The 144,179-nt window shown below is 30.7% G+C and overlaps 3 protein-coding genes across 7 annotated transcripts; 2 read left to right on the forward strand and 1 right to left on the reverse strand.

The window, feature by feature from the left end:
- Positions 1 to 1,135: 1,135 nt before the first annotated feature.
- Positions 1,136 to 11,668, reverse strand: LOC142325484 (cancer-related nucleoside-triphosphatase homolog). Of its 2 annotated transcripts, none has more exons than XM_075367307.1 (5): positions 11,577 to 11,668; positions 7,487 to 7,649; positions 3,581 to 3,689; positions 1,647 to 1,835; positions 1,136 to 1,571 (listed from the first exon to the last, which is right to left on the reverse strand). In XM_075367307.1, the coding sequence occupies exons 2-5, from the start codon at positions 7,597 to 7,599 to the stop codon at positions 1,485 to 1,487; spliced, it is 498 nt and encodes a 165-aa protein (XP_075223422.1). In that variant the 5' UTR covers positions 7,600 to 7,649; positions 11,577 to 11,668; the 3' UTR covers positions 1,136 to 1,484. The 2 variants fall into 2 exon arrangements, with proteins under 2 accessions (XP_075223422.1, XP_075223421.1); XM_075367306.1 differs by lacking the exon at positions 11,577 to 11,668 and adding an exon at positions 11,268 to 11,403.
- Positions 11,578 to 69,609, forward strand: LOC142325483 (CCA tRNA nucleotidyltransferase 1, mitochondrial). 4 transcript variants are annotated; one of them, XM_075367305.1, is made up of 11 exons: positions 11,645 to 11,789; positions 14,126 to 14,299; positions 22,083 to 22,324; positions 25,184 to 25,346; positions 28,796 to 28,913; positions 35,535 to 35,661; positions 41,135 to 41,328; positions 45,908 to 46,020; positions 50,713 to 50,810; positions 59,672 to 59,844; positions 61,048 to 61,471. In XM_075367305.1, the coding sequence occupies exons 3-11, from the start codon at positions 22,209 to 22,211 to the stop codon at positions 61,194 to 61,196; spliced, it is 1,251 nt and encodes a 416-aa protein (XP_075223420.1). In that variant the 5' UTR covers positions 11,645 to 11,789; positions 14,126 to 14,299; positions 22,083 to 22,208; the 3' UTR covers positions 61,197 to 61,471. The 4 variants fall into 4 exon arrangements, 3 of the variants coding, with proteins under 3 accessions (XP_075223419.1, XP_075223420.1, XP_075223417.1); XR_012756547.1 differs by lacking the exons at positions 11,645 to 11,789; positions 14,126 to 14,299 and adding exons at positions 17,446 to 17,607; positions 69,468 to 69,609 and having other exon boundaries at positions 61,048 to 61,267; XM_075367304.1 differs by lacking the exon at positions 14,126 to 14,299 and having other exon boundaries at positions 11,578 to 11,789.
- A 16,490-nt stretch (positions 69,610 to 86,099) lies between these two features.
- Positions 86,100 to 116,994, forward strand: Sirt2 (Sirtuin 2). The gene is made up of 7 exons (XM_075367308.1): positions 86,100 to 86,279; positions 95,259 to 95,404; positions 101,949 to 102,045; positions 108,120 to 108,476; positions 110,772 to 110,964; positions 112,629 to 112,815; positions 116,671 to 116,994. The coding sequence occupies exons 1-7, from the start codon at positions 86,258 to 86,260 to the stop codon at positions 116,803 to 116,805; spliced, it is 1,137 nt and encodes a 378-aa protein (XP_075223423.1). The 5' UTR covers positions 86,100 to 86,257; the 3' UTR covers positions 116,806 to 116,994.
- The last annotated feature ends 27,185 nt before the right edge of the window (positions 116,995 to 144,179 follow it).

Below are 144,179 nucleotides of genomic sequence, written 5' to 3' on the forward strand. Positions count from 1 at the left end.
AATTACCCATTGACTTACTTGACTTACTGACATGTCTGGCTTGACATGAAATGATATTCAACTGTAATGTATTACATATAGGTACAGCATGCATCAATATAAATCAGATGTGAATAAGCAAACATACAGAAACTTATTTGTATTGTTTGTTCTACGTATGATGGAACAAATAAATTTAAGGAGTTGTAACTTAAAAATATTATGTGATGGGTTGTTTCAGATTCAGCATATAAGATACTATATAGAACACCACTCCCTTTTCAGTTCCAAATTTTATGTTGACTAGTGTAATATTAACTTCAAACTTACAAAGATATAGTGTTACTAGAATTGAATATTTTCATCTGTCTACTACCCCCCCCCCCTACACTTCTCATGATGAATTTTTAGGCGTCGGAAACAAGTTTGAAGATTTTTATCATCAAGAAATAATTTTAAATTCTTTTTTTCTACTTTCTTTTTATTATAATAAATAATTTCTATAATGATATTTATATTAATTCTGGTTGCAATGTAAACTCAAAAAGCTTCATTTACAGATAGTAAATTTTAACTCATGAAACTTACAAGATTAATTTAATCTTGTTTGAAATGTTAACAGTTAACATAAAATATAATTAGGTTTTTTGTTTCATGCACAGCCGATATACATTTTTTTTTTTTTTTCAAAATTGTTACTCATTTCTTATATTTGTCTAAGCATAATAATTTTGGGATTTATATTAATGATCTGTTTTAATAATAATGATCTATATTAATGAAAAATTTTAATCAACTTTTACTGTAATTTTTTTTTTTAATTTCAAACTGGGATTCCCCAGTTGTTATAAGCAAAACTGTTTAATTTTTACATGTTAGACAGGGTAAACTTTAACGAAGCATTTTAAGAAACAAAAATTTGACGGCATAAATCAAACAAAATAATGTTTAAAATGTTTACTTATTTCTTCAAGTAACAGCCTTAGTTCATCTACCTTATGACAGGTGAATTTTACAGCATATGAAATGTCAAGCCTAATGGGGATTTAAACCCAGATGAGACAGATGTCCACCACCACTTTTCTGCAGAGGTTGGCATTAATATAAAAGCAACTTAATGGTAGGAAGTCTTTGGTGATAAATATATGAGACAAAATAATAAAAAAATATGTTTATATATAATATCAATAAGATCTTTCTGCTGGGAACAATATGTATATGATTCTGTTTTTTTCATCTCATTTTATAATCATTATTCAAAATATTATCCAGCCAAATCTGTTTTTTTATTTTCAAAAACAATAATAAATTTTGAGTAACTTCTGTAAAATATATTCATAAATGGAAGCTAATTTTTTTTTTCTCATTAATATTTAACAACTCGCAGTGAAGATTAACGAACACCACTCGCTGCAGATTAATAAATAATGTTCAGATTAAGTATACACCTTAGTTTAAATTATTATCTTAAAATTTAAATAATTATTATTGTTTTGCAATATATATTACAAATTTTTATTGATTTTGTCATATGTATTCTTTATACTGGTTGATATTTTATCGAGTAAAATATCTCTGTTTTGAAAATCCACCTGTAAAAAAAAAATAGATAAATAATATAATAAACGTATAGAAAATAAGTATTTTAGTAAATATATAATTCTTACTTCAATTAAAACAGCAGTAGGCAATTTCTTCAATGTTTCTACTAATGTAATAGGTTTTCCTTTATTAGGTATCGTTGCTAAAATAATTACATCTTGATTTTTAAATACATCTTTTACTCTACTTTCAAATTTTTTGCTAAATAACTCCATTCTCCCTATTTCATCAATTATCATTACTGATTTGTTATCCTGAAAAATAAGAAAAAGATTATTTTATTTAAATACACTTTCTGGGCCTGTACAAAGTAACAAATTAAAAATTCAATATCTGTGCATTTATGGATTTGTAATAGAATTTATGTAGTTTAAAGGATTACAATAAAAGTCAATTGTTGAGTAATTTGAAAGAAATAATATGAGGACTATCTTGAAGATTTAATAAATCAATTATGGATGTTGGCCAAACTATGGTATTCAATAATAAACAGTTCTTTGTAACTATTCACAGTAGTTTCACGCATGACTTTTCTCTGTATTCACTAAACAATTGTACAAGTATTCTAATGAGTGTACAAAAGAATAATCCAATGATTGAAAGAAATGATATGAAATGTTTCAAAATTGTAGGACAAATGTACATGAAAAAGTACATTCCAGATTCTCATTAATCAGCACTTTAAAACTTAATTATAAGCAAATCGATTTGTTTTGATCTGATAAAAGTGATAGTGTCTTAGCCATTCTGATTTTAAATCCCAGTCAAGATTGTTATCTTCCACACACTACAAAAACTTTACATATTATATTCTCATACACATTGTTTGAGCTTATGTAATTAATCAAAAATTATATTTTTGCATAATTACTTATTTTAATTTTTTTCTCATATAAGTGTGTAAAATGTTTTTATTTTTAAAGAACTGATAATATCGGCACATCAAAGAATTAATTTTAAAATTAAGAATGAATAATGAGGTGATATTTTACTACTTATGTGTATTTATTGATATAAATAATAATACATAAAGAAAACTTCTCTAATGGAAATTTCTTTTGAAGTTATACAATGCAGTAAAAGTATAAATGTCAGATGAAAATAGTTCATAATAAATTTTACAGTTGTTGCTTATTTATAAGAGTTGATGTATTGATAATGGTGCAAGAATATAAAGATGTTTTTTGTATTTTCTATATATTTAAATATTTGTAACTTTACCTCCAATGTCAGTAATATAATGTTTATGGCAGATTGATATACTGTGTTCAATAAAGGTGTATTACACTTTTTTAAGTGAAAAGCAGTTTATAAATTTATCTGAATTAAGTAATAATAATTATAGTTGTACTATTCATTTTTAAGGCAGAAGTTTTCTATCCATATCAGTTTCATTCACAAAATTTCAAAATAGATTTCCTTAGAAATATAAAACTGAAACTTCTCACTCTATATCTACTGATGATCATAAGTTTAAGCCAATAACTTTTAGTTAATTAAACATACTTCCTTAAAACCATGCTACCCTATAATTTTATTTTACAAATTACAATATTTCTTCAACCAAAAGTTAGAAGACAAAAGCAACCACCAACCATAAAATTAATCTTTTAAAAACTGAGCATCCTTACAACATGATGATTCCACTTCTCAGACAGAAGTATGCAAAATTAGAAGGCTAATGAAGTTGGGTTACACTTTTCTATGGCTCAAGTTTTTTAAATCAGCGCATATTGATGGTTAAAATTTAACAATACTTAATACAGTTGAAATAAAAAAAAAACTACTCTGTTTCATTAAGTCACTGTTTTGATGCGAGGGCATTTATAACTTTAAGACTAAATAAAAAAATTAATTGTTTTCATAAACTGTTTATTATACCAAAAGATGTTTCTTAAAAAAAAAAAACAAATTTCTATTAAAATTATATAGAATTTAAAGCAATGAACAATGGATATTAATAATTTCTACAGCTTAGCACAGTAATTATAATTCGTACCTGAATTGACAAAGAAGGCAAAGCGATGTTTTCAAAAGACGGCAAATCTACAACATAGTTCCCAACTTTGTGAATAAACTGATTATGTGAATAATTTTGATCTGGAAGACTGCAAAAAGGAATATCTAATTATTACAATTTTCTATATAATTTTTTTCTAAATTATTAAAGTAAACTGCTGGCAATTACTGGAAAAAGTTAATACTTGTAAAATGTTTCTTATATTAACCTTACCACTAGCATAGTATTTTAAATTAAGTAAAAACTTAAAAAATAAAATAATAACTTGACAATTAAAATTACAATATGTGAGCTGAAAGTTTGCCAGTTGTGTTTATTGTACTAATCATGTAAAAGAAATGCATCACCTGCCCATATTCATTTCTTTTTATTTCTGTAGTTTTACACATTATTATACACAATATAAATTTATTAATTCCACGTATTAAATTATATGAATTTAACTTGTATGCTCTTGTTTTTTAATTCACTTATTACTTTAACTAAAAGTAAATGCTAATAACATAAAAATATTTATTTTGACTACAAAAATATTACATGCAGGATAATGCACTCAACATATGAAAAACCAAAACACAGATAAGTATAAACAAATTAACTTTATAGGGCTGCACTATTTCATAATTAAACTGTTTAAATATTATTAATATGTTTGCATTTTATGTAAAAATTGTCATGTTATTAATAATCGGATGATATCATCTGGTTAGATAGTACAACAAACCCCGCTCACCCATCCTGCCTAAGCCAGCCACAGTTCACTTGACAAAGACAGGGGGCAAACTTTCAGCCTGCTAAGTATAACTCAATCCTGAAATAGGAGCAAACAAAATATTGGCATTATGTATTTTTTTCTAACATGATGTAATTTAATTTATTCTTTAACAGTAAATGCATTATAACAAAATTAATAAAAAAGATTATTTTTCAGCAAAAAATTTACACCAAAGATCTAGTCTAGACTGCTTAAATATAATAATATAGTACTTCAACACTTTCAGTACTGTTATTCAATTTTGGCATTATTTAATAGTATTCAAACTGCAAGTAGCAGTTACTTCAAAATAGATCTTAAGAAGAATTATAGGTGCACAATTTTCAACATGTATAAATGAAATTTTTCAGTAACTGATTTTTTAAATGTTATAGATTTTATACACTATAGTGTTTCGAATTTCATACATAAAATATCTTGTTCTATTACCAGCACACTTGAAAATGGGTTTAATAACAAATCACAAAATAGTAACTATAATACCAAAAATAAGAGCAATTATCATGTCAAGTCAAATAATCAAAAGGGATATTCTAATCAAGTATTTTATAAAGGAGTAACGTACAAGCTGGCTCATTATTAAAAGAAAACTGATAAATTAAAATTGTTTTAAAATAGAACTGAACCCCGTACGGAAATACACCCGACTTGATGATCCTAGTTGCCACACCTCCCCCTCCATTCCTAGCCCTAATGGGCTTTACTGGAGGTTGTCTTTTAGACTCTCTAAAATTGTTTACACAACCGCAGTCATCAGTTAGGCCTCCATCAGGATGTGCCACCAATGCAAATGCCTCGGCAGACAGCCTTTCATTATAGACAAAATTAGCTTTGTTAATAAAAACCAGATGACAAACAACTGAATTATTGTAGAAATTAAATTACAAATTATTATTAATTTAAATAATCACTGTATAGTAATGAGATGTTAAGAGACAATAAAATTTATTTAATTATTATTTAACAAAATATAAAATAAATTAAATTACATTTAGCAACTATTTGAACTGAATTACAGTTATATTAAATACAGGATGGTGATAGTGCTGTAACAGTATCAGTTTTTTTTTATTCTGCTAATTTGTTTTATTGTTTCATTGTTATTGTATTTTTTCTATTTTTATAACCAATTAAAAATTAAACCGTTTAATACCAATTTTTCTTTATTTGTGTTTTTCCTTTTGAAAATGGAAGCTTATTTTCTAATTGAAATAATGGCAAACATGCATCTTAAGTAAGAGCTAGCAAACTGCAATTGAGCTGAAGTATGCCACCAATATGCAGAACATTTTCTTAAATCACTACTTCCAAATGAAAACTTTTTGTAATTCTGTATGAAAGGTTAAGAAAAACTGGACACTTTCCTCCTAGAGTTCATGAGCATAAAAGACTGCAAACCACAAAAATGCAGATCAAGAGAAAGTACAAGAAGAAATGCATTTTATGAACAAGTTTATCATATGTCTGTATCCAAATAATACACAAAAAGTGCAAGTGATTAATGAAAATGGTCATTGCTAAAAACAGCATTCTGAGACAATTTTACAAAAACTGATAACTAATCCACAATAATGTTCTCTGATGACCAAAATGGAAGTATCATTTTTCACAAAAACCATCACTGAGCACAAGATAATTCTGATCCCAATACATAATAAAGATTTTAACAATCATTTTCAAAAAATGTCTGGGTTTTTATCACCAGCAATTCACTGATTGGCCAAGTTTCCTTAGCATGATTGAGTGGCAATAATAGTTAAAATTTCTTGCAAAACTTACTAAATTATTTATTTAGATTAAATATTATTATTAAATTATTTAGATGAGTTACTCTGAATCTAGGAATACCATGTAATTTGTGTACAATGGTGCCACCATACTTCAGTATCAATGTCTGCTAGTACTTAAAGGATTAGTTAACTGAAATGTGAATTGGTCACGAAGGACCAATAGCTTGACCCACAAGACCATCAACCTAAACCCAATAGATTTCACCTTTGGTTCACAGTACACCAGAGTTCAGTGTTGAAGATCTTCAGCAGAAAACTGAAGAAGGTTTTCGACATATCAGAACTACACCAGGGATTTTTAAAGTAGAGACAATTGTGAAATGTTGGCTACAACAGTGGTGTCACTTCAAAATCTGCTCCAGAAAAATGTAAAATAAAACTTATATACAATTATTTACATATTTAATGTTGTTTAGATTTACATAAATCTTTTGTTAATTGTAATTTTGTATAATTTATTAAATCCTCTGAATTTCTTATAATGATAAATAATCTTCTGTCAGTCAATGTTACGAATGGAGCAGGTAAGTGCCAGAAAACTATATATTTTTAATAATGAATATTTTAATTTGTTTAATCATTTTTAGATAAATAAAAAGGTGCTATTTTACAATGTGAATACATTTCACAAGTTAATTTTATCAACAATCATTTGACATCAAAAGTATGAAAAAATTCAGGTTTATTAAAATTAATTGTTTGCAAATAAATTTTCAAAATAAGTTATTTTATTTATAACAAAAGGCTTAAAATTTTAGCTAATTTCTTAATAATTACAAAGACATAGAAAATTTAAAAATTGATTTTGAAATCTGTGAAAGTGTTTATACTATATTTTTTTAATTATTAGAGAAAGTTGCCATAAACACTTTACCAAATTTTATAATGATTGAATCTGATCTTGTAATAGATTTTTCTTTAAAAAAAAAAAGTGGTGGACAGAAAAAAAAGACAGGGAAATCACAATTTTTATGTCTACAAAAAAAAAAGAACAATGGAAGAAATATTCTATAAAGTGTAATTCAGCTAGAAACTTAGGACTCTGATCAAACTGTTCTGTACATGTTCTTAAATCAAGTTGATGAAGAGGGAAAAATTAAATAAACTTTTCAAACACTTATAAAACGAAAAAAAATAAAAAATTATAAAACGAAAGCAAGTAAAAGGTTTGTGGCTGTTTTTACTGTTGGCAATGGGACTAATGGACAAATGGTGAGTAGTGTTGTACTAATATCTGTATCATCACATGAACATGACTTAACCTTCTGAAACTAATTTTTAAATAAAAATGTAAAAAATAATATTTATTCAATAAATTACATTCTTGCAAGTGGAGCATGTTTATTATTATTTAATGAAAAAACATCAAATCCAGTTCTTGAATTTCCAGAACGCAATTCTTTAGTATAAAAACCAGTAACTGGTACTTTCATACTTGCTAAAAACTCGCATACTTTTATCACAAGAGTTGTTTTACCACATCCTGTAAAAAATCAAAAATTGTAAAAGTAAAAATCAGATTCAATTTTATAATATGTAAAGTTTATTATGTTTTTGTATCACATCAGTGTTATTATACTTCAATCAAATCAGTTCTGGTCATGATCACAACTATATTTGATACTGTTAATCTTAAGTAGAGACTACACACATAATAGTTACATTTATTTAAAAAGTGAATCTTATTGAATTTATTATTTTATTTTATTTTAAACCTCATTTTGTCATGCTAGTCTGCAAAACTGTAAACCATAGATTCAAAATACCATTATAACTAATAGATGTTATATTCTTATATAAAATAAACAATTACATTTTTTATAGATAATATTTTCAAAAAAGGTGTTCAATGTACATCTGGAGAGTCACTGAGCAGTGTGCTTTAGAATTATGTGATGCGTTCTGTTCTTCGGCATTACATTGATTGCCTTATGGATTTGTTTGAGCACTGCTCAGTAATAAACTAAGATGTCAGTTGTTGAGTTGTGATTGAACATGCTTCATTTCACTTATCGTAATCAACAGTTGCAAGAAAAATAATGGTTCTTTCAGTAGAGGAACGCATTTTTCTTGTTGAACACATCTTTCATGAAGGTGACAAGTGAACTGATTTAGTGAAGCATAAGTTTTCTGAAAAGTTTCAAAATACTCTTGTTCCTTACTTCAATGCAATTCAAACTCTTACTGAAAAATTTCAGGAAACAAGTTCTGTTGAAGACACTGATCGAAGTGAAGATCACCTAAATGAACAGAAGTTGCTAGATATCAAAGTTTCATTTTTGAAAGTGCAGTTAATATTGATTGCTATTGTGCTGTTTTAACAAACTTCATTACTCAGTTAACAGAAGAGGAGATCAATCATAGTTGGTTCCAATAAAGTGGCGCCACAGTGCACAGGTTGATGACTTTTTCAAAATGTCTTTCTTTGGTGAATGAAATATTTTGGGTTTGTGCCTTGCACAATCATTTGATCTGACTTCCCAAATTACTTTCTAAGTAAGAAGTGTATAGAACAGACCACATGTGACTGCCAAACTAAAACTGCAATAACGGCATATGTACAAGACATGCCAGTACATCACCTGATTTGAAGTGTGAAACATGTGCAGGGTGTATTGATATTGGAGGAGATCATTTTCAACACCTTTTATAAACTATTCCAGTTACTGTAATATCCATTTCTACAAAATAATGAAATAAAAATACAAAGTAATAATTAAGAAAGTTTCATCATTATACTTCCATAATTCCAGTGCACAGCAACTTTCTGAACGCATGTACATTACTGACTTTAATAACTTCCTTTTCTACATCCCTGGCAATTAAACCAATATTTACAACTTGGATTGCTGAATAAATATGATTAGTTCTTAAATCACAATTTTAAGGAAAAGTTCCAAGTAAGCCACATATATTTTTTGTTACAAAACATAATTTACTTAAATTGTTCATTGATATTATTATTGCACAGTACTACAATGAAAATTTTACACTAAACACCATTTCAAAATTATTAAAATGTAATCACTTCTTTCAAATTAATGGTACTTGTTCTTTACTTAAGATTTGTGAAGGCATTGCTGAAATGGAAACTGGAAGTACAAGTTTCATTAATCTGGAAGCAAGTCAGATTAATTAATTATTACTACTAATACCATTAATTGATTATTATTAATTATTAATAGTTTCAGATTGCTAACTCAATGATATTCAAAACAAAGATGACAGGGCAATAAAAATTTAGTACACATATCACATAGTAGATTCTTTATTCATAACTTTATAAAGCAAGTACCCAGTCCAGTCCAAATTAGTCGCTGTATAGAAATTAAATAAAACAATACTCACATAGTAAAATATAAAAAAAACTACAGAGTGTTATGTAATAATTACTAAATATACTTTTCACTGCATAACAGCATTGCAAAATATTATAGTAGCCTTCTTATTGTAGGAAGAAATAGCATCATTTTATATATATTCCTATTTTTTTTAAATTTATTTATTTACATTTTATTATTATTATATATATATATAAAACAAGTGGATTTCTTTGAAATGCACGTTAAGGACCCCATAGATATACAAAAAAATCTAATTCGGCAAAAGGTTTCTATTTATTGCAGGGTTGGTTTTTATATTTTTCTTTTAAACTCTCAATATACAGTTAAAATTATGTATTTTTACATAATTACAATAAATAAATAAATTTTCAAAAACTGAATCTCCTTTTACACCCCAAAAGAGCAGAGTGAAGCGATAAATGCGGATCTATAAATAGAGATGTAGTTAAAAAATCACTACAATTAAGTTCATCATGGCGAAATGCTAATATTTATTTTCTTAAAATATTTCAGTAAAATACTTAGTATTCTAACACATTAGGATACGAACATGTCGAGGGTCCAGGAGGCAAAGCCCCCTGGCTTGGGCAAGTGAAGAGAGTCCTGACCAGATAGTAACAGTACAAAATGTTCAAGTACACCTATCAATAATAGTAGAAGTTAATGTTACGCACAAAATACATTAGTGTCAAATTTATGTTTGTAAAACAATGAAAATAAAATGCAATTATTCAAAAACATCTGTTAAAAAAACCCGATAAAGCTACTAATGGTCAAACCTAGTTTCACCATTAAGTTACTGATTAATTTTTTTTCTGTCTTCAGTCATTTGACTGGTTGACGCAGCTCTCCAAGATTCCTTATCTAATGCTAGTCGTTTCATTTCGGTATACCCCCTACATCCTACATCCCTAACATTGTTTTACATATTCCAAACGTTCCCTGCCTGCACAACTTTTTCCTTCTATCTGACCCTCCAATATTAAAGCGACTATTCCAGGATACCTTAATATGTGGCCTATAAGTTTAACTATATTTTTTAAATGCTTCTTTCTTCATCTATTTGCCGCAATACCTCTTCATTTGTCACTTTATCCACCCACCTTATTTTTAACATTCTCCTATAGCACCACATTTCAAAAGCTTTTAATCTTTTCTTCTCAGGTACTCCGATAGTCCAAGTTTCACTTCCACATAAAGCAATGCTTCAAACATACACTTTCAAAAATCTTTTCCTGACATTTAAATTAATTTTTGTTGTAAACAAATTATACTTCTAACTGAAAGCTCGTTTTGCCTGTGCTATTCAGCATTTTTTTATCATTCCTGCTTCGACCCTTTAGTAATTCTACTGCTAAATACCTTTAGTATTTACTTTTTGTAAATAACAAAATTCTTCTACTTCCATAATCTTTTATCTTCCTATTCTTACATTCAGTGGTCTATCTTCGTTATTTCTACGACATTTCATTACTTTCGTTTTGTTCATGTTTATTTTCATGCGATATTTCTTGCGTAGAACTAAATCCATGCCGTTCACTGTTTCTTCTAAATCCTTTTTACTCTCAGCTATAATTACTATATCATCAGCAAATCGTAGCATCTTTATATCTTTTCATCTTGTACTGTTACTCCGGATCTAACTTGTTCTTTAACATCATTAACTGACTGAATAATTACAAAGCAAAAATGAATAAATAAATATTACAAAAAAGAGAAACAGTCTTTAAAAAAAAGTAATTTATGGAACTTCCTACCTGGCCTACCAGTAAGCAAAATATGTCTAACATTTTCCAGTTCAAGTTTTCCGGACATTAGAGTACGATTTATTTATAATATGTTTGCACTTTCAAATGAAAATAATTCTAGGTTAAGTAAAGTCGATAGACCGATACTAATAGGTAACAATCAAAATAGATCGTAATTGTCGAAATCGAAGTTTAAATGTGATAAAAAGTAGTTAAATGCTAATTGAAAAGCAATTAAAATATATTTTCAATGATTATGAATTTATAAATGAGAGAATTATACTAATAAACTTATCTATCATTTTCTGTTTCATTTACATGATATATGAACGCGTTAGTTGGCTGAACTTTCACACAGCTGTCACTATATTACAACAGATACTTTAATAACTATATGCAATTGTTTCAGGTTATGTTTTATATTTTTTTTAATGTTTGATACGTATTTTAAAAAAGTGATGACTTATGTTTTCTATAAGATGCTCAGTCGGCTTTATTTTTAAAAGAAGTATTAATAATGTTTTATATGAAGTTAGTATTACAAAATCTACTTATGGTCATTTAATTTAGTTTAAACTGTTCAGTTTATTCCATTTTGCGGTTTATTAGCCAAATTCTTATGTATGATGTATTTTTTTTTGCATGAGTTTGATTATTGATTTGTTGTAATGCATAAAATTTCTGAACAAACTTATGTATACTGGTATCCCTTAAAATAAATCTGAGAATCATGTTCAGTAACATCTATTAATGTACAGTTTATTGATTTGTATAGGAAATTAACTTTTAATTGAACGAATAATAACTTCCTGATGAAATCCTAATGTAGCCACAGATATTACCATTTCTCAGTTTTATTAATTTTTGTTCAAATGTTCAATGCAGTTGCTAGACAAATTGGTGAAGTTGCAGGTGTTGTAGTATATCATATGTTAACATGGTGATTACTGACCTAATTGTTTTGAAATCTTTGAAAAATCTGTTTTGGCTTTAAATTAAACCATGGTAAACTTCAGTATTATGTAGTGTTAAGTATTAAATTAAAAATAATATTACAGAAAAAATATTTTACATTCTGATGAAAGTATATTTTAATAAATATTTATTTTTTGCATGTTGAACTGGTAGTTTCAGTTGCCTTCCCTACCATAGTTGGTAATCTGAAGCCAGAGTGGACTAGAAAAGCTAAATAAAAAATTCTATTAACTATTACTTCAGACATGAATTGCAATGGATGTTGTAATAAGATAACATAATGAAGTAAAATAGTAAATAAAAAATGCATAAACTGGAGTCAGTTTGGGACCCTTGTGAATCAACCTATTTCTCTGTTTATGAGCACAATATGAGGATAAGAATATTTTGTTAAAGAAATATGAGTAAAAGTGTGGAGTAATACTGGCCATATTTTCTGGGACATGTAGAGATTTTTCTTAATAATATATTTCATTAATTCTTTATATACTTTATTATCAGTAAATAGATAATAGTATAATTATTTGTTTCAAGTAATATTGAGTGTAATGATAGAAAATAGTTTAGATTATGGAATTTTTACTTATATATAATTAATTTGTCAGACTCAGAAGCTTGTGTAAGTAACTTCAGAGTATTAACTGCAGAGAAAGAAATTTGAAGGTATAAATCTATACATTTAGAGATCCTCTGTTAATTGCACAAATTCTATAGTAGCAAAGATAAAATGAAAAATAATAGTGACAAAAATGCATTTTACCCCCTCCATATAGTTAAAAAGTCATGCAACAAGCTGAAAAGCAAAACTCATTGTAAAATATTAACTATTTCTGGCTTAGTCTGCAGTCTGAAATGTGCACAATAACAAAAAATGATATTGTCAAACAATATTCCATTGTCATTAAGTAGCTTCCAGAGGAAGCATATATTTGGTGGTATAAGAGAAAGTTCTGGACAACATAAGCATTGTAAAGAATTGTATGACATATGTTAATTCAGATGTTATTGCTACCATTAGACAGAATCACATTAAAGAAGTAAGATTGTATAAAGTATAAAAGCAATCTTAATCTCTAATTACACTTGCTGAGCATTGCATGTTTACTTATTTTGTAATATTAAACAGTAAAAAAAAAGTTGATGTATTATGCAATTAAAAATTCAAAACTCATTATGGTTTGAAAAATTATTTAAAATATAAAAAACTCACCATTTATTGAACTTCACAATCCAGTAAACCAGGATATACTGGTTTACTGGAAAGAAAAAACTACTATTTCATCAGAAATTACACAGATAGCTCTACTTACAGCCAGATATTACTGTTACAACATGACAGAATTGAATATCCTGTTTATTCAAATGCATATTTATGCAAGCAGATTTCTCATCTGGAGAGTAATAATAATTGGAAGTTAATGAATTACATTCCCCAAGTAGTCATATATATATGTGTGTGTGTGTAATAACATTTTAAAACTGCAAATTTAGAAAAAATAAAATATTTGAAATCAAATACGTCTGGAAGGAGAGGGGAAAACTACACTACCTCAGGAACGGTTGTTTTACTTGAGGGGGGGTAATCATAGTGTTATTCCTTTCCTTTCATTAGAAAAAAATATTCTAAACATCAGTGTTTTTACAAAATTTGAGCAGCTTTTATAAAGTGATTTTTAATCGACTAGAACTCATTAGTGTTTGAGTAATTTAATATGTGCAGTTTTTAAATATTTTTTGAGCATCAAAAATAAATAAAACTATATAAAAGGTTGTAATAGATTTACAATACAAGTTCAAGTCATAAAAATTAACATTTTGAAATTTTTAACGCCCTACAAGAAATCTAAGAAAATAACATTTTATAAATTTTGATTTATCTTTCTTTGATGTAGATTTTGATGGTGGATATATGAAAAAAATTTGAAAGCCACCACCATTGTTGAAATTATATGGAATAACTTAGGAATTGAAGGGAAAATTTTGAATAGAAAACTCAAATAGAAAGTAAATAAAAATGAAGGAAAAGTAATGAAATATGTCAGGAAAGGGGATACTTAAATATTAAGGTATGGAAACATAATAAACCAGAAGTTGCAGTATTGTGTTATTTAGATAATAAAATTAATAAAGTTGACTGTCTGAAGAAAAAAAGTACCTTCATCTAGAAAAGATGTCCACTGATATTAAATATAGGTATAAGAATTAAAAAGATGTTCTCAAAAATATTTGTGTGGAATGTAGTGGTTTATGGTAGCAAAATATTAAGAATATGATTGGCAAAAAGGAAAATAATAGAGGCCCTTGTACTGCAATGTTACAAGAGAATGTTGATGATTAAGAGTAATAAAATACAAAATGAAGAAGTCTTAAGATCAATAGGAGAGGAAATAGATTGGTAGTAATTCATTAATATATAGGATGTGTAGAGAGTAAGAATATTGGAATATATAAGATAGATAACTGAGATATAGGAAGTAGTAAATTTATTGAGGTTTAAAAATTAGCACAGAACAAAAAGGAATGGAGAATAGCATTAAACCAGTTACATTAGTGATGAGAATAAAAACTTAATGAATCTGTTTAGACTTTTGGCTAAATGTATAGGAGAATTCATTCAGTTTATTATTTATTTATTTGAATTTTCTTCATTGAGTTAAAAAGCATACAAGGGTTTTAGTTTAGTATAGTATCTCTTGGATGAGGTTAATAATATTGATTTAAGGCTAGAATCAAAAAATAAAAAGGACAATTTTAGTTGCATACATGGCTGTAGATTGATTCCCTAGCTTTCCACTTAACGATGATTGCAGCAAAGATAACAACTTCAAAACAGAAAGCCTTCTGTGTGTTGTAGTTTGCTAAATGTTATGATTCAACATTTCATCTTCTTAGTGAAAAGTTGAGACAAAATGTCCATATCTGGGGATCAGAAAATCCCAGTGAACTCTTATAATGTGAAAGGATCTCCCCAAAATTAAATGCTTAGTGTGCAATTTCCTGACAGCAAGTTTACGAAGTTTCTTTTTTGCTAAAGCAGCCGTAACAGTAGTTGCTAATTTAGATATGCTGCATATATGGTTCTTTTCTCAACTGCAAAGTGGGCCAGAGAATGTTTTTGGTAACGAGATGCCTTCTTACTGGCATACAGGATTGGTTGAATATTTTTTCCCAACCACTGGATTGGTCAGCATGGACCTAATGTCAGAGCTTGTTTGCAGTGGTGTGGCCTCCTAGGTCATCCAGTCTGACCCATGTGATTTTTTCCTTGTGTATGTACCCTCATTACCGACTGATTTGCGGCACAGGATTGAAATAGCTGTCCCTTCCATTACCCCAGACATAGTGGTTAAAGTATGAAATGAACTCTTCTATTAGTTTGATTTATGCCACATGACAAAAGTTGTTGACGTTGAACACTTGTAGGAAAAAGTATCTGAATAATTTACTCTTTCATTTTATTTGTGATTCATTACTGTAAGTCAAATATGAACAATATTAAATAGCTTTAAAACCCTGATATTATATTTTGTATACTCTGTATATGTAAACACTTCAAAGATTCATTGGATACTACAGCTTTTTTCGTTTTGTCAATCTTATCTTAAACTCTCAGTTTCAAAGAATTTGAGGGAGAAGGAAGAATATTTGACAGACTTGAACATATGTATGTTATGTAGGTGCTGTAACTCCAGAAAAGATGCACCAATTTTCAGGAAATATATATTTTTTTAAAAATCATCTTGTTTCATGGAACACTAATATGTAATTTAATAACAATTATACAATAGTTAAAGGATACTGTAAAATTTAGTTAATGATATTAACTAAGTAAGTAATGAGTTAATGTAACAAAAATAATAGACTCACATTTCCCAGTCTGTGTAACCGAAATTATTAGAAACATCAAGTAGGATATCAAATTAATGGTCTAAGAGAGAATTTTAGAAATGTAGTAAGAGTTCTGTAATTAAGTTAATCATGGAAATTGTCAACTTTTTTAACAGAAAAAAAATTATTTAATGAGAATAAATACTAAAATATTAAAAGAAATAATTTTAATAAAATTTAAGATCATTTGAAAAATATAAGAGAATGTATAAATGGAATTTTTATTTGGAAATTCTTAAAAAAAAATCAAGATTGTTACAGAAACATTTAATAGATTAAGTTTATAATGATTTATTAGCTAAATTTTTTGGAGAGTGTATTGATTAGTTTATTAAAAAGCCGGTAGTAAATTTCATAACAATTATTTTTTTTTTCATTTTTAATATTATATATTAGCATCACTATTTTGAAAAATATGTTTTTGACTTCATGAAAATTTAGAGGCTCATGCATTGAGAGGCCTTTTTTAAATGATTGATTTTAAGGCCACTAAAATTGATTTTAAATAAATTAAAATCTAAATCTAAATCTAATACATTCTTTCCCCCCAAAGGCATGTCTTGCTAGTTTGAAGAAAAAACTGGTCAACAGGGGTCCAGAGTTATATAAGACCATATACAGACCAACATAATACATACATACCCACAAACACCCATCTGATAATAAATAAATGTTTTGGCTTGGGAGTATTGGAACAATTTATTTTTAAAAATTATTTACAATTTACTTAAGTCCATTTTTTCTTGTTAAAATTTTGTTTAACCTCCTAAGGCACAAATCTTAAAAAAGGACAATTTTTTTTAGTTATTTTTTGACTGATCATATACTTTTCCATTATTGCTGTTGCATCATATATCACTATAGCTGGAAAAGTAAAGATAAAAAAAAACCATTTAAGTTTTATTTAATGTTTGTAGTCTATTTAAGCATTTACATTTGAGATATTCCTACAATTAGAAGTATTATAGTTCTCTTATTTGCAATATTTTTCATAATAAATGAAAATTAGCCTTACATTTTCTACAAATTTTTACAAATTTGGATCTTTATTCATATCAGTTGTTTTATTCATTTTATTATCTTATTTAGAAATTCATTAATTTTAAGTTTTATTACTTTTTATTTTAGTACAGCTTTTTTTATTTTGTCAATCTTATCTTAATCTATCAGTTTCAATAAGTGATTTAAAAGATAACTTAATAATTTTTTAGTTACATAATTCCACTTTGTTTTATCTTTCACATTTTATAGTGATTATTTATTTATTAATTTTATGTGTTTGTTTTTCTATATTAAATGAAAAATATATATTTTTAGTATTATCATACTCTTTCAAATTTATTATTTTTTTCTTTTTTCAGTTATTTAATTATTGGTAGTCTGTAACTTAATGGTTTATTCTGTGACATATGTTAAAGTTGAACTTATTGAACTGTGTTTCTTGTTATATAATGATTACTCTTTCTTCATTTATTGTTTTCTAAAGGTATATAATTAATTTTTAGTCATCATTCGCTTGACTCTCTTCATGCACTTCTTTTGTGAAGCACAATCTTTTTTTCTCTTATAAAGTTTTTAATCTCAGTATCATTACATTCCATTTTTTCATTTATCTCCTTTAAAGTTTGTAATCTTCAGATTCCCTTAACAGGTTTTATTCTACAGATCTTCCTTTTATCAAATCAACTTCTTTCTTTTACTGTTTAGCCTCCAGGAATTACCATTCAGATATTACTTCACAGTGGATGAATGAGGATAATATGTATGAGTGTAAATGAAATGTAGCGATGTGTGGTTAATTGAAACCCAACCACCAAAGAACACCAGTATCCATGATCTAGTATTCAAATCCGTATAAAAGTAACTGCCTTTACTAGGACTTGAACACTGGAACTCTCGACTTCCAAATCAGCTGATTTGGGAAGACACATTCACCACTAGACCAACCCGATTGGTTTTATCAAATCAACTAACCTGAAATAGCCTTCATATATGATCTTTTATTGTAGTTTATTATTTTAACATTTTTCTGTAAGTTTCTTTTTATTTCCAGTTTGTCTCTAAACGTCTTAATTTCAAACATTATACTACTTAACATTTCCTGTTGTATGAAAAATTTTTTAATGTGAATATAGCTCATTATAATTGTAGGTGAAAAGTGAAAAAAATTTACATGAGTTTGAGTTAGTTTTCACTTTAAATCAAATTTTATTTCAGAGATTCAAAGTAGCTTGATTTAGAGTGAAAGCTAGTCCACCCAACTTGAATAAAATTTCATAATTTTCACCTTAGATTTTAGGGTAGCATAGTCTGTTTTTTAAACATAGTATTTCATAAATATCAAATGACAAAATTTTTCCTGTTAATCTGAACTTTTGTGCTATGGCTACATATCACTATTACGAATAGTCTATCCCACTTACTAAACAATAATCTATAATTTCTTCAGGAAACTTATTGTAAAAATTTGTCTATCTTATATTTCGCCAATAGCTATCTACTTAATGCCCGCAGTATGCAGTCTTCCTCCATAGAGAAAATGGGCTTATTGTTTAATGTATGGAAACTGATTTAATTTAGTAAGCTTTGTTTCCAGTATTAATATTTTACCATAGTTAAAATCATTTTTAACTAATTTAAAATAAGGAAGAGGCTCTTAACTCCAACCATATGTGTTTTTTATATTATTCAAAGCTAATTTACTAGTTTCAGTGATTCTTGGTAAAAATAAACTTAAGGGCAACCAAAAATTTATTTATTTTAAATTAAGAACTATTTATTAGTAATGTATTAAATTATAATTTTGAAAATAAAGAAATGATTCATTTGAAATTACTTAGAATCTTAATTCAATAGTTTACATTCTAATTGTTTTCTCCAAATTATTCATATTTCAACGAAAGACCATTTCTTGTGAAATGTTTTACAGATATCAACATTATATATACGATGTGCTACCCAAAAGTTCGGGGAATTTGAATTTTGCGCGTGAACCATTGCTGGTACGACCTGCTGCTGCTAGATGTGGCTAACAGTACTCTTTGTGAATCAGTGTTCCAACAGCTGTGACGGTGAGAGACTATTGTTGACTTTCATGCGGTTGTGTAACATTGTGTTTTACTGCTTCGGCAAAGTTCTAAATGGCAGATTTTAAAGAACAAAGAACCTGCATCAAATTTTGCTTCATGCTTAAAAAAACTAGTGTAGAAACCTATCGCATGCTTGTGGAAGCATTTGGTGACAATGTTATGAGTAAAAGTAAAACATTTTTGTGGTACAAACGATTCAAAGATGGACGAACGACAGTCGATGACGATGAGCGTTCAGGAAGACCATCAACAAGCGCAACACCGGAAAACATCGTGAAAATGCGAGAGGCTATTGTTGCAGATCGTAGACAAACAATCCATGATGTTTGTGCAATCGTACAAATGTCATATGGGTCCATGCAACGCATCTTGTCGGACAATTTGAACATGAAACGTATTGCTGCAAAATCCGTACCGAGACTGTTGAACAGCGACTAGAAACAAAATCGCGTAGTTGTCTGTAGTGAATTGAAAAATTCAGCCAGAGATGACCCTAACTTCATCTCCAACATCATAACCGGTGATGAGACATGGGTGTACGGGTATGACCCTGAAACTAAGCAGCAGTCGTCGCAGTGGAAGTCGCCAAGTTCACCGCGGCCAAAAAAAGCACGCCAAGTTTGCAGCAACTTGAAGTCCATGATGATTGTTTTTTTCGACATCAAAGGCATTATCCATAAGGAATTTATTTGTTCCTCTTGGTCAAACTGTCAATGGGATGTTCTATTGTGAAGTTTTGAATCGGTTACATGAATGCATTAGGCGCAAACGTTCAGATCTGTGGGGTAACAACAGCTGGGTTCTGCACCATGACAACACGCCCGCACACATGTCGCTAGCCGTTTGGAATTTCTTGGCTTCCAAAAAGACGGTAGTGATTCCCCACCCATCCTATTCGCCTGAGCTTGCTCCATGCGACTTTTTTTCTTTCCAAAAATAAAATTTTAATTGAAAGGCCGTCGTTTTAACACAATTAAGGAAATTCAGGAAGAAACACAGTACGTGCTTCGAACACTTACACCTGCAGTCTTCCAGGGATGCATGGAACCATGGGAAAAATGCTGGGATCACTGTATCAATGCCCAAGGGGATACTTTGAAGAAGACAGTGGAAATTATAAGTTATGGTAAGCTATTTTATTTTTATGGTAAAATCCCCGAACTTTTGGGTAGCACCTCGTATATTATATTTATATATATATATATATACCTTCCCACGCAGATAGATTTTTTCAAAGATTAATCACATCAATGTCATATACAAGGTTTGATAAAAAAATAAAGAGAATTTTTTTTTAATTCTGTGGATTCTTTTCAACTGAGTTTGTGTTTTTCCTATGCGATGGCAACACTGTCTATTATGTACATCAATATTTTTATTAAATTGAATATTATTATTATATAAATAATAATAATATGTGTTTCAGAATGAATATCAGGGTTTTAAAGGTATGTAATATTTATTAAGTTTTACTTAACATTGTTAAATTATACATGAAATGAAAGATCAACTCAAACAATTTTTCCTGTAACTGTTCAATGTGAGCACCCTTCATCACACGGCACACATCCTGCCGATAGGAGAGTTCATCCCATACTTTAATCAGAAAGTCTGAAGTAATTGATGCGACAGCTGCTTCAGTCCTATGTCTCAAATCAGGAAGTCAGCTAGTAACGGTGGCACATATACTTGATCCTTTATAAACCCTCAAAGAAAAATATCGCATGGGATCAGATAGGGCAAACATGGAGACCATGACAAACAAGCCTTGTCATCTGGTCCCCAGCTACCAATCCAGCAGTCGGGGAGAATTTCATTCAATTAATCACGTACAGTGCTATGCCAGTGGGGGAGGCGCACCATCTCGCCAATTAAAATTCTGTGGTTAGTATTGCAGTTGAGAAAAGAGTCATAGTTGTAGCATATCAAGGTAGTTCATTCCAGACACACTTGATTCTGCAAAAAGAATAGCCCATAAAGTTGCCATTGGGATACAGCACAAAAAACATTCAGTTTTGGTGAGTCTCGTTCACACTGCAATATTTCATGAGGATTTTCTTATCTCAGATACTCATATTATGAGTGTTTTTTTCTTTTCCATTAACATGAATGTTGATTCTTCACTGAATACAACACAGTAAAGAAACTCTTCATCATCATGGTGCATCATTTCATTTGCGAAGCTAGCACCCAAACCATAATCTGTACGCTTTAGAGCTTGTGCATAGCTAAAACTGTTTTGTGTTGCTCTTTCATTTCATGTATAATTAATCAGTGTATGTGAAACTTGAGAAATATTACATACTTTAAAATCCCAAAATTCATTTTGAAACACAGTATAATAATAATATTATTATTATATATATTTCAATATTTTCGGTAAATTCATTGAATTTTTAATTAAAAACTGAATGAAGTGGTGAAAATGTTAGAGAAGGCTTTTATGAGGATTATGTCAACACAAGGGAATTTGGTACACCAAAGCAGCAGTAGTACTGCTGTTAAAATATATTTAGGAGAAACTGATGGAACTTCTGTAACATTTATGGAAATTGTTGTTGCAATGAATATTGTACATACTGTAAAACTTTCCATTTGTATATACATGATATGGATTTGGAATCGCTGTAGATATTGATAAGTACTGTTCACAGCACTGTTATGTAACCAGATTGGTATCACATTCTTTCCACTGTTGTAATATGTACCAGATAATTATAGTCAAAAAGTTGTAATGTAATCAGTCATAGTTTATGCAACTGCAAATCAGTAATAAGTATTCTGAGAATCAGATGATGAGGTTTGTCACTAACATATAGTTTTTTCCTACCACAAACAAATGTTTTCATTTCTTTCTTTCATTTTTTTTCAGAGTCGCTTTGCACATTTACCCACAGTAAATATATCAACATGCCTAAATAAAAGTTTACAACAGAAGAGCTGTATAGTAAATAGCAATAACAGTTGTAAAAATATAAATAGTAACAAAGATCCATTCATGATGAAATTAGATACACCAGAATTTACATCTCTTTTTACTCAGGCTCTTTGTCAGCTTGCATCTTTGTTCAAGGAAAATTCTTATGAAATAAGGATTGCTGGAGGTGCTGTCAGGTAAAAACATTCTCCATACTTACTGTTTGTTTTATAATTTCCCTTTATTTATAGGTTTGTACTCTTATGACTCTACTTGATTCATAAATGCTAAACATGAAAAAATAGACATTATCAAAACAATTGTATTATAACATCAGTTTACTTTGTCGATTAAAATTAAGAAAAGAATTAATTTCATTCGTAGGCCAAGAGAAATCATTCTTGCAATTGTAACCATTAAATAATATCTGGTAGTAATAAAATCTGTTTTTAATGTATTACACAGTAAGTTTTAAATCTTGACTTAATTTTTATGTACAACGTTCAAGATTGTAAAGATAATTTAGCATCGGGGTAGTTCATAGTATTATTCATCGTGCCATCCCTTTATTTAGTAGAGAGAAGTGTCTTTTTTTCTTATATTCTTAGATAAAAGCATATTAAATCCTTTCTTTTTTCTTTTAATTGGAGATTTATTAGTGTATTTGTGTCCATCATTTACACACACAATTTTTATATATTATAATCTGTTTTTAGTTTCATTACATCCACTTAAAACTAAAAATGACCTATGGTCATTTTGGTGTAATTTTATTACACCAAATAGTTATTTTTAAGTTAAACCTCTCAATTTGAAGTATACTATATTTAGTCAAGTCAAAATATTTTCATCTGCTTACATTTTTCATCCATCACAATCCTTGTTGTTTTTGTTGTCATTCCACAGTACAACAATACAGCTTTAAACAGATAGCATTGAGAATTACCGTTTAATAGTTGAAAATATTTTGACATGGTTAAGCAACATTAATTACATTTAAATTTTGTCCAGTTCATCTAAAAAAAAAAATATTTTTTTGCATAGCCAAGGCAATTTGTATTTACAGTTCATCGTTTCATAACAAATGTGTTCATGACTGTGATTCATGTAAAATACATGCGGTATAATAAGCATTAATCAGAGATGCTTTGGTTGAAAATAATGATGTAAATTAATACACCCAGTTACCGTGATGAAGAAAGTAAAATTGAAGTTGTAAGACAGCTGGGAATGAACTTATCTAACAGTAGTTTTAGTTCTTAGTAAAAAAGGTTAAGAGAAACTAATCTTTCCATCAACAATAACCCTGGCTGACATGGGATGTGTCAGGAAATACTTCTGCTGATTGCAGAAGTATTTTTATTTCATATCAAGTGTCTTACATGGCACATAACAATTGTAATAAAACAAAAAGATATATTACATTATACACAATCATTATGTTGTCAAATTCTCGCATTGTAGGGTTTTTACAAATAAAAAATGGTTAAGTTTTAGTTTTTAATAGATTTGTATCAGCTATGAGGAAACCATTGTGCATTGATAATGCTGACTTTGTAAGCGGTATTCCAACTCTAGTGTTGGGTTTTACATTACGTATTGACATAGTAAAATTATGGACCTATAATTATATATTTATTAAAATTAAAAATAAATATTCATTTGACTAATGTGAAGTAAGACTATTAATATTAAATTGGTGTTTTGTAAATTGTCTTTAATTCGCATTATTTTTTTACTTCCTCGTATGAAGCCCTCATTGAGAGCTTTTCAACAATATATCATAATTGGTACTTATTCTCATTGGTTTCAGAGTTATAGCCAAATAAAATTTTAATTAATGAAATATTTGGTTCTTACAAGAGGAAGAAGGCACATCGGTTCAAATCAGACTTCATCTCCTCTTTTTTTTTTTTAATTTAAATATATTTATTTATTAATAATAAATTTAAATATTTATTCAATTTTACAATAAATAATAATTCAATTGCAACAGTAGAAAAAGTATATATATATATATATGAAAAAAAAATCAGCAGTTATTAGTGAAATAAAATTTTATGTACTTTTCATTTTAAAAAAATGTGTATATGTAATTTAACAGGCATAAAAGAAAGTCATGTGGTTTACACATCAGATTTTTTTTAAAATTTTTGTTTTTATCTCAGTAGCTCACTTAATTGTGCAAGATGGTTTATTATGTGCATATACTGTAATCACTTGGTCTTTTATTAGATTAATCTGGGCTTTTGAAATTAACTAATTTATTTGCACAACACCAATATTTATGTTAGGAAATATGATAAATGATTGAAGGAAAAATACAAAGGATGGTCTAGGAAAGTATGCATAGAGCAGCAAAGTTTTTTATCACTTTACATAACTGTAATTAACAAATAATTTACTAATATATTCTGAAAAAGTGTGAGTGAGAAAGTTATTTTGTTTCTGATAATATTTTAGATTGTGTGACTTACTATTTTAAATGGATTACCATTAATATTTTGTAAAAAAATCGTATCAGTTTTACAGCATAATAATTTTCTTTTAGAGGTTATATTTTAATTAGTTTGGTTTTGTTACCATTATACATTAATCTTTAGATTAATAACTTTGTTTTCCTATTGATCATCATTAACCATTATCAGTAAAAATGAAAAATTAACTCACTAAAAATAAAAAAGTTCTGTCAAGTATTCCATTATATATATATACATTATATATATATATAATCTTTAAATTTATATATATTTAAATTGATATAAACTGCCATTTTTAGTTCAATGCTATAACATGTGCCGTTAAACTGAATATTTTTAATCCCAAAGGTTTGTTTTCAGTGTATAATCTTAAAAACTAATTACTATAAAAATAACAAAAAGAGTAATAAAATAACTATAAAGAATAACCTTAAAAAGTCCCCCCCCCCCCAAAAAAAAGAAACCAATTACATTTATAGACAGACACCTAAAATTAATTTTATATATAGTGTACTTTATATATATTTATTTGTGCTCAATTGAGGCAAATTTCTTAATTTTTATATATGATTTCAGGGATTTGTTATTAGGAACTAAACCTAAAGACATTGATTTTGCAACAACTGCTACTCCTGATCAAATGAAGGCAATGTTTGTACAGAATAGAATAAAAATGATTAATAACAAAGGAGAAAAGCATGGTACAATTACTGCAAGAATAAACGATGAAAATTTTGAAGTCAGTTATGATTATAACTTATATATAATTTAAATTTTAAAATAAATTTTAATTATTTTCCTTAAATAGTGCTTATTATTACATCTGTTAAATTTTTCACAAGTGCTTTCATGGCTTCTTCAGGTATTTGTTAAATAAAATCCTAAGTTAATATTAACAATTTTTAGAGAGTTGTTATTCTCCATGTTATTGAGCTAAAACTGGATTGTTATTACAAGATATTATATACTCAACCTGGTAGTGTGTTATAAAACTAATCTCATAGATTATCTAAAATTCTCCAAATCCATTCATTCGTCTTTATCAGAAACTAATTGTTCATTTATAATATTTTTATTTTCACTATTTTTAATTATATGTAATTTCTCCATTGCTGTTGTTTTTACATGTAGAATAACTTAATTCTAATATTTTTATATTACTGAAATCATTAAATATGTTTTCTTATTTTTCAAATGTTCTGCATAAGTTGACTTGAATAATTTGAATAATTATAAGATTGTAAAATATCTTTGCAAGATATTTTTTGAAAGATATTTGACAATCAAAATTATAACAAATTTAATTAGTAGTCTGTTGTCTATAGAATTGCATTAGCAGAAATTTAAACCATCTTTTGAAGATGTATGTATATAATTAAGAAATTTTTAACTGACATACCTTAATACCTGTGATAATTGAAAAAGTTTAAAAAGTTTTTTATTAAAAGATATTTTTGCTCCATTGAAAAAATCTTGACCTCCATAATCTTAAGAAAATTAGGTAGTTGGAGGGAGGTTAAGTTCAGCTGTACTCTATACTGACCCACCAGAAAACTATTTTTTTTTTAAATTGTTTTACCTGTAATTATTGATATTCATAATAAAATTTTAAAGAAAGCCCCAATTTTATATTTATATTTAATTCATACAGATTACCAGAACTGCTTTCTCTGAGGGAAATGGTGTTTGCTATGTAGTCAGTTCCTGTGGTGAACTGAGTGAAGTTGTTGATTGGCTTTGACTAAAAGATGACACAAAGAATCTCTTCTCTTTTCATAATCCACAATAAGCTTGGCATGGTCTTATTCTTTTGAAAATAGATGTAAAGCACCATTAATTTTTACTTTCCTATCTATATAGCAGCTACAGCTAAATAGAAGGGAAAGTATGGTGATCGGTCAAAATTGGGCATATCCAGTTTTCACTGAATCTTGACGAATTGACCTCTAAGGATCCCAGAAAACCGAAAAACGGCATTGAAATTTCCATGACACAATGTACATACATGTTTATATTTATATGGTGGCATGTAAATCACCTTATACGAGGTGCGACAATAAAGTAATGAGACTGATGTGAAAAAAAATATTGCTTACCGTTTTAGTCATGTTTAGTATTGCCTCCTTCAAAGTAGTTCCCTTCTGATTGCCCTTCTTATTTCAGCGCTTCTGCCATTGATGGTAACATTTCTGGAACTCATCTTCTGTAATATCCTCCAAGACCCTAGTCACAGCTTTTTGGACACCTTGTGTTGTTTAAAAATGGTGTCCCTTGACTGCCATTTTGACTCTTGGAAATAGAAAAAAGTCGCACGGAGCGATATCTGGTGAATAAGGTGGCTGTGGTAGTAAATTTCTTTGAGGTTAAAAATTGCTGTACTGACAGAGCAGTATGGGATGGTGCATTATCGTGATGCAGAATCCAATTATCAGCAATGTTGCCACGTTTACGAAGAACTCGTTTACGAAGTCTTTCTAAAATTTCTTTGTAGAAATATAGGTTAACTGTTTCACCAGAAGGCACCCACTTTTTATGAACAATTCCCTTGGAATCGAAGAAGCACACAAGCATGCATTTCACTTTTGACTTTGACATGCAAGCTTTTTTTGGTCTGGGTGATCACTTTGAGCACCATTGCGAACATTGGCATTTTTTCTCTGGATCGTATTGAAAAAACCAACCTTCATCATCAGTGTTAACACGGCTCAACAAATCTGGATTGATTTCCGTTTGCTCTAACAGATCAGCTGCCACATTTTTCCGTGTTTCTCGCTGTTGTGTGAGAGTTTTGGGGAGCATTTTTGCACAAATCTTTCTCATACCAAAATCTTCAGTTAATATTAGACGAACTGTTTCTCGATCGATGTTGAGTTCTTCTGCAATCCTTTTCACAGATAATCTTCGATCAGATCGTACGATTTTACGCACCCTGGTCAAGTTGACATCTGTCCGTGAGGTTGATGGTCGTCCACTGCAGTCTTCATCTTCAACATTCATTCTGCCTTCACTAAAAATTTTATGCCACCGAAAAACTTGAGCTCTTGACATAACCTCCTCTCCAAAAGCCTTCTGAAGCTTACCATAAGTTGTCGTCACGTTTTCACCCGATTTAATGCAAAAAGAAATGGCATATCGTTGTGCAATATTTTGCGGTTTCATTTCTGTGACGAGAGACACAAACACATGTTCACTTATTACAGCACAACTCACGACTGAGCAGTTGCATCAATGTGCCGCTTGGACTAGAAGTAGCTTATAGACCAAGGTCGAAGATGGCCTACGCAAGCTGCAGGGTTGCCATGTCTTGCAAAGAAAAATCAGTCTCATTACTTTATTGTCGCACTTCGCATCTCCAGAACTATGTGACCAATTTTCACCAAACTTGGCTGTAATATTTCTATATATGGGGAATTGATACCATTAAATTTTCAATTGAGAAGGTCAGGGAGGGAGATACATGGGAGAAAAACGAAATTTGTAAACAACTTTTGTAAAAAGAATGTTTTTGCTAAATTTCACCCCTACGCCTAAAAATGGTTTTAATTTTGAAGAGTTATTGAAGACAGTACAAGGGCTGATTTTCATTGCAGTTTTTTTGTTTAATATTTTTTTGAACAATTATAAAAAAACATCTTTTGTGTAAAAAGTTTTTTTGCTGAATTGCACTCCCCCTCCAGAAAATAGTAATAATTTTAAAACGTAGAAGGCAGTATAGTGGGTCTTCTGTTGCATTTTTTCTGTTAGCATCTTGTTGGATCCATAAATTTGTTCCCCATCAAAGTGGGGTCTTAACCCAGCCACCCCCCTTACACACCCCACATCCCACTTAGCGGCTGGACTGCTGCTGTAGTTGTCTGCTGTGTTGTGATGTCATACGTCAGCGATAGAATTAAATAAATTAATAATATCTTAAGTGTAAAAATCTATTTAAGGTGGTCGCTAGTATCGCCACACCTGCGTGAATGAAATACGATATGCACATACACTTTAGTTAGAATCACTGAATTAAATAAATAAAAAAATATTGTATTTAAATAAAATGATAAATATTTTAAATTAGGTTGTGTGTGTAAGGCCATGTATCAGAAAAAAGCTACGTGACAGGAATGTCCTACAACTGTGTTATCAGCTTTTTTAAGTATAATTAACCACAGTAGATTTGTAATTAATATTGTTGATTGATTTTAGGTTACCACTCTTAGGATTGATGTTGAAACTGATGGAAGACATGCAGAAGTAGAATTTACTACTGACTGGAGATTAGATGCTAATCGTCGTGACTTGACAGTTAATTCTATGTTTCTTGGTAAATGAACTTAATTTTATTATTATTTTACTTTATTTTTAATAACTTATATTACACTTTTAATCCTTTCTTTATGTATGTTATCTGCTTAAAACTAATCCCCATCAGATAAAGCACAACAAACATTTCCAATCGTCAAAATAGTTTTGTAAAACACTTTTTAGGTATTGCTTTATTTATCTCATTGATTTTTTCCTAATGTCCTCTGTACAAAATATTGCCCTTTCATGGTTTCACTCGATCTTGAGAAAAGAAAAGAGTCACTCAAGTCTGTCAAGTAGTATTATTTTGTAAAAAAAATTCCAAACAGGTAGAAATGTGTTGGCTGGTTCTTTGTCATGGTAACATTTCAATTAATTGTCCTTAATCTGGCTTTATGAACACCTTCACATAAATTATATCAAATGTCCAAATAGTGCACTCTGTTGACTATAATTTGGCCAAATAATTTGGCAATAATTTGGCCAAACATGGTATCTTGGCAGTTGAAGAAAGTAAAACCTTTTAAGATTTGGTACACTTATTGTTCTTTTTTCTTTCTTAACTTAGTTGAAGATATTCCATAAAATGATAGTGAATTTTTATGTTTTAGCCACATACTCACAATCCATCAAAATTATAATTTATAGTGAAAGAAAGCTTAGAATGACCCTGTCCAGGAGGAGCTCCATCATATTGAAAAATCTCATTGGCAAATTATTTTTTAAGAAATTTAAGTACACTTTTCCTGTAAGGCAATCTTCAAAAATGGTCCAGTAATACTACACCAAATGTTGACATAAGACCAGTATTAGCAACAACTTTCTATTTGTTGTGTGGATTTCTGAAACTGCAATGATGATTATCTAATGGAACTCTGTTAAAAAAATTTCCTCAACAGTAAATAAATACAGCTTACTTTGTAGTAGTTGCCGTGAAGCCAATGATAGAAATTTAGATGCAGCAGAAAATCTTCAGATAATAAATTTTGAACTTCCTGCAGTTGGTATGTCTAGAAGTTTTTTTATGTTCTGTGTAATAATTTATTATATACAGGTGATTCAAAACTATATGGCAATCTCTTGGGAGCTGATTCTATAGCTAAATATATGAAAAACATTCATATATCCATAGACCTAAAAACACTTTATTAGCAAGTCATGGCTAGCGAAAGATTTCGTCGGGATTTCGGTTTCCCCAGGGAAATGAAGACTTCCTGAAATTTTGGAAGGTAAATTACAGGGCGAATTTAGTTGTTTCTTATCGTTTATGACCTGAAATTATAAAAAAAAATGAGTCCCAGAACTGTACCTCCATTAGTTTTAAATATATCTGAAGTAAACTTTTTTTCACAATTCAGTCTGTTTTGTTTTTTAATAAAGTTGAATTTCAATATCTATTTTTATTACATTTTTTCTTAAATAATTTACACAAATCTTTTCAGAATTAGATTTTCTACATTTCTAATTGAAAAAAAAATATTAATCTTTTAATAAAATTTTTTGTATGTTAAACCCAAAAAGTGTTATTTTTTACCCCCAATTTTTGTGTTTTTCATCAGATATATGTAAAAGATCAAAAACCAAAAGGAAGCAATAAATTTATCCCTCAATTTTTACCCCAAGAATTTAGTACAGTTTAATTTCACAGTGGGAGCTAAATGTTTCACGAGCCAAAACTTGCTAACAAACTGTTGTCTGACCTATGTTTATATGAACTTTATTTCTTATTTTTGGCTACAGAATCATCTCCCGAGAGATACTGTACAATTTGGAATCACCTGTATATATATATATATATATATATATATTATTATTATGCTTTTACGGCCAACATGGGACCACTTAAGTCAATTTTAGTTGGATCTTTTCTGAGAAAAGCGTGTTATTTTACTCTTCCGAGGTGCCCAGTATTTCTTTATCCGTTCAGATCTTGCTTTCTTTTCTTCATCCGTAAACACCCTCTTCGTTGTATTTTGTCGTTTGTCTGTTTTTTGTTTAAATCTAATGCTTTTGTCTTTTAGCTTTGTAATTTTTCCAGTTTAATTCTGTAGGTCAGTCAGGGAAATTCCAAATTCTTTCATATCTTTTCTAATTTCTTTGATCCATCCTACTTCTAGCTTTTGGAACCAGAGCTTTTCAATGATATTTCTTGACGGTCTTGTTTCCGGTGTCCTTATGAGATGACCAAAGAAAGAGATTCTTTTTTTTCTGCATAGTATCTGTAACAGGCTCTATTTATCGATACACCACCTCATTTGGCACAATCCACCATTGGCCTTCTTTTTGGTGTTATTTATTGATACATGTTCTGACAATTCTCCTCTCTATTTTCAGAATTTTATTAATTCGGTTTTTCTGAGTGATTTGAAAAGGGTCTCGCTTCCGTAGGTGACTTCTGGCTGAACTACAGCTTTATAATGTTTAAGTTTTGTTTTAGCAGAAAGGCATTTTTTGTTATATGTTGACCAAGTTAATTTTTGGGATTTAATAATTTTATTTGTCCTGTTTTGCCATGTCACTTTTTCATTTATATTCTAAGTTATTATTTCCCCTAGATATTTAAATTGTTTTACTATTTTAATTTTCTGATTGTTTACCGTAATGTGCTCTATTACCAAAGGATCTATGGCCATTAGTTCAGTTTTTTCGAAAGAGATATGAAGCCCTATCTTTTGTGCTAGGTTTTGAAGGTTCATGATTTGTGTTTTGGCTTCTTGAATATTATTTGCTAAAAGAGCGAGGTCATCTGCAAATCCTAGGCAATTTAGTGTGATGGAGTTTTTCTTAGTACCCATTTTTATATTTTTGGGATTTATTTCATACCATTTTCTCATGACAAATTCGAGGGCGCAGTTAAAAAGGAGTGGTGAGAGGCCGTCTCCTTGCCTCAATCCAGTTTTTATATAGAAGGGTTGAGAGAGTTCACCTCTGAATTTCACTCTGGAATGGGTATTGGTTAAAGTTAATTTTATCATGTTTACGAGTTTAGGGTGAAGGCCCAGGTTTCTCAGAATATTCAGCATGGATGGTCGGTGTATACAATCATAGGCCCTTTTAAAGTCGACGAAGGTGATTATTAGTTGTTTTTTCGTCTTTTATATAAGTTCATCATAAGTTTTAGGGATATTATTTGCTCCGGGCAACCTCTCCATGGCCTAAATCCCCCTTGGTATTCCCCAAGTTCCAGTTCAAGTTGGTCTTTGCATCAGTTGTATATGATTCTCGACAGGATTTTGTTTGTGCAATCCAGGAGAGATATGTCTCTGTAGTATTCCGGACTAATTTTATCCCCTTTTTTATGTAATGGATGAATGAGGGCTGTGGTCCAGTGTTCTGGAAGTTTTTCTTCATTCCATATTTTCACGAGGCATAGATGTAGGGAAGTTTTGACTGAATAAACTGATGAGTGTTTCCAGAGTTCTGCGAAAAGCTGGTCTTCTCCACTTGCTTTGTAGTTTTTTATTTCATTTAAGGCTGCGAGAACTTCTTGAATTGTTGGAGGGTGGATATTTACTGGTGAAGTTTTAACTGGAGTTTCAGTGTCAATCTCAAAAAGCTCTGGGGGGGTCGTCACAATTGAGGAGTCTATTGAAGGTTTCTGCCAAAATTTCAGCATTTTCTTTATTGGTGTGGGCATATTTCCTTTTTTTCCTCTCAGCATAAGGGTAAGTGGTTCATATCTTTGAAGAGACTGATCAAAAATTTTATAATAGTCTCGGAAGTTAGTTTTCTTAGAACTTTCTTCTATTTGCTGAATCAAGTTTTTTTGGGCTTGTCGTTTGGTTCCTCTTATAATTTTCTGAGTTAGTTTCCTTTGTTTGGTGAAGTCATGGTTAGATTCTTCAGTTTTCTGGGTTTGGTGGTTGATCCAAGCCCGGTGTCGGTCTTTGAATGCTTTGTCACATTCTTCATTCCACCATTGGTGTTTTTTCTTGGGTTTATAGGGGCTAGTTCTTCAGCTATTTCTTTCAGTTGGGATGTCAGTTCTTTTAAATTATTAGTTAATTTGATTTTTTGTTGTTTCTTCAAAGATGGCATTGTTTATTAATTTATGTGGATCATAAGCTCTTTTATTTTTAGGTTGGGATTTTTTCTTTTTATGCGGGGTGAATTTTATTTTAACTTTAATTAAGTAATGGTCCGATCCAGTATCTGTTCCTCTCAAGACTTTTACATTATAAATCTCCTTGTGATAATTCCGGTCCATACAAACATGATCGAGTTGCCATTCCCCTTTTTACCAATGTGGGTGTTTCCAAGTCTTCAATTTGTTTGGTTTTCTCATAAAATAGGTGGATTTTGAGATCATATTATGGTTTCTGCAAAATTCGACAGTCTTTGGCCCTTCTTGTTAGTTTTCTTCTGGGCAGACCATTTTCCGATAATATCACGATATCTTTGTTCTTTACCAAGTTTGGCATTAAAGTCCCCTATTAAGATCTTGGTGTGGGTCTTATTTATGTTGTTTGCAGTTTGGTCAAGAAGTTCCCAGAATTTGTCCATCTCTTCTCTATCTTTTTTAAGATTGTTTTTGTCATTGGTGGGAGCATAGACATTTATTATGGTGTAGAATTTATTGGCTGATTTTAGGGTTAAGGTTGAAATCCTGGGGGAGTAAGACTTAAATTCTACAACTGAGTCAATTATTTTAAGATTGATTGCAAATCCTGTTCCGAACTATGGGCATTTCTTCATCACACGTTTCCCAGGGATTCCTTTTCCTTTGTAAATTCTTTAATCCTGAGATTCTGGACAAACAAAAAATCCTAATCGCAGGACTTCAAGAAATGAGAAACACCGATCAAGAGCCATTTGAATCTTGATCGGTGTTTCTCATTTCTTGAAGTCCTGCGATTAGGATTTTTTGTTTGTCCATTATGTCTGTTAGAGTTTTTAGTTTGCCGGGTTGAGTTAGAGAATTAATGTTGTGAGTGGCAATGTAGTTTATTTGCTTGTGTTTTATCCTCAACTTTGAAGTTATATTGTTTTTGGGTGTTTCCAAACGCTCCGATTCGTTGTTATCTTTTAAGCAGCTGCCCACCGGATCTGAGTGCAGCCTTCTCTGGTATTTACCAGATGGTGAATTTTTTCTTAAAAGACCTTCCATATTTGACTTTCAAAGGCAAGTCAGCCTTGGGTGGGAATAAATTCCCGAGTTACAACTCTGGATGTGATCCAGAGAGATGATTCCGATTTAGTTCACCAGTAGAAATCTCCACGTTTCTAACTGCTTATCCACACGAACCAATGTGGAGGCGCGAACCGATTTTCTTAATTGAGATTTTAAGTCTGGAGAAAAGTTTAAATCGGTTCTGGAATCATTTCGTTCATATATATATATATATATATATTTAGAGAGGTTATCTCTAAAGTAAAACCAATGAACAAGACTGCTCCTTTTCATATGTCAGATTACAGTTATTATATAACGTCCTCGCCGGTTACTACGGTAACAATTTAATTTGAATAGAAAAGCCGATAACAATTAGACCAATGAACAAGACTTGCCTTTTTCATATCTCAGATTAAAGTTATCATAGAATGCACTCGTTGGTTTCTATGGTAACAATTTAATCTGAATAGGCAAGCCGTTAAAAAATAGAGCAATGAACAAGACATGTCTTCGTCCGTGGGTCAGATTATAGTTATGTAACGCCCTCGCCGGTTACTACGGTAACAATTTAATTTGAATAGAAAAGCCGATAACAATTAGACCAATGAACAAGACTTGTCTTTTCATATCTCAGATTAAAATTATCCTATAATGCCCTCGGCGGTTACTACCATAACAATTTAATATGAATAGAATAGCCGATATAAATTTGACCAATGAAAAAGTATTGTCTTTTTCATATCTCAGGAGAGAGTTATGATATAACGCCATCGCCAGTTGCTACGGTAGCAATTTAATCTGAATAGCAAAGCCGATAAAAATTAGGCAAATGAACAAGACTTCTCTTTTTCATATCTCAGATTACATTTATCAATAAACGCGCTTGCTGGTTGCTACGGTAACAATTTAATCTGTGTAGAAAAGCCGATAGAAATTAAACCTTTTTTAAAAGATATGTTAGTTTTACCAGTATAAATATTATCACATTCATTATATTTGATGTTTATATATTCCCCCTAAATCGTCTTCATAATTTTTTTTTATTGTTATTCTTTAGATGTTTTATAATTTGGTTAATTGGTGTGTCGTAAACTTTTTTACATTTATTTTTATCATAAAAGTTTGTAATTTTTTTAGTTATTTCTTTTTTGTAAATGTAATTGCTAATAATCTCTGTGTTATTTTCTTGTTACAACTTTGTAAAACTATGATGGTATTTTATTCTCCCTTCTTTTATATACCTATTATAAATTTCAACATCAAAACTATTAAATATTGCTATTTGTTTTGTTACACCTATGTCCTTCTTGAGTCTGTTTTCACTGTTCCTTGAATAATGTGAACCTCTTAAAATCATTGTCAGAAATTTTATTCAATATTTTTAAAGCATTATAGTTGAAATTCTCAGAAAGGTTTTATTCGTTATCTGATATTTAATGAATAGTTAGCTACTGATTGTGTTGCTTAAATACTTAGCTGATATCTGAATTATGAATATTTTGTTTATAATGCTATTAATTTTTTCAGGACTAGATGGAACATTATATGATTACTTTAATGGATATGAAGATTTATTACAGAAAAAGATAGTTTTTGTTGGAGATCCTGCAAAAAGGATTAGGGAAGATTATCTTCGAATACTCAGATATTTTAGGTACATAATATTGTTCCTACCAGTATTAAAATACTTTACCTTTTTTCATTTTGTTGTTATTTTTCCTCTTTTAATGCAACTATGTAAAGTTACAGTTACTTTTTTTTAATGTCTAATGTTTATTATTATTTGTTAATTGTAGAAATTAAATGTTATTCATCAGTATTTTTCTAAAGCAAATTGTTATTAATTTATTTATAAAATAATGTCGCTCACATCATTATTTTTTAAAACATAGTCATATGTTTTACTTTTGTTTGTATTCTAAAACATTTACAAAATTATTCAAAATACTAAATTTAATTTTTTGTGACATCCATTCTATTGATAATAATAATAATTATTATTATTATTATCTGTATTTATTGAATTATATTTTTAAACATTATATACCTTTGTATCAAACAATTATTAACAAATAAATATTTAAATCCACCAGATACTGTTCAATAAAAAGTAATAACATTCGCTTATCTGTCTGTAGCGCTTTCAGAGCTTTAACTTCATAATGTAAATGAAAACAGATAGAAGAAAACTTATCAATAACAATTCATTGAATGCATTTCAGTTCATCAGAAAAAGTTCATATGAACATATGCTCTAAAATGTTTTATTTGTGAATTTCAGCTAATGAAAGATTTTCCTCAGATTTCAGCTACCCTGGTGAAATGAGGTCTTATTAAGATTTTTAGGATGATAATTAGGAGGCAGAATCAATGATTTCTTATGGTTTTTGACCTGAAAAAACTGAATAAAGTAGGTCACAAAACCTTATCATCAGTAGTTTTCCAGATATCTGAGGTGAAAACCAATAATTTGGGATAAAAACCCCTGTTTTTTATGTTTAATGTACAATAACTTTTTTAAATGGGAAATAAACACATAAAACTTTTAAACAAAACTTGTAGAGAATTTATAAACAAAATGGTGAAGTTGCATAAAACAAAGAAAAACTAGAAAAATTTGAATTTTTTTTAGAAACTGTAAACTGCATTATTTGTAAGGGTTCATAATAAATGTTCAAAAAAAGGCCCACCATTCCATTTTCAACACATTTCTTGGCATATTTCTGTTTTGCATTTGTTGCTGTTTTTAGTTTTTAGGCCTGTTCTTATGTTGCTCAGCCACATCCATAATACGGACAATTAATTCCTCATGGGAATGTATTTTTGTTTTGTATACGATATACAAAAATCTAAAGGTGTTATCAGGTGGTCTTGGTAGTCAGAAATGTGAGCTTCCAAGACTGATCCATGTCTCAGGGAAATGATGATTTCAATGAGTGGAAATGGCACTAGAGAAGTGAGGAAGCACACCGTCATGCTGGAATTATACTTTCCATCTCAGCACTAGAGGAACATCTTCAAGTAATCCAAACAGCTAATTGTGAAGAAGACTGCATTGACACTATCGATGTTGAAAATTACCTTTCATGAGGGTTTACTTGTAGAGTTTTCAGTATTTCAGTTTTCATAAATTTTATCGATAAACAATTTGTTTTACCACAAAACAAATACTTGTAGAGTCGTCAATTTGTATTCCACTAGTTCCAAACTCTAAGCAAAGTGGATTGTCTCCTGGGTGTAGATGTTGAATTGGCTGTATATGATAAGGATAAAACTTGTTTTGTTCAATTGTCCTCCTAATCATTGAATGCGAAACTCTGATACGCTTAAAAAGAGGTCATGTACTGACAGCTGAATTCTGATGAACTGTATCAATAATAATTTCATCAATAACAGTGTCATGTTGGACAGATTGTAGCTAGTACAAATACTCAGTATTGAACCTGTTAACGGAAGATTGCGAAAAGTTACACCAATTTTTTGGGGATCTGGAATCCTGTGATTTGAAAAACGTATTTCATATTCTACTACAGCAACTGTAGCATTACCATTACACATACCCAATTTGAATACCATATCAACATATTCTTATGTTGTAATTAAGTATCTTATTACTTCAATAGCAAACTGATCACATTCAGACTAAAATTTACAGAAAACCTTCACTAACAGCACAGTTCACAGCACCTGATATGCTTAATGTACCTTACAGAATGATTTAAACACTAACAGTATTGCACATTGTTGATCACTGTTATTATTTTATTGCCAACTTTGAAATAATAATTTTTCAAATAATTTACTGTATTTCTGTCATTAATAAAAAAAATATTATCTGAGTAATTTTTATTAATTTATTTGTATTTTACAATTGTGTAATCTCCAGTTTTTTTTTGTTTTTTTATTTTTTAACAGGAAATTTTGTTTTTACATTAATGAGTACTTTTTTGACATATGTAGTAATGTACTGTTTCTAAATAAAATTCTAATTTTTGTTAGTTTTACTCAATTTATCTTATAACATTTTGTTGAACCTTCACATTTGATCGAACCATTTAACTAGCTTTTTTCAGTCTTGGCTCTTCAGGAAACTTCCATTCGGACAATTGAGTCTTAGTTTCAGTGTCATACCTATACCTATCGGTGATGTTTCATCACCAGTTTTGAGCCATTTGAGCAGTTCTAGATCATCGTTCACGTCATTCAGCATCTACTGAGCAATGTTCATTTGGCACTGCTTTTGATCAAAATTTAACAAATTTGGTACATATTTGCTGCTTCACATTTCATGGCCAAAACATCTGAAAAAATTGCTTGGTATGAGCAAGATTATATGCCAATATTATAAACAATCTCTCTGATAGCGATTCGGAAATTGTCCATAATCTTTTTCAATGTTGTCATCAGTTGTTGATGTGCTGGGATGTTCAGGGCATTCGTCATCTTCATTGTCTTCATGGCCCTCTTGGAGACATTTATACCACTTGTAAACATTTGTTTTATTCATAGAAAAATCACCAAAATCAACATTCAACATTTACAACACGGTGCTGATCCATTGTGGTCCATTCTTAAAGCAAAATTTAATGCAAATTCTTTGTTCCATTTTTTCCACAAATTAAATACTGCCAACCTTACAAAAACACATCTAGCTTTTTCAAAAACCAACAATAAACTTATGCTATCCAATATGGTTATCAAAGTAAATTTATGTTAGGGACAAGTGTACCAACACAGCAAAATAAATGTGATAACTGGATTTGTACAGCATGAAAAATTGAAAAATTCTATAATTTTCTATATTGAACAAGTCCAATTGTCAGAATGTTTGTTGTTGTGGTGGAACACTTGTCCCTAACATATATTTACACTGGTAGCCAGATTTGTTCTTAGTTTATTTTTTTGATAAAATCTCGTATAGCAAATTTAAAAAAATGTTTGCTTTTTTTAAAAACAAGGTTCATCACAGATAACAAAATTCAAACTTTTGCTGTTTTTTTTATATTATATTATTAGCATGTTAGTTCCCTTCATATCTAATGCTGAAAAAAAGTCAAGAATATTTTGAAAGACCTACTCATGTGATGATTCCAAAATTCACGGGATTACTGAAGAATAACTAGAACCATAAACTTTTTAAACAAAAAACCAACAAATTTAAACTTACAACTTATATCCTTTTCTGTGTTTTTGCTTCCTATTTCAGCAATTGGTTTTCCTGTTTACTGTTTTAACCCTGACATTAGTTGGCTAGCAGTTGTTTTTTAATAAATATGCTTCTCGTGTGCGTGTGTGTGTGTATGAGGTGTGATCAAATAGTATCTAACCTTGACTCACTAAAACAAAAATACTTACCTGTTTAATTAAGTGGAATCTTAAGATCAGGAATAAGCCAAAAATCACAGGTAACCTGCTGAAGTAAAATCTCAGGGACTAAGGAGTCTGCTGAAGTCATTCATTCCTGTGTTTTGCCAAGAATCTAGACAAATTGTAATGTATGGCATGGAGCCTTGTATGAATTTTGCTATCACCATTTTTCCCAAAGCTGGTCTTTTGCGTCTAACAGCATCTCTTAGCTGATGAAGAAACAGTTATTTAGTATTCTTTATTAATAGTTTGTTCTTGAGGAACCTACTCACTATGAACCATGCCTTGATAATCAAAAAAGACTATCCGCATGACCTTCACATAGCTCTGTGACTGCCTGATTTTCTTCTGCCACAGAGAACTTGGAGTTTCCAATAGGACGACTGTCCTTTTTGTCTCAGGGTCATAGCCTCAGACCCATGTTTCATCTTCAGTTATTATTTTTTTTCTTAAAATCGGATTGCTAATAGTGTATTCCTGCATATCTTTAACAACTTGCAGCCAGATTCCCTTTTGTTCATGAATGAGACGTTTTGGGACAAATTTTGCTGCTACGCACTGCATCCCAAGATCTTCTATTAAAATCAATTGCACTGAGCCAAATGAAATTCCTACTTCATCTGCAAGTCTTCTAATTGTTATTCAATGATTGTTCATCACCATTTGTTGAACTTGATTGATTTTTCAGAATTTTTGCTGGGGGAAAATCTCCTAGAGCATATGTCACTTTCAGTAGATGTCAGCCATCTTGGAATTGGTGATAACACTCTTTAATTTCTGTAACACTTATAGCTTGATCACCAAGCTAAATGTGTTTAAATCTTCCTTATTGCTTGCGTTTCACTAAGATTCTGTAACAAAATATAATGCAGATTCTCTACTTAAACCATTCACTCATTTTGAAAAGCAACAAACAGTATTTGCACACTTTATTTTCATAGCTTTTAAACAGTAACTGGCTGCAATTGCAGCAAAAAACAGTGATCATAAATAACCAATATGAGTCAAGGTCACATTCTATGATGGTCTCCTGTCTGGTTACTCCAATAAAAAATTAGGTTAGAATAGAACTCTTTGATCACAACTCATATATCTATATGGTATATAATATTTGTGTGAATCGATTGTACTACTGTGTATATTTTTGCTATATACAACAATATTATAGTTAAAATATATTGTGTATATCTTTTGTAATATTCATGTGTTCTAAATAAGGATGTGGTCTTTTTTTTATCAAGGTTTTTGCCAAATTTTATGTGTTTGTAGATTTCAGATCTCATTTTTATGGTTGGCAGATATTGACTGTATGTTACTTTGGAGGGCTTTCTTATATTCATTATTTATATGTCCATACTTGTCTAACTGCAGGGGTCTAAATAATATTTATATATATATGACAAATTCAAAAACCACAAATGATTTCTTAAAATTTTTTAATTGGCAAATACATTACATTCCTAATTTAATTAAGTATTAAAAAATACATGGATAATTGTACACTGGCTAAAATAAACTGTAAGAGAACATTAAAGAAAAAAATTGTTGCCCAAGTAGTTAATTATGTAAGAATTGAGGTCAATATTTATTAGTTGTAATTAGATAATATTATATGATAACAATAACAATATGAAAAGAAGATCTTTGAAAGAAGGTAAATGTATTCAAAAATTATTCTTGACTTCTGTTTGTTGATTCACTTTTATAGTTCTTTAAAGTTAAGCTTACTTCACTTTCACTTACTTTTTTAATGATTTCAGATTCTATGGTAGAATTTCAGAAAAACCTAGCAATTATGATCCTGAATGTTTGAGAGTAATTCAAGAAAATAATGCTGGTTTAGGAAAAATATCTGGTGAACGGATATGGCTTGAATTACAAAAAATAGCAGTGGGGAATTATGTTAGTGATATTCTTAAAACAATGCATAAAGTCGGATTATTTCCTTTTATTGGTAACTATATAATCTATTAATTTTCAACAAGGTTGTTCATATAAAAAGCTTTTTTTATTTTTCTGAACTATGTTGTATTATCATTTAAGTGTACTATAAACAATTGTTTTTTTTCTTATTTCACCAGCTCTGGATTTGACTTACAAGAAGGATCTGATCCTGTAACCCAGCTCAATCTTTTTGTGGCAAGCTATGCCATTTAGAAGATTTACTAGCCCTTCCCCCCCTAGTGAACTAGTGAACCAGCTCCCCCTTTCTTTCTCCTTTAAATTTTATTTAATTACAAGATTTCAGTGAATTAGATTAGATGATAAGCAAAATGTCATAAAACATATGACTCAACTTTATTTTCACTAGATATTTTCACATTAGAGAACCTGATGTGCCACAACTAAGAAATTAAAACCTCTACATATAAGAGAAAAACAATTTCTTAAATAAAATGTAATGATCAACTTTACCAAACACTTGGGCAAAGTCAAGCTTGACACTAAAACAGGCTGAGAAAGAAACAGTGTTGATGTACTGAAATTTTATTTTTTATTTGAAAGAATATGCCTTTACTAGTTCTGTTCAAAATTTTTCATAGATGTGGAAAGAATGGCAATTGGATAATTCTTATCATCAAGAGATCATCCTTCTTAGATAACAATAATTTTTGCAATTTTCTACTCAACAGAAAATGTATTAGAATAAGTAATAAATTATTCAAAAACATTATATGGTTTACAAAGAAGATGGGCACATACCTTAAACAATTAGGGCAGAATCAGACAGGACCAGCAGATCTCTGTGATACCAACGACTTAATAGCCCTTTTCACTCCATGTTCTTTGATAAATGGAATTATCAGTAAACAAGAATCAGGATAATAGCAGACCAAGACAGTTCAGCATATAATGAAACAAACATATAAGGGGTTGTAAAATAATGTACACTGGAACATAACAGGAGAACAAAATGTTGCATAAAGTTACAGATCTTGTCATCTAGTAGTTTCATTCCCGTACTACTAACATTCTACAACTCGTTGACCAGTGTCTTTTTATTTTCTATCAGTCACCATTGTTATACAGTTGATTACACTTGCTATTAAAACAATGTGCAATGAATTGAATTTTTAATAACAGAAGACTAGTGATAATTATTGTTGTCTAAAAGTTGTTTATGGTGATGAAACTGTTGAACATGTACTGTGAGTGGGTGGACAATAAAATTTCATACATCAGTAGCTGGTAAAATGAATATTGAGGTTTACTCTCAGTGGTTGACCGATTTCTATGACTGATGAGAATCATGTAAAGGAAGTAGATGAATTGATTGAGAATGACCATTACATCACATAACAACTCATCACCACCGATATAGGTGTATTGAAAGAATGAGTAGATCACAGTATTCTATAACTGGGTTATTGTGAAATTTGTTGTTGGTGGGTGCGATGCTAAATCAATTAAACGAGCAGACAACAATGAAAGGAATGCTGTGAACAGCTTCTGAAATGATATTGTGACAAGGAAGACAAAACTTGTGTGCATTATTATGATCCAGAAGAAAAATGGCAGAGCATGAAATATCAGCACAATGGTTTACCAGAAAAATTTAAAACACAACCGTCTACAAAACAAAATTCTCTTGTCAGTGATCTGGGATTCCAAACACATGCTTATAGTTGGTTGACTTCCTGGAAGCTAGGTTGACTGTAAATTCTGTGCGATATGTAGAGACATTAAAATGGTTGGCTATATAAATTGCATGCGTGCATAGGCTCTTGTGCAGTTGAAATTTAAACTTATGACACACACAAACATGCTTATCAGATTTGCGCCTTGCAAATTTCCTTCTTCCACAATTAAAGAAGGATATTGAAGATATTCATTTCAATACAGATGTGAATTGAAGGATGCAGTTAGGACACAGATCAAAGAAAGACATTCTTCATTGAAAGTATGAGAAAACTGGTTCACTGTAAGTTTTTAATAAATAACATTTTTATTTCCATAAATAAATGTGGCATAGAAGTATCTTTACTTTTATGCCATATTTGTTTCATTTGACTTTCTCTTTGTATGTTAGCATTCAGTTACCCCTCATACTGCTGGTAATTCTTGCTAAGATAATTAGCAAAAACAAAAACAATGTCAATACATCAGTTAACAATACACAAATCACCTTACTGCAAAGAACAAACACTTTCGTGTCTAAAAAATAAAAATTTCTGACAAATATGGGAATTAGGTTCTCAATTTGATTTACATATAACAGATATACTTCCTGTAAAATTTATTATGTGCTTCTTTAAAGCAATTTAAGTAAAATGCATCACATAAAATTTTAAGTCGCATTAAAAATTTAGATGAATTTTCTATTTTAGTTAGTAAACCAAATTAAATATATTTTTTTTTTAAATCAGAACTTTCTTGAGTATAAACCGATCGATTATTGAATAAAAAATGACACACAACTGAACCTATATCATTGATTTCAGACAAATGACTCAATCTTGATTTAGTAAAAACGTATGAACTTTTTTTTAATTTATTTAGCAAAATTATAATTATTATGACATAGGTAAGTGACATTGGAGAAGTAGAATAGCATTTTACGAGGTGTGATCAAAAAATACGGTGAATAATTTTTTATTAAAAAAAGTAATAAGGTTACATAGAATTCGATTTAATCTCCTTCAAAGTACTGTCCTTGGCTAGCAATGCTTTTATCCCAACATTGACTCCATGACTGGAGGCATTTCTGGAAGGCGTCTTTCGGACGGGCTTTCAGCTGCTCGGTCGTAGCCCTCTCAATGTCAGCAATGGTGTCAAAACGTTTTCCTTTAAGCACAGTTTTAATTTTTGGGAAGAGCCAAAAGTCACATGGTGCTAAATCCGGTGAGTATGGCAGATGTGGACAGACAGGAACACTTTTTCGGCCAAAGACTCGCGAATGAGAAGTGAGGTGTGACACGGTGCGTTGTCGTGGTGAAGAAGGAAGCCATTTGGTCCATTTTTCTGGTCGCTTTCTTCGTACATCGTTAAAAGTTAAAATGCTTTGAATGGATTCATACGAGATGTTAAGGTCTTCCGATAGCTCATGAATAGTCATTCGCCTGTTTAAACGAACCATTGTTTCCACTTTTTGCACATTTTCAACTGTTTTTGAGGTTACTGGACGTCCCGCACGCTGTTCGTCTTCAACAGACTCATTTCCGTTTTTAAATCGGTCATACCACTTGTACACAGTCTTCAAAGTTACCACATTATCGTTGTACACCGATTCTAACATTTCGTGAGCTTCTTTGGCACTCTTTTGCAACTTAATGTTAATGCGTTGTTCAAAATCCATATTGTGCGACAGGTACGATAAACAACCTCACTCTAGCGGCTCTGGCAGCTGACTGGCAAGCTCGAACGCGTTACAACTTGTCCTGTCCCTGCCTGTCTCAGTTGATCACGCTATTGGACAAATTACAGCATATGGATGTAGCGTCTGCATTTGCCGCTATAAAAATTCATTCACCGTATTTTTTTATCACACCTCGTATATTTTGATTTTGTCTCCTTAAATAGTGGATAACCTGAAATCAAGCCCAACAGTAGTTTTAATAGAATGGAGTGATTAGACAATTAACACATAATTAGACAATTAAAAAATGCAAACTATTTTTTTCTAGACAATATTATCTCCAGCTGTGGAAATAATTCTTAGCCCAAAAGATTCCCTGATATTCCAGCGTGTAATTATTTATAAAGCACGATATTCAGTAAATCATCTCTATAAAATTTGAAGAACTTAAATAAAAATTTTACTACAGTTTCTGTAGAAATTGTTTCCAAGAAAAGATCTTTTGTGTAGTTTGATGGAAAATACTGAAACTCAACCTGAAGAGTGCATGAATCAAAGTTGGCTCTCTTCAGAATGTAGTGTTCAAAAGTTAACAATTCAAAATTAAAACTGAAAACTTCTTGTAAGCGTTCTTTTTTAAATGTTTAAATTAAAGAAATTAATAATAATTTAAAAAATATGTATGAACACACCAAAATAGTAAGATACTAAGTTATGTATGGTTGTAATTTCTTTGAAATCTCTTGGTTCATAATCAGATATAAAATACTACAATATCGTGATACTACACTGCCATCATTACATAGCTGTCATGACCAACTAGTTGAATAGTGGTCACAGTTGGTACTCTACTAGACACTGGTATTGGTTACAGGTGTCATAATGTGAACAAACTGTACTGATTACTTTTACATTAGGTTTTTGTAGTTAAATATTGATAATAGTCTGTTGATCAGCATGTCAAAATTTGATCAAAACTTAAATAAAAGTGAACTTACTTTAAGTGCATGGTAATATGCTTCCAGAAGATTTTTTTTTTCTTCTGCATCAGTAGTGTCACAGATGGAGATGTCATTAATGTCACTTGTCAGCAAACTTAACTTCAACTTCTAGAATTATAAAGGCATGCAAAGTAACTTTTAAAGGCTGTTTGTAAATTTTCTAGAATTATATTAACATTTATTTAGAAAGGTAGTCATTTAAAATTTGTTTGTAGAGAAATTTGTATTAATTTCAGGTTTACCAAAATCACCAGATATAAATGAATTTGATACAGTATTAGAGAAAACTAAGAATTTAAAAGTTCATCCGATAACAATTATTGTACCATTGTTAAAAGATATTGAAGAGGTAAGAAACATAATTTTGCAGTAATAATTGAAATCTTATGATAGATTTAAAAATAAATATATGATGCTTCATTGAAATTCATTAGTTTATTTACATTTTTTCTTCTTTTTATTGTACTTAACACATCTTAAAACATTTAACACCTTTAAAAGTAAGGTGGAATATTTTGGGGAATATTTCAGAAATTAAGTTTTCCAAGTATTACATTTTTTAATCATTTATTTTTATTGAAATATTTACATGTTATAAATAAAAAAGGACTTTCAATGTATTTTTTCTTTTAGTTGATTGGCTGGGTGTAAAATTTATGAATTAAAATCTGCGTCGGTCGATTTATGAACTTGTTTATGCACTTCATTCTTTAGATCATCATTAACATCTGAGTGGAATGATTGGCCATGAAGATGAGTTTATGTTGTAGGAAAACTCATCTGAAGGGTCTACATTAGGACTATTGGCCAAATGCTAAAGAGTTTCCGGTACCATCTTTTCTAAAGATTCACTGTCATGAGCTCTGTACAATCAGGTATTATCATGTTACAGCAATATCCTTTTAGCCGATACCTGAAGGTTTTTCTGTAAACAGATTTATTCAGTTTCTTAAGAGTGGCTTGGTAGGCTGTAGCATTAATTTTTGTTTATATGAAGCAAATTTTAATATTTTTTTTGTCTTCTGTCATTTGACTGGTTTGATGCAGCTCTCCAAGATTCCCTATCTAGTGCTAGTCGTTTCATTTCGGTATACCCCCTACATCCTACATCCCTAACAATTTGTTTTACATATTCCAAACTTTGCCTCCTACACAATTTTTTCCTTCTACCTGTCCCTCCAATATTAAAGCGACTATTCCAGGATGCCTTAATATGTGGTCTATAAGTCTGTCTCTTTTTTTAAATATATTTTTTCAAATGCTTCTTTCTTCATCGATTTGCCGCAACACCTCTTCATTTGTCACTTTATCCACCCATCTGATTTTTAACATAATCCTATAGCACCACATTTCAAAAGTTTCTAATCTTTTCTTCTCAGGTACTCCGATAGTCCAAGTTTCACTTCCATATAAAGCGACGCTTCAAACATATACTTTCAAAAATCTTTTCCTGACATTTAAATTAATTTTTCATGTAAACAATTATATTTCTGACTGAAAGCTCATTTTGCCTGTGCTATTCAGCATTTTTTTATCACTCCTGCTTCGTCCCTTTAGTAATTCTACTTCCCAAATAACAAAATTCTTCTACCTCCATAATCTTTTCTCTTTATATTTTTACATTCAGTGGTCAATCTTCATTATTTCTTCTACATTTCATTACTTTTGTTTTGTTCTTGTTATTTTCATGCGGTATTTCTTGCGTAGGACTTAATCCATGCCGTTCACTGTTTCTTCTAAATCCTTTTTACTCTCAGCTATAATTACTATATCATCAGCAAATCGTATCATCATTATATCTTTTCACCTTGTACTGTTACTCTGGATCTAAATTGTTCTTTAACATAATTAACTGCTAGTTCTACGTAAAGATTAAAAAGTAACGGGGATAGGGAACATCCTTGTCGGACTCCCTTTCTTATTACAGCTTCTTTCTTATGTTCTTCAATTATTACTGTAGCTGTTCGGTTCCTGTAAATGTTAGCAACTGTTCTTCTATCTCTGTATTTGAACCCTAATTTTTTTTAAAATGCTGAACATTTTATTCCAGTCTACGTTATCGAATGCCTTTTCTAGGTCTATAAATGTCAAGTATGTTGGTTAGTTTTTCTTTAATATTCCTTCTACTATTAATCTGAAGGCTAAAACTGCTTCTCTTGTCCCTATACTTTTCCTGAAACCAAATTTGTCTTCTCCTAACACTTCTTCCATTCTCCTTTCAATTCTTCTGTACAGAATTCTAGTTAAAATTTTTTATTCATGACTAGTTAAGCTAATTGTTCTGTATTCTTCACATTTATCTGCTCCTGCTTTCTTTGGTATCATGACTATAACACTCTTTTTGAAGTCTGATGGAACTTCCCCTTCTTCATAAATATTATACACCAGTTTGTATAATCTACCAATTGGCATTGCACAGTAGTTCTACAGGTATTCTATCTATTCCAGGAGCCTTTCTGCCATTCAAATCTTTTAATGTTCTCTTAAATTCAGATCTCAGTATTGTTTCTCTTCTTTCATCCTCTTTGACTTCTTCTTCTTCCTCTGTAACACCATTTTCAAATTCATTTCCTCCTTTTAACTCTTCAATATATTCCACCCACCTAATGACTTTGCCTTTCGTATTATAAATTGGTGTACCATCTCTGTTTAACACATTATTGGATTTTAATTTACGTAACCCAAAATTTTCCTTAACTTTCCCTATGCTCCATCTATTTTACCAATGTTCATTTCTCTTTCCTCTTCTGAACACTTTTCTTTAATCCACTCTTCTTTTGCTAGTTTGCACTTCCTGTTTATAGTATTTCTTAATTGGCGTTAGTTCCTTTTACTTTCTACATCACTAGCATTCTTATATTTTCTACATTCATTCATCAGCTGCAATATATATCGTCTGAAATCCAAGGTTTTCTTTTTGTTAGGCCCAAGTTCGCTTCTGCTGATTTAAGAATTTCCTTTTTAACATTCTCCCATTCTTCTATATTATCTACCTCATCTTTTTTACTCAGACCTCTTGCAATGTCCTCCTCAAAAGTTTCTTTACCTCCTCTTCCTCAGCTTCTCTAAATTCCATCGATTCATCTGACACCTTTTCTTCAGGTTTTAAACCCCAATCTGCATTTTATTATCACTAAATTATGGTCGCTATCAATGTGTGCTCCAGGGTAAGTTTTGCAGTCGACGAGTTGATTTCTAAATCTTTGCTTAACCTTGATATAATCTATCTGATACCTTTTTAGTATCGCCTAGCTTTCTCCATGTGTATATTCTTCTATTATGATTTTTAAACTGGGTGTTGTCAATTACTAAATTATACTTTGTGCAAAACTCTTTAAGTAAGTCCCCTCTTTCATTCCTTCTGCCCAGCCCGTATTCACCCACTATATTTCCTTTCTTGCCTTTTCCTTTTCCAATACTTGCATTCCAATCTCCAACTATTATTAAATTTTCATCTCGTTTTATGTGTTTAATTGCTTCATCAATTTCTTCGTATACACACTCTACCTCATCATCATCATGGGCGCTTGTAGGCATATAGACGTTAACATTTGTTGTCGGCTTAGGTTTTGATTTTATCCTTAGTACAATGATTCTATCGCTATGCATTTTGAAATGCTCTACTCTCTTCCCTATCTTCTTGTTCGTTACGAAACCTACTCCTACCTGCCCATTATTTGAAGCTGAGTTAATTATTCTAAAATCACCTGACTAAAAGTCAATTTCCTCTTTCCATCGAACCTCACTAATTCCTACTACATCTACATTTATCCTATCCATTTCCCTCTTTAAATTTTCTAACCTACCAACCTTTTTTAAACTTCTAACATTCCACGCTCCAACTCGTAGAATGTTATTTTTTAATTTTCTGGTGATCCCTTCCTTAGTAGTCCCCCCACCCAGAGATCCAAACGGGGGACTAGTTTACCTCTGGAATATTTTACCAATGAAGGCGCCTCCATCATTGCTATATGAAAATGCAGAGAGCTACATTTTCTTGGAAAAAAGTAGCTGTAGTTTTCCATTGCTTTCAGCTGCACAGTACTCAGAAGACAGTGATGTTGGTATGGCCGTTTAAGTCGTTCTGACCTACGCCCCTAACAACTACTGAAAGAGCTGCTGCCCTCTTTCAGGCATCATTCCTTAGTCTGGCTCTCAACAGATACCTCTTTGATATGGTTGCACCTTCAGTCCAGCTACTCTATAACTGAGCACTCAAGCCCCCTCACCAACAGCAAGGTCTCATGATTCATAGAGGGAGCAAATTTCAATAGAAGCCATAAATTTCCAAACATTCATCATGAATTTCCATAGATTCATGGAAAATGTTTGTTCTTTCCCTTATTTTCAAAGTAGTTATTGCTTATTTGAAGGCTGATTTATAAGATAGAATGTAAGAATTTAGCTATTTTTATAATGTTCATATATCTAATTAAAATATTAAAAGTTGGAAAAAAGTAGAAAGAAGTTGAAAAAGTCTCTTTTTCTCAAATGATTTTCTGGTTATCATTACTTTCGTGATAGAGAAATCTATTGTTATATTTAATAATTAATTTACTAAATGATTGTTGATTTACTTTGATTAATTAAATTTGATTTTACATTTTCTCCGAGCCAGCTTTTGTTTCCAAAGTTTAATTGTTTATTTATTTACTATTATTATTTTTTTTATTATATACAACTTTTTGACTCTGTGATAACTAGAATATTATTATTAGCATTGAAATGTCTTTGTTTTTGAGAAAGTGTGTTTACTTGTTTTAATGGATCTGCAAGTTTAATAATTTTTTTGTCAAATTTTTGTTTGTTTGTTTGTTTTAAAGCAGTATCATTTTGTTTTTATAATAATCTAGAAATAAGGTAGCTAATTTGTTAACATAAATAATTTTGGATGTGTATTCTTCTGAGTTTGGTAGAATTGTATTTGTGAGTTAAAGGAATCTACATTACTGCTAACTGATTTCATTTTTTATTAAATTATAACTTATCTATAGATATTTTGTTAAAAATATAATTAATAAATTTGTAAAATTATTTTTAGATGTTGGCATTTCACACTAGATGTAAGCTGTCCAGTTATGAAAGAGATCTTGGAATTTTTATAATCGGAAATAGAAAAGGAAAAACTGGATCTTTGCTGTAAGTAAAATACTTTCTGTAAATATAATGCATCCACTGAATCATAAATATTTAAGCATAAATTCTTTAAGTTCCTGAATTATTATAGAACAATTCCATTCTTATACAAAGAAAATACTCTTGTACAAAGATATGCATACCTGGTTCTATAGCTACATACCTGGTCCTATAGTTATTAACACCATATTTGTGGCATTTGTATCTAGCTTATGCAAAGAAACCTTTGTGACTCATATATACTTTTACATTAGTCTATGTTGTTTCTAGAAGTTTCCAAAGAAAGGTCACGTATTAAAACATTGTACAACAACATATAAAATGTAATTTTACATGTTGTTTTAATATGTTTCATTACTTTATGAATTACAACCAATTTAAGGATGATTATATAATCATCCTTAATTATATTAATCATCATGCTTATTATATAATAAGCATTTAAAAGTTCACTTTTAATGTAAATTTTTTTATTTTTATATTATAAATTAAGATAAATTAATTTAATTTTAATAAATTAGGATAAATTAATTTAGTTTTAATTAATTTTTCATATTTTTAAATCTTGTTTTAATTTTTAATTTAACTGAATAAAGTTTAAATTCATAAAATAAAAATATTAAAACTTTTAAATTTTAAACAAATAAATAATTCATGATAAGTTTTATTTTATTAAGTTTGTAACGTAATTTGAGATGAATGTATGAATATGTAATGCAGCTGATGATAAAAGTAAATTGTGAAAGCGCTTCTGCATATATAGTGAAATAAGGTAAGTCATCTTACTTTATTTGTTATGTACTTTGGTTGATCTAATAAAAAAAATAAAATAAATATATTTGTATATAGTACAGAGGAGTATGATTCTTAAAAGAATTGATTTTAAATTTCTAAAATCGATCCTTTCAAGAATCATATTCCTCTACATTATATAAATTATGTTAATCTGATCAACCTAAGTACAGAATAATAAAATAAAATAGGATGACACCTGCCTTATTCCATAATTCAAGCAAGAGCACTTTTGTGAGTTCCTCGCACCATCAGTTCCTCTGTATAATTATTCAAATCATTCTTACTAAATTACATACAAAAATTTAAATTAAAATTCCTATATTATACATAAGATTTAAAATTTAAAATTGTTAAAAGATCTTTTATCAAATTAAAATCAAAACTGAAATTAAAACTAAAAATTTTTAAATTAAAATTAAAATTTAAAATTGCATAAATATAAAAAATATATGAAGTCATTTAATAAAATTAAATTAAAAAGTTAAAATTAAAATCAGTAATAAAAATAAAATAGAAATCCATGTGGACTAGCTAGCCAAAGTTATGTGACTGTACAGAACGTCACATAGTAGTGTATCTGAAGTTGTGCATGTGAGAATTTGTTTAGGTTGATTACATTGTTCTTCAGTTATGGTCAATTTAAGGTCAAGAACAAACAACATAACCTCAATTTTAGGCTATTTTGAATTTGTATTATATTTTTCATACACACTTATGCAGTGAGTCACAAAGGTGAGTGAGTTTAAACTTTATGCTTGTGTGTAGAGTCTACTCGTCAATCAAATTTATTTAATGCATTATACTCTGAAAATCAATGTGTTTCTTACTGCAAAAATAGTAAGGGTGTCAGGAATAAAAAGTCTGTATTTTTGCACAGGATTGTCCAAGAGGTTTTTTTTTATATTTTAGTTATATTACTTTCTGTTGGTTCATTGAATTCTGTATCACAAATTTTATTTTCTTAAAGCGGTAAAAAAAATGTAAAAAGGTTTAAAATTACATCATTCCAATCTCATGGTAGTTTTGTAATTTTGTATTTATGCAGAACCAAATAAATAAAAGCTATAATGAAATTTCTCATCAAGTTGAATGCACAAGTCTTTGAAGTTGAAACAAAGATCATCTCCCATTTGAAAGTACCCTTTCCATATTTTTATGTATTAGGTTTTTCTTTTTTTTAATTAAATACATTTTTCATTGTAAATTTTTTTTGCTTAGATTATTATTAAGATTTATAGATTTTTTTTAAATCATTAGTTTTGTAGCTATAATGTTTATTACTAAATTTGAATTAAAACAAATGTTTTGCACGACTTAACACTACTTGCACACTTGTATACAGACAATTCGAAATTGAACAACAATCTCTCAGGTGATAATTCTATAGCCAAAAATAAGAAATAAAGTTCATATAAACATAAGAAATGGTTTATTAGTGAGTTTAGGTTCACGAAACATTTAGCCCTCCTTTCTGCTCCCTCTATGAAATTAAACTGTACTAAAATTCTTGGAACACAAATTGAGGGATAAATTTAGTACTTTCTTATGCTTTTGATCTAAGAAATTTAATAAAAATGGTTCCACACCTCTATCTCATTTAGGTTTTAAGAAAAAAAGGGTAAACACAAAATAATTTGTTGGAAAATACATTTTTGTGGGTTTGGAATAAATAATTTGGTTAATCTACCAATAAACAAACAAAAATTTGTAGTTAACCTTGCAGATAATTTAATTCTGAGAAAATTGATATAAATAACATATATTTAAATTACACACAAATTTGAGAAGTTCAACTTAAATTAAAAACAAAACACACAAACTGGATCAGAAAAATGATACAATTTTAAGCAGAAAAATTTGCATACAAATACTAAAAACTATAAAATTAAATTTGAAAGATATCCTTCTACAACATATTAAAAATGTTTTATTTGTTCATAGGTTGGCAATAACAGCTGATCAACAATTAAGTTTAGTGTCCAGCATTTGAATATTCCTTTGATCGGTGTTTGTTGTTCGGTCAGTCATTCACAATGGAGAACCACAAATTTGTTTTCATTTGGATGGTTGATGGACATATTATTAATTTATGGTAAAGTGAATAAAAATGGCTGCTGTGTGTGAATACCAGGAGAATTATTCAGATTGAAGAGTACTTTATTGAAACTAATAAAGAGTACTAATTATTGAAACACACACACACTTGGGCAGAGAAAATCCCTTTGAGAATGCAACAAGTCATTTCCAATCCATTTTTTCGTTTAACTTATGGTCTTCTTGGTGATAATCTCATAGGCCCTTTTTTCTTACTGCCAACACTCAATGGGGTGCCAACACCCCAGTGTTGGCAGCAAATAAACCAGAGCTTTATTTGCACCAGAGATTGCATTTTTTGGAAAACAAATTTGATGGAACTCTTGGAAGATATTTCACTTGCAAATAAGAGTGCAGATGTGGTTTTTCAATGATGACACACCTGCTCACTCATGAAGTGATAAATCATTTAAATAACATATTAAGTAAGCAATGGATTGGTCGAAACTGACCAGTAAAATGGCCAAATTGATCTACCAATCTCATGCCGTACAACTTTTTCGTTTGGGATTGGATGAAGTCGTTAAGTTTATTCTGCTTGTATTGGCACACAAGAAGAATCGAGACAACATATAGTAGAACCTACAGATACTGTTAGGAATAATAATGATGCTATTAGATGTGCTCAGCTAGCATGGATTTGCCAAGCTGAACTATGCATTGAACAGTATGACAGCCACATTGAACAACTGCTTTGAAGAAATGTTTCCAGCTTTATCAAGTAACCATTGTGATATTCAATAATTTTTAAGAAAAAACCAAAAATTATGTGATTTTTATTTTTTTTAATTTATTTTTTATTAATTTTTTTTGTTACTGATAAGTTTCCTATTTGTTTTCATTTACATTATGCTGTTCAAACATTGATGCGAACTGTTCTGTTTAAAATTGTTTCACTTACTAATCCAGTTTATGTGCTTTGTTTTTAATTGAAGTTGAATTTCTCAAATTTGCATTTCATTTTAATAGACATTATATTAATTTTCTCGTAACTAAATTCTCTGCAGAGATAACTAGAAATTTTTATTGGTAAATTAACAAAGTTGCTTTATTCCAAGCCTAAAATAGTATAGTATAGTATATAGTATATAGTATAGTATAGTATAGTATTTTCCAACAAATTTTTTTTTGTTTTTACCCTGTTTTTCTTAAAATCTAAGTGAAATAGACGTCAGGACCTCTTTTATTAAATTTCTTAGATCATGAAGGATAATCTTTATCTTGATTTAACTTCTGCCTTCTTTTGCGATCTGCATCCTGTTTTACCATCTTAAGATACAATTTACCCCTCGATTTGTAATCCAAGAATTTTAATACAGTTTAAGTATACAGAGGGAGTAGAAAGCAGGACTAAATGTTTTGTTACCTGAAACTCGTCAGCGTACCATTTTCTGACCTATGTTTAATATGAACTGAAAGAGATTGATTACAATCTTTATTTTAATTTGAAATTTATTGCAGCCACAAAATCAGAATTCTTAAACCATAATTTGATGGAAAATAAGGGGTCTTAATAAATAAAATAAGGTATTCATTAGAAAAGAGAAACCTTTTCTTTGAAGAAATATCTTGCAAACCACTTAACAGGTTTAGGAACGTATAACCTGTTGTTATCTTCATGTTGTTTTATTGTAAGATGTAATTTATTTGAAGAAAATCTGTAGGAATTACAGAAAATCGTTTTTAAAAAATATCCTGTTTTTCATTTTTTTTTCCCCCAATAATGTGAAAAAATAATCTAAAAATGTATTTAAGAACTAATCTTTATTGAATATTTATGTAAATTTAGCTGATAGTCAGTTTTAATTTGGAGCTATCTTAAAAAGTATTTATTTTGGCTGTCACTAGAAATAGGTTTTTTTTGCATGAAATCTGTTCATGAAAATTACTATTCCCACGCATAATTTCAGTTAATAGCTAGATGGTTGTGAAGAAAAGAATTGGGAGGAATCACAGGCATCCATTACAAAAAAATACAGTTGCTTCATATAAGTGTTGTGTGTATTTGTACTGTATGTAGAACACTGACCTAGTACGTTTCTATAAAATTGTTTTACTGTAAAGCACTGCAGAGTTTTTTACTCTTTTCCAACATGTGGTTCAAATGACTACCTCTTTTAATGTATATTAAATGCCTGCAAAATTTGGGTTGTGTAATATTTTTTTTAATTTTTGATAATTGATTCCTATGTATTTTTAGCACTGAATCTGAAAATAACCTTCTTTTTTTTTCCATCAGGTCAGGATTTTTCACAAGTCACAATTTTAAAATTTGTAAAAAGTTGAAAAATTATGAAAATATGACACTATAAAATAAACATAGAACATTTTTTTATAATACATTCATTTTTTTGATGTGTACTATGTGTTCTTATAGCTAAACAGTTGATCGGTCTGAATAGGATGGTGAGGGCGGGTTTTGGGTTGAAGATGATAAGACAGTGGGAGAGCTTGGCCGACAGTTATGACACGTCTTAACAAGATGTAAAATGTTTATTGGCGACTATCCATGTCACTCCTGCACTTTTCAACTACTATCAGTGCTGCTTCAACCATCAGTGTGTGTAAATCGAGTTTTCATCGTGAGGATGGGTTTTGAATTGAAGATGACAAGACAATGGGAGAGCTTGGCCGACAGGTTGTGACAAGTCTTAACAAGATGTAAAATTTTTATTGGCGACTATCCACGCCACTCATGGACTTTTCAGCTACTATCAGTGCTGTTTCAATCATTAGTGTGTGTAAATCGAGCTTTCATCAAACGCATTTTTGTCAGTGGAAAATATATTTTCAGGCCATAAAGCAAACTTTCCATTTTCAAAATGACTTCAAGAAGCTGCAAAAATTCTGCAGATTCTTTTCATTACATTTGTGGTAAGTTAATGGTGGAAAGGCAAAAACGAAATATAACAAATATCATTCGACTAGTGTACCTCACGTATTTCGTTATGAAAATAGGAGACCAAGCCAAAACTTGGGCACCCCACTATGTTTGCTATACATGTGTTGAAGGACTTACACGGTGGTCAAAAGGTGAACAAGAAATGTTCAGATCTGGAGTTGCGGCGAGAGTCACAAAATCACACCAATGATTGTTACTTTTGTTTGACTGGTGTTCATGGTTTCAATTTGAAAAATAAAAAAAGAATTTTCTATCCAAATATGCCATCTGCTTTATGCCCGGTTCCTCATGGTTCAGATGTGTCAGTGCCAATTCCACCAGAAATTTACCTGAAATAAACAGTCCCACTAGTGATTTAAATGAAGATAACATCAAGGAGTACGAACCCAGAGATAGCTGTGCACCAGAGCTTTATTCACTGTCTGAACTAAACAATTTGGATCGAGACTTACATCTGACCAAAGAAAATTCAGAATTGCTTGGTTTGAGGCTTAAAGAGATGAACGTGCTAGAAGTTGGCATCTCATTTTCCTGGTTGAGGTACAGAAAAGGATTTTCTTCCATATTTTTCGAAGAAGGAGAATTAGTCTTCTGGACTGATGTATGTTGACTTTTGACTCAATTTAACATTCTATACAAAAGTACTGATTGGAAATTGTTCATAGATTTATCTAAAAGAAGCCTCAAAGTTGTTTTTCTTCACAATGGGAATATGTATCTGTCAATACCTGTCGTACATTTTGTCCATTTAAAAGAAGGTTACAATAATTTGGAATTCGTTCTCAATAAAATTAAATACAACAATCATAAGTGGATTACATGAAGCGATCTCAAAATAATATCAATGCTCCTAGAACATCAAGGAGGATACACATTGTTTCCTTGTTTTTTGTGTGAATGGGATAGCAGAGACAGAGAAAATTATTGGATTGGCCAAAAAGAGATTCATTAGAACCTGGAACCAAAAATTTGTTTTGAAAAGCTCTCACAATCCAAATAAAGTTAGGCTTCACAATCAGGTTAGAATTGATGAAGCAATTTGTCAAAGCCTGAACGAAGGTAAATGTTTTAAATATATCTGTAGCAAATTTCCAGTCTTATGAACAGCCAAACTAAAAGAGGGTGTCTTTTCTAGTCCTGACATTAGATAACTTTTCAAAGGTGGTAATTTTGAGAAACAAATGGAAGTTGAAGAAAAAGAAGCCTGGGGACTCTTTAAAGATGTAGTAACCAAGTTTCTGGGCAAAAGGACCAGAACTTCAAATCAATCGTTGAAAACATTCTGTGGAAGTACAAAAATTTAGGCTGTTCCATGAGCTTGAATATTCACTTCCTAAATCACATGTGGACTATTTTTCTGAAAATCTGGATGCCTTTAATGAAGAGATGGTTGAGAGATTTCATCAGAACATGAAAGAAATGGAAAGGAGGTATAAAGGAAAATGGACTACTATGATGATGGCATACCATTGCTGGAAGTTACACCGAGATGAACCTTATAGAGAACATAGAAGGAAAAGCGCAAAGTAGAGTATAAGCCATCCAAAGAAACTGGGATGAAATTCAACACATCGACACATGGCATAAAAGGGTGTGCGAAGAGAGGGGTGGTGGTTTCCAAAAATTAATTAAATAATAAAAATAAATTAATATAAATAATGTACTGTAACAGAAATTAGGCTTATTTTGTGGCTTATTTTCATTAGAAATTAAGGAGTCAATGATCCCCCGCCCCCCTCTTCAGACCATTCAACTGTTTAGCTATAAGAATGCATAATATAAGCCAAAAAAGTGAATATATTATATTAGTTAATTGTAAAAAAGAAAAAGTTTTTATTATATCACATTTTTACAATTTTTCAACTTTTTACAAATTTTGAAATTTGCAAAAAATCCTGACATGATGGGAAAAATGAAGGCTATTTTTGGATTCAGCACTAAACAATGCATAAGAATCAATTTTCAAAAACTAAAAAACACAACCATTGCAGGCTTGTGATATTCTTCTTTCCTTCACTTCTTTCTTTGCATCTGTAATTAAAATTATGTAACTAATATACCACACAAGGTTGGTAAAACGCACAACTCAGAACAAAAAAGATTCATAGCGTTATTGAGGATGAAAATAGCAATTACTTTCAGGACAACCACTGTTGAATTAGCAGTCAGAAAATTGTTTAAAAATACTTTAATTAAAAAAACAATGTTAAAAAATTTATTAACACCAATTTCTTATATGTTTTATTAAATTAGTTATGGAAACATTGAAATTGCACCAGTAAAATATTCAAACAAGAGACAGTAATATTTATGGATAATTTTCTATTACTCCAACTTCATTTAATATGGTTTAAACTTAGTTTTTCCATTGAATGGTTTGTAATTTAAATGCAAGCTTTCTGTTTTTGGCAAAATTGAATTGCTGTAAATGTTGAATTTGCATTTAAATAAATAGAAAAAAGGAAATGTTCTGATTGTAAAATCCTGTGCAAGATTTCAGTCCCCTTAATCTTTAAAACATGAATTCAAGTTAAATAGTATTGCTATTAGTTAACTACTGAACAGTGTTATTTTAAATTGAAACTTGTTAAAGGAACTTATATTAACATTCTCAAATTTGGTACCCATTTTGAAATTAATGCCAAATTTAGAGTTAATACATTATGTAGTCAAATAAGGAATAATGAAAAAAGTTTGCTTTTATTAATTACAACTAAGTTCTCATGATAAGCTGTATTATGAAAATGATGTGTAGTAGGTACATGCTTAAATGACATTGAGGGTTATAAAAATTTTCAGTATAGACTGATATTTAAAATATGAAGGCTTGACAAGTAGTGCTTAACTTTTAGTTAAATCTTATTATATTAACTGATGTAATTTGACAGTTAACTAATATTTACGTTAACTACATTTTAATTTTGTTACTCTCACAGTTTATGAGTTTTGCTGTTATTACAAGCTCTGTCTGAAAATATGAATTACTAAATTTAATCTGTTTTTTTGATTAAATTTGTAAATCCTTCATTTAAAATTTGGATTCTGCACTGCATCTAAAATTTTTTTTTTGCAGAGAATATCAAAAGATGATACTTTACACAAAAGCTAAAACACAAGATGCTAGAGAATGGGTTATACAGCTTCTAAAATATAAAAGTGAAGTTAATTTTATACATGAAATTCAGTCGTGGATTGTTCCTAAGTTTCCTGTATCAGGCAATCTGCTTTTTGAAAAAGGAGTTCCTGGTAAGACATTTTTAAAAGTTGTTTTAATTTCACTTGTATATTCATTATATTAGATTGTAGTGCTGATATATTTTATTATTCAAACAGGACCTTTGATATAAGATGTATGGAAATTCATAGTTTTCTCAATGTATTTTTTTTTCAAGATATTTTAGCCAGTGATAAGTAATCCTGCATATTTTTTTATTAAAGTTGAAAGTTGATTAATAGAAAGGTCAGTGATGAAACATATATTGATGGGGGGGGGGGGGTTAGAAGTGATAGGTGTTCTAAAAAATTGGAAAACTAAAATTTTAAAAATATTCATATTTTCTGAATAATCTTATAATATTTATGAAAGTTTCATGTTAAGTAATTTATAACATAGTGACTAGCAGAAACATTCAACTTCAGTTCAGTCATTTTTGGCAATCAAAATAAAAGATGTGGATTGCTGTTCATTAAGGTTATGATTTTATATGATCGGTTCAATCTTACACAACAACCCAGATTATTCATCTAGCCAAGAATTCTTTTACTACCTTCTGTACACCAACGAAAAGCACAAACAGATGTAGATAATTCTCTCACTTGTTGGTAGATCTAAAGAAAAGATTTGCACCTTTTTGTTTGAAAATAAGTATGATGTTAGACATTAGTAATTAATTGTTCAAGACACTGGTTACTTTTGGGTTGCCGACTCTTTTCAGTCTGAATTAAGGAATTTGGTGACAAGATATCTAAAGTGAATCAATAACTGGAAAAATAGCACATTGTGTGGTTCTCTTTTGGCTACTTTAAAAAAGCACAAATCTTGTCATATTTTTAGAAAACTCTGTCATTTTTTTAAACATAAATTTAGGCGGCCAATAGCAGAAAACTCTGTTGTTACAGCAGTAGTTTTTGTGTCATATTTTTAAGTTTAAATTAAATTAAAGATAAAGTTACTTTTAAAAGAAATTGATATTTAAATTGCCAGTTTACTATATCTTTTGGGTTCATTTAACAGCAATGCTTCAGTAACAGCTCGTAGGAAACCAACTGTTGGACTGTATTGCCCTTGACCTTGTTTTAAGACAGTATAAAATTTGTAATAATTATTTTATTATATTTTGAAATATTAGTGGTTAAAGATTTATTGGCATCTTTTTTTTAATTTTAACAGAATTTATCCATATTCAAAAAATTGTTTCTTTTCAATTAAATTTTGTTTTTATTTTGCAGGTGGTAGAAGGATGGGCTTGGTCATTGATCATTTAAAATTACTTTGGATTGATAGTGAATTTAAACTTAGTACAGAAGAATTAATTAGTCATTTACCTGAAATACTTGAGGAATTAAGAATTAAACAGGAGGAGAAGAAAAAGAATTAAACATAATTTTCTCCTAAAAAAAATCGATATATTCAAGAAAAAAAATTAATTTTTATTACTTTTTATTTTAGGTATTGTTCATTACATTTATTTCATAGCTATATAATTTTCTTTTAGAACTACTCTGAAAGTCTTAAAAATATTTACACTGAACCTACATTTGATAATGTAAGTTTGTCCAACTTGCATAACTGATTTTTTTCTAAGATCCGATTTACATTGCATAACGTGTAAGTATAATAAATATTTAAATAAAGTTAATTTTTTGGTGTTTTCTTTTTTTTCTTTTTATTGCAATCACTATCATAGTTCAATACTTCTTGGTCAGTTATGAGAGATCATTACTAAACGTTTTACATATGACCATGGTCGAATGCAATTTTGAAATTTTTTTTAATGAATTTATATATTTTAAAAGAAAAGTAATAATGTTATAAATAGTAAAAGCAGTTTTCTTATGTCAGCATCATCACTTAATTTCCTATGTTGGTAGAAATTAGATAATATATAGGGGGTTTTCAAAAACAAATTGTAATATTGATGATTTAGTTATCTTTTATTCAATAAATTAGTAAACTTTTTTTTGTACAACTTTCACATAAATAAATAATATGTATTTAGATACTGTTTATCTTAATCCTACAAAAATTCTGTAGTACAGGACCCAGACATGGCCAGAAAATAGGCCCCTCTACCAATTCACAATTAATAAAAGTACATTCAAGCTCCAGTCTAAATTGTTATAGTGCTCGCTCTATCCTAATTGTACATTACCTGACCATATATAATTAAATAACTTGAAAAGAAAAAAATTTATTTTCTCTGAATCCCAGCGCAGCAGTTATACAAATTCATGCACTCATTAATATAAAAAGTTACCTACCTTTGAAAATAACATATGTTAAGAAATTATCAAAGCAGTTACATTTCCAGTTACATTGTTGTCATTTTTTATATATTGTTGTTTACCTGTTCCTGTAAAGCAGCTTGTCCTGAATGATTTGACTGATTCTTCTATGCTCAGTAAAAACTACTGAAGTTAAATTGATGAAAATTTGTATGCATGTTCTTTTTACAGTGTAAGTACACACTATTAAAGAACTTTTTGAAATTACAAGTTTACAGGGTTAAAATGAAGTAAGAATGAAGTTTACGAGTGTTTTAATTTCTTGGTAACATATGAAGTTATCAATGTGATTTTTGGTGTGTGCAATCTTCATTATATCTTCAAAATGAAATTATGTGTGATATCTTCAAGTGAAAATATCAACTTGATTTCTGGTGTGTGTAATTTTCATGTAAATATCTAAAAACCAACTTCTAGATTTTTTGAAATTCAACCTTGAAAGAGGTGAAGAAAAATTAAAAAAAATTTGAACAATGATTCCAAATTTTCCCCATTTTCAATCATACTAAACGAGATATTCATTAGATTGGGGCTTTCAAATGCTCTTCAGATAAATATCTAAAAACTATTTTTGGTTTTTTGAATTTCAGTCTTTTAAGGGGTGCGACTGTACAGTGTGGCAGCTTAAGCAACACAGTCACTGTCACTGATACTGTGTGTGTGTGTGTGTGTGTGTGTGGGGGGGGGGGTGTGTTGTGTGATGCAACTGGCTGCACCTGCCTCCAGTTACTTGCCTAAAAAACATAAATTAAAAAAAAAATTGATAGCGATAATTTTAGGACAAATAATAGGTAACATAAAGTGATGAACAGATGCAATGATTTTAAGATGTAAGTGTAGGTAGTGTATCTTTGACAAAAGCCATTTGAGTCTGCAATAAGGAGGTTAAGAAGATATAATAAATATAAATTCTCTAATAGTACAAGATAAGTGTCATGAAAATTTACCAAAGAAACATAATTTTAAATTATTAACTTTACTTATAAACTCATTAAGTATTAAGGAATCTGTACAATGCATAGAATAGCTGGTTATTATAATTGTAACTCTGATGACAAATCTCAAATTTATTGAAAAAACAGTTTCTGTAATGCACAAGAGGCAGCCAATTGTTGGTACATGAACAAGGAAAAACAACTCACTTTCTATATGCATGAAAATATTTCAATTATTGCAGTGTATCTTCTAAATTTCTGAAGTGGTGAGTTTATCAGTGTGTGTTTATTATATGATCTTATAAATTTTAAAACAAAACGGTAACCTCCAGAGACAGAGTGATGACCAATCCTCTTTGGATCATCTTTCTTTATCCTTCTTTTCTTGTTGCTTGAGAAAGTACCACAGGAGGTGAGTCAGCTCTCCCACTTCTATCAGTGATGCCATGTTGGAAACTTCTGGTAGCCAGGAAAGCAGACGTATTTTGTTGGTGTTTGGTGATATGGATACCTTGTTTACTGCTGGAATGCTGGAGTTTTGTATATTTGTGATACATATCTTTTGTTTCTAACAAAAATAGCAGTTTTTTTTTTTCAGTATTTTATGTAACATGTTGCTTTTAAGAGTGAGTGGATGTGCCTGCAGGATCATTATAGAATAGCTAAAGCTGACTGACCATTAAATGCCCAAATTATGATGCTTATTAGCTAGCCAGATTGGTATAAGCTTAGCAGACAAGCTAAACTGATTTTATTTATAAAGAGAAAAAACCTGTCTAAGAGTAAAAGATCTGTCTTGAAACAACTTATCAGTTGACAACAAGGATATTTATGATAGCACCTACTACTACTACTACTACTATCAAATATATCTTAATTTGATTGTATCTATTTAATAATTACTTCTGAAGTCTATTCATTGTATTGACTTAAGTCCCTGCTACTATATTTTTTAAATTAACTAGGGTATATAAAGTTAACAATTAGTCAAATGAATAAATTGATCTGGATCAACAAGTTTTGCTCTATCTCGCATAGTATAAAGATGTGCATAGTATAAACATATGTGATGTAATTTACGTAAAAGCTTTGGTTTTTATAATACATTAATCTTCAGTTTATTCTAAAAGTTGCAAGGTAACCACTGCACACTAGATGATTTTAACATTTATGAAATGTATGATTTTTGGCAATATGACTCTCACTGTAGTAACTACTACATCATGAGGAAGTATTTCATACTTTTTTGGATGAACAGAAGATTGTTTCATGCAAACTGTTATCAAAGGTGAATGTTAAATATCTAAAGATACCTAATATACATCTTACAAAGAATTTATAAATAAACTGGACATGTAGATAAAAATTTTTTTGCATATCAGCATAATTTTTTTTTTGAGATTGATCTTTTTGGAAAAGCAACCTGCAAAATTATAATTCAAACAACAAAATACCCCAATCCAGGTAACCAAAAATAACTGCATAATCAAAAGGTGCAAAATTCCTTTCTTATTCTGTATTCTTAGAAAATGGTTTAAAAAAGAAAAATAAGAGCAAAATAAATTTAATAAGTAACCCAAATGTAACAATAATAAAAAAAAAACAAATTTGTAATTATCATCCAGAAATAGATTAATATAAACATTTTTAACAGGATTTTGAGAAGAATATAGTATATGATATAACCCTTACATATAACATCTTTTCACTGAAAAAAAAACATAACAGTTTAACAATATTTAACCCTAACATAAAAAATTAATACTTACAAATTCATTCAAATTAAATTCACACAATAATAAATTTTTACTCTAGAGTCTGATAAATATCAGTAAATAGTTTTGGTGAAATACAAACAAAAAATCATATCACTTCATTAAAACAAATTTTTGCAAACCAAAATGAATATACTGATATTTTATATAGAGACATATTAATATTGGTGGACATGAAAAAGATAAGTAAATTGAATAATGGTGTCTGAGGTGAGCAGACGTTCTATATTGATACTGAAAGTATTTTTGGTGCGCGAGTTGACAACAGTGACTGTTGGAACTAAACATAAAGTGTATTAAAATATCAGTTTTGGCATCCAATTCAGTATACAATTGTACAGTATATAAAACACTGAGTTACTGTTTTATAAAATAAGTTATATTTATTTCCCCAGCCCAAGCACCCTCAATATATTCTTCATTTAAGATTTATTTAAAAAATTAAATACCTAGTGTATCTTCTCTAAATCTTAGCTGCTACATAAGTATGTATTATTTATATAGGAGATTACAGTATGTTACTTTCAAACAGATTTGTGTTTGTGAACCACTTAAGAGATGGCAGCACACAGTACATACTATTAAGGGAATATTAGTTCAAGCACCAGAGGATATAAAATCATCATTATTGAGAAGACACATCTAAATTTTGTTTATTCTGGTCAGAAAGGACAAATATTTGAGCTATGAGATATACAATGATATCACTGGGCAGCATTAAGAGACATCTTGAATACTGGCTGACATGAAAAAGATGTTTAGTAAGTTAAATATTGGTTTCCAAGGCGAACAGATATCCTAGATTGGTGCTGATCACATTCTTGATTTGTGGATTGTGGGTCAATTCAGGTCTAAACCTAGAGTATATTAAAATATCGGTTTTGGTTTTACAGTCATTAAAAGTCAAAACTTCATTTTTAATTCTTTTTCCAGGAATTTCTCCACAAACACCATTCTAGCCTAGCCAAATGGACATGCTATTTATTTAACTGCTGCTGGGCTGCAATGACGACAGACTTATGATTGGTTGGATTAGCATACAGTATTGGTTGGAATAATGATCATTCTAATTGGCTGCAATGTGCACATCACACACCATTGATTAAAGTAATGAGTCTCCAAGTAATGCTGTAGCCGGATTGGAACCGCAATAAAATAATACAGACAACATTGATTACACTGCCCAACAATGAAAATGCTTCAGCTCAAAAATAGCTTATTCTTATGTATTTCTATCTGCTGGATTCAAAAATTACCATAAAAATGACCAATTAGCTCTTGGTTTGAAGATGCAATGAATCATTTTTTATCTGCATTTTTAGTTTGGGGATAATTTTTTTTTTTGGAGTTGTCACACCTGTTAAATGACGAAACACAACGTTCTCCAATTGTTTGTAGGTTTTAAACATTGTCGCTGTAATAGTGAGTTTCATACTGTTTGTGTTGTAATTAGTACAGAATTTCTGGTTTTTGAGTGCTTTTGAAGTGAAAAATTTATTAAATGAAAAAGTGTAAATTCATTGAATAATTTTTGTTACATTTGTGGTGAAATAACATTTTCATCACAGAAATCCAATCTGACACCTCTTGTGAAGACTGCATTATTCTGGTATGAAGGTAGGGGACTAGAATAAGTCATGGGCTCCACATATATGTTCCAACTCTTGTTCAGTTATACTAAGAGAGTGGCTAAAAAATTAATAAAAAAACAATGTATGGCTTTTGCTGTGCCTATGGTTTGGTGGGAGCCTACAAACCATACAGATAACTGCTATTTCTGCTTGACTCCAACTATAAAGGCAGGATTGTCAATGAAGAAAAGAAGAACAGTTCAATATCCTAATCTACCACCTCTTACACATTCAGATAGTTTATCAGTTCCCATTCCACCCCAAAATTATGAGCTTGAAGTAGAAAGACGTGTGGAAGAAGAAGAATCCAACAAGCCTTCCACATCCCGTGACTCTGATTTTGACGAAAAAGATGATAAATCGCACAGACTGAATCAAGCGGAATTGAATGATCTCATTACAGACCTTGATTTCAAGAAGACAGATCTCTAGAGTCAAGACTACAGCAATGGAATCTTCTCCAACATGATGCGAGGGTCTCACAATACAGACATCGACATAGGGATCTGCTTTCTTTTTTTGAAAAGAAAAACAATCTTGTTTGCTGTGATGTTAATGGCTTGATCAAATGTTTGAATTTGAATCATGACCCAACTGATTGGAGGCTATTCAAAGACTCTTCCAAGCTTAGTTTGAAAGCTGTATTACTTCACAATGGCAATCGTCTTATATTCCTTCTATTCATGTTGGTCATGCAGTTCATATGAAGGAGAATATGCAAACATGTCAATCCTCTGAGACTCAATAAAATATGTTGATCACAAGTGGAAAATCTGTGGCACTCTAAAAGTCATCGCTGTATTCTTAGGAATGAGACTGGGGTACACTAAATACTGCTGCTTTTTATGTATGTGGGACAATAGGGTTAGGAAATCACATTTTATTGAAGCAGACTGGCCTGCAAGAAATCTTAACTCTAGCGAGAAAAATGTCATTGCTGAGCCCTTCATGGACTCAAAAGATGTTCTTCTTCCACCCCTTCTTTTAAAGCTGGGTTTGATGAAACATTTTGTAAAAAGTACGAACCAAGAAGGATAGGTCTTTAAGTACTTAAGAGACAGACTTCCTACATTAAGTGATGAAAAAATTAAGGAAGGTATTTTTGTTGGGCCACAAATTCGACAACTTTTAAAGAATCTTGCATCTGACTGAAATTTGGAGGGGAAAGAAGAGGAAGTCTTAAAGGGAGTCATTCATGGATTTTTAGAAACAAAACAGATGAAAACTACAGTCAGTTGGTGACAGTACTTCTACAAAAATACCATCAACTCAGATGCAACATGTCCCTTAAAATTCATTTTCTCCACTCACCCTGGACTTTTTCCCTCCTAGTTGTGGAGTTGTTAATGATGAGCATGGAGAAAGATTCCATCAGGATATTTCTGTAATGGAACAAAGATATCAGGGCCATTAGAATGAAGTAATGCTTGCGGATTACTACTGGTCTGTGTGTAGGAATGCTACAGAACTCATTTACAAGAGAAAGCCAAAAGAATGATCTCATGAAGCCACCACATGATTCTCTTCAGACCCAACCGTCAGGAAGTGAAGAAAACAAAAAAAAAAATATTCTTGTTGGGCAGTGTTATTATTACACTTCCTCCATCGAGTGAATCATATGAAATGAGCACGTTATACCAATAAAGTTTATCAAAGTATTTCATTTGAGTTATATTTAGTTTAAATCATTTTATAACATTTACATACTACATATTTATGAGGACTAATTTTATTTCCTGTTTTTTTGGATTGGGTGGGCAGATAGTGTGTTGCAGGTGGGTGTATAGTAGAGCATATGTCTGCAGTTAGTAGGAGTATTTTTGGTGGAGAGTATGTGGAAGACCTGAACAAATTTAAGATATTCATTGTACATGTTATTGATAATGAGAATAAAACAAGTGATCAAACACGTGAAATAGTTTATAATATACACAATTTTATGAAGAAAGAACTTATAAAGTTAGCAAAATTAGAAGATGACAAACATTTAACACGTGTTCTATATAAACTGAACAGTTAATGAGTTTCATGCAGATAATGAATTGCCTGTATTAAATAAATTATGCGATGAACTTCAAAAGCGTTCAATTTAAAATTGGTTCTAGAACTACACTAGCAGCTATCCTGAAAGAGTTACGCTTTTTGGCGTAAAACTGATAATAGAAAACAACAAAGCAAGAGGTTTTGTGGTGTAAAACTGATAATAATAGAAAACTTTGGACCGAGAAAGAGAACATACGGTGAAAGAGGATGGAATAATTAAGAAAAATGACAGATTGCTGAAAAGGAAATTCTTCGATTGTTTATTTGGACAAATCGGATATTTTAACATCCTATTTGACATCCAGAATGAATAGGGTTCATTCTGATCGCCCTGTTAAATAATAAAATGAGTTCAAATGTGATTCACATAGTACATTATACTTATTATCTTGCCCATTAGCAAATTTATCTATAAGCATATTAGTGATATAACTGATATAAATGAAAGTTTGTCATCAACTATAACTAGAAGAATGCTTTTTTCTTTACTACAGGTATCTCTCCAAATAATACTTACTCAAGTTCACAATCTTTCGCCTTTTATCGAAGTAAGAATTAAATGTTATTAAATATACATAATGTTATTGTAGGAAATAATACAAAGTAAACAATTTAAAAAATATAAATTAAAATTTTTAACATAAAATTACATTATTTACTTAATTTAATACCATAAAAATTATGATTAGATTCAAATCGTACATATGACCAATGAATTAATTACTTAAATTAATTCATATTTAAATCACAAAAATGGATTAATTAAAGTAAAAAAATAAAACAGTAGTATCCAATAAATATATATGTATATTTCACTAATTGACATAGGTTATATTGCACAAATTAATTTATATTAAAATTAGGTAAATTTATTTCTAATTTCTTAATCACCATTATTTTATTTAAAAATATGAGTATTATCTATTCATAAAATATATCTTAATATAAATTAATTAATAATTAAAATTCTTTTTTTTCAGTATGAAGATTATGTTAATAAATAAAGAACAACTAACTTATGGCAGTGGTTCCCAAACTTTTCCGAGTTGCAGCATCCTTTTTCAATTAAAGTTTTTCAATGGTGCCCTACCCTAAGTAAAAGACATTACTTACTCCTCATAAGTAAGAGATAAAAATAAATAAAACTTGTGTATTTCCATTAATTTTTTACTTTATTAACATTAAATTAATAATTATAAATTTCTTAGTTTAATTAATTATGAAGCTTTTACAATATTCACGGCACTCAATGAGGAGCCCATAGCTCAATTTTTTTTCGCCACGCCAAGGCGTATAGTTTGGGAATCGCTGACTTATGACACAAGAAATACATTTGATTTATTCACAGTATCCATATCTAGTAGAACTGAGTTTGTAAGTTGCAATATATTGGTTTTATTTTAATATACTGCTAAAAGGAAAGACTGTATTTTATGTACTAGCAGCAATATTAAAAAAAATCTATATCAAGTCATTTATACATTTGGAAAGTTTGATCAGTTGGAATGCAAGCTGTGCAAGACAGGTAAAACAAAATCTATGGATATGTATGAGGATTTTTACACTTTCCTTTGGGTAAGTGAAAAGATATGGGTAAAGGTAAAAGGTAAAAGGATAGTTGATGGCAAGAAGGATCGTGGTGGACTAATTAAATAGTTTGTGGGAGAGTATTATCATATGAATTTGTATCAACTATTCAAAATGGGAAATAAACTATAAGATAGTTTTGAAATATGGTTGTGGAGAAGAATAAAAAAAAACAGAAAAAATGATAAATTAATGACAAGAATAGGAGACAGAAGTTTGATGAAGAAGAAAAGGAAGAGCAGCACATCTTTGTTGGGACTTAAGCTAGGTAGAAACTTTCATCATAGAGGGAAAACTGAAAGGAAAAGAGGAGAAAGAAGCACAAGGATGCTAATACAGTACAGTAGGAAGAAAATAAGCTATTAGGTAATAAAAGAAAATATTCAGGACTAAAAAACAGGGACATTCTATTGAAATACATCAAGGATGTATGAAATTCTCAAAATTATTTTGTCAACTAATTCTTTTCAGTGAATAAGAAGAAAAGTATATATAATCAATGAATGTAAGTGAATAAGAAGTGAAATTAATAGAATATAACATGTACAATTAACATATTTCATTCATTCACTGTATTCTGCCAATGGGGTAGGTCTTCCCATGGCTGCTCTCCACTTGTTCCTGTCCTGTGAAAGTTTTTTGTTTCCGTATATTTTTCTCTTTCCACAACCCCATCAATCAATGGAAATCTTCTTCTTCCCCTTCCTTTCTTTCCATTTACCAATCCTTCAACTGCATCTATTAGTAAGCACTTTATTCTCACACAGTGTCCTAGCCAGTTCCTTTTCCTGCTTAAAATGGTATTCCTTTAATATATTCCTTTCCTCTTCTGCTCTTCTCAACACCTCTTCATTTGTTACTCTATCCTGCCAACAGATGTTTACAATTTTACACCACACCCACATCTGAAATGCCTCAATTCGCCATTTGTCTTCCTTTCTTAAGTCTATGTTTCTGCACCATAAAACATAACACTCCAAATAAATCAACTTACCAATTTCTTTTTCAAATCTAAATTTAATTTCCCACATAGCAAACTCCGTTTTCTATTAAGTGTCTCCTTACCCACTGCTACCCTCCTTCTGATTTCTGTGATACTGTTATGAGGCTGCCCAAGTACTTAAATTTCACTACGTCTTTAAATTTCTTCTTCAGTATATTAAAGTATCTTGAATTATTACAAGATCTTTATCTCTACTTCTACCCTCATCATCATCGGGCGATCATCAACATATTCCACCTTAATTACTTTTACTACTAGTTTATTTTTTAATACACCAACTCCATTCCTACCAATTCTTTCACCACCTGAGTAGTACAAGTGAAAGTCCCCACTTGACATTTCTCCATTTCTTCCCAATCTCACTTTACTCATTAAGTACATCTGATTTATTTCAAACGTTTCCTGTTTTGCGTTTTCAAGCTACCCTTTTGCATTAGTGTCGGTACATTCCACATTCCTATTCTTATCATATTTCCTGTTTTCTTTTTCATTTTTCCAGCCCTCCCTGCACAATTACCCTTTCCGTATCCAAACCTTATTCTTACTTCTTCATAAGCATGAAACCTTGTTGTATTCCCCTCCCGGAGATCACAGTAAGGGGAAGCCATACCTCCGAAATCTTTTACAAAAAGGTCTATCCCATTTAATAATCAACTAAGGATACCCTTAAGGATCTTTGATGCAATGGTTTCCCATTGCCTTTTGCATTTCAATGCCACTGATCTGGTGATTCATCCACCTGAATTAACATAAAAATTTATCAAAAAACTAATCTAATACTTTTTATCATACACCAGGAGCCACTTCACCACTTTATTTTTACAAATAAAAGTATCATACTAATATGTCTATAAGACAATTATTCCATGTATTATATTTCATAAAAGAAGAGGTTTGAATATAAATCTGATAAAGAAGAATATTGTACATACAAAAGAATATTATTGGTGGTCTAACAAACTATCTGTGAAAAATTATTGTATTATTGCAGTGTACAGTTGGCCGAATTATAAATTTATTAGATTATAACACAGAAATAAGTAACTTTTTTGCTCTAGCTGAATATGAAAGCATTAAACTTGAGATAGAGGTTCTGAAATTGATAATACAGAGCGTTCAGAAAGTTGCTGTGTACTTTTTTTTTTTTTTTTTTTTTTTTTTTTTTAAGGGCGAAAAACGGTTGAACGTTATCATCGCCCGGAAAATAAATAAATAGATAAATAAATAAAAATAATTTAAGGTTTTTAGATAAAATTAAAACTTAAAACTACTATCACAGAAACAAAATCCGGAATGGGTGTAAAAGGCCCATTCTCGGATAACAAAAACACTAATATGTAACTTAAAACTCTGTTAAAAACTACCACATTAAAAATAAATAAAACTTAAAACTATGTTAAAAACTATCACATTAAAAATAAAATAAAACTAAAAAGGGAGATAAAACTTAAAACTAATATCACAAAAATCTTATAACTAATATCACAGATGAATTTAAAAAACAAACAAAAAAAATCCGATAGGGAGTGTAAAAGGCTCCCTACTCGGATAACAAAAACAATACATAGGACAATACATACAATTACGAAAGAATACATACTTATTAAATTTTTTGCATTAACCCTATACTACGTAAAAATATAAACATGCGGTTTAAAACCTCCTTATCGTCACGCAAGATACCACGGATGTTACTAGGAATTTTAAATTTACGACGCAATGCCGCATAACATATGCAGTCCACGAGTATGTGGCGCACAGTCACGCGGCAGTTGCATCTTGCGCATAGAGGTGGTTGTCCTCTTGTAAAGAGGTACTCGTGTGTGACTCTCGTGTGTCCTATCCGCAATCGACAGAGAACTACTTCCTCACGCCGGGGTTTTCTGTATGAGGAGTTCCATGGTAACACAGAATCTTTAATGTGACGGAGTTTATTATCAACGGTAGCTGTCCAATCACCTTGCCACCTTGTTCTTAATAATTGTTTTACATAGTTAATGAAATCAGAAGTAGCAACTCGGGTGGTGAAAGGAGGCTGGTTACATGCTTCTTTGGCAGCGGAATCTGCATGTTCATTACCTGGAATCCCTACGTGGCTAGGGACCCAGCAAAAACTTAATTCTGTGTTGCGATTATTCAACTCAGCGATTGCGTTGTAAATTTCAATGACGATAGGATGTTTGGAATAAAAGTTTTTTAAGGCTTGGAGAGCACTACACGAGTCACTGCAAATAAGAATTTTTCTATATTTAGGGTTAATGATGTTTAGAGCCTTATTTATAGCGTATAGTTCAGCGGTAAACACACTCGTAATACCGGGTAGACCAAACATATAAGTTCTCTCATTAACAACAAATGCACATCCAACTGTATCATTTTGTTTCGATCCATCAGTGTATACAACCGCGTCTGGTTTCATCTTGGAGAGAACACACTGAAACATTTGCTGAAAGACAATAGATGGTGTTGATTGTTTATTGTATGTGGTCAGGTCAAAATTAAAATTTATAAGGCTTATTCTCCACGGAGGATATGAGCAAGGATATATAGGAAAGAATGACGGTTTGTTAACATTTATATGCTGCAGCAGACGCCAGGTACGGATACCTACCGGTGCAGTACGACGTGGATGGTCCTCATACTTTCTTAGATTAGGATTTCCAAAGACCGACTCAAGAGCCGGGTGATTCGGTTGTCCTCTGAGACGAGCAAAATACGATAATAAAAGGTGGTCTCGTCTATCCCAAAGTGATGGTTCACCACAGTCTACCAGTAAGCTTGCGACAGGACTAGATCTAAACGCGCCTGTGGCAAGCCGAAGTAAAGCATGATGTACACTATCCAGCATTTTAAGCACGGTTTGACGAGCTGATGAGTAGGCCACACAACCGTAATCTAAACGGGAGCGAACAAAGGAATAGTAAAAACGTATCATACATGATCTATCGGCTCCCCAGTTGGTGTTAGTAAGGACTCGCATCATATCTAGAATTTTGGAACATTTTGTTTTCAATTCTTTTAAATGTTTGACCCAAGTAAGACGGCTATCAAAAATTAAACCTAAAAACTTAACGTAATTAGAGATAGTGATAGTCTCACCGTTCAGAAAAATTTGCGGAATAGAAGGGTTTCGTAGCCGAGAAAAAACTACACATTTTGTTTTTTCGGATGAAAATGTGAAACCAGTAATCCTGGACCAAGCTTCAAGGTGATATATAGTGTTCTGCAGTAGTCTCTCTGCTGTAGGTGCCGAACGGCTTGCAATGTAGATAGCAAAGTCGTCAGCAAATAGAGAGCATGAGACAGGAGCCTGAACACATTTGGTAATATCATTTATGGCTACAGAAAATAAGGTGGCACTTAATACACTACCTTGGGGCACTCCATTCTCTAAGATGACACTATCTGAGAGCGAATCATCCACACGAACACGAGCCGTTCGGTGATTTAAGAATCCCCGGATAAAAGCAAGCATATTGCCCTCGATTCCCCGTTTTTGGAGAGTGTTAAGAATACCACGTCGCCAGGCTGTGTCATACGCCTTTTTTATATCAAAGAAGATAGCGACGAGGTGTTGCCGATTGAGGAAAGCGTTTTGTATGGCTGTTTCTAGTGACACTAAATGGTCAATGGAAGATCGTCCTTGTCGAAAACCACACTGTTCTGGAGATAGAAAGCCATGTTTCTCCAAGTACCATGTAAGTCTGCGGTTTACCATTCTCTCCATTATTTTACACAACATGCTTGTTAATGAAATAGGGCGATAGCTTGAGGGGTTCGTCTGGTCTTTACCAGGTTTTAGTACTGGTATAATAAATGCTTCTGACCAGCTGGGTGGGAAGACTTGTTCGGAGAATAAACCGTTGAAAATATTCAAAAGTTGTTGTAGTGCCGAATTAGGAAGGTGTGAAAGCATGGAAAGGCGAATGTTGTCCGGTCCAGGGGAAGTGTCCCGTGAATTTTTAAGCGCATGTAACAATTCTTTAAATACGAATGGAGTGTTTAATTCACCAACCGAATCACCAATGTTTAACGACAACACCTCCATTTGTATCTTGTACCGTTGAAAATCGTTATTATATGATGAGGTGAGAGACACCGAGCGGAAAGATTTTGCTAGACTATTTGCCACTTCCGAGGATGATGAAAGGAGTTCTCCTTCATCAATAAGACCAAGAATAGATTGTTTCGGTGATCCGAAGATTGCACGAATTTTCTTCCATACAGTAGACGTGGAAGTAGTGCGTGAGATAGTGCTCACGTATTTCGTCCATGAATTCCTCTTAGCGTCCAAGAATACTCGACGGCACACCGCTCTAGCCCTGCGGTATAAATTTAGATGTTCTGTTGTGGGCCTACGATTAAATTTACGTAGTGCCTGCCGTCGATTCCTAATAGCATTTTTGCATTCATCGTTCCACCATGGAACGAAAGGACGTCTAGGATTACCCGATGTTTGTGGGATATATCTGTTGGCATTCTTAAGTATCATGGACGTAAAAGAAGAATATTGGTCGAGGATGATCGCTCCATCGTCATACTGAGATTGGAATGCTTTACAGTATCCGTTCCAATCTGCCTTTTCAACAATCCATCTCCGTGGCATTCTTTTAATCTCGCAGTCTACACCGAAACTAATAATAATTGGTCTATGATCACTGCCGTGATAGTCATCACAAATCGACCAATTAAAATGAGGGGGTTCATTCGGTGAGCATATGGAAAGATCAAGGTTAGATACAGCACCAGTTGATAAGGACATAAATGTGTGTGATCCATTATTCAGTAGGCAAAGGTCAAAATCTTGTCTCAATCTGTTTATCATATTTCCTCGAGTGGAGCAGAAGGTTGAGCCCCAGGAAATATGATGGGCATTGAAGTCTCCTACTATTAACGATGGAGATGGTATTTGTGTAAGGAGATTTGAGACATCTAAAGCACTGAACACAGTGTTCGGTGAGAGATACAGATTGCAGATATGCAATTTGAAGGGAATAGTGACCTTTACTGCAATAGCAGGAATGACAGTGGTTAGTTGAATTCTTGTAGCTGACACCCCATTCTTCATGAAAATCGCTACTCCACCACTCTCCCTACTGTCTACTAGGCAGTCGTATCTCTCGCAGAAGTATCCTCTAAGTGTAATTCGGTCATGTTGTAGAAGGTGAGTTTCCTGGAAACACATGATTAGTGGATCATGTGTGTGTGCCAGTACTCTAATATCTTCAATGCGGGACCGAATACCTCTAACATTCCACTGAATAATGTTCATAAGTGTAAAAAACAAATAAAAAAATAAATTTCGGAAACTATATAAAAATTAGTTGTACGTGATTCGGTTTTTCTTTTTTGAATTTTTTATTTTAAAGAACTCCGATGCCCTAGGGTCGGGTGGTTCTTCAACCATATCCTCCAGTATATGAGGTGATGGTGGAGGAGATTTATTTGAATGGGATGCTGTAGTTGACATCCCAGAAGAGATAGTTACGTGGGTTCCCTTTATGGGGAGCTTATTAGGTGGCTTACTGCCAGCTGTGAGAGTCGCAATTCGTGGCGGTACGATTTTGGGAATAGGAACTTTCGTATGTATCATACTGTTTGATTCACTAGCTGCGACGGAGGACTTTTTATTCATTTTTGTCAGCTCTGAGATAGTGGCTGTAAGTGAAGCTACTTGATCAGATAGCATCTGAACAAGTTTTTTAAGCTCATTGCAGGATCCGCACTGCTGATTATTAGCATTTGTAGGAATTTGTTTAGTTGTAGCGGTGGCAAAAGATACGTCTGGTTTAACCAGGTTCCGTGAGTTGTTTATCTTTTTATATTCTCTACGTGCAGCCGGAAAAGATAGTTTTTGCTCCGTACAGATTTTGAGAATTGCCTTTTCTTCTTTAAAAGTTGGGCAATCTCGGGAGCGGGCTGTATGTGGACCACTGCAGTTTGCACATTTTTCACTTTCTTCGCAGTTAGTGTCGTTGTGACCTTCTTTACCACATCGAGCACAGATCTCAGTTTTCGTGCAAGATGTTGTAGTATGACCAAAACCTTGGCATCTGAAACATCGCCGTGGGTTGGGTATGAATGGTCGTACCCGAACCGAGAGGTAACCCACTTTAATCTTTTCTGGTGGAACAGGGAGACTGAATGTTAATATAAGAGACGGTGTCGGTTCTTCTGTTCCATTCTGCCGTTTCATTATACGTTTCACTTCAACAACATCTTGGTGGCAAAGCTCGTCAACTATTTCAGAGATATCTATATCTAGAAGGTCTCTACAAAAAATGACACCCCGGCTCGTATTTAGCGTTTTGTGGCATTCTGCGCTTATATTTATGCCACCCATATTACGGAGACGTAAGATAGATCGACTCTGTTCATCGTTGAATGTTTCAACCAGAATCGATCCGTCACGTAATTTCCTGATATTCTTAGGGGAGCCACTTGCAGCTGTTAGAGTTTTATTTATAAGGAAGGGTGAAACCTTTTGGAGGGAGCCACCTTCCTGACTATTTCGGAGAACAATGAATCGAATATTTTTAGTGTTCATGTTTAAAGATTTGTAGTTCTCTTCCATAGGACTTTTATCCTCGTCAGATACAGCTGACCGAGGTCTCTTCGCAAGACATAATTTGGTGGTTGTTTCAGATGGACCACCAACCATCATTGTGTTTATTGTTGGAACTGAAATTTTGGTCCCACGAGTACCGGCGAAAAATGGACCACTCCAGCAGAGCGCACGCGTACTGGAGCTAGAGCTAAGTACAACTGGGTTCGCCCTGGTGCCCAGAGGACATCGTTCAAGACTCACTACGTAGAGCCATTCACCCGTCGGCACGATTTGTTCCCACCTTGGGTTACGGTTGCGTTTCTTAAGATGTCGCAACACCACCGAGTGTTAATGTAAGAAATATCAGTGTAGGATGTTGTTATGTAATTGTGTAAGTGTGTATGTTGTAATTTATGTAGTGTTCTTGGTGTAGTATATGTGTATAATGTAAAGTGTTCTGCAGCTCACTGTATAGTAGGAAGAATAGCTGCAGAGGCTAGGCCCGTGGGGACGCCAACCCCCAAAGTCTTAAAGAATAAGACTCCCCGTCGGGGTGCTGTGTACTGGAATTATGGAAGTGTAAAGATGAAACTTTCTTAATTATTACTTTGTATTTTTGTTTCATTATTTTATAGAAATGGATATTACAGTAACTGGAATGTCTCATACATATGCTAATGTTGCGGTTTTTTGTTCGTCAATGGTGCATGATTTGTTGCGATACACTGCAGGCCACAAACCCCTCAAAATGATTCATTCACTACAGAAATATCGTAAAAGTCATTGACCTGTTAGCTGTGTGCGCTGTGGTGCCATGTTAATGGATAAATCATACTTAATTTCCACTTCTGTTAACTAACTAATGAAGTTTTTTTAAATCACCACAATAACGACCACTATTAACTGTATTTTCAAAAAAGATTGGACCCACAATGCACGTTCTACTCACACCAAGCCAGACTTTTTTCCCTTCATGTAATTCATGGGGGTTAGTTGCTGACCACAGTCGTGTCCTTTGTGAATTAATAAACCTTCCCAGATGAAATCACATTTCTTGTGTAAAAAATGTAATGTTGAGGATAGCTATGGAATTTTGGTCAGTAAAACGTTTAAACCATTGACAATAATTTAGTCTATTGGCATGATCTGTAGGTTTCAGTAGTTGTACAAACATTTCTTTGTAGGGTAAAAGTTTTAGTTCTTTTCTTACAGCTTTATGTGCAATAACAAGTCTGATATATTGCTGCTACACTAACGTACGCATTGACTTGTACAGACTTTCAGCCATAACATTCAAAATATCAAGCAGCTTCTGTTTGTTTAGTTTAGGTGGTCACATTGATCAGCATCTTCAACAGAGCCTGTTCCCTGAAATGTTTTGATAAAAGTTCAAACTACATTGCAATGACAAATCGGAGTATTTCAACACTTTTCAGAAAACTTATGCTTCAATAATTCTGTATACTTTTCATGTTCACAAAAGACATGTTCAACGAAAAAAATGCATTCCTCTATCAAAAGAACCATTACGTTTCTCGCAACTATTGATTCTGAAAAACAAAGCGCATTCAATCACAATTCAACAACTGACGTCGTACTTCATTACTGAGCAACGCCCAACGAACCCACAGGGCAAACAATCTAATGCTGAAAACACAGAATGCACCACACAATTCTAAAGCATACTGCATAGCGACTTTCCAAACGCATTTTATATTACAACAAAATACAACAATTTTACATAACTAATGTGAAATCTTGATTTAATAAAAAATTTAAGCAAAATATTAATGAGATAATTCTGCTGTGCTGCAGTGATTAAACAAAATGCAACACTAAGTTATGATTGTCAAAAATGATTTCAAATTTCTCAGCCCAATCCATTAGAGCAGTTACAAAAGTAGTTATATATTTCAATCACGTGAGGTGCATACGAAGAAAATAAAAGGTTACTTGCACGAGGCAGACAGTCGCTGTGCAAAGCATTATTACTATTTTCTCGTATCATTAGGCTCATTTAATTCTCCAATAGTGTGTTTAACTATTTTCATAAGAAGCAAAAAGTCTTTCCACATTTCAAATTTATTATCATTTTAGCATACTTATAAATATTTCTTATTGTATACAGTACAAAAACAAATAGTTTTAATTCATGCTATCTCATGTTTTGGTGAGGTATATTTTGCTGTAGTAAATGACTATTAAATTATCACTGATAAGCACAAGATCAATTTTTTATGACAAAATAGTAAGTATTCCTCCCTCTATGAATCATGAGACTTTGCTGTTGGTGAGGGAGCTTGAGTGCTCAGTGATACAGAATAGCTGGACCGAAGGAGCAACCATATTGGAGAGGTATCTGCTGACAGCCAGACTAAGGAATGATTCCTGAAAGAGGGCAGCAGCTCTTTCAGTAATTGTTAAGGGTGTACGTCAGGACGACTTAAACCGCCATATCAACATCACTCAGTCGTCTGAGTACTGCGCAGCTGAAAGCAACGGAAAACTACAGCTGCTTTTTTTCCCAGAAAATGTAGCTCTTTGCATTTTCATAAAGCAATGATGGAGGTGCCTTCCTTGGAAAAATATTCTGGAAGTAAACTAGTCCCCCGTTTGGTTTACCAGGTGGGGACTACTAAGGAAGGGGTCATCAGAAAATTAAAAAATAACATTCTACGAGTTGGAGCGTGGAATGTTAGAAGTTTAAAAAAGGTTGGTAGGTTAGAAAATTTAAAGAGGGAAATGGATAGGATAAATGTAGATGTAGTAGGAATTAGTGAGGTTCGATGGAAAGAGGAAAATGACTTTTAGTCAGGTGATTTTAGAATAATTAACTCAGCTTCAAATAATGGGCAGGTAGGAGTAGGTTTCGTAACGAACAAGAAGATAGGGAAGAGAGTAGAGCATTTCAAAATGCATAGCAATAGAATCATTGTACTAAGGATAAAATCAAAACCTAAGCCGACAACAAATGTTAACGTCTATATGCCTACAAGTGCCCATGATGATGATGAGGTAGAGTGTGTATACGAAGAAATTGATGAAGCAATTAAACACATAAAACGAGATGAAAATTTAATAATAGTTGGAGATTGGAATGCAAGTATTGGAAAAGGAAAAGGCAAGAAAGGAAATATAGTGGGTGAATACGGGCTGGGCAGAAGGAATGAAAGAGGGGACTTACTTAAAGAGTTTTGCACAAAGTATAATTTAGTAATTGACAACACCCAGTTTAAAAATCATAATAGAAGAATATACACATGGAGAAAGCCAGGCGATACTGAAAGGTATCAGATAGATTATATCATGGTTAAGCAAAGATTTATAAATCAACTCGTCGACTGCAAAACTTACCCTGGAGCACACATTGATAGCGACCATAATTTAGTGATAATAAAATGCAGATTGGGGTTTAAAAACCTGAAGAAAAGGTGTCAGATGAATCGATGGAATTTAGAGAAGCTGAGGAAGAGGAGGTAAAGAAAATTTTTGAGGAGGACATTGCAAGAGGTCTGAGTAAAAAAGATGAGGTAGATAATGTAGAAGAATGGGAGAATGTTAAAAAGGAAATTCTTAAATCAGCAGAAGCGAGCTTGGGCCTAACAAAAAGAAAACCTTGGATTTCAGACGATATATATTGCAGCTGATGAATGAATGTAGAAAATATAAGAATGCTAGTGATGTAGAAAGTAAAAGGAACTAACGCCAATTAAGAAATACTATAAACAGGAAGTGCAAACTAGCAAAAGAAGAGTGGATTAAAGAAAAGTGTTCAGAAGAGGAAAGAGAAATGAACATTGGTAAAATAGATGGAGCATAGGGAAAGTTAAGGAAAATTTTGGGTTACGTAAATTAAAATCCAATAATGTGTTAAACAGAGATGGTACACCAATTTATAATACGAAAGGCAAAGTCATTAGGTGGGTGGAATATATTGAAGAGTTAAAAGGAGGAAATGAATTTGAAAATGGTGTTACAGAGGAAGAAGAAGAAATCAAAGAGGATGAAAGAAGAGAAACAATACTGAGATCTGAATTTAAGAGAACATTAAAAGATTTGAATGGCAGAAAGGCTCCTGGAATAGATGGAATACCTGTAGAACTACTGTGCAGTGCCAATTGGTAGATTATACAAACTGGCGTGTAATATTTATGAAAAAGGGGAAGTTCCATCAGACTTCAAAAAGAGTGTTATAGTCATGATACCAAAGAAAGCAGGAGCAGATAAATGTGAAGAATACAGAACAATTAGCTTAACTAGTCATGCATAAAAAATTTTAACTAGAATTCTGTACAGAAGAATTGAAAGGAGAATGGAAGAAGTGTTAGGAGAAGACAAATTTGGTTTCAGGAAAAGTATAGGGACAAGGGAAGCAATTTTAGCCTTCAGATTAATAGTAGAAGGAATATTAAAGAAAAACTAACCAACATACTTGACATTTATAGACCTAGAAAAGGATAACGTAGACTGGAATAAAATGTTCAGCATTTTAAAAAAAATTAGGGTTCAAATGCAGAGATAGAAGAACAGTTGCTAACATTTACAGGAACCGAACAGCAACAGTAATAATTGAAGAACATAAGAAAGAAGCTGTAATAAGAAAGGGAGTCCGACAAGGATGTTCCCTATCCCCATTACTTTTTAATCTTTACGTAGAAATAGCAGTTAATTATGTTAAAGAACAATTTAGATCCGGAGTAGCAGTACAAGGTGAAAAGATATAATGATGATACGATTTGCTGATGATATAGTAATTATAGCCGAGAGTAAAAAGGATTTAGAAGAAACAGTGAACGGCATGGATTTAGTCCTACGCAAGAAATACCGCATGAAAATAACAAGAACAAAACAAAAGTAATGAAATGTAGAAGAAATAATGAAGATTGACCACTGAATGTAAAAATATAAAGAGAAAAGATTATGGAGGTAGAAGAATTTTGTTATTTGGGAAGTAGAATTACTAAAGGGACGAAGCAGGAGTGATAAAAAAATGCTGAATAACACAGGCAAAATGAGCTTTCAGTCAGAAATATAATTGTTTACATGAAAAATTAATTTAAATGTCAGGAAAAGATTTTTGAAAGTATATGTATGAAGCGTCGCTTTATATGGAAGTGAAACTTGGACTATCGGAGTACCTGAGAAGAAAAGATTAGAAACTTTTGAAATGTGGTGCTATAGGATTATGTTAAAAATCAGATGGGTGGATAAAGTGACAAATGAAGAGGTGTTGCGGCAAATCGATGAAGAAAGAAGCATTTGAAAAAATATAGTTAAAAGAAGAGACAGACTTTTATAGGCCACATATTAAGGTATTCTGAAATAGTTGCTTTAATATTAGAGGGACGGGTAAAAGGAAAAAATTGTGCAGGCAGGCAGTGTTTGGAATATGTAAAACAAATTGTTAGGGATGTAGGATGTACGGGGTACACCGAAATGAAACGACTAGCACTAGATGGGGAATCTTGGAGAGCTGCATCAAACCAGTCAAATGACTGCAGACAAAAAAAAGTAAGTATTCACATCTTAAGAGGCCTTGGAGGTGATAATTGTTATCACAACAATGAAGGCTTTATGCCTTCAGTGATTATATTTGACTTGTAACAAGTGAAATAGATCCCTTAGAGGAGGTTTTAAAATGCAATTTTTTTAACTCAGAAATTGATGATTTTGATGTAGGAATAATGAATTTCCTTCACCAGTAGATAATTTGACTTATTTTTTCTTGATGTAGCAGATAATACCTCTTTAATCACATGTTGTTTGTTCAGTAAGGAATCGAACAGCAGCCCTTATCTTCTCACAGGAAGTGCAATCTTGCCAGGCGACTTACTAGTGGCTGCTGTGCAAAAAAACAAGTTCAGCTGAACAATACTCATAAAGTTTTGATCTTTCTGCATTCTGATGCGCAGCCTGGTAAGAAAGTTTCAGTTCTGATTGTATTTTTAATACCGTCTTCTTTCTTCATGTTGTGGATAGTCTCTGGAATCAGCAGTACTTCTTTTACTTTTCATTTTTGTAACTTTCAACTGCATGTATCTACTAACCAAAATATCATATGCTCTACTAAAACCGTTTTATGAACACAGGACAAAAAAGAAGTTTTATAAATCAGTCACAAAATGTTTAAGAAAGTTGTTTTTATTATACTACTCTTTTTTTCAGTACTGTTTTGTTTCTATAGTATCTTCATTGCAAAGTACATTGTAATTAAAATTATCTACTTTCAAAAGAATAGATGCCTGCTACAGTTTACGCATAGAGTGGTGAGGTGGAAGAGTGTCAAATAATGAGGAAATAGTTCATAAAGATATGATACAAATATCATACTGATATCATACAAATATTATATTGTAAAAAGTCTATACAAATCTCTTAATTCATACCAAACATACTATACATCATCTGTGACAAAGACAGATGACAGTTTTCACAAACTATTTGTAATTACTTCTCCTTTCAGAATGTTTAATGAATTGCCCTGTAATCTTCTACAAAATGCTGTATTCTGAAGAACACCTCCATCTGATACTCTACCATTTGTCTTGAAGTCAAACAAAATATATGTGTAATTTGCATCTGCAATGGCGGGTAAGACCATATTCAAATCTTCAAACAGCTCTAGCTCAAAAATTAAAACCTAGAGAGCTGAATATTATTCCATTTTATTTAGTTTTTTAAGACCTTTCTTTCTGAAAATACCAGTCCAATTCAAGTAGCAAATTTTTATCAAGTTCTGTTATAAAGTTATGTGAACGAATGTTGTGGAGCAGCACAGGTCCTCTAACAAAATTCTATTATTTTCAGGAAGAAAACAGTAAACAATCAATCAAAGATGTAAAGGAATCTGTTTGAGAATAAGAGCCAACTCAGTCAACAGTACATAATATAGTCACTTCATCTGAAGAAATGCTTACTTGGTCAACTCTAAAAAAAACCTCCTACCAAACCCTCTAAATGAAATAACAATAAATGTGATTCTTTGCTAGAAACAATTGAAAATGATTTTAAAACAAACAAATGAAAACTCAAGTAAAAAGAAGATGGATGCAATGTTTTTGTTAAAAATGTGGCTCTAAAGAAGAGAGACAAATCAAATAATACTCAGTACAGCTTCTACAGTTTTTCCTACATCTCAGCATTTTACTAATAATTATCCCCAATTTCCTCAGACACCACCTCCCCCAACCACTCTTCATTCATATAATCAATCTCTTTCTTCAGCAACTGTCAATAGTGATAATTCCATTCTGCCTTTGTATGTTTCACAATTAAGTGATCCTGTGTAATTTTTAAACAAAATGTGTAAATAAATAATAATTTAAAGCTTCATTTACCTTCATATAATTTTTTCAGCATCTCATAAATAGCATGGCAGGTTTCAGGAACTATGTGACTTAGTGCATGTGGTGAAATTATGGTTGAGTATTTGAGATCTTCATAACTCCTTCAGGCTGGGAGAAATCTCAATGTTAGTGTTAATTTTTCGTGGAGTGATAGCTTTTGTCGCGTTCGTACCCTCCTTTTTTATCAGATTTGTTACGAGAGACAAAAGGTTGAATTAAGTTTCTGCATCTATTCTGAGACAGCTATGCAAATCATGCGGATATATTTTTAATTTAGTCGGTAAGGTAATGTGGAAGTAAGTTTTTTTTTTAATTAACCAGTTTTTACATCATACGTAACGTTTCTTCTGTTACGTTTTTCTCTTGTACGCAAGGACAAAAGCGAGCGCATCGTCCTCTGAGCTCGATATATTATCAGTGCAAACTGACGCAAGCAAGCTTGCTTGCGACCAAGCATACGTACACCGTATGGTACCGTGTATACCATTTGCACCCGTCTATACCATTTGTATATCGTATGGTAACGAATGGGAAACTGTGCATGCTTGTACAAAAAAATTGACCACGCGTACTTGTTAAGCTTGGTGTATGTACAGCAACCTTTATTTAACGTCGCAGTGAGAATTAAACGTTCAAGTTATAAGCACTATCCACCGAGGCAACGTCTTTTTAGGCGATTACCGGTCATCCTCGTAATGTTTAAAAAAGGATTAAAAAAGAAAAAATTATAAACAATATGCAATGAAAATCGAATTCACAACGTTGCCATTTAATGTTGAGTGAACTATGTTAATTTTCCATTATGTTCGCAAAAAAAATTAAAATAATTTTCGAGTTTTGCCTAAACCCTGAATATCTAAAATTTATTGTAATTAATAATCGTTTGAATAAATATTACTAATTGAATTGATTTAATTTGTTTTTTTTTTATTATTTATATTGTTAAATAAATAAATGAGAATACTAAAATTCATACTCTTATACGAGCATTCGTTTTTTTATGCAAAATTATTTCGTAATTATATAATATTAATTACATTGTAATTATTTGTATTATTTCAGTAATTATTTTGTTTTTAAATTTTAATCGTTTTAGTCCTACTATTTGATTTTTTTTAAGTTCAGCCGTTTCAACATCTGTTGAACTAACTTGCTGCAGTACTCTTGAATTTCGTGGTTATAGGCTTTTGTTTGGTTGTATAAATGTGATATTGTTGTATTGAATATTTTTATAGCTTGTTAGTTTAAATTATAACTTGCACTGATAAAAAAAAAGATCAGTTAAGCATGGCATCTTCAAGCGATGAAGGTAATTAATTATATTTTATCATAAGCAAAGAATTGATCAATATTCTGGTTACTGTTGATTATTTGCTAACTCATTTGATAAGCATTTTTATATTGAACACTGTTGTAGGCATTGTTTATTTTTAAACATTTCTATTTCTATACCTCTTATGTAAATAAATTGGTTTGTTGCTTTTTTTTATTTAATTACCGATCCAACTTTTCGAACTCTTGATATTGACAGTTTCTATGATAATTCTCTTGAAAGGATTAATTAATTTTAATACTGAATTTTTTATCTGAGTGCATGAATATCTTGCTATAAATTATTAAATTGGTTTTCATATATTGTTTTGTGATTCTAAGCTGTCTATTCGTTAAACTTTCCAATTTTAAATATTTCAATCATTTAAATTTATTTCATCTTTAGTGTTTTTTTCACGATAATCAATTTCCTACATACAACTTAAATGTATATTTATTTTGGAAACTTGCAGTCTACAGCATTTGAATTTCATTTTGATGTGTTGTGAATAAAATGTTAGAGTAAACTTTTACAAAACTTAGACAAGGTAAACAAGTCTGAACCTGTTCTTACAGAACAAAATTGAATGTGACATAAAGATGCATATATTACAGTTAATTCCCATGTAACACATAAAATAAATACTTAAACATCACATTTTATTAAAAAAAAGTTGTAAGCCAAAATGTTCACTTTTTTAAGGGATTGAGTTTTCTTGAATGAGAAAATGATTTAGCAGTTGTTAAATAACAATAGTTTTTATTGGGGAAATAATCATTTCATACTGTCTCATTCATACAAAGACCAGAAAAGAGATATCCTTTCAGTATTTCTATAATCAGTGCATTTTTCAGAAATGTTTGCTAAAAACATAAATTCAGCCAGGTAGGATTTGAGCGGTACTTGATGTTTTTTGTCCCTCCACTTAACTGATCCCTACATTCTTTTCATATGCTGAGTATGTGATCCCATCTCTGGGTTGGGTTGATGAAATTATAACAATGGTTAAGTTGTAGGTGTATATAACCAGCAGCCTCCAGTTCATCATGCTGATAACCACGCCAACAGTATCCCACTTCAACTTTTTCTTTGATAATTCCCAGTAGTGTTTTTGTAGAACGATTAGGAACTTCAACAATGAACATTTGGTTTAGCTCTTGGAAAACTCCCCAAAAATTCACTTTTGTGGAAGAACCCTGTTTGCATTGTTTTTGCATCATCTAAACAGATTTTCATCAATCTCCATGACTGCACCATTACCACCTATTTAGCTTGTTGGAAACTGATGTACAATGAAAGCACATTTTTCTCTTGTGTACACATTCCAGTTTACCTCAGTGCATTGACTATGTTCAGTTATTAAACACAGAAGTCTGCTGAAGTCATTTCCTTGCACAGACAATAAATGAATCGTGTAACAATAACTATCAGAAGCCTACTGAATGAAACTGAATTCATTTAGAATATTCAGAAGGAAACTGAATGATGAAAACATGACAGCTAAATAAACCATAAATGAACAAAATTATTGCGATAACAAGAAATAAAGAGTTTTGATAACAGCACGCACAACAAAAATAATGCTTAATAAAAATATATAATTGCTATATATGTAAAATAATAGCTTTATACCTGTATATAATAACTATATATCTAAAAAAAAAAATGTGTGCTGGTTAATGTACAAAAATAGATTAAAAAAGATTTGAAAATATTGTTGTATTACTTTTTCATTTGATAAAATTGAAGTGCTAGTGTTGGTAATATGTATTGAAAGGGAATTTTTTTTCTTATATACATATTTATTTGTGTACTTTGCTTGAATTAATTGTGTTTAGGTGACGTAAAATATAAATCAACATGGATAAGTAGCTTAATAGAGCAATAACAGACTTCATCAGTTAAATACCCTGTAACATCAAGTTCTACTTCAGAATCAGAATTTGCAATGATTCAAGATCCTTTTTCCTACTAAAATATGAAAAGTTTTTCCTACTAAAATAGCAAAAAGTTTGAAAAAGCTCATACAATCTCTGAAGTGTTATCTGCTCAGAATGATATGGAGACTTGAATGATGAATCGTCAGCTAAACAGTATCTAATGCCACTGTCAATCATTTGAAAATGAAATTTACTAAATTAGAGATGTGAATTTAGGTTAAATGTTAAAAATGAATATCCATCACTACCCAGAAAAGTTTTTAATTCCATTTTCTACACGTATCTTTGTGAAACCGGGTTTTTTGTTCTGGTGATAGTAAAATATAAATTTCATAATAAACTGAACCTTGATGCAAATTTGCATTTAAAATTAAGTTTGACTGAACCAGATATTCATCTAATTTCAAGTATGCAGCACCATCCTTCTCATTGAATTTTTAGCCTTCAAGAATATTGTAATCGGTAATGTAAATAAATGTATAAGAGTAATATAACATTTTTTTAAAGTAAATAAATTTTTTTGTAAAAAATTATTAAAGAATTAATAAGTAAAAAAATTGTAAACATGATTTTTTTTTTTTTTATAAAGTATATACTTTCAAAAAAATTATAATTGTTTTATTACTTTACCATTCTGATATTATAACTATACTAGTACAACGGCATTGTCTAAAAGTACAAAATAAAATATGTAAATAATGAATATATATTATTAAATAAGCTTATGCAAAACATAAGTGGCTAATAAAATTAAGACAGAAACCCACTATATCAGAAGGTCCTAATGCCAGTAACAGTAACGAGCTTTTGCCCATCTGTTTTATAATTTTATACATTAAAATTCCCCTACTTCATAAAAATCAAGTTTAATTTTAGAAATATTCTGTGCTAGTTTGTTTTTTTTTTTACCATTCTTGTATTAACTTGCTCTTGGACTATGTATGTGAGATTCATGGTACATGTAACCTTTCAGTCAAATTTTTAAGCACTTCTCGCTTATCCATTCACTCAGAAATTTTGCATACAGGTTTGCTCCTGATAACACATTTTAGCAACATTTTCAAATCACTAATATGGCCTTAAGTTGCTAAGAGAAAAAAATGCCCTTTGAACTTATGCAACCATGTTTACATGCATATTTTCATAGTGAAAACCAACCTAGCCTGTTTTGGTAAGTTCTAAAGTTCGTACACGATTGATATACATAATTTTTACAAAAACATCCGTCTCTACCTACTATAACAACCGACTGGAGCTAAATGATAACACGCTATTAGTTTATAAAACAAGTGAGATATATATATATATATATATATTAGGGTAAACAGTTGCTATTAGAAATTCTGTACAGTAGCGACCGAAGTTTTGGGAAAATTTAGTACTTTTTAACCGGATCCGAATTTACGGACGAAAATCGTAAATATCTCAAAAAAAAAAGGTCGATCCTAGCGCTCTGAAAAATTTTTTCGACCCCTCGCAAATTATTATCGGATGATGATTATTATTATTATCGGATGATAATATTTTCACCGGGGCACCGTTCGGAAATTGGAGAGGGGGGTTTGCGATGTGGTGCCACCGTAATAACTCAGCAACCGCTCGTCCGATTTTCACGATTCAAACGGCTTATGTATCAGCAGGTCGAGCGCTAACTATTTAACGCATCGGGTACACTCTTGATCGACCGTATCTTGGTTATCCGGAAAATAAATCGTTTAGCCCTGTGTTTTGATTGCACTCGCCCACCGTAAAATGTACCGATCAGATATGCCGCTAAATCCGCTCAAACCTGTGTGCTGGCGCAGCTGTAAAGCTATAAACTTGCGAAGACTAAAAAGTAGAAAATAAAAAATAGTTTTTAAAAACCACACTTATATTAAATGCACTAAAAATAATATTTTAGGACAGAATTTCAGAATGGATTTGACCACAAGCTTTGATGGTGTTTAGATTATGTGAAAGTCATACCTTCAAATGAAAAATTTGATGTTTTTGCCAATTTTTTCTTATGCGTGAATGAATGGTCTGACAAGTGTGGCACTCATGTCAAATTACAAATCATTGCACCCCACTCTTTAGGCCATTCATCACATATAGAAAAATTGACAAAAACATCAAATTTAATAGTAGTGTTTTAAACATATTTTTTACACTTTTTTTAATTTAATATATTATTCATTAATTTTACTCAGGTCTTTTTGTAAGATAACACATTTCTCATAGCAAATTATTGGCCTTTAAAGTTTCACATCATCAGTAAATAAAAGCACTTTGGAACTTGAAATACATAAGATTCATGCCCTATGGCACACCAGAGGTATTGGTAAAGTCATCTCTAATTATTGAAGACTAGATATGATTTCCTATCAGTTAAATAAGAATTAAGAAGGTATTAAATTATTTGTAAAACCATTTATAAGTCAAAAACATTTTTAAATTATAAATATATAACATCAACACACCTCTGTTCACTTAGATGGAACAACCTAGTTTACAGACAACAAATTAGAAATGATAAACATCTAGGCATAACACCATGTTGAAAGAAACATATTATTTGTTTAATATATAACACTCGTTTATATAATGAGAATTCAAAAACCTTTACAACACAGTTGAGAATTTAAAAACTGTATATATCAATAGAAATTGGTCTAAAACATGATGACTGATATCAGAATTAAAATATTGACCTAATCCTTGGAATTTCACATTTTTTTAGAAAGATTTTAGTTTCAGGGGCTAGATGAAGAATAATCTGCAAGGGACTATAAAGAATATAAGACCACTAGATAAGTTTGATAATCACTAAAATCACCTCATCCATTGAAAAGTGAATGTCATTTAATCATCATATCATTATTGTTATTAATCTGATAAGAAGAAGAAAAATAGTGCACAAAGCCTGCAGCATGTTTGCACTGATGAAATTTCATCCATTCAATTCAAAAAAATTTATTTCTGATTTTCCTACATAGTTCCAGATAATAATATTTTAATTAAATTCATTTTGTAACTCATGTGTAATCCTGAATGTTTCTAATTTTTTATTACATTTTGTAGTTTTCATTTATTTATCTTTTTGAATGTATTATTGCCAGATTTTATGCAGTTATTTATCCTTAATTCATGACTTATGTCTTACTTCACTTTTTGATTTCTGTTTATTAAATTTTATGTACTATTCTTAAACTCTTGCTTTTTGTAACCTAGTATCATACCAATTTACATTGTAATCCTTTATGGTACTAAATATTTTTTAACCCCTTTTTTTTGGAGAATGTACATTGATGAATTAGTTGCATAGATAGGCTATTCTTTAAATATGTATTTCTCAAATGAAGTACTTAAGTTAAATAATGAGAAATTTGTTTTGGTACTTAGAGAATTAATTAAAAGCATTGTGCAATATTTTTCATACAGAATCTGTGAGGACAAAGTTTTATGTTTGGAAAACATTGAATAATGTTCGTGTGGTGTGTTTTTATTTAAATTTGATTTAAGATTCTGAAAATTTTTGAGCCTTCTAAGTGGATGTATTCACCAAAATATAGTACTAGATTACCCTGAAATCAGCCACCAATGAATTCCATAACTTGACTGGCAAAGCTGCTGGGATAGATGGTTTTGTGGGGTAATTTTTCTAAAATTTTGAAACATAACCTCACTTTATATTAAGCTTAGTGCATGCATTATTATCTTACCATCTTAAAAAAATGCCCCAAAATTTCCCCTTCCCAAAGATTAAAAAAATCTTTTTATTTATTGCATCTTTTTTAACCAAATTTTTTTATGCCTCTCTAAACATAGTAGTAGTGCAAGTGACCCAAAAAAATATTTTTTGGGGTTTGTATTAGGGGTAGAGGAGCCGATCAAAGTTTAAAAATTTTTCATTAATAAATTACCACCTTCCACCCCAAAAAAGAAGTCGGGTAACTTTTTTTGTTATTTTTTCACTGTATAAGAGTAAATAATCAATGCCAGGAAAGTATTACAATTTAGTAGTCAACTGTTATGAATCATAGTTAATTTAATAAATACAAAAAAAAATTTGTTATTTCTATACCTGTGGAGACAAATATAGACAAAGAATATACAAGTATACGCTCAATGAAAGTTGAGCACTGGGACTATTGTTTTGCTTTCTTGTTCTTTTTGATAAATAATAACTAATAGTACAGCAATTGAATGACTTTTGTTATATTAATCAATTTATTGATCAGCAATAAATTTACTGATACCTACTTGCTGTAATTCATCTAAGGATTTTCCCAGTTTTGTCGTGCTTTAACATTATTTATATTCCTTTTGTCCATGTGCAATTCAAGTTTACCATACTCTGAGCTTTCACTTTTATATTTATTTTAGGTAGATTTATTTCAGAAGAAAATCATAAACAGTCGTACTACTGCTCTGAAATTTTAATTATAATGATTGAATACTAAATAATAATTCAATAAAATTACCTAAATTTCTAATAATTGTAACTAAAAAAAATGTTTTTATCACATACCAATGTTGTGGAATGGGAAAAAAATTATAGTGGTTGAAAGACTATTGATGTTATAGATGCAAAAAAATCCCATTAACTCCTTTTCTTGAGCAAGATACAGCCAAAAAAAGAAAAAAATATGTAGTAATTTTTTGGGGAGGGGTGAACATTAAATAAATTTTTTTGTAATGTGATCTTGTTAAAATAAAACTTCTACTTTTCCTTTTGTTTGAGTAGCCCAATAAAGATTTGAAATTCTATTTCGGCCAGAACATTCCATCCCTATTTCCTATTTTTATGAAAATTTAATAAATTCTTTCCCTCTAAAGTTAGTACTTCTCTACCAAGTTTGAAGAAAGTCGGTCAATGGGGTCCAGTTATAAAATCAAAACAGGTTAATATACATACGCATGAACATCTGCCTGACAAAGATAGATTTTTTGGACTTATGGGCATCAAAATAAAAAAAAAAATTTTCGCAGGTTATTTAAAATTTATTTAAATCTATTTTTTTTTTAATATCTATGTAAGGCACAAAACTTTTAAAAAAATTATAGTTTTTTTTTTGACCAAAATATATTTTTTCATTATTGCTAGAAAAGTAAAAATAATATTATTTTAAGATAACAATTTAGAAAGATTATAATTATTGAAGTTATTAACATATTACAGCAAAAATGTTAAAAAATAGTTTTGTTAAGCTAATAAGTACAAAACCACAGTTGTATCATTTTTTGATTATATTTTTTATTTCCATATTTAAATTTGATTCAATTTTTTAAGTTTATTAGAAATTCTAGACACGTGAGAAAATAAACATAAATAAACATGGTAAATGTTTAAATAAATGTCTTGCATTGGCAAATACATTAATGCCATGACTGGTAATTTCAATACCACAACTTCTTCATACATAGTGCTTATAGACTATTAGCACTATAATCATATGACTATAAGCATATAATCATATGACATTATATATGATTTTTTTCACTGTACAAATTCCACACTTTGTGATATAATTATCAACAGATACATATCTTGGAAAATTTGCAAAAATCATATCTTCAACTTCATCAGCAGGTTTCACTCCCAATTCATTTGTGACTTACTGAAACCTGTTTCAAGAAACTGTTCTTATTTACCTCAGAATTGACTGTAGGTATATATCTCTTTGATGGAGATAACCCATATAGAGAACATTTTCAGAAGTTGATATATCATATCATCTTGCTCCATAGCACATAGGGACTTGTGAACTAGTCTCTTGCAATAATACTGTTTCACTGCTTTTGTTATTTGTTCACAGGTTGTGTAACCTACTTAAGAGATAGAAAAACAACTTTTAGATGACAAGTATTCTGATGTGCTTGGTAGTTAACCATTAGGATTTTTTGATTCTTGTTTTGATACATTTTATCAACTGTTATGCTAAACATTAGCATGAAGAAGCTGTTATCTGTGTTTAAAGAATTCTAAGTTAATACATGACTGGTCATCTGTTGATGCTCCATACATTCTTTGGATAACTGCTGTTTAGCTGTACGTTCCTTTCTCAGATGGAATTGGTTTTGTTTTAGGCCATGATGAGGCTGAAATTAAAAACTTTTTGAAATTCAAGTCAATTAGATTTATGTGAGTTAGTCTCAGTTAGTTTTTTCTTTTAATTTTTTAGAGAGCCATTATTAACATTCCCTCTTTTGTTAGTTATGATTCATATACACGTCATTTTATATTTATTTTTTTCAACATTATCTTATATAATTATTTTTCTGAAATGAATTTTAGATCCACTTCATTTTCATGACTTTATCATCAGTTGGGACTACCTGTACACCATTTAGTTGAAATATAATGCATGCATTACATTCAGATAAAGAATTGGAATGTGTTTGCTAACTATTTCTTGTACCTTTTGTATTATTTTTGCATTGTACAGTTTGAAAATTATTATTTATCTTTTTTATAGTCTTTCCTCAAAATTTCATTAGTTTTTCATAGTTAATAGCAACCTTATTAGTTGCTCATGTTTTCCAGTCGATAGGCAACTTGCAGATTGTTTCCTCTTAAAAAGGGGCTTGGTAGCAAGAAGTCTTTTCAGTGTCTTCATTTGGAATCAGAATTTTTCTATTCTGATATTTATTGTTCGTCATTTATTGTTCGTCATTTATTTTATAATTAAATTGTATTTTTCATTGTTGATTTTAATGTTATCAATTTTTTATCTCAAATTACAAAGCTGAAGGAATGATTATTTTTTATAAACCTTTTTACATTCAGTGTATGAATTGTTTTTTATATAAAAAAAATAATAAAAAAATAGTACGTTGTATTTGATGTTTGTGAATCTTTTTTTAGTAACTCTTTTTTTGGTACTCTTTTTTTGGTAACAGATTGGCTATGTTTTTATGTATAGTTTATTTTTAAGGAAAGATTTTTAGATAATTTTTTTAATTTGTAAAGTACTGCCATCTTAGATCTATATTAGGAAGTAGAATATATTTTCTCTGATATAATAAATGATTAGTGATGTAATTTTTGTAGGTAGTCAAGGTGCTGCTGCAGCTCCACTCAAGCTAGAAGAAAATAAAAAGGATGATGATGGTGCTATTGAGTTGATCATAAGGTATATAGATGAAAAACTTGGTTTCTATTCTAAAGGAAAAGCTGAGAAAACTGAAAAACCTAAGGTAAATTACTTTTTTGCTATTTTTCATTATTTACTTTTTAGGTATATCCTTACCCAAAAAGCTAACACTTTATCCTGTAAAGTTTCTGATGAATGCCAGAACCTTCCCCATCAAGACAGATATTATACCAACACTTCTCAAAAAGGTAAACCCTAGATTTGGAAATTTTTCCTTTCAAGGTTCTCACATCCAAGAATGTGTAATCTGCAGTTTCTAGAGATTTATCTGACTTTGTACAGTATATTTCCCCAAGAGTAAATTCATTTTTTATGTCTGGTATGGTTTGTAGCCAGTAATGAAAACTAGGACTTTAGTGATTTCCAAGTTAGAGTTCTAAGGTTCAAGTCGAGTAAAGACAGTTACTTTTATACAGATCTGAATACTAGATCATGGATACTGGTGTTCTTTGGTAGTTGGGTTTCTCAGTAATTGTCGACCTGAGAATGTACAAGACTACACTTCATTTACTTTCATACATATATATCATCCTCATCTATCCTCTGAAGTAATACCTTATGGTGGTTCTGGAGGCTGAACAAAAAAAGTAAGGACTTGAAGTGAGATGAAAAAGAAAAGCGTAATATAGAAATAGATACTTTGGCTTAGTGATGACTCGGATAGTAAGAAAATAATAAGAAAAAATGAAGTAAAATAGAAAAGTGTCAGTTTAGTTAAACGTGTTAATTGTTAGAGAGATTGAGATTAGTTAGTATTCCAGGGATAAGGATGTTACTGGCTAGGCACATTTGTTGGTATAATTTACTCACCCTAATTTATTTACAATATTCTCGCTAATCTAAGTTAATGTGAAGCCCATACCCCCTTGGATTATTGAATATGTGAAAAATAAATTTATTAAGTTACCAGTACTCAAAAAAAGAATTTAATGATGTAGTACTAAATAATTTTTTTAATATGTTTAGCAGTATTAGGCTACATTAAACAACATAAATAGAATTGTAAAATTAAAAAACACAAGTTTATTTTAAAAGAATAACCACAATATTTGTTTTTTGGAAGAGTACAGTTTCTTCTTTGTTGCATGATAATGTTCCATATCTTAAGAAATAAAACGTTACATTGAAGTCATGTATGGACAGATATTAAGATAAATTATACTTAACAGAATATGAATATTTGCTCATATTCTTCAATAAAATTCGGTTGTAATGCATATTGAAGCTCAGATGTAGGAACTATGATGGAGACACAAGCATAGTTTGTTAATAGATGGCGGAAGAGATTGTATCAGTCTATGGACAATAGAGCGATCCCAAACTTCCATATGTGGCTGGACTGCAAGTAGGGGGAACAGGGAATATGTGTGACCTAGTTCCTGATCGGTCATGGTAGGAAACAAATGTAGAATTATAATTTATTTTTTCAAATTTCTTCATAATTAAAAAATGTTAAATATGTAAGTTTCTGTAGTAACAATTACAGTTATTTTATACTGTGGAGTGTATTTTTATTTAATTATTGATGTTTTTTTATTTCATTGTTAAAATTATTGTCTGAGTATTTAATTAGTACTTAATTAGTCTAAATATAATAATATATAAAATTATGGCTGAAAGAAGATCAAAGGTATATTAATTCATTTAGATGGCTACAATTTCGTTTCAGGTTTACTACAATTTTTACAGGTTTTTACAGTTTGGGAAATTATTGTTTTCACTATTTCTTCAATAAATATTCTAGTGATTTTATAAATGTGTATATGTTTTGGTCCCTTATAGCTTAAGTACAATTAATTATTGCATACCAACTTTGGAATGTTGAAAGGCTTAAAGGCTGATTGATTGTCAGTTAAAAGGTTATTTTTTATTCATCACAAGAAAATAAACCTTCACTTTTAATATTTGTATAAAGTATACAAACTATTAGAAAACTTTAATTATTGATTTTTTTTTAATTTCTTTCCCCTTTATACACTAAAACCTCTTTAAAAGTATAAATAACGTTAACTCAAATTTTTTGTTAGCCATGATCTAATGTTTAATTCCATGTAAAATAAATAAATAAATTTCTTATTCTGATTGATGCATAATAATACATTATAGATTACATCATTATTAGATAAATTATAAGATAAAAATAGATATGATTAAAATCCATATTAGTTATTTAAAATATTTAAAAAAACTGCAAAATAATTAACAATTCAGAAGGCATTACTGAAAAATATTTGATTTACTTTTATATTTTTATGCAGGATGCATAAAATTCGGATTTTTTTTTTTTTAATTATGTAATTATTTAAAAGTTTATCTACAGAATAATATAGTTTCTTTAAAAGAAAATCTTTCAATTGTATTTTAAATAAAATTGTGTGAAGACCTTTTAGATGGTAAAATAATTTATTAAAAATTGCAACAGGAGGATAGTAAGGCTCTTTATCGTAAGTCTAAGTAGGCATATTTTTTGAGTTACAGGAAACACTTCTGTGATCTGGTTTGTTAGAGGTAGACATTTTTATTTTGTTAAGAATAATTGACCTCGTTTTAACAAAGATTGCATATTCATAAGTATAAACACAAGGATGAGTTAAAATTATTTAATTTTTTAAATATTCCTCTTCATGATTCATATTTATGGCACCACCAAACAATGATCTGACAGTCTGTTTTTGTATCTTGAAACTTCATTTTGCCTTTTTGATGGAGACCCAAGAGATGAAATTATACTTTAGATGGAAATATACTTATATTACTTTTAATAATGATAAGTTTAGAATTTTATTAAGGTATTTCAAAGCAAAACAATACCACTTGATATTGATGCGGATGAAATCAATCCGATCATCCCAAGAGAACTTATCACCAATAAAATCATCCTTAATAAAGCTTGTTAATATTATACACTTTTCAATAAATATTAACAGCCTATCTTTTATAGCGTTTTCAAATAAATACAGACAATATTGAAATTGGCCTATAATTTTATAAATTAGTGCCAAACCTCTCTTAAGGAGGAAAATAGCAATGAAAGTCAAAGCAGCTGGGAATTACAAAAACCGAGTTTTAGAGATTCATTAATTAAACAGTTAGGGAAGAATAGCATCTATAACTTTTAAAATACAGGATAGAATTTCATCAATGCCCATTTATTGTTTACTTTTAACACAAATGTTAACTTGGGGTATCAACAGAAAATAAAAATACAGATTGTAAAATAAAATTATTCAAGGTCAAGAATGACTTTGAAATACTGGAAATCAAATTATTAAATTTCTCTGCTACCTAAATAGGGAATTAGATATCAGATGAGATAAATACCAATAGATTGGAAAAATTAGGTAAGAAATCCTTGTTTTATTAACTGCTGTGATTTGTGCCTGGAAAGAGGGCCACTTCTTCAAAGAAGCTAACAAAGAAGAAACTGCATGTGTTTAGTTTGACTCATTTCCTGTTCAAAATTTACCAATTTGTATTTCTAAAATACTTTTGATGATGAAATCCATCGCCATTACATTTTGATTTTTATGATGTACATTTAATTCAATAAAATCATTACACACTATTCAGCTCAATAAGTTCTTTTTCTAATTTTGTTTGTTCAAATTTGTTTCTCTTCATAGCCTTCAATATTTATTGTGGTTTAGTACTAACTTATACCATTAGTTGTTTTTCTTCCTAGTTACTGTTTTTCATGTATCCTTTTTTGTACTTTGATACATAAGCACTCTTCTGTTTAACACTAGGCATAGTAATAATAATGTAATGTTTTATTGCCCAAAACATTGTGTACATATTGTACTACATAATTTAATCTAGTTACAGATTACCCCTCCAGATCAGTACTGTACACAAATACAAACTTACTGTATCTAAATTTCAATAACTTGTTAAGGTTTGGCTGTAATTATATTTTCTGTTAAAAATATTAAGTTAAAATGTAGAAATTGTAAGTAAATTTACAGAAAAATGTATATTAAAAAATAGAACTGGGAAGGGTACTGGATAAAACAATAAACTGTATCTTTAGAACATGATGATTATTTAAAACATAAGGGCTCAATAACCTGGAAATTATGAAATAAGGATAAATGCCTGACTGAACCCATGTTAAATAAATTAATTCCTGTTGATCACCAAATTTAAATGCTAGCAGTTTTGGTTGCTGTTTATTAATAATAGCTTATACCTACAACAGTCATAGCCACTTAAAAAGATAAAGGCATAATTAACTCTATACCAGTTTTTTCCAGTAGATTGATATTTGTTTTGAGCTAATCAGTTTATATAGTAAACACTATCTTGTAAGATAAGACTGATTAAAACCTAATCCTGATTAACTTACCCATTATATTTTTTCTTTCTGAAAGAATTGCAAAATTGATTTATTTTATTTACTAACTGTATATTCATTTTTAATTAAATCATGAAAATACTACATCTAGGATTATTAAATACTGCTTAAGGATTGATTAGCTCAATATTCAATCAGATTATTATATTCACATCTGTAATCAGGTTATTAAATAAATTATATTGTTCTACAGGTGTAGGATTTAATCCTTCTGTTAATAAAAAAAAAACAATATAGTGTGAATTGATATTGGTTTCTCAGTTCTTAAGAAAAATTTGACTAAATTCTTTTTTTAATAAAATATAAATTAAATTTTTTATCAAATTTTTAAATTATTTTTGTAATTGGCACAGCAAAGTTTTATGTACCTTGCAATATCCAGATTTGGAATTTCAAATAAAAATTTTATGTACAGAAATATAAATGTAACTAATTTGTGAGTTTTATTTACCAGATTAGATTAAAATCTTGTTTGGTTTGTAACATGTTATCCAATAGGTTGATTTTCTGAAAATCGATTCACTTCCTCATTCATTACCTTTTCCTACATCAAAGGTGCATCAAAGATTATGGAATAATAATTAAAAATAATTTCAAATTTTTTGTTTGTTTATTCTTAACAAGTAAAAATAACCTCATTGATTGGGTTGTCATTCAAATATAAAAAAAAGAATGAGTGGATTATCTGGTTTCTTTTGTAATAAAAAATTTAGTAACGTTTTATTTTTTGTTTATTGTACATAATAAACTTTGTAGTTCATTTTGTTGAAATTATTAATGATATTAATCTCTTAAATGATATTAATCATTTAAGAGAGCAAAACTCCGTTACCTTGTTTTATTAAAGAGATCCGCTGTAATTATTTTTCTGTAAATGTCTAGTGAAATACAATGCACTTGAGAAAAATCCCCATACTCCTTCTCTACAATTATTGCTACTGTTTTTAAAGTTGCTCAGTACTTTGTTCTTAAGAGAGAACTAATCTAAACTTTACCTTGGTTGGTGTCCCTGCTCTGAAAGTCACACAGGACACTCACTTACTTTTTTGTTTCAATTGTTAAGCCGTGACTGATGTGACCATATGCTGTTACAGTGTTAAGAAGGGGTTATTGATGTGTTTGGATCCACTAATGATGACAAACAATTCCTCAAACATTGAATGCATTTCATGAATACTTTAACAAGGACCCGTTTCATAAAAGCAACAACACTTGATTTAAAACAGCACTTTAAGAAACTTGAATTTGCTTTACCAGTGTAAAGACAGACCTCGTGGTGGACAAAGGAAGATGCATTTGCATTTGCAAATGTCATCACAGATTTGAATGAGCAATCTTCAGTTAAATTTATTCATAAACAAACTGCTAAACTTAAAGTACTTGTCAACAGTGCATACATATTAAAAAATAATAATTTTATATTGAAAATGAAACCATTTCAACCAACTTTTGTGAATTATCAGGTGGAGACATGGAATAGCACGTTGCAGTCTGCCTTGATTTACTAGCATGATTTCCAAACGCAGTGACTTATACAAGAATGTTGTTTTCTGATGATTGTGCAATCTGTTGCAGTTCACAGCCAGGAATGTGGTTTGCTGGGCTAAGAGGAATCCTCGTTTTGTGTACGAGTTGGAAAGGAATCCACCACAAATCATGATGTAAGCCAAGACTGCTTGGTTGAACTACACTATTTTTAAAGTATAAATGAATGGTGACTTATTTGCAAATATTGGAAGATGGTTAATATTTCAACTTTACCTCGTGGAACATGTTAGGATGCAGCAAGACAGAGCTCCAGTTAATTTTGCTCTTCAAGTGTACAACTTTCTAAATGAACCATTTTCTGGATAATGTATTAGCATGATTCACAAGCATCACCTCCCCGTTGCTGATTATTGATGCAGATGAATGATGATATACTGATGCAGGAAACCAACTCATCTTTTTAATGTAGTTAAGGTAGAGGTAAACTATAGGTTCCACATTTGATTTCTCTGTAGGTGTTTGAATTTTTGGAAGACAATAAAAATCTGTACATTCAACACAGTGGTGCACAAACAGATCCATTGAATTAATAAATGGACTAATTAATAAATACATAAATACAGTTATGTTTAATGCTCAAAATATGTACTATGTCCTTAACATCTATTTGTGTCAAGAGTATGGTGATTATCTAATAATAAAAGTTTTAAATATTATTAATCATAAATTTTGTTCCCTTTTTCAGATTCTTGATGAAATATCTTTGGATGGTATTGTTAAATATATTGCTGATGGTAAAAGTAAAAGAATAATAACTATGGCTGGAGCTGGAATATCCACGTGTAAGTTCATCCAGTTTTACTAGTATAATGTCTTAAATTTTTTTTTGGGTTGCTTGAATTATAAAAAGAAATGGAGAACTTGAAAAATTTAGTGAAGAATTTATGTATGTTGAATTGAAGAAAACACTTTTAAATGAATTCTGCTAGAGAAAAAAGGGATTGGTGCTAAATCATGTTGGACGCCACCCAGTATTAATTTTAAATAGAAAGAGGAGTATAAGGTAACTATTGTAAGGGTGACTCTGTACATAAAACAAATAAAGTTATACAAAGCTAGTTAAGATCAAGATGTTACTAGCATTTATTCTGTTTGTTTTGTTGGGTAATACTTAATGCATGAATTCTAGAATAGCCAAGAGTGGTGTAGGTTATTTGTCTTCAAGCTGTAATTTTCATAATAATGATGGGAACATGCATTCATAAGAATTTTGTCAAACCATTTGTTTTTTTCTTTGTGCTATCCTGAATATGCATTAAACCTGTACTAACTAAGCAGAAATTATAACCAACTCTTCTGTGGTTTCCCGACACTTCTCCTTCCTCTTGGTTTATAATTAATCACTTGCTTAACCCATCTATCATTATCCAATTTAGATATACAAAGTGTTTCAAGATGTATATCTGGTTTTTAAAACTATGTAATATTTATCAATTTTCACAACTCAAACAGTTTCAGCTGTGTGCAAGCTCATAAACTGTTTCCTGTAGCACTTGAAAACGTTACTAGCAAAGATGGCAACCTTTCAACAGAAATCATTCTGTGTTTTGCAGTTTGCAAAGTGTAAATCTGTAATTACCATTCAACATGCAGTCTGTTTGCAGTCCGAAGTTCCATTGTGATCTCCTGAGTTAACATGTAAGAATCTTTTGTGCGTAATCCTGGGAAATGTGTTAAGGAAGGCTAACCACAAATTAGCAATTCCAGTGACGCCTGTGTGGAGGATTTTAAGGAAACACTTACAACTGCATCCATATTGTTACAGTTGTTACAAGCTCTAAAGCCTACAGATGATGGTTCGTATGCTAGCTTCACAAATGAAATCGTGCACCGTGACGATTTTTTTATCGTGTTGTATTCAGTGATTTTTCGTGTTTTATTGTGTTGTATTACATTTCATGTTAATGGAAAAAAGAAAACACTCATAATGTGCGTATCTGGAGATCAGAAAATCCTCAAGAAATATTGCAGTGAATGTTTATTATGCCATATCCCAACAGCACAAAAAACGATCCAAATATCCTCCCCGATGCAATCCAAAAGATCATTGATAAACTATGAAATCCAAGCAGATGACAATAAACATCCCTGTTTTTAGCTGCTAAATGTACTAAACCCTTCATTTAAACCCTCAGAACATCACACAAATGCACATGTATTTTTATATAATTCTTCAGTAACCCTGCAAAACTTGTAAGACAAACCCATTTCATATAACATATAGAAGTGCTGATGTATCAAAATGTATAGAAGTGCTATCAAAAGTGGCCCTAAAATCGACAGACAGACACACAGTACACCTTACCACCTTAGAAGAATAGCCTTATAGTAGAATAGCCTTTTCTACAATCAGCTTGAGACTCATTTAAAATATTACTGTCTCCTAGCCACTTTAGCCTGTTTAATAAAATACCCAAAAATAGTTTTGCTATTGTGTTAATAAATGAAATACCTCTGTAATTCTTAACATTCAACAGATCTCCTTTTTTATGGATCGGGAATATAATTTGTTCTGAAAAATTACTGGGCAGTTAACGGTCTCAAAAATATTATTAAAAAATTTAACCAATATTTTATTGAAATCCTTCAGTGCAGCTTTGTAAAATTCAAAGGGAACCCCATCTGTACCCGGGATTTTTTTTTCGTTTGCTTTCTGTAAGACAGTATTTAATTTTACCTCATAGATTGGAGAGTCCAAAGTTTTGTCCATCCTAAACGGTAATGCATTGTGACGAACAGCCCCCATTCCCACAGATAATAAACAACGAACATGCTGCACCCATTCACTAGCTGTAATTTCCTCCATATAAATTGTTTATATAAATTTAAACAAGCAAAACACTTTTCCTTAGCCTTAAAACATTCCCAGTCAAACTATTTCTGCCTACCAGGTTCTTTAATGTTTCCTCTATTTGTCAGATTTCCTCCAGCTGCCTAATAAATCATATCCACAATTTTTTCCCCATCCTGATCACTTTCCCCAGACAAAGCCGCGTCCCATGTTAAATTTTCTAATGCATGCTTATATCTCTGTCTCCACCGCAGACCACTCAGCTTTGGTAGCAGACAAAAGAATAATTATTTTTAAGTGGTCGCTGCCATTATACTTTCACATCAATGGACATGTGATCCAAGAAATGTGCGGAAATAACTTGAAAATCGTTAACTGTACTTAACAATTTTGTTGACATGCAGCATAAATCTACAACCAAACTTCTCATCCTCCCTATAAAAGTCCATTCATTCTTCTCATCACTCCCTGTTCTCCCATTCATTACACACAGATCAAACCTCTCGCATAATTCAGTTACTTTCCACCCCCAAGTATTAACCACCTCATCCTTAGAATACCTAATTGCATTTACATTCCATTCATGCCACTATTTCACCTGGCAGTACCTCTGCTGATCTCCTATTTTACTATTAAAATCCCCTAATAGTACAAAGTAACAATTTTCACCAATGCTTTCAATAAAGCTCCATAATCTTCTAAAATCATCCTCCCATGTCCCACTACTGTTTAAGTAAACTGGAATTACGTACACACAGCAATCATCCCATTTTACTGTCATCACTGTCCCCCTCCACAGCCTGGAAAAAATTACAATTTAAACCCTGCAAATTATATTTATAGGCTAGCATAATTCCATCTTTAGACCTTCCATACCCCAAACTTCTAACTGCTGGAACCCATACAACTTTATACTCCTGAAACAAATTTTCAAATTGTTCAGCTTTCTCATCATCCACCCAAGTCTCATTCAAACAGACAATATCATACTTCTTTATAAACAAAAAAAAAATCATGCAACAATAACTTACCGCTGAGTCTGCTACATTTTATCCTAGAATCTTAAGTATTTTATCTCTCTCCCCTTGACGAAACAACCTCACACTATTGAACCTCTCCGGTTTGTCCATTGATCTTTTTAACAATTTCCCCAAAGTCATAATTTAACATCTTCAATTTTGCCATGCCATCATGCAATCCGCATATTAATCGTCCCATCACCAACCAAGTAAATTTTTGACCCTCCACAATCAGCTGGTCCACTTTAATCATGTTCCTACTGCCTACCTCTTTAATAACTATTCTTCAAAATGCCACAAGCTTTCCCCTTTTTTTTCCTTGTTTCCCAACAAAAGTTCTTGCGTACTGTCATGCTAGTTCCTTTTAACTAATTTGTTTTTTTTAATATACATTCCATATCGCTATCAAATGGCAAGTGCGCAATAATGGAAGCATTATCCTCTTTTTACCAAGTGTATAGGCTCAATTAATCACTACTTGCCGATCTATTTGTTTACACATCCCTACAGAAGTCCCTCACAATCACATGGCAAACCGCATCAGAATTAAATCTCAGCTCTTTGAATAATAAATTATTAAAACGTGCCCAATCCTTGTAATTATCAAGCCGGCTCAAAATTTTGGAGTTTTCTTCCTTCAAAATCCATACGTCTTTCAACGATCTATTCTCCTCCATGAGATCTCGAATCGCAGCTGATATACCTAAAATATCTTCTTTTGCTGCCATCTTGGCCAAGTTTTCATCAAAGAATTTCTTCATTATTGTCTCCATGCCTTGAAGCAGATCTACATTTTCAAATCCAGCTGCTTGGTCCTCCTCCTCAGGTGAATGAGGAGGAGTATTAGTGTGATATTACAAATTTATCCGTAATTTAAACAAAAGTTGCAAAGAAACACTGACCACTATGACAATTTAAAATATTATAAATATTTTATTTAATGTTTATAAAATAAAAGAAAACTGATTTGACACATGGAGTGTATCAGATTTTATAAAATATGCAGAAGATATTATTAACCATAATAAAAAACACATTTAGCCGTAACAATACGTGTATCAACAAGCAAGCTTATAATCCACAGCAGCACGTCCTTACTCCATCAAGGCTACAACTCGACTCCAACTTATATATTACATAACTTTAAAATCCCAATATTCATTTTAAAACACACTATACTGATGCCAATTCTTGTAATGTGCAATTCATTCATTAAGAAAGAATATATCTTAACTCTCTTCTTATATCATCATTCTTAAAATGGTTCCATCTAGAACATCCTTTTACCAATGTAAGAAATCGCATCTCTCTGCCTGTATTTTTGTCTTGATGCTCGCACAATCGACCCATATCTTACTTTCATACATTATCAGAGGGACAGCCATCACTTTATATAACTATAATATATGATTTACTTTATATATGGTATTCAAGCATTGTATACTAAGTTTATTGTAAAGGGATCTTCACAATAATCTTCATTGTCCCACACATATTTTGACAACCGAATTTTATTTTCTGCATCTAAAGTTGATATCACATCCTAAATATTTAAATGTGAAACCTATTCAGTTGGTTTATTCTACAGAATTATTTTTGATCTTATCAGATCCTTGCCCCAACGTTTGTTTTATTCATTGATATTTTAAAATTATATTCTATATATATTATTCAAATCATATAAAGATCTCTGCAAAGCTTCTTCTGAGGGCTGTATAATAAGCTAATTGTCTGCAAAGAGTAATGTATTTAAAACGTTTGTTCTTGGACTGAATGTTATACCATAGTAAACATTAATTTTCCTTTACCTCACAACATCAATGTAAATATTAAAAAGTGTTGACGATAAACTACATCCTTGTCTTATACTAGCTTAATATCTACCGGTCCACTACTATTAAGCCCATCATTTATTAAAATTTTTGTTTTAATATATAGATCTTTAATCACTTTTATTAGAGGCACCTCTTTTTATCATAATTTTCCAGAGCTTCTGCCTTAAAACTTGATCAAAAGCTTTTTCATAGTCAACAAGTCTAATGTGTGAATCAAAACCAAACTCTCTCCTCTTTTCAGTCACTTGGTTAGGTATAGTTAAAATTATCAATGAAAGATCTACCTCTATGAAAACAGTTCTGTTCCTCTCTCAACAAAGCCTCTGAAATCCATTGAAGATGCACATTTAAGATCTTAGCGTACACTTTATAAATAGAGTTTAATAGGTTTATTCTTCTGTAATTTTCACATTTTGTTCTGTCACTTTTCTTAGAAAAATTTATTACCTCTATAATTTTCCAAGACTCAGTATTGTATCAGACTTCCAGCACATATGGTAAATATGCAACAATCTAATATGAAGTATCATCCCTCCATACTTCAACAACTCAACACTTATACTGTCTATACCAGCTGCCTTTCTATTTGGGGTTTGTTTCAATGCCAAAGGAAGTTCCTCCTAAGTTCTATCAACCCCATTGAAAGCATAATCCAGTTCATCAATTTCTTCTACATAATCTGTATACCATAAATAACAATAATGAGTGTTCCAGTGTTCAGTTTTAATTGTAAGTAACCGGGCAACCTCTTTCTCAGATTTATGGAGAAGTTTCACAATACCTTCATTTGTTTCTGTCTATTTCTGTTATCTTTAAAAAATATTTTTTTTAGTTTATATTTAAATCTACAGTATTGTAGAAAAATAATTTTGGTATAAATTATATAAATAATCATTTTATATTTTTGGTCATGTATGTTTTTCGTGATTAATTTACTACATAAGCTTCAAAGCTAGTGAGTGTGACTGAAATATATGTAATTTGTTTACTGTTGTATATATAAACAAAGGTTTATTTTTTTTAACAAGCATTGATTCTATACTCATACACTATAACTTTACTACAAAGCTTAACCTTTTTGAGACTCATAATCTTTAGTCGATTACACCATAGTTGTTTATATTGGTTTTAATTTAGAACATATCAGGTTAAAAATATTAGTATAAAATTAAGAAACACGTTTTGATGTATTTAATTTCTTTGTTTTACAGCTGCTGGTATACCAGATTTTCGATCACCAGGTTCTGGTCTCTATCATAATTTAGAGAAGTACAATCTACCAGATCCACAAGCTATATTTGATATAGACTTTTTTAGGACTAATCCACAGCCATTTTTTACATTAGCTAAAGAATTATATCCTGGCTCATTTAAACCAACTATTTGTCATTATTTTATTAAATTACTGGAAATGAAAGGTTTATTGTTAAGGCATTACACTCAGAACATTGATACTTTAGAAAGAGTTGCTGGACTTAATGGTGACGTTATTGTTGAAGCACATGGTACGTTTCACACATCACATTGTCTGGATTGTCATGAAGAATATTCCCTGGAATGGATGAAAGGTAATTTTTTTCACATTTATTAAATGTGTATACTAAAAAGATTAAAGTAACAAAAAAATTATTTTATGAATAAAAGAAAACAAAAATTTTTTTTATAATGAAGTTAATTATTGCCAAACAAAGAATAATTATAAACCAAATTAATGTCTTGTAAAACAGTAAAAATTAATACAAATGAAGTTAATTTAACAGATTTTTAAAAGTTACTTAATTCTGTGTATACCAGGACATCTAAAAATAATCAGAATGTATAACTGGTGCACAATCTAAATGTAGTAGCAAAATGAGTCTACTTATAGTACTCTGTGGCAGTTTGCAAATAGCAATGCTCTGTAATATTCATATGACGTTCTGTGTCGGCTTTTCTTGCTTCTTAATTGTGTTTTGTGATTTTTGAGATGGGTGGTCGCAATGAGCAGAATCTTGGTTAATTTTGTTTCTTCTTTGTGAAGAGGCTGCTGAAACACTAATGATGCTTCAAAATGCTTTTAAAGAGGAAGGTTTAAGTAAAACATAGGTGTATGAGTGGTTTTTGCATTTCAAGAAAAAGAAAATAACTTGAATGAAGATTAACAAAGATCTGGCAGACTTTCCACTATTGGGAAAGAAATCAGAGTTCACAGAGACCAAACAAGCACAGCAAGTTTGATCAAATGCGAGAACAATGATGATTTGATTTTTTGATAAACTGGGATTGTACACAGAAAATTTGTTCCTCCTAGATAGATGGAGATCAGTGTTTTTATCGAATTGTTGAGAAGATTGCATGAGAGTATGATGAAGCAGCTGGTGATGTGAGCAAGTGGTGATTGATTTCTACACTTTGTCAACTCTTTTGTCAATACCACTCTCTGTCAAACAGTTTTTATCATAAAAAAGATGACCATTATCCCTTGTTTTTTCATTTGCGACTTTTTCTTGTTCCCACATATAAAAGAAATGAATCAAACAGCCCTCCTTAAAAGATACACAAACAAATAAAAAGAGGAAACTAGGGAATTAAATTTAGAAATCATTATTATAAATTTTGATTATTAAAATTTATTTATTTATTCTCATAAATAAGTTTTTGAAATTGTTTATTTGTGATAATAAGTAATAAAAGCAATTACTGACTTCAAAAACTTGCTTTTCAATCACGATTTTCATACCTTTATGGTATTAGATAACATGGTTAATGAATTCTAGTGTTTCCATTATTAATACATAAAATACTAAATCTTTTAGAATGTAATAACTTCTATTTTAGAGCCCTAAACTTGAGACATGAGCTGAAACCAAATGTTTAAAAAATGTTAAAAAGAAATTAATGTTTAATCCGTGAGATCGGTGATTAAAAATATTTACAACTATAACCTTTTGAAAATATAAAAACTTTTGTAAATACATTTTATTAGCTTCACTCAGAAAAGTTTCATTCATAACTTCAATTTTTGCAACCACTTTCATTAACTGTTGTTGATGTTAGTGAACATATTGAAGTGTATTGGATTTTAATTATCTGTTCATAAATAAACAGATACAATGTAATTTTTATATATAATGTTAAGGTGTGTGTGTGCATGTGCATGTGATAAATTTTTTATCAACATTGGTGGATGGTTGAAAAATGTTGACTACATCAGTCAAACGGTACACAGTTACAACATTTTCAGTCTATATCTAGTGGCATTGTGTTTTATAATTGTGTTCGGTGTGTAATAATTTTTCTTGTTTTGTTGGTTGTTCTGAAGGCCACCATGTTCTACCCAGATTATTTTAAATTTGTGAGCTCTTCTTTCCAAGCCTTTGTTTATTTTCAATGTAGTATATTTTTTGTTCTATTTATCTTAGTTTTTATTTATTTTGTGTTAGAAGCATGTCAGTGAGTGTGCTATTCTTGATATTTTATGTGCTAGGTATTAAAATAAATTATCTTAAGGTATTCTTTACGTACTATTTAGGTGAAATAATTTGTTGAATAGTGTCAGTTATACTTCTAACAGCAGATAGTTAATGTAAGGTTGGGTGGTTTCTTTTTTAATGGTGAAGATCAAGAAAACTTATTTACCGAGTTCATTTCAAGAAGAAACACAATTTCCCTAGCATAAAAGACAGTCGTTATCTCTCATTTTGACAACTATTAAACGAATATCATAAATCGGTGGAAAAGATATACATATATAAAATTGAAGAGGTGATGGCAGAAATATATAAATTTATAAATTCAAAACAATTTATGTGGCAACAAATCTTATAGATGTAGTACATAAATGTAAGAGAAGTTTTGTGTTTGATGACATTTTTTTCTTACAGAAAGAATATTTTCTGATTCTGTGCCAACCTGTTCATCATGTAATGGTGTAGTAAAACCAGATATTGTGTTTTTTGGTGAATCTTTGCCATCAAAATTTTTTTCATATGCCAAGAAAGATTTTCCTGAAGCTGATCTTCTTATTGTAATGGGTTCTTCTCTTGCTGTTCGGCCTTTTTCATCTCTTATTGACAGGTGAATTTATTTTAACTGTTTTTTTTTTTTTTTATATATATACATTTTTTTATGCAATTATACCTTAATTTTGTTGAATAATTTTCATTTTATGTAAAAAAAAATTAAAACTTATTGGTGTGAGTCATTTAGATGAATTTGAATCCTTGATTTTGGCTGAACCAATAAAGTGTGAGAACATATCATCTCAGTGTTTAGAAGTTGGATAACAATTAAAAATTTTTGTTCACTAAATTAATTGAGAGCTTCCATCACTGTTTATGCAGCTTAAAAATTATTAATATTTTTTTTGCAAATCTATAAACCTTTTTTGGAGAATCTATACAAACATTGCACTAGTTTTTGAGATATGTAAATTAATATATTAATATCTTGACATTTTATCTAATATATTTCTGATTTGTACATTGAGCACAATCTCTTAGTATTCTTTGAAACATTAAATCATCAAATTTTAAAAGAAAGTTTTAACTCTCCAGTAATAATTTTAGTTTCTGTCTCCCACTCATAGGAAAATAATACCATATGGGCATATGATATAAATATTTAATAGATAGAACCTAATTTATTTATTTAGTGTATGGCACCAAGACACAACACCAGTTACAGTCAAAAATTAAGCTACTGATTCCTGAGTCGCCATCAGGAAATATTTAGGAGTCCCTTCATAAGCTGTCCTAGGGCAAACTTCTGTGATGTGTATAACAGTTTGATTTTCATCACACTCACATAGAACATAAAATAAATCTAGAAACATTAAAATTATGATGAAACTCATTTACACCTGGTAGAAAACTATGATACTGTTTGCTATTTTGTAGAATATAAAAAAAGATTTCTGTTTATTATCATAAATATGACAGTAAAAGGTTTTATGTTTATAAATAATTACTTTTTTATTTAATTAGAGGTTTACTGAATCTTAGAAGCTGTGGAATAAAAACTTTAATTCTCTCTTCAAAAGAAAAAATACACTTATATTTACATATTATCATTTTTCTTTTGAAAATATTTAAATTTTAAAAGTCGACAAAGTCATATTCATGGAGGACTGCAGCACTGTTGTTTTATTTGGTTGTAGACAGAGATGGACATGTAACACAGCAGTACAATCTAGGCTTAGGCCTACTGAACAAAGTGACACACTTGTCAGTCCATTCTAAACAAAAATGACATCAATTAATTCATTAATATAAGTAAAGCCTAATAAATAATGTTATGTATGTTATGATATGCTTCTGCGTCCACACATAGACAATAATGTTTAAAACAGCAATGTAATAAAAATTTATTTTCTTGTTTTTTATATTTTATTATTGAATATTTATATTTATGTAATACTATTACGTAAACCTGAGTTTTGCTTACTCATTATTTTCTAATTCCATACTCATTTAAATTAATCCTTCCAACTTTATTATCTTAACATTCATAAAATAATTATTATTTTACGTCAATATAGAGTAGAGTCAATTTTGTAATGCTCTGTGATCAAATTTTCTTGATTCTTCCTTTTCAGGAAAGTGCAAATGCTGAATCATTTGTTATCCATAGAATAGCACACTTTCTTATTTCATGTGTTCTGTGTAATGTATAATTAATAAAGTGTTGTTAATTTTTTTTAGTTTATTTTAAATTATTTTTATTTGCTTTTTTAAATGTAGAGTTAAAGAAGATTGCCCAAGACTCTTAATTAACAGAGAAAAAGCTGGTCAACGTGATCATATTATGAAAATGCTTGATATTGTTTCTGGAATGGATTTTGATTCTAGTGATAATGTGCGTGATGTTGCGTGGTTGGGTGATTGTGATGATGGTTGCAGATTACTTGCTGAAAAACTTGGTTGGTTGGTAAGTATTTTATTTTTATGAAACCTAATTTGAACACATTTATTTAAATTGAAATTCGTATTCAAAATATATTTGTCCTTATCATTTTCTTACATTAAATTTTAGAAATTGAATTTTAAATTTAGGAATAAAAATAATTTTTAATTACGTTCTATTTAAAAAAAAGTTTAAGTTTCAGTTAGCTCAGTTAAATTTTATTTTATTAAGAAGTGCAAAAAAATGGAAAAAAATATAATCAATATATTCTTCTAATGCATTAGAAAAATATATTGAATTAAATTAAAATTATTTTAAATTACCCATTCGATAAATATCTTTAAATAAATTAAAAAATTGTAAAAAATACCTGTTCAAAACATGTAAAAATTATAATGTACTACATACCTTTTTTGTTCAAAGTGTACACTGAATGAACAAATCATTTTAAACATTGAGAACCATGGTCAAATAGATTGATAGAATGTGGTTGCACCTTTTTTTTTTCTTCTGCTCCAGGTCGGACCAAACTGGTAGGTATAACTCCACCTGAAGGAGTATCTGGTTACTCTAATCTGGTTAACTCTAATGAGCCTTCCCTCCTACTGGCTGTATATCCGGCATCGTAGGTCGGCTCACCAGTCAACTCTTTTGAGAAATCTTTTGTGTGTCTTTTTGACGTTGTGTCGAACCAGTTCTGCCAAACATGGCACCAGGCCTTTTCTCTTAGTGTTCAGCCTACTATCCCCTGGAGTCCCCAGAGTTTCATTGGTACTATCATACCTAGGCATGCCAGCCCTCGCCTCTGGAACTGTCCTTCCTACTCTACACTAAATGCTTAATTTTTAACACTTCCTTAGCATATGCATGTACTCTCCTCACTGATCTTCACTGTTTAACATGAAGTCAACCAGGTCATCTGGTGTACACTGAGCAGCAGTGTATCCCATCATCGACATCTGAAGACTGTGTGTTCTACTGAGTCTTCCTCATTACAGAACATACATGTCGATGACTCTCTTTTACCAATTTTATGTAGGTAATCCTGAAAATTACCATGTCCCGTTAAAATCTGTGCTGTGTAATAGTTCACATCTCCAAATTTCCTTTTGGTCCACTGTGCCGCCCCTCTTGCTCTGGCATCTTGCTTACTCAGGCCTTGTGCTATGTCTACCCTTTCATTCACTTACAATTCGATTGGCGGGACCAAGGCAAGAACGCATATTGTTTCGTATGAAATCGTTCAGTAGGCAGAAACTACTTCTACTACTCCTATCAAGGGCTCTTCTGTGCACATTATTTACATGCAATAGGTTCCTTTTGACTCATAAGGCTTTCCCCCACACTTATGCTGTGTATAAAATAAAGGTGGTCACTGGTGATACTACTAGCTTTCTCTTAGATGCCCTTTGAGCACTTTTTGACATTATTATTGCATAAAGTGCTTTAACCATTCTTTCTGCCTTCTTACAACTATTGAAGATGTGGTCAGTAAATTTCCCATATTTACCTATTCCTAAAAACACTCCTAAATATTTTAAGGAGTTGGTTTCATAAATTGGTTCCTCATTTACCACTAAATTTATTGGTCGGATTTTTCGTTTGCCGGTCATGACAATGTGTTGCATTTTGTGGGTGTTAGATTTAGTCCTCGTTCACTCATCCAATTATTAATCATAGCCAATGAGCGATTGCCTCTGTCCTGAATTTCTTCTTCTTCCACACACCATTGATAGATCGTCTGCATAGGCAATCGTCTCCACCCCCCAGGCAACAGTAGTTCCAGAACCCCATCATAAGCTAATATCCACAATAATGACCTTAATACGGAGCCTTGTGGTACACCTCCATATGTTTTGAATCTTACTTTTTCTTCTTATGCGTTTACTTAGCACCATCTGTCTGTTAAACATTCTTTAATTTGCCTGCGTAGGTATGGACTTATTCCTTTTTCTGCCATAGTGATCATGATGACTTTCCAAGGAATTGACCCATATGCATTCTTCACATCAAGGGAGATGAGAAGGGGAATTCCTCTGATTAGCCAGGCCAGATCTCACTTCGCCTGCCCATTTGGTAACTCTGGCAATGGCCTGGATCGTTGATTTTTCCAAAAGCCGAATTGGTTCTGGTTTATCCCAACTCCATTGTTCAATTCATCTACTACCCTTTTCGCCAGAATTTTTTCAACCAACTTCCCTGTCGTATTGATCAGGCTTAAAGTTTTGTACTTTATGTTACTCTCGTGGTTGTGCTTTGGCAGGAACACCACACTCACCTCTATCCAGCACCCTGGGAACTCTTTATTCTCTATGCCATAACTGGTCACATCAACTATCTGCCAAGGCATTTTTAGTCCTTTCAGCAATGCTGCTGTGATACCGTCAGGTCTGGACTTTTCTTATCACCTAGATGTGCTACTGCTGTTGTTACTTCTTCTAAGGTGACCCTTCTTCCTTCACAGTCAATCGACTCTTCCATCACTTCTGCACACAGAAACAGCACTGGCACTTGTGTCTTTGATAGTATAGGTAGCCTCCTTCCAAAGCGCTTTGTGACTATCTTGAAGGCTTGACCCCTATGGGTCGTTATCCAATTCTCCAATGTTCCCTTTTTGATTTTTTTTGTCTTCTTGTTGACTGTCCTACATTTTATGTACCTTAAGGTCGCTACCTCGTAAGCCTCATCACCAGTACACCTGAGTCTTTGTTTTTTCATTCAAATTTTCTTCGAAGTTGCCTCAAATTGGCTATTTCCTGAGACCACAAATACATTTTATGTTTTCTTAAGTATCAGGTTAAAACCCTACCCATTTCTTGCTGAATTATATTTCGTAATGTTTCAAGAGTGAGATTTACCACTCCGGCTAGTCTATCCCCATCCGACTATTTCTTTAACCTGATTAGTCGTAGGTCTTCTAGGTATTTCTCTTTGGTATGTCTGGAAGGACTGGTATATCTCTAAAAGAGCAGCCACGTGGTCGCTGGCTATATCTTCTGAGAGAACCCTCCATTGCCACTGCCTTGGTCCCATCTGTTATCTAATATAGCTTGGTCCATCCAACACTGAGGAGTGCCCTCTGGCTTCGTATGTGGATGTGGCATCATTAACGCAATGACACCCAACCGTCTCTATCAAATCAACTAATATTTACCCTCGTCTATTCGTGTAATTGCCTTACTGTTGAAATCCCTGAGCATTATTATCCTTTTATCAGAGCTTGTGTTAACTTGTTGAAGAGAGTCTATGTATCTCTTGAATTCCCTAATGTCACAGTTGGGAGACATGTATGCTCCAATAACTACAGCGCTGTAAGTTTCAAGTGCCACGTAGTCTTTTCCTCTTCTCTTAAGTAGCCACACAATATTCTGCTGCTTATATTGAGGATCCCCACATCACCTTCAGTGTCAGCACACCAACCTGACCCTGCCGCAACATATTTATTATGCTTTGTTACCAGCAATATGTCTACTCCTTTCTTTCCAGCTAGCTCCCGCACTAAATCATGAGAGAGCAAGCTATGCACCTGGTGCAAATAAAGCACACTTCTTTGCCCTACCCTGTCCACAGCAGTACATGTTACAAAATAAACATTTTAAATCCAGTTTATTGGTTTATAGAAACTATTTTACTGATAAAAACTAATATTTATTTCTGGTAGTGTTTATATTAACCATATTTTGATCAAGGAAATAAATATATGTATGCATTCTCATTAAAGCATATAATTGTATATCAGTTTAGACATGTAGCACCACAAGAAAAAATGAATTTATTGTAATTGAAATTTTTGTTTATACGCGCATATTGTCTTCATATACTTGTGAATGGTAAAGCTAAGAAGATTAATAATGCATTTCTTTTTTCTTTCCATTTTAGGATGAATTAAATAAACTAGTTGAAGATGGCCATGCCAAAATTGATAAAGAGTCTAATGCTAAAAAAGGAAAAGATTCTAAAAAGAAAGATCCTGTTGTTACCCCTGAGAAGAAAACAGACGCATCAAAGATTTAAACATATTTTTAAAGTACTAATTATGATAGTGACAGCTGTAAAGTACCTGTGATGGAATCTGTTGGGTTTTTATGTTTTTGCAACCTTTGTATGATAATTTAGTGATCATCATTAAATGTAAATAGACATATGTAATGATATTTATGTATACCTTTATTGAAATCTAATAGCAGTCTTTTTTATTTATTATCTGTTCTAATATTGTTCATTCTAAAACTCCTGATGTTTTGTATTGTTTTTAAAAGCCTTTTGAATTTAATATACAATTTTACTATCCAGAAGTAAATGAGTCAAATTCAGAGATCATTGCAACTAGGTTGTCTGTATAATCATTCATTATATATATTACAAGGTTTTCAAAGAAGTATTTCTGGAAAGAAGTATATACAGACGTCAATTTATTAAAAACATGATTTATTTAATTGCATGGATGTTTTATTATACATATTCTATTTTCTGGAAAGAATATTCTACCTCCCTCCATCTAGATCCATGGCATTATACAGCTTGGTCTTATATTATTTAGCATAGAATTTTTAATGGTGATAATCTCGTAATTAAACATATTCCTAGGTAAATGGTTGAACTGAACCTCCTCTTTGGGTGCATATTATTTTACTGAAAGATAAAATCTGCTTTAATTAAGGGTTAAGTGACTATCTACTACAAAATTCATTCACACATTGCGGAGTAAACATACTGAAAAACTTTCATTTGGCTTCCCAAATTTTGAACATTTTATATTTGAGCTAGATTTTGAAGGCATGATTCTTAGTTGAACACATTTTACTGTTGTACTGAATTCAGCATACACTCACTGTACTTTCTATCATCATGTGGGCTGTCTAATAAAAGAAGTCAGATCACTAGAAAGATATACTTCATAAATTCATCAACTTTTTTTGTTTTGTTTTCCAGTGACCCAGATATATCCTTTTTTAAATTGTTCCAATTACATTTTTATTTGAAATGTAATTAGTTGCTACTTATTCAAGCAAAACTACTGTTACTTGTTCAATATTGTAATAGTAAAAAAGACTTAAGTATCAGCTTCAATTAACAGTTGTTGTCAGGTTCTAATAAATATTAAATTGTGATTTATAATGTATTCATAGTTTACTTATGTAATTATTATTTTTTATGTAATAATATTGTAATTGATTTATTTATTTTAGCTGGTATGACCAGGTTGGTTGTTTTTAATTCATTACTGTAAGCTCTCTTGTTCATCCGTATATAAAATAGAATTTTATTATGTGTAATTTTGCCATGAGCTTTATGATTAAAAGTATTATAATTAAAAAAAAAGAAGAGAAATCTTGTTTTTGTTACTACAGTGTTCAAGTTCATTATAAAGGTTTATGTAGTGTTTGTACTTTTATGGTGAAAATTTTCTCTTTTAGCTTCACACAACAATTTGACTCTAAGAGAAAAATGCAGTTGTCGATTCGATCAGAATTTCAATATTAAATTATTTTAAGTTATTAACAGTTAAAATTTCAACCGAGAAAATAATTATAGAATTAATAATTCTATAAACTTTAATCAATAAGATTTTGTTTTACTTAAGCTTAAAAATGTTCTTTTCTATCATTTAACGAAATATTTTGGAAAATTCTATTGTAAAAAAACAGTTTGAAAAGTACTGCTGTTCTAGTTTTTGTCCAAATTCTGTTGTCAAATTTTTTATTTTATTTTAAGCAGGGTTCCTACAGATTGCTTCATATCCTGCATCTTGATCTCCATACTTTCGTGTTCATCCAGTTATCTTCTACCTTTCCTCTCTCTTCCATTGCCCTCTGCACCCCTTCTCACGATGGCTCTGAGGTTTACCTCTTTTATCCAGCACCCTTTTTGGCCAAACTCTCCTTACTCATCTACCTATTTAACTAAGCTAATGGTGCTAGCTTTAGTCAAATCGGTTATAATATCCAGATCTTGTTCAGCTTGATAATTCAGTAGATCCGGAATAAAAGAGAGCAGTGTCCAGTGTCATCAACAAAAAGGCAGTTTCCACCTTCAACCTTTCTGTGGATAAATTCCATTAGAAAGGAAAAGATTGAAATGTTTATTAAATTTGAAGTAATGGTTGTAACTGCGTCTTCAGTTCACAACTTACAGTGGGTGTTTAATTAATTTTGTTGGTTATTGTTTTCAGCAAGCAAATAGAAAGATGTTGGTTGAGCAGGAGGAGTTTATTAAACCGGAGCTAGAATTAGTTTGAACATATTTTAGTTTTTGAAATATTTATAAAATAGCTGTTAAAGTATTCTGCAATCCCTATTATCATCCCAACCCCGTAGGGTAGACATCCAGCTTGTGACACTTCTGGTTGCCACATCACCCCTCCTGTTACAAGCCCTGATGGGCTACAGGAGTCTACAAAGAAAGGGACCAAAGCTAGGCTTTATATAATTATAATGTGTAGATACTGTACAAGTTTACAAATATCCATTTCAAAGTTTCACAAAGACAACTGAAAGTCTGAGTTCACTAAGGGAATAAATTTCATTGTTGCGAACAACATTTTTGGTGGTATGTTATTTATTCTACAATGATATCAATCTTTTTTTATAATAGGAAGTACTAAAAATGCTAGGCAATTGATTATGTGGAAGGCAGGGAGGCCTGATACTTTTATCTTATTTACTAGTTTATAATTAGAAAGCATTTTAAAAGGAATAGTTCAAATATATATTTAAATTTTTTTAATTTCTAACGTTGGCCAGGGGATATGAGATTCAAAAATCTATGACAGGATTAAGTTTTTATAAATGCAATAGAAGCAAAACTTGTTTTTAAAATAAAACTGGATCAATTACCATAATGTTTCCTCATTTTAGTAACACCGAAGAATGGGGGTTTGTGGAAATTTACCTTCCTTCTAATATCTTGAAAATTCTCTGTAAAATCTGAAACAGAATGCATCTTAAACCATATATTTTCAAATTTAAATCTAAATTTTTTGATTATTAGCATCTAAAAAAATTGATACATTTTGCATGATTCCTTTACAAATACAAGTTTCCCAACGCTTATTTTTTTTTATGACTGCTTGAGTAGCTCTGCAATCCAGCTTCATGTACCATTTTATTAAAAAATGTAACTCCTTTACTTAATATCCTTCAGTAAATATTTTTCACCTCTTGTCTTTAGATACATCTAATTTAAAATAAATCTTTTTGTATCCGACTATGCATATCAAATTACCCTATACTTCTTAGTATATATAATATTTTCAGATGTTCCGTTACAATGCAACCCACCTATCAGCCTTCTATATTTGAATCGACTGCTATTGATTGCCATAACAAATCGATAACACTCAGTGCATTGTGATTGAGTGAAAATCCAGCACCTAACAATGTTTTGAGGACAGGGGCTAAATTAAGAGAGACAGTGTTCTGTTAATAATAACAAGGAACACAAATGGCAGTATTGAACGCAGTTTCATTAACGACCACCCACCAGATTAGTCTAGTGGTGAACACATCTTGGCAAATCTGCTGATTTCGAAGTCGAGAGTTCTAACGCTCAAATCCTAGTAAAGGCAGTTACTTTTATATGGATTTGAATACTAGATTGTGGATACCTGTGTTCTTTGGCGATTGGGTTACAATTAACCACACATCTCAGAAATGGTCGACCCGAGTCTAAACTTCACTTACACATATCATCATCTGAAGTAATACCTGATGGTAATTCCTGTAAGCTAAACAGAAAGTCACTTAAGACCGATTAACAGCCTCACCAAATTTGCTGAAATTAATTTACCAAAATAACAGTTCATCGGGCGATAAAAAAAAAATTAAACTTACAATTACATCGTTTTTAAACAACTCATCAACTTCTTGATCCAGACAAAGAAAAACAGCAGCTAGAATATTGCCATTGGTTTCGTCGATTCGTACAAGGTGTGGTTTTATCTGTAAGGCTACGTAAACAGCTATAAGGCAAGATTTGTAATGCTGAAAATACCCAAGAGTATGATGAAAAATAATTGCACCCGCAGGTGGGCGTATAGTGTATGATATCACGAAAAAAACTATTGATCTTCTTTTCTTCGAGTACAGCATGATTGCAGTGTGATATCAGAATATTTTATTTCGATTCATAGCATTCGAGAAAAATTAATATTGCCGGTTCCAACATGACTGTAACATCAAATTTAATAACTTAAATATTTATTTATTTAAATATACCTACTGAAGACAGTTGTGTTTTATATGAAACACCTGTATATATGTATATAAGTGTATTGTGAAAGTGTATTATGTAAAGAAAAAATTATAAATTGTGATAACCAATAATTCCTTAAAAAGTAGTTTGTAAGACTCATATACCTCTTCAAAATAATCCTGTTTTTGGAGTATCTTCGAAATAAAAACAATATGATGCCCCCCCCCCCACACCCACACACAATATTTTATATAACACATTATCAATGTGTTATTATGCAGTCCATGAGTAAATAATATAGATCTGAAAGAACAAGTAGTAAATAGAGAGCAGTGTTCTCAGTGGGAAAAGATATCCTAATTTATCCATTACAAACCTTTTTTCCTAATATCTTCTGTATACAGGGTTTCTGTCTTAAATTAGAGTCTAAGTGAAACCCAAAAATTGAAATTTAACCCTTCCTAATGTGCTCAGTTAAAAATAATCTTTGGTATTTTTCTCACTGACAACAAGCAATTTACTTTAAACTGCTTGTTTAACATTTGCTCCTATTCACCTAATTTATGCGATTCATAATTTACAGTTAACCGAACTTACATTATCTGCGTACAGTGTAGAATCAAAAATCTGCAGTGAAGTGACAAGTTGTCATTTCAGATGCATGTATTAAAGAATAGTAAGATTACAATATCACTAACGCACAGTAAATAATTTGTCGAGCAAACAAATTCAGCTTTATATTACTGAAGTCAAATTAAGTATGCGATGTTAGTAACTAAAACACCAACTTAAGTGCTAGAAATTAATTTTTACTGGTTGGTTTATTTATTTGGGAATTTTTTTAATCTTTTTTTTAGTGAAAAATATTTTATTGTCATAAAGACTTGCAAGATGTAATATTCAAAATGATTTATGAATAAATTATAATGTATAACCTGTTATTATGTACAACTTGTTTTATTGTGTTCCGTTAGATCAGAATATTACACTATTTTTATACTGGCAACCGAAATGAAATTTTTATCCATTAAGAAACAACACAAGGAATAAAAAATGTTAAAAACAAAACAATATCCACACATTTCAGCTAGTGAGGTAAAACAAAATAACTGGTTTTTACCTGCCTATTCTACTAATTTGAAAGTGAAGATACAAAAAATCTAATTGTAACAACAGAAAATTATACTTAGAACAGTCTGCTGATATCTGTTCATTCATAAAAAAAATACTTTAAGAAAATGTAAGGAAATTTATAAGAAAAAGATTTCAAACATTATAAAACATCCCGTGAAAAATTAGCAAAATGTTACAAACTTAGGAACTTCGATAACATGTTAAGACCGTAAAAAAATGAGATTATTTGTAAAGATATTATAAGTATGAAAATACATAATAATTTAACATACGATAAGCATTACTTATTTACTGAATCACACTCTCTTCCTTAACTTAATAATGCCTGTTCCTGTTCTTATCCATTTTATCAGAACTTTCAGATTGCTACTCCTACATTTTTTTATCTTTATTCCAATTTCTAGATATCTCAGTTCTCCGATAATTAATACTCATTCTCCTAATTCTACAATATCATCTGTGAATAATTAAGATTTCAATTATTTATTCTGATTTTCAATTTTTCCTTCACTTTCTAGAATATTTGGCATACATAACTAATTTATAATAAGCATTTTGAGATCTTCCTATCTACAAAAGCCATAATCATATAATCAATATTACTATTATTGCACTTCTGGGACATGTTTTTAGTCCACTGAATTGTTTTATATATTTTATGTCAGCATATTGTTACAAAGTGAGAGTAATTTTCCAACACCGATAGCAAATCTTGATCATCATCATCAGCAGTAACAGTAAACTGTTAATCAGATGATCTCAGGGATAAACCGGTAACTAATTCTTCTCTTATCAGTCTTACTGCTTTACAACAAAATAAAAGAATTTTAGTATTCAGCTTTCTGAGGTGCAAAAAATCTGTTAATGACTGGAGGAAGTTCTGTTTTTAACAGATTTTTATAATTCCAAACAAATGACATATAACCAATTATTGATAAGTACATATTTAGAGCTGCTTTTCGTTTAATCAATTTTGGAAAAGGTTAAATATAACCGTAATACCTAATTAAATTATGTTATGGTTTAAACCATAATTTTCCACGATATTCAGTTATTTTATGACATTCACATATATTTCTTAATAAAAGATCGGTGAGGAATTATCATCATTAAAACTGACTTGATGGTTCTTAAATATAAATATTTTTTGAGGAATTTTTATGCTCTGTGAATATATTGATATTTTACCGAGGCGTTCAACAACATATTTGCTAGAGGAAAATTTACACAAAATACTTAACTTAAAAATAATCGTAATATGAAGCACAAAGATAATATTGTATATATTATTTAATAAATATATACTTTTTACAAAATTATCAACAATTTGTACGTAAAAACACACTCTATAATTTACAGATTATTTTAACAATTTTAATTCATTATTCTCTGTGTAACTGAACGGTTAATCTTAATTCCCAAATGAATGTGAATACATCCAGAAAACTGTTTATTTTTTGTTAAAATGAATAGTTTTAACAGAAAATAGGACATTATATTTATACAAACAAAATAATAATGCTGCCAGCTACTTCTAAGGTTAAAGTTTAAGGCTAAAATAATTAACGTTAAATGATACTATTCATAGAAATACATTTAGAAAAGCAACAACCAGACACTTACCCTTTCTAAAACTCTCTTATTTAGTCTCTAATTTTCTTAGAATGCATAATTACCATTAAGTGTGCATTAAGAAATCATTATCGTTGTAGATTATATATGAATCGCTGTAAAATAAAATACACTTATATCTTGCGATTACAAAACTTAAAATAACTATAAAAAATTTAAATGATATACTTAATTTATAATCTTTATCGTAAGTTTAAAGTGTATGCTGATTATCACAAAGCATATGTCACCACTTTAGCGTGCAGATCTGCACGCTAAAGTGGTGACATTAGCGAGCACCTCATTGGAGGTTAGACTGATCACTAACATCAACTGTTACCACATGGTGCGGCATACCTCTGGGCCCCTGTTTTGGGAGCAGCAATGGAGCGCTGTTATAATACCTCTAAACAATATTCCAGTTTTCAAAATTCAAACAGGGTATTTCTTAGTAAGTTGAAGGCTAATTTTTTAACGCATCAGGTACTCTCTCGATCCCAATAGATCATGGTTATTCGGAAATGCTATCTAAAAATGAAAAGTTATATATTAATAAACCATGTAAATAACAAATAATCTGTTACGGTTCTTCACTTCTCATTTGGGTCGCTAGGTGAAAAATTCTCATACTTTGTTCTTATAGTGAGCTGCTCTCAAGATACTTTTCAGCAGAGGTCTTATTAAAATTGAAGACAACATATTGTAACTCATAATCACGCCAAGCAAAAACTACTAAAGATAAATTAATTAAAATTTGTATACACGTTCTTACGGTGTTGATATTTTTTTCTCTTCTTACGGTGTAACTTCACACTAAGAAAGGATTTTTTGAAACGGATAAAGTGGAATAACAATACTATTTATTTAATTTGTCGGTAACAAATGAAAATATCAGCTTGATATTTTGTGCGTTCATGTGAACATCTAAAAACCAATTTCTAGATTTTTTGAAATTCCGAGTTTCAAGAGTTAAAATGGACTTTTGAAATTTGTTTTCAAACTACTACTACTACTTTTTAATTTCTCAGTTACAAATGATGAAATCAACCTGGTTTTTGGTGAGTGTAACCTTCCTGTAAATAAACCAATTTCTAGATGTTTGAAATTCAACCTTGAAAAGGAAGATGTTGAACAATGATAGTAAATATTGCCAATTCCTATTAAACTAAACGATATATTCAGTAGATTTGGGCTTGCAAATACTCTTCAGATAAATATTAAAAAACTATTTTTGGGATTTTTAGAAGCGTACAAAGTTATTGTACACTGTGGCTCAACCAACACATCCACTGCCACCATTACTGTGTATGTGACTGGTTGCACCTGCCTCCAATTGCTTTACTAAAAACATAAAATAAAAAGATCGACCGCTACGGGAAACAAAAGTAACCATGTAGTACAGGCAAAGCTGTGACAGGGAGATAGTATTATATAAGTGCATTAACCCTTACAAGTTTTAATAATGAATAATAATAATAACGCATATAACTTCATCAATAATACTGTACATTGTGGATGAATAGAACAAAAGTTTAATTTTTTTTTTTAAAGCTCCCTTATTTTTCATAAAGACTGTGGTGTTTTGGTGATACACAGATACAGTATTTACCATTAGTTTACATGTTCAGGAGCTAGTTAAGTTGTTTTTGTAGAACAGTAAATCATACTCCATTCATATAGTTTTTTTTTTTGGATGCTATTTATTAGTTACGTTTAACTTTACTTGTGTAGAAGTTTCAATGTTCCAATTATTTTGTGTTTAGGCGATTAGTTCACCATTTACATTTTAAGACTGTGTGCGAATATGGAATGGAAATTTTTGAAAATGAATGGTGCATTTGAAAAATATCCTCGACTAGGGGACCTTACTGATGAAAGGTTGACATTACCGCTATATGCTGCAAAAATCTGCATGGAGTTTGGTTTCTAATTTCTTGTTTTAGTTGATACTAATAAATGATGATTAATTTGAATTCTCTAAGGTCTTATAATATCCTACTAGAAACAAAAAGCTTTAATCTCTTTGTAGAGAGGTTAGTAAAAAGAAATTATGATTGTTGTTAGACTTATTACTATGGGAGAATGGATTTATTTTATATTTCAATATGTTCACAGACTAATAATTAAAAATTTATCAAGTAAAAAATTTGTATTATTTTCTAAAAAAAATAATTCATCCTCTGAAGTATTATCTGAACGGTAATTACCGGAGGATAAACAGGAAAAAGAAAGAAAGATAAATATCCAGAATTTAAAATGTTGAAAAATATAATTATACACTGCTGTCTGCTGTAATTTACTATGTGTTCGAATTTATTTTACACATTTCTCCAAATTATGTACTCATGTCAATTTTCAAAAGTTTTGAATGGTTGATATGAAACAGATTTTATTGTTACTTTATTTTGAATACTTGAAATACTATTATATATGCACTGTTTTTATTTATATTTACATAAAGCATTTGACCTTGATACTTGGTTTTTAGTTGGTCAATTTTAAATTGGTTTCTATTAATGTAAAAAAAGTTTAAAATGTCAACTTGGATATGTAGAATGTACATAAATGTTGTAGATGTCAATAAATTTATCTCAAATTAACTAATTTAATTATTAAAATGTAAAAGAGAATTATTGATTTTAACTAAAAGTGTAGAATTTAACTGATACCAAAAATAATCTTAATGTATTAATTCCAAATTAAAAATGATCAAAATTTCAAAGAACACCGTACATCAATGACGATTCACTACCAAGGAGACATGTTCATTATATTTTATTTACTTTATTTATAGAGAAATTTAATTCTCTATTTTACAAATGAGCTTCAAGAATTTGACCATCATATTCGTTAAGAAATGATCTTTTAAATTAAAGAGCCAGAATTGTTCTGGTCACCAACGATTTGTGAATGTCATTCTGTAATGATTTTATGAAAATTTCTTACACGTGTACTTTCAACACATACAAAAAAATTCTATGTTATAAAACGCAAAGATATGAGATCCAAAAAATTACTAACAGCATCTCGTTTTATTCAGGTTCAGGCAATTGAAATAAAATAAAATTATTTTTAAAAGTAAATTTCCTTATAAAGTAAGTATGTATTAATGTTTCTACATTCCTACAAGCACATATACAGCCCATCCTAGGAATTGTTGGCCAAACTTAAAGGTTGACTCAGAACAACATCAATAAGAATAAGTTAATGATTTACCATCAAAATTTATAACTGTTTTGTGGAAAAAAATATTTACCCCTGACCTGTTATGCCAATATTGATTTCCTTTTAAGCCATAACACGGGTATAATATATCATCTTGACCAGCATAATCAAAAAAGTTTCATCACTTTTTTTATTTCACTAATTTTACTCAGTATCACTAATACTGTAATATATAATAAAAAAAAAAAATGAATAAAAAAGTAAATGGTAATTATTAATATTAAAATTTATCACTTATTTATTATCATAAAATCAATTAAACCTAAATGTCTGTGTAGTAATAATACAGATGTAGTATTTTTATTAAAACTTATATACACATAAACAATTAACATTGTGCTGTATAACAGAAACTAATTAAAGGGAAGCTAAATTTATAAATCATGAAATTTTGCTCAAATTCTGGTAAATACCTGCATGATAAAAATATGAACACCAACTTCATTGATAGCGTAACATTAAAATTTATGATTTATCAAGATTACTGTAGTTTAATTTCAAGATGTAATCTTTTTATGGCCATATTTTGATAACAATTATTTTCATCTTCCAAGGTGTAAGTCTCTTTTGAGAACTGTGGAAAATATTAAATTGCCATCATTTTAGTTAAAGTTGTAATGTGATCTTTATTTTTGTCAAAATTGTTGATTTCCAATGCCCTTTAAAATGACGCATCATACTCCTTGAGTTGTTCTCCATGGTACTCGCGTTAGTGTGGTGGTCTCATGCAAAAAAAGTTATGTAGAGGTACGAACATTTGTCAAATTTCATTTTTCTACGCTCTGTGGTTGAAAAACTGTTTTTAAGGATCACAACACCTTTATGAAGATGCTGTGTATGTAAAACAAAGTGCTTGAAGCCTGTATTATACTTAGAACTAATAGATATACTTGGTACAAATGTGAAAATATTAAATAAATAAAAATAAGCAGAAAAAAAATTGAGTAAGCATTAATGAAAATTCTATAAGCATGTATTATTTTTGTATACGTTCAAAGATACTGAAGATTCATATTTTTTATTCAAGTATTATATAATAAATATATCATCGATAAACTACTTTCTGTTATTGTAAATGAAAATCTTTTTATTTTATTTAAAATAAATCAATAGGAATAATAAGTAATTTACTAGAAATGGTGATGTAAATATACAAATATTTTTCATAAACCTATGTATTGTGCTATGTTAATGCAGAACACTTTTTGTTATCTGGTCTGATTGTATTTAGCAATATTATTTTTTAGGAATAATTAACTAATATTATTTTTTATAAAAAAAAGTACACTATTTTTGATGTAAAATAATTCCAAGGAAAAGAAAAATATTGGATTTACTAAATATTGGTCTAAATGATTCATACTTAAGGGCACCAAACAATGAACTTGAAGAAGCCCTATTTTGTATCTTGGAGTGTTTTGACTTTTGAAGGAATTTCTTTCTAAGAGATATTATATGTCTGATGGCATAATAAAATTAATAGTGATAATAAGTTTTGCGTTTTATTAAAATACTTACAACCAAGCAATAATACGGGTTAATTTTATTACAAACTAATTATGTGTATTGTGCTCCAAGGAATTATCAAATAAATAAATTATATATATAAGTTTGTTATTGCATCATGCGAGAACCAACAAACTGATTACATTCAAATTTACAGATTACAGTTGTGATATCCCAGGGAAAGTTTTAAGCCATCGACTGAGGTCCTAGCTCCCTTGAAGGTTAAAATATTCATTATTTCTTCACCTCTAAGAAGGGTGAAGTTCTGAATAAAAGATATTCATTTAGGAAAAAATTAAATCCTTTTATTTTATTATTATATTTCTGCCACCATGAGAAAGAAATAAGTTATGAATTTTTTGTTGCCAAAGGTGTTTACTTTAGTTACCATAGTTTCTATTATTCTATCTTTTGTAATTTACTTTCTTTTTCAGATTTCTATAAAGCCTGAATACTATTATTATTATTTATCAGTATTATTCTCAAAACTATGAGGATAACAGTGTGGGAGTCCAGGGGGTGGAGCCCTTTGGGTAGATGGGAATGGAGACTGAAGCAAGCTCTGAGGATGTCCAGGGTGTCAGTACCCGTGGCAAATTGGAAAGGGTGAGTGAACCGAGCTCTGCAGCCGGAGGGTAGGTCCCTTGCTGGCTCCAAGGAGCCGCTGAGTTGGCTCCGGGATTCACCTGGGCTAATCTGAGCCCCGAGTGTCCAGGTTCTGGATGGAAGGATTGTCAGAAGTGTTGCAACAACTGTTGGATTTGTTGCTGATGAGATAGTTTATTTGCTGGAAGATCAGATTTGGAAGGTTCAGGATTAGTTGTGAGTACATCACCGAATAAGAAATGAAAAGAAGTTAAAGGAAAAAGATCGGTCGGGTTATCTGACAAAGGAACTAATGAGCATGAATTTATGCGTGCCTCTACCTGTGTTAATGTACTAGAAAAATTAATTTTTTTTTCATTTTTTACGTGAGTTTTTGTCTGACAATGTATATCTTGTTTTTAGTAACGACTTTGTATAGTGTTACAACAAGTAACATTTTAGTAGAGGCTAAAATGTTGAGAAAAGATTTTTTAATATAATAGCCATATTGCTGCAGGGCCATTAGTAAAATAAATACAAAATAAAACGTGCAAATAAACAAACAAATTTGATTCTGGTGTGCGAAACATTTTTGTCACAAAATTGTATCAACCACTTTATTGCTGAACACTCTGGAAATTGTTGTATTTTATTGATTGTGTCTTATTTTAATTCAGTTTTCATTACTATATATATTTTTTATTTATTACTTCTTTTATTTAATTATTTTAAAGATTAATCAAATTATGATCTTAGCATAGAGTTCTCTTAATTCATCACCTGTTTTTTCCTCCAACATGTATCAGTTTTTCTCCTCTATAATCAGTTTATAATTTTAATGTTTTTTCTGCCATGTTAAAGAAACATTTTCATTAAACAATTCTCTTCTGAACTGCGTGCTAAATGATGCAATCTTTCAATATCTATTTATGCCATCCAACTCCATTTGGGTCTGATGTTTATATGATATTTTTGAGTAGATTCTAGTAAGGATTAAATTGAATTTTAATTTTAATGGGAATATTTTTAAAAATTACTTTGTAATTATTTACGATAAAGAATATTTTAAACATGTGATTTGTGATTGTGTGGGGTGTAATTTATAAGGATAGCAAGATAATTTATTTTCGGTAATTTGAATCCAGACAGATGTTTTGTATATTGTGTATTGTATCAGTACAAGTGATCCAATATTACAAATTTTAATAAGTATTGAATATTTTATGGAATGCTAGACGGATTGAATTGCAAGTGTGATGATTTTATATATTATTTTGACCCTCATTTTAAATAATTAGTTTTAAGTATTAGATAAAATAACTGTGAACAATATTTAATTTTTAATAATTTTTATTATTTTATTTTTAAATTGAAAATATTTAAATACAATTTAATTTACTTAAAAGAACATGTTTCTGTTCTATTAATAATTTTTTTCTGTGCATTTATGTAGTAAATATGTTTATTTATGTTTCCATCCTAAAATATCTTGGAAATGTATTCTTCTCTTTGCTTTTCTATTATATTTCCCTCTATTGTCGTTTCAAATTTTATCAGTACACATTATTTTCAATATTCCCTTGCAATACCACATTTCTAAGGTTTTTATTTTTTCTTCCCCTTTTTCTTGTTCAGTTTTCATTTATGAGGTTTTAACCCCATCCAAATATCTTCAATAACTTCTTTGTAATTCGTATATCCATATTTAATATTAGCAGACTTTTTTTACATGAAATTTCTCCTTTTCATGAGATTTTCTTATCGACTTCTAAACAAAATGTAGCTTTAAAAATTTCCATGCATTATTATTCTATGGATTTTTCTTGCCCATTTCTGTTTTCATTGTAAAATACATAAGCTTTTCTTTTTTTTTTTTAGACACCATTTGGTGTTTAAATACTCTATAGTAATTTAAGACTCTCCCTTGTGGGCCTGCCCACTAAAACCTCTCCTCTACAACATGGGATGTTGGGCCCACCTTATGGTATTATCGCAGCACCCGTGTGACTTGTCTCAATCCGCACTCCATTGCTGGCCACACGCCTCTAACTTGTTGGAATCCTGAGTTTTTTTATTTTTAAACTTCAACCTCTTGGGACCAAGAACACGCCTTAAGGAAGTAATTCAACCCTGAAAATCTTTCGCCAACTTGGTGCAGATTATCTTAACCGGCATCATGGACACTGCATGTCATGATCGTTCGGTCTGAAGCATAGTCCCAATGATGTTTTCTGGGGAAAACAAGCCAAATTCTCCCCTGCATGCTTACCTATGCTGCTAAAACTGATCGCACATGAATACCGTGTGTTCTACGGTGTGTTCCTCCCTGCATCAATCGCAATCCACAGAAGGACACAGTGTCTGTGCACACAAGTTTAAAGGTACAAACAAGTGTGCCTTGAAACATCCATGACCGGAAAGGAACTGAGTCAACTGTCAACTGTTCCCCATGTTTTTGTCGACTGATCCCCACTGCTTTTTGTCAACTGATCTCACCTGCCATCTCCAGACAAGTGATGCCTCCACATCTGTGCCTTACCCGCTCCCCTGTACATCTCCTCCCTCTTCCGAAGAAGGAAATCCAGGAGCGCAAGTCCACCCACTACATTTGAGAAAAATTCATAATCTAGCCTACAAAATCAAAGCATTAGTCGGGGATATAGCATACTTCAAAAATTGATTTATATATCTGAAAATTTTTATATATCTGAAATTTGAGATATATACCAGTCTCAAAATTTTGATATGACTTTTTTATAACAAAATAACATTTTTAAACATTCATCAACGTGTACCACATGCAGGAAAGTAATAGATGATCTTTGTAAGTCTTTATCAATGAAGTCTAAGAAGAGTAAAGAAAATGTTCGCTGAGAAACGAATAATATATTAGGAATTAGGTTCTCGATTATTCATTTACTTTTTCACTAAACCATTTTCTGACTACAGTTTTTAACTAGTATAATAGTAATTACATAAAACAGTTGTGGCCTAATTACTATGTCCTAGCTTTTATTTATTAAAAAAATTATCTTTACGACTTTGACCCTTGAGTGACCGTTGTTCTATTGCAATTTTAATCTATTTGGTGTTGAAAGATATTAGTTTTTTATTATATTTCCTAACCAGTAAAATGTAAAAGTGGTTTGGAGTAAATAATTTAAATATTGGTGGATTATCTGAGAATGTAACTAAATATGTACTAGTCAGTGCATTGAATTGGTCTATAAGGTATAATCATTGAAAAAAGTGAAAATCTCTGTTTGAAAATCAGATTAGAATTTGCATTACATTTTAGAAATAAATTAAAAAATTACATTATCATTTGCATATTTCCAATCGTAATATAGTATTTATATTTTTTCTCTTTCATGATAGAACACTTATTTATCAACATCAATAATTCAAGAGCATGTCATATCATACATTCGTCCAACTACTCGAGTATAATTTTGTTCAAAAGCTCCATTATAAATTATGTTTTTCATTTCTTATTTGTTTATTGTTTTATCAGAATGGATAAAGGAAATTTTCTTAAAAGTTTTAAATGTTTGTTAAAAATATATTTACATACTCGTAATTTTTATGTGTTTCAATACATAGATTGTTGGTTATAATTAATATATTAAAGAAACAATAAAAATATTTAAATTGTTAAGCTTTCTCGTTGTTTATACATTTTGTAATAAAATAATAAAAACCTGTGGAAGATTAGTATAAATAAATTATTCTGATTATTGAATTAATTCTATTAGATAACTAACATTCTATTGTTTACGTTCACTTTACTTAGCCCAATGGTTTGGTCTAGTGGTTAACTCATCGCAAATCATTTGTTAACAGCTGATTTTCAAATTCGAAGGTTCTGAAGTTCAAATCCTAGTAAAATTTAATTGCTTTTATGCGAATTTAAATCCTAGATGGTGGATAACTGGTATACTTTGATGGTTGGGGTTTAATCAACCACATATTTCAGGAATGGTTGGCCTGAGTCTGTTGCTTATTGTTCACTAGTTGAACAGATTGCAACATACATATTAGAAAAATAAAAAAATAAAAAATTTAATTGTATTTATGTTTTTCTCCAAATATAATACAACGTTACTTGTAATTTTTTACAAGTCGTGTGGAATTTCATTTTATTTGCAATTTATTTTACCAACACAATAAAAACAAATCTGTATTTTATAAAAAAATTTCAACCCAAAAAACCGGTTGGAAATTTTCTGAATGTTAAATGTTCATATTTACGCGCATGTGTGTTTGTGTTCGGTGTTGGTCTTTAAATCACCTTACATCTCCAGAACTAGCGGACCGATTTTGACCAAACATGGTCAGATTACTTCTACATATGGGGCATTGATGCTATTAAATTTTCAACTTAAAAGGTCATGGCGGTGAGGCTGTAGAGCAAGGTCACCCTCAGTATCTAGGGATTTCGGCCAAATAAGGTCATATTTTTCTTGAGCACATTTGCTAACAATTAAAAAATGGCAATATTTGCAACAAAAAGTTTTTCAAAATCGCAACCCCAGCTCAAAAAATGCTGTTGTACGAAAGAATATTATATTTAAATAAAAGAATAAATTTTTTTAAATTAAGTTGTGTGTGTAAGCTGTGCCTCAGAAACAACCCACAGTTGTAGGACTTGCTTTAGCCACGTGAATTACCTTTTTATTTTTTATACAATAAACAAAAATTAAAAGCTTTTATGATATTTCTCTCTTAAGCAATGTGTTTGGTTTTTCAATTTATTTTATAAATATCATCTTAAGGTTTTTCAATTTATTTTATAAATATCATCGTAAAACATAAAATTTATAAACGATTGGAAGGAAAATTTGTCGCATATAGAATGATATCACTTTTCTGAAGTTAATTTTCTAGATCGAAAACCTGAATTTATTTTCATCACATTGATTGAATTTTATATTCTTCAATTTTTAATTTTTTTAACATTTTCCTGCAAAAATGTTAATTTTAGTTAGAAGATAAAAAATGGCTCAGTTGTAGTATCTCGGCCTTACATCCGGTGGTCCCAGATTCGTATCCCGGTCAGGCATTGCATTTTTAATTTGCTACAAAATTATATTTCCATATTTCTAAATACCGTACATGCATTAAAAGCTTTCTGTAGTGGATAAATTCATCAAGCAAAACTCAAGTAATTTTACACATGTATTTGTAATAGTTTACATATAAAGTTTTTTAAAAAAGTTGTGAATTCATCCTGCTCGATTTTTCTACCAAAACGTTGCAAAAGGTTCGTGTATATTTGTTAATAGCATGCATTTTTATTATTTTTTTCTGTATTTTCCCCTCCCCCAGGAGCCGGGTCCACAGCCAAGCATAAACTCAGCTCCGGGGGTGCCATCGCCTCAAGCTACCTCAATGGGACCGCTCACCGCGATTCCGGTGAGGATCCTGCCTCTAATAAGGATCCCCTACCGGGACTACGGTCTTACATTCTCTCCCCGAAGGTGCTGCGAAGGAGTCCCCGGCCAATCATTGATGGTGGAGCCCCGGAGCTTCAAACTCCTCCTGGACGGGGTTGTGCCCCACAGACACCCAACAGCGCTAAGCAGACACCGCACATTATGGTCCAGGTGAAATCGTACATCCCGGACCCCGGGTACATGCTCATGCAAACTGCAGGAAAGAAATCGAGCCCCCCGCCGGTAGTACTTCCGCAGGTAAGACAATGGCCACTACGGTCTGGCCCAGTACAAGAATTGATTCTACGGCTCGCCTAAGGTCGTCAACCGAGCGCCTCATGACTCTGCAAGCCCCCATCCCAATACGGACACGTCCGTCGGCCAATAATTTGTCTGCCAGGATAGGTGTCACGGTCACAACGACCAGCTGCGTTTCACCATAAGCCAGTCGCATGGACAGAACGTCTATCGACACCGACTCCCCCTTAAACTTTCGAAGTTCCGTCACGAACTCATCCTGAGTAGTTAAAATATCCATGTCCTTGACAAGGACGTGAATCCTCCTGCCGTACCTCCCTGTCAGGACCGTAGTGGTGGCCTCGACCTATGCGGAAATATCCTTACTAATTCGTTCAGCCGCACCACTATCGGCCCGCAACCGCATATGAAGGTCCTCTCCCTGCCCCTTACGTACGGAGAGGACCACAACTTCACCTGGCGACACAGCTCCTTTCACTGAGCGGAGGAGATCGGCGTAGGTTTTCCCCTCTACTTTAACCACCACTGTCGTCGTCGGCGGGCCTACCGGTCGTTCCCTGACGATATCATTCGGCGTTGACCCCAACAGGTGCACAAGATAACTCTCCCTAACCCGTCGACTGAAGGACGTAAAGGTTGGTCGACTATTCCGAAAGTAATGAGAAGCACACCGCCTTACTGTGACCATCCTTCATAACTCGGGGATCCGAACGACAGACAATGGAGGCCACTTCCTGGTCCCAGGCCGCCGTTAAATTAAAAAAGTATACAAAGTTAAGAATTAAAACTATTTACAACAATTTCTGTTACATAGCAACCATTCAAAAAGTAAGATTAAAAAATAAACATTCATATTCATTATACAATTTTGAAAGTAGAATACATGAGGACATAATTTGGAGAAATATTGAAAATAAACACAATTAGTTAACAGTGGATAGAGGTTTATAATTATTTTATATTTTGGATACTGGATGTAAAATAAGGTAGATATAATTGTCTTTATAAATTTACAAAAGAATTCTATCTTTGACAGGATTGTCTTTATTTAAATTTATTAAATATAATATATATATATATATATATTTTATTAGAATTCCCTTAATTTTAGTTTATAAAGTTTTCTTTAGATATTTTAAGTTGTTTTTTTCAGATAATATTTTCATGTTAAATATATTTTTTTAATACTTTTATTTATAGTCTCATCAACAATTAGCAGTCAGAAACTTATCAGTGTAACTGTTCCAGTAAATGTGTAGTCTTGAACAACCTCACACCGACCATTCCTGAGGTGTGTGGTTAATTGAAACCCTACAATCAAAGAACACTGGTATCTGGTGTTAAAATTAAAAATTTTAAATATGATGAGTCCAATACAAGACCTTCCAACCAACCAAGTTCAACACTTTGTTGTAAGTAATGTTAGATGTGCATTCTAACAGAGCGAGTTGAAAACTTTAATACAATGTTAGATTTTCATTCTAGCGAAGTGAGTCTATGACTAAAGAAAAATTATATAAAAAACAAAGGCTTAAACGAAATATTTCCTTGAATAACTGCTATTCATGGAATACATACTAGTAATAATGCTTAGGTACACTAACTACTAATTCTAACTCCTCCTTCCCCAAATAAAACTTCCGGGGGCTGCTGATTAGCTGGCTTAGATTGTCTTTGTTTAAATATTTTACGATACATAACATAACCAATAATAATTACTAAAATTAAATACGATAATAAAATTCAGAAAGATACTTGATTTTAACAATTGTTTATTTTCTAATAGATTACAAATTATTTAAATTTCTTTTATCTAAATCTAATGTTTTTATTTTTACAGAAAATTCTTGTTGAACATCATCAGAATTTAATTCATTATTATCCAAAAATGTTTTGTAAGACTAATAAGGTGTATTCCTTGAAGTGTTTTATCGCCACAAGTGTTTTGAGGTCATTTTATTGCCACATTTACTATCTAAACCTATAATTTTTTTTTTCTAATTTTAATTTTTGTTGTAACAAATTTCTACTTTTGGTATTATTGTCATATATTGTGATTGTTTTTTAGTCAGAACAGAAATCATTTTATACAAAATACAATCTAATTGTTCTACGATTGGCAACTTAAGAAAATAAGTACATCCTCAGAATTAATCTTACAACTAACTTTGAATAAACTTTTGAATTCTCTTATATTTTGTAATCTTAGTTCCAATGTCAGTTGATTAACGTAATGCGGAAACCTTTTCTATTTTGTTAAATAACTTTCTAATATCGCTGTGCTGCAGCATTTTAAAAAATGTCATAAAATTCTCAATATCTTGAACTAAACTTAAAATAACATTTTACAAAATATTTATCTCGTTAAAGAAATCTCTTAATTTTTCTAATTTAAAAAAACATCTTTATTATTTTTATTCATTATTAACATCTTACTGCGTAATTTCTTAAAATTATCTTCATTTATATTAACTGTTTTATGAAACCCGTTTGTACTAAGAGAGTACTGTTCATTAATCTGATTTACATTACCTTCTTGTTTATATTTTATTTTGTTCTAAGAATTTTTCCTATTTCTCTCCATGTGCATCCAAATTACTAGTAAAGAATTTAACACCAGAATCTAGGCCCTTAATAATTCCTTTTTTATTTTTTACTTTATTAGCAAGGCTGTTTCTTCTAACTTTTCATTTGTTAATATTTTCGTTTGATTAATAAATTTAAAATAATTACTTACATCTCTAGAATTATGACTATAATCAGTCACAAAATTTTCATTTTTACTTACATTATACGATCGTTTAATTATGATTATTAAAACGATTCTAATAAATACTTTATCTAAACTGTAATAATGAATAAATGTATGATAAGAGGCTTCCAATTTGTCAGAACCTAATTCTATCGGGACTATTTCCAAATTAATAGTTTTTCATTTTAGCTGCTCTGAGATGAATTCCTTTTAGAAACAGGAAGGTTTGCAGCAAAATTGAAATAAGGATTAGTTTCTGTAGTAGAAGAAGGTGTTTTCTTTTATATCCGTTTAATCTTTCGAGATCAATTAATTTTTGACTAATGTATTTTACTTTTGTATTATATCTTGCTTCTACTTCTGTTGTTTTTCATTGTTTATTTACTGAACTGACTATCGTATTTATTTTTTGTTTTACTTTGTTTATGGACAGTCTTAATATAAACATCTGATGATATTTCCAGTAAATCTTCTTTATTTTTTCTTGAATTTTTAATTTTGATTTTTCATTAGTTTCCTTTACACGTTCATTTAATTTTTTCACCTTTTCTTTATTATTAACATAATAATCGTTTATTACCTACTACTACATATCTGCTTCTATAATGAATTTGGGTTAATAACATTAAAAAAAACAAACCGTGTTAATTTTTGATATGTACCTGGTAACTTAATAATCTTCTTTATAAATTCTGGTTGGTTATTAAAAAGTGTAATATGTTCTATTTGTGTAGAATGAAATCTTTCACATATTCCATTAGTCCGGTGGATGTTGTATGCTAGTAAACTGTATTTTAATTTTGTATATCTGCATCAGTTCTATACTATTATTAAATTCGGTACCGTTATTAGAAATAATTGTTTCAAGGATTCTGCGATATGTAAATTAATTTAATAATTTATCGGCTACTTCGATAAATACAATTACTATCTACAATTGACATAAATATTTGTTTTAAAAAAAGCACTGTCGATATGAACTAATCATATTTGCAGTAGTTTATATGGTGTAGGAGTCAAAGTAATCTGTAAATTTAAAGAAATTCTTTCATATTTTGGTTTTAAATAAATTTTACATTAATATAATTTTGATATACTTTTAAATTCGAGATATAATATTTTCGTTTAATTTGTCGATAGGTTTCTTGTATTCGTCTCCGATTAGTTTTTTCTACATAATTATTAATTTCTTATAATTCTTCGTTACAGATATCCAAAATTTATTTGTACATCTTATTAATTGTAATATTAGAAACTTAAAATATTCAGTGAAAACCGGTGCAGATCTTTCGTAAAAATCATTTTCAAAATACAGACCATATTTTATATTAGGAACTAAATATTCTTCTACAAAATTAATTTCGCCAAAAAATTTATTTTTGGATATTTCCACTGTTAATCTAGTTTTATTATTATCAAACGGTTTTTGTATTTTAATTTTACGCGGGTTATTTTGTATTAATTTTAATGTTACTTGATTTTTCCAAAATTGAGTGGTTCATCAATTAATTATTGGTATTTTCACACGTGTTACCTTCGTAATTTGAACGCATTGTCCAATCAGTATCTTCCTCGACTTGACCTTATTCTTCTGAATCTTCAATCGGTTGAATTTCTCTGTGATTTTCACAGTCATCTACATTTACAATCATCGACTGGTAATCTAATCACAATTCTGGAAAAGCTATCAGTTCATTAATAATTTTGTCTTTTTCATCTGTATCTACTGGCACAGTTTCAACATATTTGTTTTTTTTTTCATTTATATTTAATTGTATTCTTAATAAATCCGCATTTTGATTTTTATTTCCTTTTTTGTAACCTATTTTGTGGTAAAATTCTTCTAATTTCACCTTAAAAGTTTGGAGTTTGTTTCCTTAATAGAAAATAGCTATTTATGACTGGTGAATATTTTAAATATTCACCAGTCATGAAGTGGTGATTCTCACCAGTTTGGATTCTCAATATATATTTCGCGTTCTTTTTTAAACATTTACTAAGTGATTTTGTTACATTAGGAGAATTTTTTATAAATTTTCTATAATATCCTAATTAACCTAAAAATCCTTTTTAATTTCTTTAGCGATCGTTGGTATCGGATAACGTTTAATTACATTGACCTTATCCGGATTTGATTTAACACCATCTGCCGTCACTAGATGTCCTATATAGGCACCTCTTTTCGTAAAAATTCTATTTTTATCTAATTGAATTTTGAAATTAGCCATCTAAATCTAAGAAAAACCTTTTTTGTCCTTTGAACTAGTTGAATAAATAATATCAAGATAAACATGGCAAATTTCATTTTTAATTCCGCGTAGTTCATTATTCATAATTTGTTGGAAGGTCGGTTAGCTATTTAATCCAAATGGTATCCTTAATAATTCATAGTGTCCTGTTTTTGTGGAGAACGCTGTTTTCTCTATGCTACTGATATCCACCTGTACCTGATGAAATCCTGTAGCGAGATTCAACGTACTAAAATATTGGGTATTTCCTATCTAGCTCGTCTAAAATGTCTGTTATATTTGAAAGCGGAAATTTAACATCTATTGTTTATGAATTTAATTCTATAAAATCAATCGCTAATCTAAATTTTTGTTTTCATAAAACGTCAGGTTTTTTCAGTACTATCCAAACTGGAGAGTTCCTGGGCGAATATGAGGATGGAATAATTTTTTGATATATCTTGAATTTGGTTTTCGACTTAATCTCTATATTTTTCGGGATAGCGGTAATTTCACGTGTAAACTGGTATCTCATCTGTTTTACGAATTTTGTTTTATTTGCCTCAGGTATCTCATCTGTTTTACGAATTTTGTTTTATTTGCCTCATAAACGTTACCAATGGTTTCCTTCAATGTGAAGTATATCCGCAAATTTTTTTATAAAATTAATATTGCTTTTTTCTCTTCAGAATTCATACGATCGATTCTAATCGTCGATAAATTAATTTTTTTCGTTCCGCGACTAATCTTATTAAAATTACTACTCCTTTTATTATTAGCCTAATAGTTATAATTTTTATTTATTATTGGTACACAATTGTGGTTACTTAACGGTTCTGCTAAAATCGGTTTAATATATATTAATTTTTTGTTTACGAAGTGGATTTTATTATTATACAGTAGGCTACGTTGTCCTTGATCGTAATTATACGTTGTGGTATTTCAAATCCATTGATATTTCTATAAGACAATACGACTTCACTGTTTTTTACGTTTCCTGCATGAAGCCTAATATTTCGCTTCGTGCGTACCTGCACACTTTGTTTTTAACAGATTTGCTCTGTTTGCATTTCTTCAATTGTATTAAAATAATATATAGGAACTTCTATACTTCTACACGTTAATTTATTTACAAAATCTAAACCGATTTTCATTTCCTTCAAATCATCTAGCCCTAAAGAGCAAATCAAAATTTTTATGGAAATCAAATAAAAATAATATTTATTAATTACTTATTTATAAAGTTATATTTATAATAATTATAAATCTATATTATTGGTTAGTTCTTAATAATGATATTAGAGTAAAAAATTCTTCTTTCTGCATACCATGGCCGTGGTTACTTTGAAAAGGTCTTTACCTAGACACTCTGAAGCCAATAAATTTCTTACAAAAGATCTGATACTTCCAGTATCGATTAATATCCTATATCTACTTCGGGTACCGATGTTATGGCAGTCATTAATTTCCGAATGTAAATTCATAATTGACAAACGGTTCCCGAGTTCATTTACTCTAAAAAAATGATCGGTTTCAAATTCTTCTACCGTTTTATTTTTTAAACTAATTTTATTTTATATATTGAGATTATCTATTTCTCGTGAAAGGTCATCATATTGTTCCGCTGTTTGATGCAGATTCGTCGTTCGTGCGTTACTAATATTATTTCCTGACATAAGATATAATTTAGATTATTTGTTTGGAGATTCTATTGATTTTTTTTTTTGTAATACTCATGAGTATTTCTTGATTCCTTTTAAACTGAGGTCTCTGGTTCGGGTTGTATTTTGAAAGAGTAGTCGTCCGTTGAAATTTTGTTGTATTTTTTTAAACTGCGATCTTACAAAGGAATTGGGATTTCTATAAGGTAATTTCTGGGTATTGAATTTTTCGAAAGGTAATTTGATTTGAATAAAATGTTGCGGGATTCGGTATCTGTTAAATCTAAAATTGTTTTGGTTTTTGTTTAGAGTACGTTTTCTTACAAATTAATTATTATTATTGCTATTAGAATTACATTTACTTATTTTAAATTGAAAATCATTCGTTAACATGCTTAAAGCATCTTCAAGTGAATTGCGATTTTTAATACGTATAAAGTGAACCTACCGGTTCTGCAAACCTCTTAATAAAGACTCTTAAAGCTAATTTTCCTAATATATTCCCATAAAACATTTGCTATCAGAGGTCCTCTGTTTGAAAATTTAATGATTTTTCATAAAAATTAAAAGATGTTTTTTCGTTTTGTTTTAATTTTGCCATTTCTAAAATTAATCTGAAACAATCACGTCTACCTAAATAATCATTCAATATCACTTTTCTTTAACATCGACCCGTTTGTAACTATTTCGATTAATTCTAAAACAGGCGATTATATTTTGGACAAATTGTTAAAAACAAATATTCATTCTGAAAATCTGGGTTACTGTTTACATAAAATCTTGTTACAGATTTGTAGCAAAATGGTAATAAATCGATTTAATAAAGTCGGATCACCTTAGAATTCAGGGATCACGGCAAAATACAGGCTTTCTCGACACTGTTCTCGTCATTTGGTCCAAATAAGATTTCTTTCGCACAAAAATTACACAAATTAATAGCGACTAATAATAGAATTTAAATTTGATATTATTAGTACTTTTCTACTTACCATAAAATTATTTTGAATAATATACACTAATTCATTACACTTTAGTACACTTTTAGTATTCTTAGAATTACTACTAATCCAGAAAACACCAGTTATAATGCTTGCATTTGCTAAATAATATATTCTAATGTAATGTGAGTGTGTGTTTCATAAAACACATTATGCATAAAGTATATTTTTAAGCACATATGCTTAAAAATATACTTTATGCATAATTGTATGCTTTGAAATTAATGAGAATTTATTCATTGTTATAAATTATGATTACTTAATATTAAACGAAGCGGTTTAGTTGTTTTTCACAAAAATTTGACTACGTTAAATTATTATTGAGAATCAAGTTATGCAGTATTTTTGTGTTTGTTGCACTATAAACTGTACCTACATTTCTCCAATTGAAACTGAATTTAAAAAAGTGAAATTCTGTTTGAGTTCTTTGTTTTGAAAAAATACCGCGTCTCTCCACTCATGCAGAATACACCGATATGATTTTAGCGTACGGTTTTTGCGATGGAGATACTGCAGCTGCGGTGGAAGAATACTAACGTAGGAATCCTGGACGAATATTTCCAAACCGTAAAGTATTTTTGTAGAATTTTTAATAATATTCGTGAAAATAACAGTTTCCAGTGCACATGTTTCATCTGAACGTCAACCGATATACGTTGATGGCAAGAAAAAACATTCTTCAGGTGCTAGAACCGGCTAACAGCTTAATCCTAGTAAGAGCACGTGAAGAATTTCTACACGACTCGATATTCCACAAAATACCGTATGAAGGACGTTACACTATAACGGATTGCATCCTTATATTCAGAAATTCAACATCTCCTCTTGGTGACCGTACCAGACTGCAGTTCTGTCATCGGGTTAACAATAATTACCAGTTAATTCCATTCATTCTATTTTTAGACGAAGCTACTTTTACTCGTAATGGCATAAACAACACACCGAATAGTTATCGTTGGTCTGAAGAAAACCCACATGCTGTAATCGAATTAAATTTCCAGAACATATTTTCGGTGAACGTTTGGTGTGGCACGATCAAAAACCAATTAATAGACCCTTTTATACTAAAACCAGAAGAGAAATTATTAGGAATTTTTAAACAATTTCTTATAGCGCTTGAAAATTTTCCATCGGTGAAAGGAATTGAAATGTACTATCGACTTCAATGATCACCGACAAAACATTTCACGAATGAAGTAAGACAATTGTTAGATGAAAAATTTACTGTTAAATGGATTGGACGTAGAGGGCCGGTAAATTGGCCATCTAGATCACTGGACCTTGCTCTCTTAGGTTATTGTTTATGGGACTGATTATATGTTAGGTATGATTATATGGTGTGTCTACTTGCTCTCTTAGGTTATTGTTTATGGGACTGATTATATGTTAGGTATGATTATATGGTGTGTCTACCTTGCAAAAGGTAGACACACGCGCAATGAACTGACCGCTCGCATTCTCAGTGCCGCTGCCCTCATCAAGGGGACGCCCTCATCAATTACTAGTTGGCGATAGAGAATGTAAGGAAACGCGTTGAAAAATGCATCGATGGCAGTGGTGGAATCTTCGAACATGCATTGTTAATTAATGCAGTATAAACCACGATGTGTATTTTTTTAAAAGATCAGTAGATTAAAAGTATATTAATTTTTTGAAGGTCTAAATTTATTGTACAAAAAACGGCTGTTTTTAATATTTAGATTCATTTTTCTACTAACATTTGTTAAATATTTGCTAACATTTTTCTGCTAAGTTTTGATTTTAATAATAAAAGTTGACTTTTTTGTTTTTCACAGGTTTTA

The sequence above is a fragment of the Lycorma delicatula genome, chromosome 5 (assembly GCF_047948215.1).
Source record: "Lycorma delicatula isolate Av1 chromosome 5, ASM4794821v1, whole genome shotgun sequence".
Taxonomy (NCBI): domain Eukaryota; kingdom Metazoa; phylum Arthropoda; class Insecta; order Hemiptera; family Fulgoridae; genus Lycorma; species Lycorma delicatula.

Coding starts and splice junctions, on each gene's coding strand:
- Sirt2 (XM_075367308.1), top strand. CDS start 86,258: ATGGCATCTTCAAGCGATGAAG. Junction 110,965..112,628: donor TTTTCATCTCTTATTGACAG/GTGAATTTATTT, acceptor TTTTAAATGTAG/AGTTAAAGAAGATTGCCCAA. Junction 112,816..116,670: donor CTGAAAAACTTGGTTGGTTG/GTAAGTATTTTA, acceptor TTTCCATTTTAG/GATGAATTAAATAAACTAGT.
- LOC142325483 (XM_075367302.1), top strand. CDS start 17,512: ATGGTTTATTCTGTGACATATGTTAAAGTTGAACTTATTGAACTGTGT. Junction 46,021..50,712: donor TGTTAAAAGATATTGAAGAG/GTAAGAAACATA, acceptor AATTATTTTTAG/ATGTTGGCATTTCACACTAG. Junction 59,845..61,047: donor TTTTGAAAAAGGAGTTCCTG/GTAAGACATTTT, acceptor TTTATTTTGCAG/GTGGTAGAAGGATGGGCTTG.
- LOC142325484 (XM_075367306.1), bottom strand. CDS start 11,325: ATGTCCGGAAAACTTGAACTGGAAAATGTTAGACATATTTTGCTTACT. Junction 7,650..11,267: donor TTTGCTTACTGGTAGGCCAG/GTAGGAAGTTCC, acceptor GATTTTTTACAG/GATGTGGTAAAACAACTCTT. Junction 1,836..3,580: donor TGCCTTCTTTGTCAATTCAG/GTACGAATTATA, acceptor CTTATTTTTCAG/GATAACAAATCAGTAATGAT.